Here is a 143,340-nt window from a genome sequence, read left to right as displayed (position 1 = left end):
TTATAATAAAGTACACTCCTCTCGTAATGACATCATTAAACATAATTCAATCCTTAACTCTTCTTCATGTGTGCCGGTTTTCCTGATTTATCCCCACATTTATTTCATTTTCTCTCCCTGGTCCACAGTGGCTGCAAACTGCTGCACTGCCCCTCTGTGGATGGTAATGGAGCTGCAGGGTTGCCAACAACTGAAAAAAGGTAAAGATCACTGAAAACCAAACCGTCCAATCAAACCAAATTGATCTACAATATTACTGAAATACAAACAGACAGCATCAAGTTTGCACAAATGTTGCCAAGCACAAACATAAGGCACATGCACGCAGAAAAACACACACACACACACACACACACACACACACACACGGCAATTTAGTAAATGTCATCAGGTCTGCAGAAACAGAGGGAAATAGGCCTGTCTCCCATCTTTGTATTGGGAACACAGGTGAGATTGATGAGTAGCGTCTGTTTATGATATCGGTTATTCAAGATGAAAGATGAGGGTTTGTAGAGGGGTTCCTCCCATTCACTGTCATTGATTTACACACACACACACACACACACAAACACAAACACACACACACACACACAGTGAGCGTCCTTGCTTTGTAAATAGTCAAGGTTATTTCATATGCAGTAGAATATTTGACTAATATGGTGAGATCAAACACAGCAAATAAAAAATACTTTTGGCCATGATGGCAGAACAAAGACTGACTTCTTAAGGGACGTAATCTCACCAGACAAGCAAGTAAGTACTGAGTGAACATCCATCAGTGAAGAAAGAACATAAAACTGTGGTTTAAAAGCAATAAAAGACGGCAGGGAACTTTGTGAAGAGCAGTCAGGGTAGAAAACGAAGCACTCAAGCCAGAGCCAATTCTGTTCTGGTGAATTAAAACCTAAACCTCTTTTGCATTAACATCCTCAGAGAGACAAGTGCTGCAGTAAGTGAATGTGTTGCTTGTGTTTGTGTCAAAAGCCTGTTATTCTTCCTCAGCCAATTAGTGTGACCATGGCACAAAGGCAGCTAATTTTGTCAAGCTCCTGTAAATGGAATGATGGATGCTGACGTTTTTTTAGGGTTTTCTTTCTTTCTTTCTCTTTTGGGGTTATCCAGCAAGGCCTCCTTCATTAAAGCTTCTTCTAGAGAAACACATGCAGACACATAGTGAGAGGGAGATGCACAAACATTTCCTATTCAGTATGAATTAAAAACCCACAACACACTACTTTTCACAAGAGAGCATTCATTATGTAGCCCTAATGTAATGGCATAACGCACAGGAGCAACAGCCTATCAAGTGCAGCAATTTGGCTTTTTTCACTTGTGCTGTTTCGTTGCTATAAGGTAATTTGTAGCACTCAGCAGGGCAGGGCAAAGTGAATCAAGATTAATTTACATGCAGGCGAACACTTAGGCAGAGCGGTAAGCAAACGCACCGTCTCTGCGGCTGAGCGGAAAGAAGGCAGCAAGGCAGAAGGGGGGAAAGTGTTGGATAATTAAGGAGCATCAAATGTGATTGCTGAAGGCAGTTAAAAGGCCACAACATGCCGACTGTGGTTGCTCTCAGAATGCAGCCTTCGCGTTTTAGTCCAGCTGCATTGATGGAAGCATGGATTCTAATAGGAACAACAGCTGGAGAGCCAACCATCCACTCCAGATTCAGTCTTCATTAATTGTGTTTTAGTGTCTTCTCCTCATCTTCTCGCATATTATTCCAATACATTAGTTTGTTTTCATTTAGGAAAAAGAGTGCCACGCTCAGTACTGCACCAAGCAAGACAGTGTACTGCTATAGCCTTGGGAAGAGTCAAGGAAACCTCTGTATAAACAAAAAAGCAGAGGTTATTCAATTGAAAAACTTGATTTAAATAACACATTGTTGTACATCACAGTGACACAAAGACAAAGCAAAGTCCCTAAAGATGCGAGATTGAAGTGACAAGGCTAACTTGGACAAACTGCCGCAAACATTCAGATATAAATGCAACTACAAGTGCACCAAGCAGAGGGGAATGAAATTGCTAAATGAGCTGTTTGAGGTGGACACACATCTCAGAGAAGCAATGGAAGCTGAAGTCTTGCCCCACTGAACAGACTTAACATATCAGAGAAAGAGAAAGAGATCACTGGGATGGGATAAAAAGAGAATAGCTGGTAGAGTTTCTCCCCTCTATCGCTCAGTGGTAATGGACCCTGGACCAAGCCTCTGGCAGGGGAATCTGATCAAGCATGCTATCCTGGAGACACATGCACACACTTCACATGCACGCACGCACACATGCATTCACACACAGAATGATTCTGTCAAATCTGAATAAACACAAACACACATCGGTTGGATTGTAGGGTGCAGCTTTGGGATTTGGGACGAGCGTCTGGCATATTTGGCCATCTCAGATCTCCTGTCAGGGCCTGAATGCAGGATGACAGCAAGAGAGAGCCCGCAGCGTCTGGAGACCTGTCTCCATCTATGCATCTCTCACATAAACAAATTCTCCCATCGCTGTATTCAGACTAGCCTCTCTGCTCTATTACACACAACACACAGCTGCCACAAGCACTCAGACACCCAATCAACAACCACAGAGAGAGAGAAAGAGAGATGGAAGGGAAAAGGAAGAGAGGAAACCAAAGGGGGGAGAAGGGCAGCAGAGGGAGATGGAGAAGAGGAGAAAGAAAGCGAGACAGGAGCAATGTTGGGGGAGATGCTGAGATGAGAATGTTGAGAGAAGGGCCAGCGCTCCGAAACTGTGCTCAGTGTTCTGTCTGGCCGAGCAGGAACCTCCTAAAAGCAGACAACCAGAGTGGATGAAAGAGAAATGGGTTTTAGTGGGATGTGGAATACATAGGGGCCGGAGTGGGGGGAAAGGGCTGCAAACACATTGAACGCATGAAAAATTAGGACCACCTGCTCTTTCCATGAAATAGGATGAGCAGGAGAATGCAACGGCTGAAGCCGAATGAAAGGAAAGTGATCCCAGTGTTTTGTGTAATCTGAGGGATCGGGCACAGCAGCTCAGGTGTCAGCACTGTCACCTCTTAGCAGTAAAGGAGGCGGGTTTGATTACAGAGCTCAGAAAGTTCTGCATTTTATTCGCACGTTTAGCTGTATTGTTTCTGTAGTTCATTACAGATGCTTTGGGTTTTTGTCAGCTGAAATGGACAATTCCAGGTTAGGATTTCCAGTTGTGATTTCTATAATATTATAGAGCTTTGCTTTCATTTATGAATTTGCTAGTAAAACAGATCAACTGTAATGTATGTCACTTAGAGACCAATTCCAGGTATGCTCCATTTTTCCTTTCTATAGTGTTTTCATAGCTGGAGGTCTTAGATTTAAAATAAGGCTGTAACTAATTATCACTTTCATTCTTAAATTAATCACTTGATTATTTTTGATTAAATTGTATTTATAAAATGTAAAAGAATAGTGAAAAATGCCACATAATCATTATTTGGGGTTGGCTGATACTCAGAGGTAAAGCGGCTCTGCCCTCAACCACAAGACCGGTGGTTTGATCCCAGGCTCCTCCAGCCACATGTCAACGTGTCCTTGAGCAAAACACAGAACCCCAAGTTGCTCCCTGGACGTTGTATGTGGCGGTCCACTGCTCCTAATGCTTAGGATAGGTTAAATGCAGAGATTAAATTTCACTACATAAAGAGTACTGTACGATAGTGGTGATGAATAATAAAGTTTATTTTTATGTCACAGAGATCATTCAAATAGCATGTTTTATTCAACAAACAGTTCACAATTATTTTAAAGTAGGAAAATCACTCACATTTGAGAAGCTGGAAGCTGCAAATCCATGATAAATGACTCAAATCATTAATTCAATACAAATTTGATTAGAGTCAAGGCAATTGGAGCAACAGAGAAGAAAAGACAAAGTCAGGAAAGACAAACATGCAAGAGGCATCTTATGTACAGAGTCATAATAGAATTACAATATGGAGAAACAGGATGAGAATATTGAAGAAATAAAGATTGTTGTAAACTCATTTTCTCCATTAATCGACTAATCAGCACTACATCAAAATAAATCAAGTCAACAATCGTCTATAGATTGACTTAAGGAGTGGAGTTACTGGAAACTGGAAACTACAGCTAATAAATACCATGCGTGTCTGCCTGTTGTTTCCTGTCACATTTACCTGCTCCTGGTTACTCTACTCATATGTTTTGAATATCAGGGGATCCCCTGTTTGTTTTTTTTTAGATATTGACTAAATGGTCCTTTTTTTAAATTGCCCAAAGCTATGAAGTTTGTGTTGGTCTATCAGTGTTCAATCTTTGGTCGATTGGTAATTTGTTGAAGGTGTCCCTGTGCACAGGTGTTTGCCTCTTGTGAGACTAAAAAGGACAAGAACTGTGTGAGAATTTGTGATGACCGTAAGCCCCTTCTGAATCCAGATTTGTGGCAGGCAGAGGAGAACGGCACCTGAGAATTTAGTTCAGTAGCAAAGTTAAAATAGGCAGCACAGTGAATGTGATAGGTGGACTAGAACACACCCAGAAACTGTGCTGTTCAGCCAGATTGATCTGCCACATTACAAAACATCCCTCCTCCTTCCTGTGCAACCCTTTCTTTCTGCTCCCATCTCTTCTGATCAGAGTATCGATCCCCGGATCAGTCGATCGGTTGCTACTCTGTGATCTGGGCCGGGCCAATTACTTCAGTGAGTAATAGTGATTAGTTTGTGTCTAGATCAATCCACGCTGATACAGGCAGAGAGGCTGCGGACGGGGCCAGGGGAACCACTGACTATTCACATCAGCAGCGCATTTGTGAAACAACAACAGTGTCGTTGCAGGATCCTGTGCTTAGTATCTTGGATGTAATCGTTTCATCTGGCCAAACCTCCACAGAGTACATATCTGTGGACCTGCAGGTAAATTCAAAACCTACAGAGGGTTTGCAAAAAGTTAAATGTTGAGACTTTTCTCCACAAAGAAAAACTGCATCCATTTTACACACACACACACACACACACACACACACACACACAAACACACACACAAACACACACACACACACACACACACACACACACACACACACACACACACACAAACACACACACACACACACACACACACACACACACACACACACACACACAGCTTAAACCTCAGCCTGTGGCATTGGTTTGACATTGTACAGGTCATTAAAAGGAAAACTAGTTCTAATGTCAAAGGCAAATCTGTTTATGTTGATAGTATTCATGGGCAATCTTTCCATAACACTGATCAACACAGTTTGTCTAATAGGAAAATAATAAACAATTACTCCTGCAGACGAGAAGGGTAATTGATTTTCTTCTGTAAATTACTACCACCATCAGCCCTGCGTACACAAAAAGGTGATCATCTGCATAAAATCAATGGGATATGATCCTATCTGTATGATAATCATGGACTGTAACCAAGGAGCCTTCATTAACTTCAGAGAGGGAAGGGAACATGGAGGGTACAACAAAGGAGGCAGACAGATGTAAAGACAGATGTTGTCTTAATAAATCCAGTCTATGTCATTGCTGGTGGAGAGATCTTCAACATGTTTGCATATCAAAAATTAGAGCATGATCTCAGCTCTAGAACCAATGCTGCATATTGTAACAGTAAGATGCTTTGGACCAAATCTGATCACCATAATGCTCAGTCACACTGCAGCCAAACAATATGACATTGTATAAATAATATGAGAACTCTACAAACTTGTTAAGTAGTAGATACTTATCTCTTTGATTTATTTCAGATGGGTGCTCACACCACCCCTGGTGTTCTCAGCCAGACACTGACTTATGGTGATTGGTAAGCCCACCACCGGACAGCTGTACGTATGACTGTGTGCAAGCCTCCAAATCGATATGGCCACCAATATTAATATCACCACATACGTCAACAGGCGAGCCTGCAACAAGGACAAAGAATGAATGTAATGGATATGACTTACTAACACTATCAGTGTGCTTAATTTACAAGACCAGAACAAAATCAATTTGGGGGTTTTAGCAACTTAGTGTGACTTTACATTCTACAGTTAAAAACTGATAGGTTGAAATGATAGGTATTTTATAAGCAGATTTCAGCATTTTCATTACACACTACACATGACATATTTCACATGGAGACCCAGTAAAGAACCAGTCTACCTACTTGTGTGTCCATTAGTTTTGGTAATTCAAATATACATATTTTTAATTTAAGTATACAGCTCCACATGAAGACATCGCCCCACAAAAGTGATTGCTTAGCCTCAGGATGAAGTGATAATGCAAGACTCGTCATGAGGCCTTTAGCATTTCCGTTGATACTATGCTGTAGATGTGCATAACAGATTGTGATTTACTATACTACTACAAACCAAATGACACAGTGAACCTGGGCGTTCGGAGAAGTTGCTGGATTTGCTTAGTTGATAATCCAGCCTTGAAACAGTTTGCAGACAGTCCACAAGGTCTGCAACGACAATACGGTTTGTACAGACTATAATATAATATAACGACTCAGACGGGAAGTGATGTTTCGACTGTGATGCGCAACCTGTAGCAAGACAGAGAGCTTTTAGTGTGATTACTTTACTGTACCTCTATGAATAACCTTGTGTCTTTCCCGTCTATTTAGAAGCAAAACACACACTGTATAATGAATCTATTTTAGGCACTGACGGCACTCAAACCCTTTTCATTCTGTGTTCACTAAGGAAAATGTGGTACCCAATGTTGTAAGACCCTTAAACCAAATAGAGGCCTTTTCAATAATAAAGGCTTTGGGCTTTTAAAGCTGAGAGAATGAGTAGCTGGAGACAAACAGGCTTTCAGTATATTAGCTTCTCAAATCAAATCACTGTGAAGGCAACACAGAACCAGCATTTTACATAGTAAGGAGGCCTGAACACAGAAGAATAAAGTGAATGCTCTGTTTGAATCTGTCCTTCCTTCAAAGATTTTAATGGCCTATGGTAAAGTGAAGTGCGTTAACACTTGATAACTACATTAGCCCAGGACTATTTTATAAAGAACAGAGAGGGCTTAGCCTATTTACTATTTCCATTTGCATTACTGTTGTAAATTGCACAGAATGAAATCAAAACCTCTGGCACACTCAGTCCATAGCATAGCATAGTTATCAAATTCTATTTATTTATTAAAACTAGTTAATTTGAGACAGTAAGTGTAATTAAAAAGGCAGAGACTGATATGTAGTGGCCACTATGCATAGCCAACACATCACCTCACACCAAAGCCAAGCTTGCAGGTTTGGATATAGTGAATATACAGCTGAATTAGTTGTTGAAGTAGTATTTTGTCCAGATTGATGTCCTGCTTTCGTCATGACTGGCTGAAAGGCTGGGATCACTCAATACTAATCAACAGGCTGGACACGAGCTGGTCTTTATCACTTTGTCCCCTTTATATGACTCCCAACCTTGGCTGCGCGACCAGTTGCCTGATTTCTCATTTTGTTGCACTGCGAATGACAGTGAGCGGCTCTGATTGAGGGGATCCATTAGGGATCAGCCTGAGGAAAGCCTGTTTGATGGATGAGACCAGCAGTCACCTTCAGAGCTTGCTAACAACACCTGTATCCTCTCTGTCACACTCTCTCACACACACACACACACACACACACACACACACTTGCTGACATAACAATTCATACAGTGTACTGTGAAAGTGAGAGACCGAGTGAGATTTAAAAAGGTGAAAACCTATACCTTCTTATCAGCAGTGACTGCACAGTTCAACCTGTAGCCAAAACTCATAACTGCTGAAACTACACTTACACTAACTAAAATAAGGAGGTACTTTGGAGCAAAACCTCTTTATTGAAAGCCTGATTTCCATTTATGAGATACCTGACAGATGAAAATGGTTATTTAAGTCAGACAATATGCATAATATTTAAGGGCGATTCCATTTCAAGGAAAAGTTTTCCGTTTTCATATTTCATCAACAAAACCATGCGGACCATCTGTTAACAAAAACCTGAGTGTGTTTGGCATACAAAGTAAATTAATTTATTCCAGAGACATGGCTGAAAAATAGACACTAGACACGAGAAGACCAGTAGAGTCGATTGGGCAGCTGAAGTACAGTGAAGGATGCTGTACCTCCAACAAAGAAAAAATTATTTAATATCACAACACCATTATATCAATAAAAATATATATAAATTAATTAAATAACGTACAGTTAATAAACTGAAAATATTTTTTTTTAAACCCTGTTAAATTACAACAATAACGTTTAATAACTGCACATTAAAATCTTTATCCCTCCTTGGATCAAAACTACTAAGATTACAACCATCATATGTTACACTACAACTGTTTTCTGTCATGTCTTTGGGATTATTTTGGTGTGATTTAGGGCATTCATTCCAGAGCCAGAAAGAAACAAGCCAATATGTGAGGAAAATGTTTTTATTTTCCATTTTCAAAAAGGGATTTCTACACCCAGGGAAAAAAGTGCAAAGGTGGTCACAGACACTAACTGTATCATGTATGGAGAAGAATGATTAATAAAAAGCCGGTTTGTTCTAGTTTCTGTGGTGGTGGAGAGAGAAATCACCACAGCCTGTGACAGCAGCATGTAACAGGTATGAGGAGGCATAAAAATAGTGTGGCATCACCTGCTTAAATGCTGGTATGTAGCGTTTCGTGCTGCTTATTGGAACATTTTCAAATCTGATTGGCTTTGCTTTCAAAAATGGCCCTTGAATAAATCAAGTTATATTTAAAAAAAAAAAAACAATCTTTATTTCTCCTTTAGGTGGCAGTTGTTTTCTCCACTCGGCAATATAAAGTATGTATATAAGTGTATACTTCTGTATGTGTGTACATCAGTGATGCCAGTAATGCGTTACCCTAATCTGACCACTTTTTTCAGTAACGAGTAATCTAACGCGTTACTATTTCCAAACCAGTAATCAGATTAAAGTTACTTACCCAAGTCACTGTGCGTTACTATTTTTGTCATTTTCCTTAGTAAAAATATATATGTTTGCTTTCTTCTTGCATCGCGGGGAGTGAAGTAACGTATGCGAAACGTCACGTTTTCAGCATGTAGACAGTTCACTTGTACCACGCAGCGACACAAACGTAAACAACAATGGAGGGAGGAGAGAGAGATGCACGTTTTCTAGCTGGAAATACAGTCACTATTTTGAGTTTGTGTTAGCTAAAGACGGCAATATTAAGGTTCGTTGTACACTCTGTGCTGGTGGCGACAAAGTGCTATCTAGCTACAAAAACACTACGTCAAATTTGAAGAAACATTTGGAGTCGCAGCACTGCAGTCAAACTTACAGAGCAAGTCTGTGGGCGAGGCTGTGGGGGTGTTGTCGGCAGTTGTTCAATGTAACTAATAAAGTAATCTTCGTTACTTTTAAAATCAAGTAATCTGTAAAGTAACTAAGTTACTTTTTCAAAGTAACTGTGGCAACACTGGTGTACATGTGTGAATAGTATTCTGTGTCCAGCAGGCTAATTGCTCTCGGCAGTATTATCTCATTAGGGCCCATCAGCATTTGACATTTAAATATAAAGCTGCTAAAAGCCTCTCTGCTTATTTAATATTAACATTACCATCCAGCACATCCTCCAGAGAGGCAGGTCAGGCATAGGTCTTGTCATCTCCTTTTCTCCTTGAAGCCTCTGGGTAATTTTCTTAAATCACCAATTGATGCATTTAATAACAATAATGTTGTTAATAGCTACAGCGTGAGTGTGGCAAAAGGGGAGAGCACAATCATATTGCATGTACCATAACTGAACATAGTATGAAATAAAGACGGGATGCTGAGATGAGTGAAGGTACTGTAAGCAGGAAGGTGAAATGGAGGATGAACGATAGAAGAGTGAGGAGGGATGGGAGAGGGTGAAAGAAAGGGAGGGAGGTCAGCAGAGCGGTGTTAGAGAGGGAAGGTAGAGCCTGATGGGCACCAAATGAACAAATTATGACGGACTCCATTTTGCAGGATGGGGTCACACCCCCCCATCCCACCCTCCTCTCTCCTCCACTCCTCCTCTCTTCTCTTCTCTCTCTGACAGTTCAATTTCCCCCTCTCGCCTCCCTGCTCCTGCCTGCTAATTGTGAGTGAAGCCTTATCATTGGGCCCCCCATCCACCCTGGGTCCGAGGCATCGCAGTGTCTGAGAGAGGAGACTGGAATGCCAAAATGTTATCCGAGACAGCAAACATCCAGAGAGACGGAGGTCACACACAATAAGACCGGACGTTCATCTGGATGCAGAAGCACAGGCACGCCACCATTCACAGGATGCACAGCAGAAAAAAAGTCTAGGAAACGTTGCAATTGTGTATCTGTGTAGAAAATACCATTCATAAATTAATTTTCATCTTCTATAAATGTGTGAAACAAATGATCTCCACATGATATTTTTAGTTTTAGCTTCTTGTCAGTGGTCTGAAAGATTGGTTGCAGCGAAAGGTAACTAGGTGCCAGGTGTCAAATACAATCATTAGAAAATACCTCCGCTACACCGGGGGCAATAAAACTGTGATCCAATAGATACTGTTCCCAAACATATTGGATTTTGAGACTAAGAAAATCAAACCACGCATTCACGGCAGGAGCAAATTCTTGAGTCATGTGCTTTATAAAACCGCCTCACACAATCACATACATACCCTCCTCTACCCAAATCTTGGCCGAGAGCCCTTGATTCTCGTGTTCAAAGTGGAGCTGAGGCATGTTATTTACAGACTAGAGGAGGCCAGGTTTAAAAGACACCTGAGGCTAAAGCTCATCTCACACCAGTACTCAGCCCTCTGTCTCTACTTTGTCATTTGAAATTGAAGCGTTGCCGAAGAGCATTTGCTCACGGTTTCCTTTTTAGTAGCACAGTTCCCTCTGTTCATACGAGACAGAGACAGATAAACAAACAAGCTGAGAGACATGAGGCAATCTCTGTGGGGAGCAGCTGGCTGTCGGATAGGTTGCGTTTGAAAGTGCTTTAGTGGTCAGCTGATGTGGCTGATCTAAGGTCAGAATAATCTGAATGCAGGAGGAACTATCAGGGCGACACAGGACAGAATCACTGACCCTAGACGTCCTCCATCACAGAAAAGCTAGATGGAGGGTAAGAACGGGATAGAGGGGAGAAGATTCAGAGCAAGAGCGGGAGAGAGAGGGCTCATCTATATTCAAACACTGGTAATGAGGGTTAATTCATTGGTTAAGGATTAACAAGGTGCAAGAGTATGATAGGCAAGCAGTTGCCTTCTCGAATATAGGTTTAAATCAACCCCATTATGCGTGATGTAATTTCAGCTCCAGAGCCCCGCCTAGTGGGAAAGTAATTATGCCATGACTTCAGGGACTCTTCTTAAAGTAAAACCACACACCTGTAGACACAAATGAGAGGTGGTCCATTCATAAGTCAGTTATTTTCATTGTGTCCTTCAGAAGTCACATAACATTTCACATCGCGCAATTATTCAGTGTGAAAGCTGTTACACCCTATGAAGTTAGAGGGATTAGATGCACTCATCTTTACACTCTCTCTGTGTGCCACATACAAGGGGTAAACATATTTCCAACATTACACTTGTAATTGCATTATAAAAGATAGTTTCTGCTGTGTCCACTACACATCAGCTTGACAGGGCACAGCAAGGTGTAGAAGATCCAGGACGGACGACATGCAGGGTTACATACTGTGGTTTAGTGACTGCTATTTATAATCAGTGAGTTTTAAACTGCAGTGAAGTGTTTTCAGCTCTTGGTTTTATTATATAAAGAAAATTACATATTGAGATCTTTAAATGCTAAAGTTAGGTTGTTAATAGTTAATTAATGTAATATATATGGTAATGTTATTGATACAGATAATTTGTATTGATGTTAGTATATTTGACTACATTATGCTGGTGATCTTACTGTAGGTGACAGATTGTATGATGCTTGGCTTTTTATCTGTATTCTGACATTTTGAATGAAGCCTAATTTTACAGGTGAACAAATAAGTTGAATTGCATACATCTTAAATCAACACAGTTTAAAAACCATCCATACTTTTACTGTAAAAAAACATATAAGTTTACACAATGTTTAAAATCATACATAAAAAAGATATTAATATATGTAAAAATAAACAACTACACAAAATACGCTACGTATAGCTACATTACTGTTAAGTCTTAAAGGGTGGGGCGCATGAACCATATGACTGCAATGTCCTCAGTTTGATTCCAGCTGGGGGGGGGGGGGGGGGGACCTCTGTTGCATGTCATGCACCCCTTCTTCTAACCATGTTTCTATCTCCACACTGTCAGTGTCAACTGTAAAATAAGGCAGAAATGCCACAAAAAGTACATCAAGACTATCCCAGCAGATAAACAAAGAAAAAACTGCGGAGAGCAAAGTAAAGCAAAACTTTGATAATGAAAGCAGCTGATTTAAGCTGCAGTAGTCTTTGTCAAAAAATATGCTTTTTCACAAACTGATAGCACTAAGAAATGAATCTGCACATTCAGTTAATAACTTGGTTTGATCTCTGTGTGTGAGAGATAAGATAAACCTGACCTCCAAGGCAAGCCCAGACTAACTAATGATGGCCTGAGCTAAGCTAATATTTCATCATCAGCTAGCCAGTGTTGGAATGATCTTGATGCTATTAGCAGACTAATGGCTAAATACTCCGGCACTGCTAAAGAGGAGTCAGACACTGACACACTTAGCACCCGTTGGCTCGTTTAGCATGGACATAAATGAGCATGTGAAATGGAGACATGAGAGGGATGGGCACACCAGTGACCCCTAAATATATGCATGCACATATACAGACACATATACCACCACACACACCAGCACGGACATGGTGACCCCTACACGGTTGATGAGATGGGAGCTGATATGCGAGTCAGACGGAGCCACATTTGTAAAAAGCGATAGCCAATTACGGCAGCCCGGGCTGGGGGATAATAGCCTGCCTGTCAGGCTCTGTGTGCAGCATATAGGAGTGCATGTATGTGTGTGTGCCTCTGCCTGAGCACGTAGTACCCAAGAGTGAATACCGGGTTCCTATTCTCATCTATTTGCCCTATTTCTCCATTCCTTAAATATTAATTTCATAGCACTGCTGCAGCACAGGGCCCAGGTCGTTAGTGTGATTCATCTGGGCGTCATCCAAAATGGGCACGAAAAAGACAGAAAGAGTAAGCCATGTCTACCAAAATGGGAGGCATATTTCTCTAAGATTTCAGAACCATGGAATAATGGGGAGGTTTTTATCCATAATATTCTCTATCCCTGTTTTATATTACAAATGATGCAAGATACTGGGTGAAGCAGATCATAAAGATGGAAAATAAAAAAATTGGTATAAGAAACATATTCCAGAGCATCAGAAAGGATAACTATACTCATGATCACAGAATGAATAGCATTAGTGATTTCCGACACTGTATATGATACTTCAAAGCACTCCAACGATGCAAAATCACGTGCCAAGCCATGGAGCTCTGTCACAGGGACACTGAATGAAACACAGCCGAGACAGAAAGAAAGATGCAATAGCGGAGACGTTAGTTTGACAGCTCAAACATCAGTGTTTGTCCTGTACTTTCCTGTACTTTCCAGACACATGATCTCCTCAAGGACTCGGCCCTGTCAGCCACAGTGGCCAGCCACCTGAAACAGAGGAATGATAGACTATCAGACGAAAGGAAACTGTTCAAGGGAATTGTGTGGATTTAGTGGTCTAGTGCTGACACATGGCTTTAAGCATGGTAGATAAGCACTTTAACTCTTCAGTGCTTTTATCGCATGTACACACTCCATAAAACATGGGTGTATGTCATAGCATGGCTCACACAGCACAGTTACACATACACACACATAAAAGGCATACATGACGCTCGCTCAGAAGCAGCGAAACAACAATTGTGTTACTTTGAGTGGCTAGTGATGTCAATCAATAAGAAGAGGTTGACAACCCTGTATTTTGTGTTTGTACTAGAACACGTTGCTTTAATGTTAAAAAAACACTCTTCATCTTTCTCATACTGCCCATGGCTGCTGCTCCTGTATTCACCCTCTATCTGAGAGGCTCTGTTGGAGCACCTGTCTCTTTAAGCCCCCCTCTCGAAAAAAAACAGTCTGCTTTGATTGGCCAGCGTGTTTCCTGGAATCTCCGCTCCGATTTTGTTTCAATAGTTACAGCTGGAGCTACTGCAATGGAGTATATAGCAGGACTTTGTACCATGAAGAATCACAAATAAAGGCTTCTAAACCAAATACTACACAACCGGACACGTCCCAGCAGTAATATGACCCGAAACTGGGGAGAAATGACCAACATTGGCCGCCAAGATTACAGCTATCTGGCATTAGCATGCAGCTACTTAATAGTTAGCAGTAGTCTAATGTTCAATTGTAGTGGAAGGAAGCAGCACTTTCTACCTTCAAAAATCGCAGATAAAGGCTTCTGAACCAAATACTACCCAATCAGACATGTTTCAGCAATAATGCGACCCGAATGAATGAAACAACATGTAGTAGTTACATGCCTTTAGCATGTAACTACATGCGACAATGTTAACACTGCAGCAGCTTGAAAAAACAAAACACTCCAGTAGTTCCTGCCAGGAGCAGGATGACCAATCCCATGTCCCATAGAAGGCTGGTTAAGTGTTACGCGACACCTAGCTGAGAGTAGAGAAAACTGTTGAAGGTGGAGCGTTCAGAACAGTTGGAAATCTGAACGCTTTAGCTCACAGGGATTTCTCTAAAATATGTTTACCTCATATTTATATTTTGGCCACATTTAACATGAAAATGACAGAAAATACTGAAAAGCATAATATGTCCACTTTAAAACTATTGTAACTGTTTGAAGATCACATAGCTTCAGTCACTTTGAGTGGGTTTACACTTTCTACAGTGTCTTTTTCCCCCACTGTGAGCAGCAAATTGATTCTGCTTATTATCGGAATTTGCAGTATTTCATCCAGAAATTCATTTCCAAAGGTGGGACCATAAACAGACAGAGATTCATGTACACAAGCACCCAACTAGACTCCTGTATCTATAAATGCATTCTGTCCCTGTAGTTGCCATCTTATCAATTTCCATAAAATCAAATTATCGAACATAAAAATGAAAACCTAAGGAATTGACACACACACCACAGCAAAAATGTTATGGAACTGCTTTTTATAGCATTATTTGATTGAATTTAAAGTAATTCTCCATAAAAAAATAAATAAATTGATTAACTGAAAATATATTATTTTTCAAGGGCTGGCAGGATACAAGTGCATGCATTTTAATTATATTCTATAGCTGTAAATGGGTTGCTCTTGTTGTTCGTATCTATTGGTGTTGTGACACTGGAGGAAAATGTGAACAATATGTTGGATTATAAAAGTTTTGACGATATTATTTTTTAATCAGCAAGGCCACTTCTTGTATATTTATTATTCATATGTACTTAAAGAAATCCCAGATTGGGGCTTTAATGCTGAAAAACAAACAATGAGGTTAGAGCGTATCCCACAGTATGTGATATTTCCCTCTCTCCTATTCATCTCCGTAATAGAGATGCAAGCTTTGTAATGCTCGCTGGGAGCCAAGCATGAGATTGAGGATTTCTCACACACCATGCATTATTCATAGTCCAGAGCAACAGAGTGTGTAAGATGAGAATTACACAGCATGAAGAGAACAGGGGAGAGGGGACTGAAGGGAAAAGAGTGGGGAGGAAGGAGAGGGGGGGCAAAGGTGAGAGACCGTGTGGAAGAAAAAGAGATAAAAGGAGAAGAAAAGAGAGCGAGATAGTGGACACTGTCAGACCTCCATTTCCTATCCCTCTCAGGTTAACCCCAGGATTGTTTTTAGAGTTTGTGAACAGTGGGGTGGAGGAAATGAATATGGAACCGGGAGCCCCAGATAGCTCGACCAGATTGGCACACAATTTGCATTTGTTAAATGTGCGTCTTGTGAGTTGGTTTGTATTCCGAGCACAAACTGAGTAGTGAGCAGGAAATTTCAGGGTTCTGTTATGATTCGTGTCCGGCCTTCGTTCTTCATAATGAAAAACAATGGGAAGTGAGTCAGGGTTGGAATTGATTTGTTTAACAATGGAAATGAACAAAGTAGGAGGCATGGACCAAAATAGGAGGCATGCTTTCTTAAATGAGAGCTCCGGACCAAGAAATTGCAAGATTGTGGCTGATACAATTTGACAAATGACTTGTACAGCATGATATAGAGCATTTTTTATCAGAATAATTGGTAGATGGATAAAAAAACGATTTCATGTCAATTACAGGGCAAAAATATTCCTGTGCTGACATACAGGAGGCTGGCCAATAAACTCTGTGCACTTGATTTAAAGCTCAAGAAAGTTCTTGACAAAAAGCGGATACAATTGTACAATGTAAAAGTTGACTGGCTCAACGGACAAACATTGCTGGGATAAAGCCTGACATCCGGTGCATGTCCCTCACCTTCCGCTATCTCCGCTTTTTATTATGCAAGGGGACTGTTGCTGAATCCGGGGCTCAGCTCCGCCCTGGACGGTTGTGATTGGTTTTAAGAAATAAAAACAAGCCAGAGCATTTTTCCCTATCCCAGAATAGATAGGCGGTGTGGCTAGACCTTACTCTAGTGCTGACACAGCGCTGTGGAGATAGGTCTGGCAATTCGTGGCTAATGTAAAAGTAATGCATCAGCAACCATTTTAAGATTGTAATTATTAAAACAAAGCATGATATGTAATATAAAATAGTAGCAATAACATTTTAGTTATTCTTCTGATGACCCCATTTGCGTGGTCTGAAAGCCTTTCTCAGCAGAAGACTAATGTTATTAGTTTGCCAAGTTAATGGAATATTACATTATATATTTTTTCCTTTCAACTTAAATCGAATGTTAGCACTTGTGTGTCTGTGTGTGCATGTACGCATCTCCTCAGACACAGAGTTAATGACAAGAATGTGATGGTAACTGGCTTTTTAACTTCCCAGTGATGAAAAGCCAGTATTAATTTAGGCTACAGATTTCATTTGTTCCGAACAGGAAAAACAATATAAATCACTTTTAGAGTGATTAGAGAGAGGGTTGGATTAATCCAGGCCTGATTAGGGCATTATGCTGGCTTGTTATGGACACACAGGGTGACTGACGGTAATTACTGTCTGTAATAGGAGAGCACACACTCAGTCAAGGCATGAGCCACGGCACAGTGTGTGTGAATTTATGTGTGTGGTTATGTACTGCATGTGTGCACATAGTTTGACTAAAACTAGGGTTGATAATGTTTGCTTTTCACCAATTACAAGTTGAAATACGATATGTAAACTGTTTGCAATCAGAGTACGAGATGAGAGCAGCCTTGTATGAGAGACAGCCGGAGATATCGAGAGAGATATGCAGAGGGAGAGGTGAAAGAGTCATGGCTTTGTTTATGATTATTGATATCCTTAGACAAACATATTCACGCAGATAATAAATACAGATGGCAGTAGGTAAGGCAAATATTACCCTGTGGAAAATTAGAAAGGGGCTAAATCAGCAAATCGAACCTCAATGTGCACAACATACACACATGCACAAACCTATGCACACACACCTGAGTCTAATCCATACACACAATATACAGTAGATAACATCTGAGTGGAATTTCTACCTCTACAAAAACTGAAGCACTTAAATTAAGGCATATCCTGATTAGTCTTATTCTCTTTTCACTTCCGCACAAAAATAAAAGTCAAATATATATAAATCTGAAGTAATCAGTTTTATTCTTTTCAAGCTGTATTAATACCATAGCTATTTTAACAGCACTAGAAAGCACAGAGCAGATTCAGCAATGCCTCCATATGCCAATATTGTCTTTATTATGGGGAATTTCCTGCAGGTGCAAAGCTAAATATCTTTTATAGTTTGGAAGCAGACATAAGGCACCCAATGAGATGTGTCCCATTAAAAGGCATTGAAAATAAGTATGCATATTTAGCAGAACGCTGCACATCTCTCCTCCAACTGCACTTTCCCTCCTCCTAGAGCACTCTGTCTCTCTCCTCCATGCTCCTTTTCTCCCCTCTCCTTCTTTCTTTCTTTATGATGGCAATTGTTCCTTTTCATCACATCATTGGTTGAAAGAGAACTTTAACACGCCGTTGGCTCAGCAAGAGCTCCACATGATTTGATAGGCTGAGAGCTCGCCCCCATCGGTCCCTTTGGGCTGTAAAACAACAGTCTAGAAGCTTATTTTATGAGTGCACGCCTCTGCTCTTTGCATGTTTATGTCAAACATTTGGAACAAATGGCATCCATTGGCTGGAACAACACAGATAAATCTAGTCAATTCATAGGCAAGAAGAGCAGCACAGGCCACTGAGAAAGTGGCCCACTTGATGGCTGACAAGAGGAGTGCTTGCATTATTCAATTAATACCTGAAAGGGGTATTTTTTATGCAGCATTTACTAACGCATCCACTAGTCAATGTGCGCATGGCACGCACAAATACACAAACACACACCCATATAAACACAGGGACTTGTGTTTGCATTCTGGGAAAAGACTGGACTCCCCTTCCATTTTGCCAAATCAAATATACAGTGAGAGCAAGCTAAAAGGCACTTTCAATCAGCCGCTCTGGGTCTGTCTGTCAATCTGAGAACAACAACAATCTAGCCTACTTGGAGTGGTCTAGTCAACATCCATTCCCCAATAAATTCAATCAGTGACGCTTTGTGTGTGCGCTTGTGAGTCGCGTGTTGTAAGTGCAAGTGTTTATTGGAGAGGCAGAGCAAAAGACAGACTCTTTTTGACAGGGTTGTTTTAGAACAACAAAGGATCATTTTAAAGTGACAACTGAATGTATAGAGGATGTTGAATATTTAAGGAAAAAGATGTAGCTAGAATATACATTTTACTTTGAGTCTAATCCTATTTCTCATTCAATGACAATAGGAAACTCTAGTTCATCAAATAATCTTAGAAAGCCAAGTAGCAGAGTTAACAGGCCTGAGCTAATGACATTGATGTGGAGGGCTGCACGCTGGAGTAACTGACTGTTTGAGACCAAAAAGCAGCACTAGCAGGCTCATCATGGACCGGCACTCTCATTATTTGGCCACAAATGGAAATGCAAATCGCTCGCTTTGCTGCGGACGCCTCAAATTTATTAAACTAAAAGGTTTAATTTCCATTTTTCTCTGCATCAGCTTTATTTATAAATGTCGTGCCCTATGAAGACCCTGTTATTTTCTCCCTCTCCTGCAGGCTCTTAACAAATCTGCTCATTAATATGGAAATGGAGAATCAATCGCTTTTCCGGCAACAGAGCGCCGTTTCCCTCTGCGGTGTGTAATGTGCTCTGACTGGTCACCAGCACAAACAAATTCACATGCATGCATACAGACAACATACAGTATATATAAAGCTATACATGATCACATATTTATATAGAGTATCTATTTATATTGGCGATCACATAGATATAAAAAGGAATAATGCATTTTACTATATGGTCGTAACATTTGTTCAATACTGTATTTTCCAGCCCATTCAGACAACTATTAGACTATTGCCAGAATGGCACCAGATGTTGCAGCATTAATAACCCATAATATCAAGTCCTGCTTATCCAACCTTTTCAGGGCCCTAAAATAACACTCATAGACCTTAATGAGATCTAATTATGCACAAGGTTCTTATTCAGGGCAATATGATGATAATTGCATCTGCGGCTTTTAACACTTGGTCGGTGCTGGCCAGTAAATTGCTTCTCTCTCCCTCTCTGTCTGTCTGTCTGTCTGCCGCTCTGTCCTCTCCGTCTCTTTTTTTTGTCTTCCTACAGTCAACAGTGGGGAGTGAACTATCACACCTATCCACTCTGGTCAGCGACCTAATGAACATTTCTAAATGGCCATGACCAGCTGGTTAAAAGACTAATGTAGCTGCTATTAGCCAAAGCGGTTGTTTCCTCACAGTCATCTGTGGAAAGCAGTATAAGAAAGGCAAGAGAGAGTGGGCTAGGACTGACAGGTCCCTGCTTTCACACTATTCTTCTTCATACGCGCACACACACACACACACACACACACACACACACACACACACACACATATATACAGTACATACGTACACACAAGTTGCCCAGCATGTTTATCTTTCACATTCTGAAGCAAACAAACCATGCAACGTATTCTCAACCCACAGTGCATTAGTGCTTATTAGGGCCTCAAGGTGTGAGTGTACGTGTGTGTGTGTGTGTGTGTGTGTGTGTGTGTGTGTGTGTGTGTGTGTGTGTGTGTGTGTCTTATTAGGAAAATTCAGTTTCACTCAAGGTCTCAGCACTGCGGTTGCAGACCACTGGCCATTGATTATTCATAGAGTCTGTGATTGGGTCCATTAATACAAGATTAGGGAAGGAACCGGTGCTCATTTTGTGTGTGTTTGTGTATGTGTGAGTGTGTTTGTGGACAGGAGTTGAATTGTAATGAATCCACAGTTTGTGTTTATCTAGAGTCTATCAATGGAAAACATTATATAGGTACAGTACATAAAGCAGAAGGAGCATATTAGCAGAGTATGCAGGTGCTTAGTTACTTATTAACACAAAGGCATTAGTATAAGTTAAAGGTATTAGGTGTTAGGCCAATATAAAACCAACACAGTGCCTTTGTTTAAAAGTGAGCAATAGGATTCAAACAATAAAAGGGAATATTTTAACCTCTGTCATTTACCACATACTGTAAGATTTCCACCTAATAGCATTTGTTCGTCAATTGAAACTTAATCTGAGTAAATGGTGCTTAAATGTTTAAATCACATTTACAGGCTGTCAACTGATGTGATGTTCTTCACATGGTCACCCTTTGTTTAAATGAAAATAAATTGATGGCAAATGAGAAAGGATTCTGCTAAACGGGTTGAGGAGACCTATTGGATAGTAGCTCCCCCAAGTGGCCATTTTGGTCAACTAACAGATCTCTCTCTCTCTCTCTCTCTCTCTCTCTCTCTCTCTCTCTCTCTCTCTCTCTCTCTCTCTCTCTCTCTCCCCCTCTCTCACTCCCTCTCTCCCTCTCTCCCTCTCCACCCCTCTCTCTCTCTCTCTCTCTCTCTCCCTCTCTCTCCCTCCCTCTCCCTCCCTCCCTCCCTCCCCTGGATTCACCTCTCCACAGGCAAGAGACCAACTGAGCAGCAGGCACAATATTCAATATTCATCATAATCATTAAGTTTTGCTGTGGTATTTGACTTACATGACCTCAAATAACATGTTGTGTGCATACAGTACAGTATGCATTACATACACAGTATAATAACTGATGTAAAAATCTTACCAGAATACTGGAATCATTTTCTTTGTTTTATTTGTTGTCAACCTCACAGCCCATTTGGGTGCCTTTTAGTTTCAACTGTGTTTTGGGGTTGGTAAAGTTTGATTCTTTAATTTCTTTTCAGAGGGTGTGTCTGAGAAACAAAGATGGAGATGGTAAAAGAAAGCAGCAATAAATAAAAATGTTGGTTGACATCTTTGGTATATGGATAACAAATTCCATTCACAGCACTACTGTATATTGAGTACAGGCACGCAATGATGAAAGAAGTGTTGAGAGCTTAATTGCAATTACTTAATGTAAAAAATACTGCATTACAAGTAAATGTCTTGCATTCAAAAGTTTACTTAAATAGAACCAGAGAAGCATTATGAGCAATGTGTATTATGAGTGTATTGTATTTTGGGATTATTATTAAATGGTATACACTCATTTAAGCTATGCATATATTTCATATCCAACTCTCAATCTTCAAAGTAACTGCAGTTGTCAAATAATTGTAGTAGAGTAAAAAAAAAAAAAAAAAGCAATATTCCATCTGAATGGTATAGTACAAGTAAACAGTAGAATAAGAATGGCAATACTTGAGTTATGTACAAATACTTTAAAACTGTTAGGCTGGAACCAACAGGGCAAAGTGGGCAACTGCCAGGGGGTCCAAGACCCTCAGGGTCGCCAAAAGCCCCTCAGGTTGAGTGTCAGTTGGTTTTTGGCAACTTGCACAACTGCATTTGTTAGAGAATTTGCACCACTAAAAAGGTAAAAAAAATCAACTAAAGCGGATCCTGTGTTATTAAATAATCTTTTAGTGCTGTCCTATATAGGGGCTCTGTGTTGTGCACATACCAGACATATCCTTAAAGAAAAAGCCTGCTTATATTACCTAACAAACAATACAAACAAACTGACACACAGAAAATGTGGGGTGAGGCAGTAGTATTTCAGCACAGGAGGTTTGGTTGATTTCTGTGTCTGTGGGTAAATAATGAAACTGCCATGTAGTGCTGTGTGCACTGTACTTAAAAACTTGTGGGCAATGTAGGTACATACACCCTTCACAGAAAGTGGGAGATGGGGGTGGAGGTCAATCGAGCCCAACATAAAATTTTGCCCTCACATGTTAACCTCACCATGTCTCAAATGAAAATGATGAGTGAAGAGGGGCTTATTTCTGTAATTTAAATGTAATCATCAGTGTTCGAGTATTAAAACAACCTATAATTTTATATATGAGACACAAAGGGCAGATGCTCCTCATCCCAGTACACTGTGCACTCTGTCCTGATGGCCTACCTGTCCAGGCGTCATGCTGTCCGCGGTGCTGAAACAGTGACGTAGGAAGATGCCGCTCATCACGCATCCTCTCCTGCCATTTTTGTGCTACTGGCTAGCTTGCTAAGCAAGGGGTCTCCATCAGCAGGAGGCGGAGAAGACTGCAGGCAACCAGAGAGAGTCAGTCAAATCAAGAGACTGAACCTTCCCTGGAGAACCGGGGAGCCCTTACACACAGGAAACCGTTATTAGAAAGGCTGTACGATGTCCGATTTTGACAGCAACCCGTTCGCAGACCCGGACTTCAGCAATCCCTTTCAGGTAGCTAGCTAGCTAGCTAACGTACGCTTCAAAGCCCAATGAGGCCGGGTCTGCTAACTGTCTTAGCTTGAACATTTCCGTGGTATACGGCTAGGTACCAGAACGAGCTAATCATCATTCACACTATTTATCTCATCACTAACACATTATGTGGCTGTTCACTTTGTAAAATACGCTGTGACGGATTAGCTAAGGTGTTTGTTTTCAACGTTGTAATAACCGTTATGCCAACTAAGAACAAAGACACATGATGTTAGCTGGCTAGCTCTGCCCACCGTCAGTAAACATTTGCTGCTGGCACCCATAGATATATGGCTGGCACCTTCTAAATAAGTTAGCTAACCGGCTGGTTAGCATTGTGTGCCTAAGTTACGGTTATCTCTAAATGTCGCTGCAACGCAGGCTTAGGATATTTAACTGTTATTGGAATTGTATATTGTCACAGCAGTGCTCTAACATTAATTTAACTTTGCATTAATTCAATACACTGCGCGTATAAACGTCGCACACGATATTGACAATTAACATGCTCTTGAAACATTGACTTCCTACTCATCTCAGTGTGGAGTGACACAGAAGGTAGATTTATCTTGAAAAATGCTAAACATTCTGATAGTTATGAATATAGCTACTAGTTTGTTTTTCATGGTAGTGTGCTAGATGCGCGCGGCAAACTACTTATTTGTGCTACAGTTGTGTGCACAGAATAGTTCATTCTCCCTTTTAAACTATCTTACCTTTTACCATGACCAACAGTCTGCTGGTTTTCCTAACAGGACACCTGAGTGGGTCATTTAAATGTGGAGTCCCTTCCCTGCAGGTCTGTTAACAGTGGTGGGTGGAGTCTGGGTTGGAATGAAAATCCTGCAAACTGTTGGCTCTTCATGGCACATGATGGGCCACTATAGACTACCATAGACTGTCCTGTCATGCAAGCATGTAATTAGTGGCATTTTCCACTTCTCCTACTCCTGATCCCATTTAATAGAGTTGCAAATAACTACAAGATTAAGAAAGGCCACTTCACAAAGAAGAAAGATTAACATTGTTATTGTGTTGCATGTACATTTTCCTCTCTATTACCTGTTGTCAACACAACAATAATAACTGATTAGAACATGGAAATTAATAGACCCAGTGATTGGGTGATCAGCTGGAGTTTTCATAAAAATTATAATTATTTGATTTTGTGGTTGGAATTTTTACCCCCCTGAAACCCTTCATGGTCCTCTCTGTCCTGTAGGATCCTTCGGTGACGCAGGTGACCCGGTCTGCCCCTCCTGGTGGCCTGGAGGAGTATAACCCCTTCACAGACGCCAGAACGGTCAGCTTAACTAGCATCAGCATTGATGAGTGTGTTTGTGTGCTTCTGAGTCATTAACCTCATTGTATCCACTACCCCCTTTTCTCTTCCTCCACCTCTCAACACAAAGTATTTCACTGACAAAATATGACTGTGGCCTAATTAAAGTTTTGATTCAGGGTCTGTCTTTTGATTGCACAAATATTGATATAGTAGGTCTATGCCGGTTTACAGGCGGCCCCTGGGAATGCCCCCAAAGCTACTCCTGCCCCCTCCCAGAACACACAACCTGCCATCATGAAGCCCACAGAAGAGCCACCAGCTTACACACAGCAACAGACTCAGGTACTACACACAAAACATGCATATATATATATATATATTATTTTTTAGCACATACATACAGACACTCTGTCACTTTGTTTCTGGTTCACATTTACTTTTGTCCTTCATATATGCGTCTGTTTTCTGATGGCCCAACAGCGGCGTAATGAGGTACTGTCTTCAATCTGATGTTTTCCGTACCCCTTCGTGTCACTGTCTTGATTAGTGTGAATTAATTTAATGCCCTTTCGCCACTTGTAGCTTTCCTCTTGTAGTACAATTTTAGAGCTAGTTTAGTACTAACTAAAGAAGACAAGTGAGTTAACAACAGTAGCTGATTGCTTTTCCAATCATAACCCCTTTTTTCCCTTTTCTAACTAGCACACCTCCAAGCTTACCTAAGTGGAAAAAACCTTCATCACTTACCCGATTAGATATAATAACCCCTGTCAGATGTTGGATTGTGACTTTTAAGAGCATTTCTGTGTCTGTGTTAGGACCAAGCGCGTGCTCAGACTGAGTTGTTAAGAAGGCAGGAGGAGTTGGAGAAGAAAGCCGCAGAGCTTGATCGCCGGGAGAGAGAGTTACAGTCCCACGGGGCGGCGGGAGGTCAGTCAGTCACTTTATTCACTCACTTAATTCATCAACCTCAGAGTCTGAATGGTCATTCCCAATCAAAGCTGGATTCATCACCGTGTTACAGTTGATGGGTTACCATGGCAACTACACCATTTAGTTGTGATGAACATTCTAAGGCTGCGATCAGACGGAGCGCTTTTTGCAGGTTGAAAAACATGAAGCGCACTACACTGCCTTTTTTGTTGAAGTCTACAATTTAAAGCAGCTTGCTTCTTCTTTCTTCATTTAATTTTTTTTATTGTTACTAAGCAACCACCAGATCACCCATTCTTAGCCTAACCATTATTTTGCTGTGACATAAACTCAAAGATCTGTACCTTTTTATTTTTTAGATTGTTAGTTAGTTAGCTTGTTAGTAGCTAGTTACCTGACCTAGTGAACCTATTGTATCCAGCAAGAGAAACCACTAGTTTCTCCTCCATTAATGTTGTTCCCATTAATTGTCGTCACCACCACAGATGGCCCGCCTCTCAATTCTTTCGATTGGACAATAGGAAAAAAACTCAAAATAGGGGGAAAAAACATGAGGCACTCAAGCAAGTCTTTTATTTAAAATAGTCTTATTTTAGATTAGGAAATAATTAAATTAATTAAGTCATGGTTATATCAACAGTCACTAAACTTTAACTTTTTTTTTTTTTACTGTGAATTGGAATGTGAATTTTTTCACGAAATACCTCATGTCATAAATGTGACCAGCCTCTTAGACACACAGCAGTTAACATGTCATGAAACAAATGTGAACTCCCAGCAGAGCAAAGACAAGTTGTACTATGCAAAATGAAAATCTGAGCTTTTTGCACTACATTGTCAAAAGACAATTGGAGAAAGTATGCTAGCATCAGTTTTGAAATAAATGCTAAAGATTCCTAATTAGAGTCATCAAAATATATAGGCCACTTTTAAAGCTATCCAGGCCATTTAAAATATAATAAAGAGTCACAAACATTTCTCAGTTCACTCAAATATTTGGATTGGAAGTGTACTGTAAGTCATAATTTTGTTCTGATCCTTGCACACTCATTTTATATAAGTATTCTTCATGGTATATTCATTTAGTGATACGATACATGGCTTATCATCTATATACTGTTGCCTTTGTCCACACAGGGCGTAAGAACAACTGGCCTCCCCTGCCAGAGAAGCTCCCCGTTGGCCCATGTTTCTACCATGATATTGCAGTGGACATTCCTGTAGAGTTCCAAAAGACCGTCAAGATCATGTACAACCTTTGGATGTGTAAGTGAATCATCTGACACACCCCAAAAAGGGCAATATTGTAATATTATCGTCGTCATTTATTTTAATTATTCCACACACTCCCATCAGACACTGGGTTTACAAGACGAACCCACTAGGGGTGACCCCTAATAGTTGAATATTCGATGCTTCGATCAAAGGAGCCCTATTCGACTGCCAATCTCATAGTCGAATCTTCGCAGAGACGTAAAGCACCAGTTCAGACCAAAGATTCGCAACGAGACGAGTTGAAACTTGCAACTACTTGCAACGCGCCAGTCTGTAATGTTCTGAAACCTGCCAGTTTACACCGATGCGGTATGAATGACTCTTTGTACTTCCGTTCTAACTTCCGACTTTATGGCTTTTTTTGTAGCTGTTTTGCTGCTTTGTGGATAATGTTAGTGAAATGCATGCTACAGTTGCATTTCTAGTGATGAAACAGCGAAAACCTAATGCCGCTCGCTCTCTTCAGTCACTCCCTAGCTCGCTCGACCACATTACCACATCGCGGGCGCTCGTTGAAGCTTCAGCCAGCCACCGTCCAATGCTCTGCTATTTCAACCAGATGACAGTTTATAACCTAAAATAAATCATAAAATGTATTATCATTTTATTTCTATAGTTATGAAATGAGGATCATGCCATTTTGGCTATATGGGGGTGCTCAATGTCTGATTTTACATAGAACTATCTGATTTTAGTCACTTTGTCATTAAACAAGCTTCATCTGCTCATTTATCACACAAGGACATTCAAAAAAACAAAGAGATATTTTGTTGTTTTTCTACCAGTTCATGCAGGCACGCTCTTTGTGAACATGTTCGGCTGCCTGGCCTGGTTCTGTGTGGATGCATCTCGCGGTGTAGATTTTGGCCTGGCCATGCTATGGTTTCTGCTGTTTACCCCTTGTTCTTTTGTCTGCTGGTACAGACCGCTTTACGGAGCTTTCAGGTAAGCAGATGCATGGAAAATTGCACCGTCTTCTGCAGCATTAGAAAGAAGCAGAAACATGTCTCTGTAGACAAGCACCGTGTGCTGATAAAGCAAGTATGAAACTAGTAAAAAGAGGTGGGCAGTTGACTTTAAAAATATTTTTGCAGGGTTGTAGAAGCTCATTCTTTATCATATTTTCATTTTTTAACCCTACACTAATTCCCCCATAATAAATTTGTTGTATGGGAAGAGAGTACAAAGTGAAGATATGGATAAAGATAGACTTTCACAGAGAAATTCACGTTTAATGAAGGATGAATTAGTGACGGAGTTGTAAAAAATGCCTTTTATTTTATTATCCAAACATTGATCTCTCTCTCTGCCTTGTTCTCTGTGTCCACTACAGGAGTGACAGTTCATTCCGCTTCTTTGTCTTCTTCTTCGTCTATATCTGTCAGTTTGGAGTTCACGTTCTACAAACTATTGGCATCACTGGCTGGGGAACATGGTGAGTATTTTGTGTTTTTACTAATTCTGTACCTCCACGAGTGTGTACTAAAGTTCACTCACATTGTCATTGTTTTGTTTTGCTAGTGGCTGGATCGCAGCGTTAACTGGTCTGAACACCAGTATCCCAGTGGGCATCATCATGTTACTGATTGCAGCTCTGTTCACTGCACTCTCTGTGGGCTCGCTCATTATGTTTAAAAAGGTAACACAATCACAAAGTGCCTCCAAGATGTCAGCACCGATTCCTATGTTTAATAGACTCTACCTGAGTAGCTACATTAGCATCTGATTATTATTAAAATAAGGTTAAAAATAGGCTAATGACGCAAATTATTTCAACACAAGCACTATTAATGAATGTTTATATTGTTTGAATGGAGATTGGACAGACTCTGACTAACATACTGATCGTGATAGGAAATGTGAGTCCAAGCAGGCACTATCATGGTTGCAAGAATAAACACAATACTGTGTGTCGTTTTTATTCACTACTAATGTTGAGACTAACGTCAGTGTTGTGATTAGCCAGAAGGCGTAATATCTGCCTAACTGTATCATTCAATGCTGCTAAAGGCCTTGCAGTAGATTTAAGTCACTTGACATGATTCCAACTAACATGTTTTTCTGCTCTTTCCAGGTGCACGCACTGTATCGTACCACTGGTGCTAGTTTTGAGAAGGCTCAGCAGGAGTTTGCAACTGGGGTCATGTCTAACAAGACCGTTCAGACTGCGGCTGCCAACGCTGCAGCTAATGCTGCATCCAATGCTGCTCGTGGGGCCTTCAAACCTCAGCCATAAACTGACACACCCGCATACATGAACACATGCTCACACATACAAGCATATACAAAAAAACACCCAAAAGTTAGAGATGCACAACTCTGGCCCTGCAGGCTCTCAGATCAAATTGATTCTATTTATGATTATTGTTATGCTAAGATTGCCCTGCACTTTGCTTAAAAAGCACAAAGAGTCAGAGCCAGAAATAACAGAGAAGTTAGTCAGATAAAGTAACCAGAGTTGTTCACCTTAACTTTAAATCAAATTTCAGTAAAAGCTATCCGACATCCTTCCTGTCTGCTTTTTAGTCAGATGACTGCTCACATCCCTTGAAACATCCACTAAGTGACTCAAGGTTTGCTCTGAGTGTGTGTGGGATTTCATTTCACACTCTCTCACTCGCTCTTTCCTTGCTCTTCTGTCACCTTGAGGAGATGTTAGATCAGGCAGAGGTTAGCAGTTCTAGCATACGTTTTTTTTTTTTTGTTGCCATGGTGATGACCTCCAAACAGCTTCCTGCCTGGTTAATACAGTTTAGAGTTATGAAAAGTGATAATCTGATCATGGGGTTTTGCGCATAGTTCTGTTTTTTTTGTTCACATCCCAAAAGTACACCGTGTGTTGGCTGGGCCTGTGTGTGAATATGTATTTCAGAATTGTGGCTCTGACTTATTTTACTTTTTTTTTTAATCCAGTGCTTGGTCATTGTGCTCCGAAAGGTCAATTTTACCTTGTCTTACATATGTGCTTCTATTCTGAGACAAATACCATCTTGGTAATTCATACAAGTAGAATATTTTGGTATGTTCTTATTTAAGGACCTGCCTGCAGCCCTCAGCAGTGCTCCAATGACACCTGTCAGTTGAACAATTATGGCCACTTTTGGCGCTTTTCCATTACGTGGTACCTGCTCGACTCGCCTCGACTCTACTCGCCTTTTTTGGTTTTCCATTACGAAAAAAAGTCCCTGGTACCTGCTAACAGGTACTTTTTTTAGTACCACCTCAGTCGAGGTTCCAAGCGAGCTAAGCCGATACCAAAAGGTGACGTGAAAGCGACAGAGGGGGGTGTCCTGAACAAACCCGCCATTTTTAAATAGTTTAGCCAGCTGTGTTTATTTTTGCTGCCTCCAGCTTCATTTGAAACAAAATGTGTCTTCTGGCTGTGGCAACAACAACACACCTTCCACGTTCTGTGTGTGTGTGTCGCGTTAGGTCACGGCAGTTTACTGCGGCGCCGCTAAGACGACCAGCCACGCTGAGGCAGTACTAAAATCTGCAATGGAAAACGGACGCACAGTGAGGCGAGTAGAGTCGAGCAGGTACCATGTAATGGAAAAACGCCATTTGTGTGCTACTTTGATTGGCAATGTGGGCTGGGTCTGTGGCTTTGACAGCATGATAACCACATGCATGTTTAGCACACTCAAGGTAGCAGTCATACTGTTACAGGCCACCAGTTCTCACCTCAAACCTAAAAGAGGTTCAGTCAGATGCTTTAATGGCCTGGTGCACTAAAGGGGAAAAACATGAGACATTTTCATATTTTCATTATGTATGTATGACATTAACAGACTGCCATGTGGCTCCATCTCAGTTGTTTTTGTTGCCCTTTACACTTAGTTAAAAACTAACGCTGCTAGTAATCTCTGAGAGCCGCCGGGTCGTGGTCTCCTGCTGTCATGTTTTCTGTTGAAAAGGACATGTACCATTTATTCATAGAGAGAATGGAGAGAAGTGACCTGCCTTTTCTCACAGAAGATGACCTGTGGTAAAGCTATGTTTTTTCTAGAGATTAACCTGCATACATAAACAAGTAAAAACATTGATACTGTGTATATTTACACAACATAGACTAACAGTCCGTTTTCATTTTTATAGACAAAAAAAATCAGTCCATTTGTTTTTCCTCTGTCAGTATTGGATTGCTGACATTAGACCTTTCATAGGTAAAATGAACATTAAGATAACAGAGGATTGGACTCGATGCCCATTCAGTGATATCACTAAGAAGCATTTATTAATATACAATAATAACAGTGTTATTTAGAACTAAATTGTACAGAATACTGTCACTGAAGTGAAACATGGACATGGGTTACATTTGTGTCTACTTTAGCACCTCTTATAGTGGTGGTGAGTGTCTGAAGATGTGAATGATAGATGACTGATGGCTGGTACTGCTGTTATTACAAATGTATGGACTGAACATCATTGTGGATTAAATACTCCTGTGACTGTTACAAAGTTAAAGATCAATAATTGGTTGTGGAATAAGCCTACATCTCGACAGTATTGTTTTTATTTGGAAATACTTGTTTTAAATTCATTGCACATTTCTTGTTTTACGTTGTATTGCAAAAGACAAATGTTTTTATTTATGGTGTAAGTTATGGTTTAAGTTGTTTGCATTTCAATTTTGTTTGGTTTAATTTGACATTATGTATTATGTATGTGTGGTTTTGTAATGACATGATCATAGCATCAGCTAGATTTAAAAGTGTTCAATGACTTTGCAACTTGACCCTGCAAGAGGTGTGCTTGTGTGGATGGGGATGTGTGTAGGATTGGTATGAAAGGTAAATAAAATCTCCCTCAAGTGTTATTCTATGTCCTGAAAAGCTGTGAGAAATCTACCAAATGTCCATCTGGATTTGTTTTTAAATCTTGGTTTGTGATGTGCTCCCTTGCCATGCTTTACTTTAAGATATTACACAAGTTTTTTTTGCTACCCACATGATTTCCATGATACTATAACAGTTGTTATTTGAAGCCATGCCACAGTGGGTGATTTCTTGATGTATTTGGGCGTGCTGGTCGGCAGTACAGAACGATGTATTTTCTGACAAAAAACTGTTTTTGACGTGTGAACATGTTATTTCACTGAATCAGAGAAGAAACTCATTCAAAAGGGACACCTGTATATTTTGTAAAGTTAATACATTTGATCCCCATTAACAATCCCATGTAAAAAGAAAACGTAATGCACTCTTGTCTGGCCTTTGTCGCATGTGGAATAGTTTGAGTTTTGTATATTTATGGTATTAACATGAAATAAAATTTGAAAGAAATATTGGTTTACTTATTTTCAGAAAGTTACATAACATTTATGTGTACATTGTCAAAAAAATACTTAAACCAAAATTGGCACCAAATATTTGCTTAGCATCAGTGGAATAAGCCAGTCTTACAAACCAGCCTTGTAAACTTTAAAAGGAAGCCATGTCTCCTCATGACCCATTCTCAGTTTTTGTCCAGGATCAACAATATAATCCAGATACAGGATTTGTGAGTAGTTCAACCAAAAGGTTGATGTTCACTGGTCAAACTTACATTTAACCAGGTTTAAGAGGATTGACAAAGTAAGCCCCTCAAATTATTTTGCAACCCTGGTTGGGAAGCACTGGTATGAGCTACTGTTCTGTGTTGTCTTCTTTCCATCTCTAGGTGTCAGTGTTTCCTCAGGAAGTTTGGTTTTACCAGGAAAGAAACATGAAAAAAGGAACTTCGTGAAAGAAAAGGTTTTACAAACATATCACCCATAGAATTACTAAAGAAGGCCTAGTTTATTTGAGTACAAAATACAGACAATCTCTCTTAACACATAACCTCTCATACATGCAGTATCATACAATGTGCCACGGATGCTGTTACTCTTTTGTTAATGTAACAAAAACAGCAGACAGTCAACATATTAATTTAAGCACAGTTTAGAAATGTCTCATCCTCTGTCCACTCACTCTCACAGCAAAAACACTATAGTTGAATTATTGCACATCTCATCTAAAATGAAAAAAAGCAATCCCATGTTACATTTACAGCAACTTAATGAAGCATGGATGGGAAAATGAAAACACGTGAACAGAAGTTGAAGCAATGTGAAATTAAGGACAAAGTGCAAAAGACAATCAGGTCATTTCCAAAAGTACCAAACAAAAAGAGGTCTCTCTTAGTCATGGTCACACTAATTACCCATTTCATCTAGCAAAGACTCCACAAACTCCTTTTGAATTTTTATCAACTTGTTTGTGTCTTGGACATCGTTACAAAGCCAGATTGTGTCTTTATGGTGTGTCAGGTAACCCATGAAAAGCTCTGGTGCAGCCTGCTTTATCTGGCTGTGAGCAAACATCCCCTCAAAGTTCGTCACAGTGAAACATATGGCGAGCCTCTGTTCCTTTTCTGCTCTGTTCACACACTGCCAGTTAATAAGCTGCAAGAGACCCACACACAATCTAACAGGGGAAACTCCCTTTAAAGTGAACAATCCCTTAAGTGGCACATGTAAAGTTAGCTAGAGAGTTGTACTGTCCTGCTGTGCCATACAATCAGAGCATATGGACATTTAGAGTACCTCAACAGTTTATGTCTGCGGCACGCACACACACACACACACACACACACACACACACACACACACACACACACACACGGAACTCGAGTGGACACATCTGCTTGTATTCAGTGGTTTGTTGAGGTTTGCAGGTGAACCGTGTAAAGGAACATTATAATGATGTTAAAAACATACACACTGTTTGACTGGCAGTGTTTAACCTGTCCACAATAACGCTAACAACACATCCACTACCAATTTATTTAACTAATCTGCTTTTTCAGTACAGTGGTTTGTTTAAGGAAATCATTTTTACAAAAATAAACAGTATCTTGGTCAAAAACATTGGACAAGTCTACAGGTAATGCTGCTGTAGCCTTTTTGGCAGTTTCATCAATCATCATTTAGGCCTTACGATTTAGAAAGTGGTTACAGAGGCTTCTATCTTCTCAACAACCAGCTGATTATTTGTATGAAGAAAATCACTCAACACAATGTCTGTCCTCCCTCCACTGAGATCTACAAGTGGCCATATCAGAGAAATTACACCAAGGACGATTTCCTGGAGTTTCCCAAGGTTTTTGAAGGCTCAGAGCAGGCATATCAGACTCTTCCCCTCTTCAATCTCCTCCTGAACCTTATCACTGGAGGTGGCAATCTCAGCTTGTGCGGACAAAACGGCACACAGGAAGGATCCCAAAGTTCCTCCTATCGCTGCGTAGAATGCCCAGCCGAGTGAACACAGAGCCGGTCTAAAGGGCAAGGTCTCAGGGCCGCAGTAGCTGATCACCTTCTCTGAACCCCAACCGGCAGGGTACAGCATAAGGCCCACCATCAGCAACAGGCCTGCAGGGAGAGCAGATAATGAGACAAGGTTCACGTACACGTAAACATCGGGGCTAGAAGCACAGACAGATCACAGTGCACCTGGGAACATGGTGACTCAGCTCAGGTGAAGAATAGGTGTATTTTCCAGCTGACAAGCATTTGATTTGTGATGAAAGCAAAGACCCCATTTGACTGCTTCAACAGTGATGTCACATAATGATAGATTACCTACTCGACAGACCCGTCGAGCCAAACACACCTGAAGGAGCTCATTGTTATAGAATAATGCAAAAAGACTTGGAGAGGTTTGGTTGGAATATCCAACCTCCAACTAGGGAAAAAGTTCAGTGGAACGCCACTAGATGTTGCCAACTTGAAAACGCAGATGTTTCAACTTGTAATCTCAATAGCAACACAGAAATTCCCTTAAGGCCATGGCATGGTTATAAAACATACAATAGGCTTGCATGGACGCGTAACCACTACAAACTCTTCGTCACAGATCCCAGATTATTACCATTAGCTTTGGTAGCAAGTGAGGAGCTGTTCAGCTTCTTATGTTTGCCCATGGTACTTTCCTGTTTCCCTGAGAGTGCTTATTCTGTGGAATCTTCCAATTTCTTTCCTTTTTTACTGGCAACTTTAAACATGTGAACCCAGAGGAAGCATAGCCTATAAATGTGTATATTTCAGTTTTTTGGGGGGCATGCAATATACATATACATTTCATGATTAACACTACATATTTTTGCAAACAAAAAGAAATAGGTACAAACTATTTGATCATTTTTTCAGTTTTTACTTCAGACCTCTATTTAGCAGAAATCATAGCAGATCATCTTGTTTGTCTGTAGCATTTTAGCATGCATTTGGTTTGGTTTAGTAACATGATATGGTCATATACTGTAAATACAACACACACACACATATACATATATATATATATATATATATATATATATATATATATATACATATATATATATATATATATACACATACATACACACACACACATATATATACACACACACACATATATATATATATATACACACACATATATATATACATACACATATATATATATACACACACACACACACACACACACACATATATACACACATATATATATATATATATATATATATATATATATATATATATATATATATATATATATATATATATATATATATATATATATATATATATATATATATATATATATATATATACACACATCTGACTCACCTTTAAAACTATAGGGTAAAATCTGAACTTGTTATGTTAAAATATATTCTAAGCACCTGCATATATATATATATATATATATATATATATATATATATATATATATATATATATATATATATATATACACACACACACAGACATATATACACATACATACATGTGTATGTGTGTGTATATATATATATATATATATATATATATATATATATATATATATATATATATATATATATATATATATATATATATATATATATATATATATATATACATACACCAGCCTTTACTAGGACAGAGACATGCATTCAATGTCTGACATTAACATATATTTAAAAAAGAAAGAAAGAAATAAACTAGAAAATTAAATCATGTGAATTTTGAGTTCAAGTTTTATAAGTTTAGTCAAGTGTACATTATGTATGATTAAGATACACTACTGTGCTATGGGATGTGGGGTTTGATTTAAATTGGGGATCTTTGTTACATGTCATCTCTCTCACTCTCTTCCAGTGTTTTCTTATTTTTCTCAAAAACTCAAATAAAATACAGTCTAACTTGAGTGGAACTGATTCCTGAGAGCACAGCTTGTGTGGAAGATCTGGACACAGAACTACTTTTTCTGTGTCAGATGTGTTAAACACAGACAGATATCTCACCTGCGATAGCCTGGAGCAGTCCACAGATGTTGAATATGCTCTTCTTCAGGATGCTCTGGAAACACAGGCTGAAGATGGAGATACAGGCTACTCCTCCTAGCACTAACACCCCTGCTGCCAGAAACAACATGGCAGCCTGCCAGAAGCCACTGGCCACTTCTCCAAACGTCCCAGCGTAGGGCCCGCAGCTCACCCCTACTCCCCGGGCCCCGACACGAAGGCAGCGGCTGTAGAGGCCAAGAGACGGCCGGTACTCGCCAGAGTCCACTCCCGCCCCGCTCGCACTGGAGTCCGACCGGGGGAATCCCAGCAGCCAATCAGGGCTCATGAAGGCAATGAGCTCAGCAAAGGCCACTACAATACTGAGCAGTGTCCAGAGCATGGAGCGGCATGTTACAATAACATGGCACATGGTGTTAACTCTTTCTTAGAAGGTAACAACCAATAAAAATAAAAAATAAAATGATAAAAAATGTGAAGCCTTGATGCCCTTTAAAGGGAAAGAGCACTGATACTGGAGAGTTTAAATTCCTTTCCTTACAAAGAGAAAGATCCAGTAGATTCCCTGTTCTGATCTTATCCTCTCTGAGCAGATGTTTTACCTTCTCTCACGATACTTTCTTCTTTGCTTTTCCCTCTTCTTCTTCTCTGGTCATCCCTAATAGCTACAACGCACCGAAGCAGCTTCCCTCAGCCATGGTACCGTCTGAAAAGCACACCTACAGACACAGAGACACAAGAGGGTCAGAGACACACAGAATCTGTATACATATGACGTGGAAGTAACTGACACTGTGTACGAGGGGAAAAGGGGGAGAAATGAGGGACTCAGTGTAAGAAGGCTGAACGGCGACCGGTTTCCTCATCCACTATGAATCATCAAGCTCCCTTGTGTTTGCCCCACAGGATGTCTAATGTGTTCCATTGTCATCAAACAGACCCAAGATCTTCCCACAGAGTGCTACTTCACATTCACTAAAAGACAGCTGCGAGTGTAGCATGAGCAACACATCCAGATGTCTGTTGGAACAGTCAAGATGAATCACACACACAAAACTTCAGGTTTATACCGTCGTCATTTTACATTTTACTCAATTACTGGGCCTTTCTGTGATTAATTTTATCTGCAAAATGACAGAAGCCTTGTGTGTTTTGCCACAGAGCAGCTGTCAACACAGATCAGCGCAGAGCTCTGTTGCAGCATGCCGCATTCTTAAAGTAACACACAGTGTAACATGCCAGATCCTCACTGCTGTCAAGAACACACGATGGGGCAGCCTCTAGCTCACCCAATAAGAGTGTTCGCCCCATGTTGGCTGAGTCCTGCAGCGGAGCGGGTTCGAATCTGACCTGCTGCCTTTTGCTGCGTGTCATCCCCCATCTCTCGCCCCCTTTCATGTCTATCTATTGTCACTATAATAAAAGGGAAAAAGCCCCCAAAAGAATAATCTTTAAGAACACACATGACATCAACTGGAACTCCATCATTCAGTTCACTATTCAAATTACAGACTGAATAAAAATTTAATTTCTTTGTTCTTTATTCAACAGAAATCAAAACCTGATTACAAATAACTTGTAACTTGTAACAGATGACATTTTCAGAGCTCTCAGTCCTGTGTGTGTGTGTGTATAAGGAGCGTGTATAGGTCCCAATCAAAGTGATTGTGATACTGTTGCTATGTTATGATTAAGTTGCTGTGAACACACTGGCCTCGGCACGGCCGTGGTCTCATGGGAGAAAGGAGGTTTTCTCAGAAGCCCTCTGATGTCATCATCCAGCATTATGATACACACAGGAAAATATGTGGGATCTAGTTTAAACGCAGCATAGTCGACTCTGCTGTCTTGGGGGATCTCACTGGTATAGTCAGTGATCTCCCAAAAAAAGGTTGTGAGAAGTTCAATGGGTCTATTCACACAAATTACAAAAATATTTTAACTTTTCTCACCCTAATTCTTACTGAATGTGTCATTTTGTTAGTGATGAAAAGTTCAGCACAAAAACATTCATTAAGAGTTACGAGTCAGTCTGACGCCCTGAGGAGAATAAGGATGGTTAAGGTTATACATAACCTCCCCGCCAGCTTCCATTCGGGGTGGTTAATCATCCCACTACATCTTTAGGGAATGAACAAACGATCTGAGTCAGTTCAAGGCAAAAACACTTCAGCCACAAAAGAGCATTATCTCATGCGACTAAAAAGGCTGACTGATTCATCTGAGGTCGGGGTCGAGTAGAAACCAGCTGAACTGGGTCACAATAACAAAGTCACAGGCATGACAGGAACATCTGAAGAGCGCCGGTAAGAGATTTGAAACAATTAAGATGTGGGTGTAATTCAGTTCAGCAGGATTCGGTCGTGTCTGACATTCATGGTTGTTTTAAAGTAGTTTGGCAGTAGCTGCGACAGGTTTGTTGTGCTCAGGTTTGCTTTGTCTTGAGTTTGAAAGTGATGTTTATCTGTAACATTCCCAGTGAAGTTCATCTCATTCCATCTACTTAGTTTGAGCAAAATTTCAGGGGCATGTATCGTGAGGATGATCTGTCAACCTATCTACTTTCAATTTAGACCGTCACACAGGTTTCTGCAGAAAATAAGAAAAGAATATCTAAGGGAAACATGTTTTCATTTGTTATTCTACTTCCAGAGAATTACAGAAACAAGGAAAAGTACAATATAATCAGGTACAGTATTTGAAGTGTGTTTATGTATTTCAGAATGGTTTGGGGTGTGCCCTATTCTATCACAGTCCTTGAGTTTATTCCTGGCCTCCTCACAAAACCATGGCTCTCCTTATTGTGATCACAGTTTCCATTCTGCATTTGTTACAATGGTTTCACACAACAGCACTCACTTAGCCTGACTCACCACACAGACAGTGTTTGAGCGCTATTTATTGCAACCATGACAATAAAGAAATGTATTTTTTTCAGTGTGTGCATCCTGAATAAACATACGTGTGTAAAGGTATGTGTGTACAGTAAATGTGCATGTTTGTTTGAATGACTTTATTATTTTCAGCCATCCAGGCTACAGTTTTGGTTTCTCCGTGGAGCCCTCTGTTTACAGCTGATTATAGTCCATCCAGGCCAGGCATGGTGCTGTCTGTTGAGACTACAAAGCCCTCAAATTAGCAGCTCTGCCTCTTTAAACTACAGGGATGGAGCCTAAACATGCCTTGTCGAGGCAATCAGCAGGCACCTTGTGTGATCTCCCCCAGTTCTTACAGGAAATCTCTTCATTCATACCTCATCATGGTTCTCTGTAGTCTCACTAAGGACTGCACTCAAAGGGAGGTGAAAACTTGAAGGGACTTTTTATAGTGGGGTAAGGAGCACAGCATTTTGAGGAAGTATGTAATGTACATATACATGTACATTAATGATTCTAACACACACAATGACCTCTTTTAACATCTTTATTTGATACGAAAAGGAGTATCAGTACTGTTGAAATGCTACATATTGGCTGATAATGAAAAACACCTAATATGTCTTTAGCACTAGATTATTAATGCTCCAATCATTTGCATTTGATATTCTAATCTGCACATCTAGTGATTTGCATGTGTTTGGTTGCATGCATACATGTTTTAATGTGTCATTTAGCAAGCAGAAAGGTCACTACATCCTGAAAATTATGAATACTTTCCGCTTGTTTGCTGGTTGTTGAATAGACTTCTGGGAAAGTACTTTAACAACACTTCCTTGAGAAGGTCAAGATTTTCTGCGTGTTTATGTGAGCGATGAGGGAGGAGCCATTTACACTTCACGGCACATCAGACACAGAATTATAACTTATTCATAACCAGGCGATCAAGGCACTGTAGGTGAGAGGTCTCAGCCTCCCAGTTGCTTTTGATAGATATCTATCTTCAAACTGTCAGATCTTTGTTACTGCAGCTCTGCGTGTGCTTGTGGAGTCACCATCATAGATATGCATCATCACAACCAACACTGATAGATCATGGAGTCTTATGCTTCTTTCATGACTTCTCCACGATGCTGAGTTTGACTGATGATACAGTAGATATGCTACAAGATGAAAGCAGTAATGTGGTTCTGCATCTGATCTGGACCTGCTCATTCCCACACCGCTGCCCTGTCCTGACAGAAACCAAGCCTGCCACACAGGATTATATGCATGTAGTAAAGGCCTGAAGCCAACTTACACAGTTTTCCAATCCTTCATTCAGCAAGCCAACATGAACAGTCTCCATGCTGCTATGAGACAAACTTTCTCTCATGGAATTTACAAATAAAATACAACCCACAGGCCAACAGCCAGCCATGTGGACTACATGTTTGGCTGTGAAAACCTGTTGGCCAAGCAGCTTGAATGCTCAATAAAAAAATTCTACTAATGAAGCGTAACATCAGTTTGAGCCGAGCCCTTTCAACGCCCCAGAGGAAGCAGTGGATATGAGGCATATGTGGGTCAGTCAGTTGGCCGTTAGTTAAAAGGAGCCCGCTGAGTAGTAAATCTACAGTAATTAGTCTGAGATATCAGCAAAGGCTCTGGTAGCATGCCAAAATGCTGAGGTAATGAGTGCTGGCCACTGTAGTCTGCTTTAGAGAGTGAAAGTGAATGAGGACTGAAGGCGGGTGGTTAAGAGATCTAAAGCACATCACAGTTGAACCAGACTGTTCTATAAAGAGGTTAGACAGAGCCCTCAGAGTTTGCATCTATTTACATAAATACAATTGTGAAAGATGATGGAAACACTTTTGTTTCTCTATAATGGGCATGAGCTTGTCCCTGTTTAGGAAAGCGTATTTGAGCTGTTGGATCACCCACCCAGATCAGATGACCCCCCAGTTGATCTGGGCTGGGAGGACTCCATTAGCTCATTTTGTCTTAACACACAGATCCTGAACCAGAAACCTCAAACCAAGGCAATCTGTTCCCTAAGCTGCTGCGCCTGGTCATGCATCTGGACCAGCCAGGAGGAAGGCCCTCTGACCAAAACCACATAAGAGGCTGCTTCGCCATCTTCAGGGCTACACACAGCTACTCAAACAAGATGTGGACAGTGAGGGAATCACAGACCACTGATGAGGGAATAACCCCCCCTCTGTATTTCCAAGAATCAGGAAAATAAAAAAAATAAAAACAAGAGATGTGAAACTAGTATGATCCCAGTCAGGGTTGGGCAGGACCAAACATATCCCTCGTTCATAAAAGAATGCAGTTGAGCTCCAGGTGAAGTGAGGTAGAATGAAGCAATGTAGCTTGAATACTGAGCATACATCTCCCATATATCTAGGAAATATCACACCCTAAACTTTCTCAATCAATTGCTTATTCATTTTCAACTAAGGCGTCACTCTCAGTCTTCATCAAGTTTCTGTTCTGTTGGGGATGATGCAAGAACAGCAGGCAAGCTGTAACATAGCCAGAATAGAGACACCCATGCCCTTCAGCGATGCCCCTTAAATTCTCATTTATATCTACTGAACAACACCCAGCTCTTCTTTGCCACCAGCAGTCTGACAGGCAGATTTGGGAACTTGTGAAACCCAAACCGTGACTACTATCAGATTTGAAATGCCAAACCTTTGAGCAAAACCTTTAAAACTAAAATGAGAGAATTTGCACACAAAACTAATGAGTTGTACATTATGGCTGCCTTTGATTGCCACACCTAAATCTGTAGCCTTAACAGCCACCTGCTTTCACAGCATGCTACAAACAGAGGAAACAATAAGTCATGCCAAATATACAAAGCACCAAGAGACACAAAGATGAGTTCAGCTTCTTTGGTTTACATGAAGCTTTCTCAATCCTCCCAGATATTATGAAACAACCCGAGCTGCTCTCTTCAAGAGCTCTTTCTTGCTAACCATAACCATGTGAGCCACTGCTTTGGTAGCCCTCCATAAACAGTGAATGAAAGAGTTGCAAGAGGAGAAAATGTTTCCCATGGATAGGCATTTACCACAACTTGTGTCTCATGACTTCAGCCAGTGAGTGAAGGCAGCCATCAAAAGCATGTTTAGTGCTCCAGAGTTAGTTTAGATTTATTTTACAGACCCAGATTAAACACTGTAAAACAATTCAAGCTGTAAGAAGTCTTTAAATGTTGTTCCCCGACTGTGTATAAAGAATGAAGACATGCCAGCAGTTCTAGCTTTCAAATACAACCAGGGGCCTGAGGTTTCGATGACAATAAGAGGCCATAGAAATGTAAACAACAAGTCAACAGGGAGAAGCCCTCCAACAGTGTACTGAAACAATACAGCCCACTTTACTGACGAACAAACAAAAAACAAATACACACCCATAAACTGTGAAAAGGTGCCAGCCTTTGCTCACTCGTCCAGGTTATAATTGCATTAAAACGCATGACTTCCCAAAAGGAAAGTATCAGCCAAGCCCGTTTGTGCGCATGTTTTTGTGAGTGTATGTGCCAGAAAGCCTGAATAAAATCAGCCCACTTCATCTGGTGCCACTCAACCCAAACAAAGGCTGCCAAAGACGTGCCGACACCGGCCCCCTCACTCACTCTTCAGCTCTCAAAGACGTGCCACCGTTGGCCCAGAATGCACTCCCTCATTCTCAAAGACAGGCCGCTGTGGCCCCTAACCTTTTCAATCTGTGCAACACCCCGGCCCCTCACTCCCTGCGCCAACTCTATAGTGGCCCCACAGTTTCTGACACACAAAGTCCATCAGTGACTCTCACATTTTACTTACACAAAGACAGGAATGACATGGCCTTACTCTACCCCCTCCTCATTTCTTCTGCTCTCTGTTTCTACAAAGATGATGGATGTACCACAAACTTTGTTCTTAAGAACTCCAGTTCCTATTACAGTGATGTTTGGACCACATAGGTGTTTTTTTGCATGTTTACTAATAACTAATAGTTGTTTATACTTCATATTACTTCTTAAATTATAACAGTTTTTAGATATCGACCTTCCAGGCAGCTACTGGTTTCCATTAATTACCCTACAATATGAAAACTTTGTGATACATTTTGTCAATGCTATGCTATGCAGAAGAGGCAGAGTTACCCATTTATCTACTGTCTGGTATAAACCTCAATAAATCAATTTGACATATAGCCACAAGACAGTTTTTCTCCATTTACTAAGAAGCACAGCTTGTTTTTTCGCTACTGAAAAATATCTCCTTTTGCTACCATCACATTACTCCATCCAGTGACACGTAACAAGTTTGCACTTGTCGGCTGAGGGTTGTCAAAACTCATTCTAGGAAAAGAAGGCAGGTTAGGGCAATCACACTAAAGTCAATAAAAGCACACTTTTACCATAAAATAAATCCTGGAATTTGTTGGATATTAAAAAGCTGATTTGTAACAGTGTAAACGTTTTTGAGTGCTTTCTGAATGACAGTAGTAATTCCCTCCTACCATCATTTCACTTTAGTTTGTCCTTGAACTCAGCTAGAATAAACACTGAACATTTTCCTGGTTTTGTTTAGTTTATGATGTAGCATCACTTCCCCTCTCAGTGCAGTGTGTATCAGGCAGACCGCTCCATGGGTGGCTCCCCTCCCTACACTTCAAGGACATGGGCTTGTGGTGGAAAGAAAAAAATTGAGCGCAAAGGGCTGCTGCATGGACATGTGTGAAAGACGGATTAAGAAATTAAAACAATAAAAACAATTTTTTTTAAAAGTGCTGTGTAATAAGTAGTTAGGCTTCTCATGGAGGTGCATTCTCTCATCACAGTCATCACATATCCAACTGCTACCAGATGTTGCACCTGAACAAAAAGTTGCAACTGTAGATATCTCACTTTCTCCCAATCCACATCCCTCCAAAAAAACGTTTAAATACCATTCAAATTGTCTTCAGGTGGCCATTTCAGAGTCAGTGAAGCATGCAAACTCCAACTCCTTAATAACAGCTGGGAATAAACAATTGCAATTAAAAGCTTGATTCTGAGAAAATAGATTTAAGGAGTTTTACTGACAGTTTGAGGAACTAAGAAGTAAGATTTTGTGCAGTGTGCGTGTGTGTGTAAAACTCAATCCAGGAACAACCGTTTCATTAATGACACTTTCAGCAACATGAGTCATATCTGCCAGCCAAAGAGGAGATGTGTGGAATAAGTGCCTAAAACAGCTACATTATGTTTTGTTCTCGCATTATCTTCTACTCACGGGAAGTCAACGTGGAGAGATTTTGCAGGCGCAAACGTGAAGAAGCTGTCCCTGTCCTTTGTTTTGAAACGCTGGTTCTCTTCCCGGTGCAGCCCCAACGCTCATTCACTTGAGTCTCCTTTCTTCAGGACGTTATTCTCCACTCACATAAAGCCAGCCCACTATCATCTGACGTCGACCTTTCTCCTCTTCCCTCCTCCCTCCCCCTTTTCCCTTCCCCCACTCCGTTTGTCAGAGAGAAAGAAGAAGCAGAAGAAAAGTTGCAGAGATGATGTGAAAGATGATGGCGAGTTTCTGGAATCCGTAAATTCGCTTCCCATAAACTCCTCCAATAAACGCGTACACACTGATTTATTCACGCTTTCTTTTCAGCTTTTTCTTTGTACGGGTTTTTCCTTTCCCCCCCCCCAATAGACAGAGAATCAATGCATTTTCTCATCGGGCACAAGTAGGATACACTCAGAGATAGTGAACTATCATTTGGAATATATCTTTGATTGCATTGCAATAAACCCCCTTTTCTGCTACAAATTGAGTCAATATTTCCCTGTATTGTACCAACTGGTTTTTTTCAGGTGTTGATTATTGACACTTGGACTGGAGTTAGACCAGTTAGACTTAAGTCACAAAGAATAGGACTTAAGACTTGGACAGGACTTGACTTCCTAAAGACTTTGTTTGAGTCTTGAAAGCAAAAACCTTCAAATATAAAGTTGTGAGTGACCTGATAAAATCTCAGAACAATACTGAGGCTGGTTGCCTTGCATATTAAATTATTATACTTATGTATTAAAAGGACTGAAAGGATCTCAGCTATGTTTTTGTCATAATGGTCAGCATTCAGATACCTGGAAGACCTACACCTGACTCGCATTGTTTTTTACTTGGACTTTTCATTAAAAGAATAGTTTTACATTTTAGGAAATACATCCATCTGCTTTCTTGCAAAAACACCCTGTAAAACCACAACATGCCACTTTTACACTTTGGCTTTGTACAAATTAAAGAAAGAATATATAACATGTTTTTTCTTTGAAGGTGCTGGTAGGTGGATTTTGTTACCTTTGGACTAGACTATATCCTTGACGTTCAACTTCTGGGATTGCTCCCTTACAGCAGGAAATACCGCTGGATGCGTGTAGCCTATTTTCCGTTTCCTTCCGCTTTCTTTGTGTTGGAATTTTAAATTCGGTGGATTAATGAGGACTATTGTTGACTGCTCCTCAGATCTCTGCATGGTAAATTGAGACAGCTAGCTAGAATATCTGTCCAATCTGAGTTTTCTCTCGCATGACTATTTTGCAGCGGCTCTGTGCGGAGTTTAGCACCGCCCATGACGATTCTGATTGGTATAAAGAAATGCCAATAAACCAGAGCATGTTTTCCTCCCATCCCCGAATGCTATTTGGAGTAGCCAAACCCTCCTTCAGCGCGCTTTGAAGGAGGGTCTGGCAAAGGGAGACTACCTTTGGACAGAACCAGGCTAGCCGTTATCCCTGTTTCCACTCTTTATGCTACGCTAAGCTTACCGGCTACCGGTTGTAGTTGTTTATTTACTACATATTTGTTTGTGGAATCATATAGACCAGTGGTTCCCACATTTTTTCACGTTAAGGACCCGCAAATTAGACCACGGACCACATTTTCATCCCCCTTTTGCTTTAAGATGTTTTATTACAGAATGTGCATAAAACTTATAAACCTAAATAGTCATACATTCTGTCATTGTGCTACTTATGGATGGAATTATAGTAATAATACATGATTCCACTTTTTTTTTATTTATAAAGGACAAAGCACATTAATCAACATTTCTGTAAATGTGCCAGGGTTAGTCAGCCGGCTAATTTTCAACTGTGGTCCTTTTGCTGAGGACCCCCTGGGACCCCCTCAAGGACCCCTGGGACCACTGGTATAGACAGCAGTGTCTCCAGCTCTGTGTTGTTTCACCAGGCATTCAGCACTAAGTAATAAGAGAACCATTTCATTTTCAACCATGGTTTCTTCATGGGAGGCTCCAGAAAAGATTTCAGATAAGCTTCCCTGTGCATACTGTGTCTCCTCCTATAGAAAAGAAACTGTCTGTTCCTTCCTTTCTTCTCACACAGGAAGCTGAGCCAGAGACATGAACCACACTTATTACAGTGTGGTCTGTGGAACTGTGACAACTCAGGGACTGACTGTCCCACTGGGAGCATATACACTTTTTAGGGAGGGCATATACACTGAAAACACTGGGAAACAGTGAATGACACTGGGCCCCTACAGCATGTTTTGAAGGATTTGTGTGGCTTGTAAGTAATGTTAAATGGTGAAGGTGATACATTGCTGAATGAAGTCCATATAGATGCTGTTTAGAGTCACTTGAGTCTCAACATAGAAAGTAACAGAGGTATGCTTTACAGACAGGTTTGGAAATAACATACGTTCATGCTTTCATTATATGCAGGATGGAAACAGTTGGCTTTTCTCAGGTCTCTGCACTGGCTTCTGGTGTGTTTTGGAATAATGTTTAAACTATTCCTGTTTTGTCTATGAATCTGGATTAACTCATGTAGCAGTTCCAAGAGTAAAAAGTAAACATGAAGAAGCAGCGTCACTTAATATGATGAAGTGATGATATTTTTTATCCAAAAGATCAAATTTCAACTTCACTGTGACATCATAATGTATTGCAGAAATCGTTTATTCTGGACATTATTCAACGCCATAACTCAGGAATAGAATGGGAGACATTTGGTCGGTTACTGAATTGGTGATCCTAATCTTGGGTGCCCACGTTGAAACTGTGGTGATTGTATAGATCTTCTGTGCTGCCGGGTTGAAGATGTGTGTGAAGCATCCATTTTTCGCCCAAAAACTACACTTAATACCTTTTATGAAATTGCTTCAAAGTCCTCACTACATATATTATATGTGTCTGGACAGACATGGATGTAAACTGCAACTTCACTGGTTGGCAAAGGCATACAACTGCAAGGCAGTAACTCTAGTTAAGCACTAAAATCACTTCAGTCAGCTCATTATGTGATTATTTGGACGTCTTTTTCCTTCTCATTCAATTAAACTCATGTAATGTACGTTTGGTGAAACTCATCCAGTGCAGCTTTTGTTTAGACTATCAGAAATTATGGTAAGCACAGATCCCAAAAGGTGTCAAAATTCATAAGGGTCTACTTGTCATCATGACGTTTTTAGGCCCCCCCCAATATTTTGCAGTGTTTGTGACTGTATAACTCAAGCATTGTGGGTTTCACCACATTGGTGTTTACTGCATTATCGCTGCATGCTGTTTTTGTTATTTTGTACAAGCCATATACAAAGCTCTAATACACACACACACACACACACACACACACACACACACACACACACACACACACACACACACACACACACACACACACACACACAGCAACTCCTCTTCCCAGCCTGTTAACACCAGCTCTCATTTCCTCTCTGGGATGCTGCAGTGGGAGTTTGTTGAGTGCAGCTCTTCACGCCGCCCTCCTGACATTCTTCACAGCCTCAAACTTCATACCCTACAGTTTGTCTCCTCGCTCACATGGTGCCTTGCTTCTCCACAGCAGCCGAGCCTCATTTGGTTGGCCCTGCCTTCAGGACTTCCTCTTTCCACACCAGATCTGTCTGTGTGTCGTCCTGGTGAGAACACTGTGGGAGGCAGAAAAGTCTGTAAATAGATAAGTGTGGTCACCACAGCGCTCCGGTCTCAGGGGCAGGAAGATGTTCTTATAGTTGCAGGGCAACTCCATGAGAAATGCAGACACTGGGAGAGATGATTGGGTTTGACGGTTAGTGGCTGTGGGATTATGCCATGATGCCATTCCTGGTGCATGAGTGCACAGATATGTGTGTGAAAATAAGTGCTGGTATAATTGTGTTACTGTAATTGCAGTAGGGCTTTAAATATGTACTTATGGATGGAATTATAGAAAAAAGAAATGGCTTCTGGTGTGTTTTGGAATAATGTTTAAACTATTCCTGTTTTGTCTATAAGTCTGGATTAAATCATGTAGCAGTTCCAAGAGTTAAAACTAAACGAAGAAAGAAAAATGAAGAAGCAGCGTCACTTAATATGGCCCACATACTGCAGATGAGGATATAGGACTTACCTGACATCTGACTCACCTTTAAAACTATAGGGTAAAATCTGAACTTGTTATGTTAAAATATATTCTAAGCACCTGCTTATATATATATATATACCTGTACTGATTCTGAAACTACCAATAGATAAATCATGCCAGAATTTTTAAGATGTAAGGGGTGCTGTTTCATATAAATTCAAAGAAAAGGTTTATGAGTTTTCAGAACATAATTTAGAAACAAACCATAGATACTTATTAATGATTGCGTCACACATACAAACTTTAGCAGATGCAAAAACAACTTTGACATAAGAAACATAACAAACAGCAACAGTTCCCAACCTGGGGTAAATCTGAGGGGTCACAAGATGTTTAATGTGATAGGAAAATAATAAAAATATTTGTTTGGGATTTTAGTTTTTTTTTTGTGAAGTATTGGTCAGTGTTGGTAGTTTTAACTTTTTTACCTCTTTGCACATCAACTAATTATTCACATGACACCATTTCAAAACTCTTTGGTCGGAATGCTATAGCTTTTGGATCTCTGATACCTGTGACCAAGCTTCATAAATGGACCTTTATTTTACAGTAAGGGGTCAGAAGACAAAAAGGTTGGAAACTACTGGTATAAAGGAGAAGGACAACAATTCCCAGGAGATCCAATTAAAAAAAATATGATTGCAGGATTCTTTTTAAATGTTGGTTTGGTTCCCTCACAATTGTCTATCACTTGATTCAAGGCCTCTACACGAGGTGAAGCTTTGCCTTGAAATGAAATGAAGATCTTGAATATTAAATAATGACAAAAAGATTCATTTTTATTTTTTTGCAAACTTAAATGGAACATTATTTGTTTCTTTTAAAATACTTTGAGCTCATATTGTTGACACACACACACACACACACACACACACACACACACACACACACACACACACACACACACACACACACACACATACCGCATAGTCCTTGAAGAAAGAATCCAGTTAATTAGGAGTTAAAATGCCTCAGTCCAGTGAGGTAAACATAAACATACAGTAGGCAGCAGTGTGGTCACAGACTGGCATTTAGAAAAAAGGAGAATCCATCATTTCCATTTTTGTTTTGGGGGGGATTTCCCAGCAGAATACAGTTTGATTTTGGAAATGAGGTCACAGCGGGACACACATAAGACACAAATAAAGTATGACATAAAGGTGACATAAGACTTTGTACCACAAAAACAAAAACCCAGCAAGGACATACCAGAGCAAACAGACCCTGCTGGGACAAGCCAAGCAAATAAAGACTTTATAAAACAGAAAATGCTCTGACGTCTCTGCTGTGACACAATTTCACCATGATGGATACTTAAGTTGTATTTAATTTAATCTAATAAACAAAAACAGCGGGGTTATTCAATCTGTGTCTGACTCATAAGTGTGCACGCAAATACCTAAAGAGATGATCTTATATGGTGATTTTGAAGACTACGTGTGGCTCACCACGTGCTTTACAAACATTTTGACTCTTTGCTTATCCAAATTGTATTCATCTGACAAACCCTCTTCTACTAATCTCAACAAATTAATCAACCTCCAGACATAAGCAATGATCTAGAGCGCAGCAGCATCTCCTGACTCATTCCTAAAATCACATTAAAGATTCAAACCTAACTCTAACTAGCATCAACAGTGTTACACTGCTGCTTGTTTTGCCAAAGTAGACAAAACTCTTGGATGCAGGTGACTTCATGACTCGAGTTTGGACAACACTCTCTGTGGTTGCTAACAAACAAAAGAGAAACAACACACACCAGCTAAGTCAGTATGATATTTAAAGAGTGTCATTCCTAAAGAATGCTTTTCGTAATCATACAGCTGTGATGAAAACGTACATACAAATGTATAGAGGGCATTGTTTTGTGATCAATGATCTAGCCAAAAGTCCAGGATTTTGTGATATATTATCTTGCACTGATTGGAGTAGCTGTCCAGTTCACTGTGAAGTCATGCTGTGAAACTTTACTGTGAAATTAGAAGGAGCAGTTAAAAGATTAGTTACTGTAAACCGTCTACAGAGTACTACATGGCTTCTCACCAAGAGGTAATGAAAAGAAGAAAGTAATGAAAAGCTGTGCCGCTACTTTGTTACAGTGAACTACAAGTCAATCAAACCATCCCTCTCTTAACTTTATGTGTCACAATATGTACTGTATGTTAACCTGTGTAATCTACTCTAGCTGTATCCAACAAATGAATCTGTGTGTTCTGCACAATTCCTGATGTGCTGAAAACATTCAACATTGAATCAACAATTTGCATTTAAATGTGGAGAATTGACATTTTTTATATACTTTGTGCACAAATGCAGGCACCTAAGAGGCAAAAGCCAACTTAAACTTCATTTTGTCCCTAAAGAGCAATTGGAAACAACGGTGGTCCCAGATTGACCTTCGCAGCTTTCTAGTGCTTGCACTTCTGCCCAAACTCTTCTCTGCATCGAACCCTCCATTTTGTAAAACTGTTCTTCTGAAACATGTTCTCTCGTTTGGAGTTTTGTTGATGGGGGTGGAGAGCACACACCTCAACACCTCACCTCAATTTCAACTGGATTGAGATCTGGTGACAGCAAAGGCCTTAACACATCATTCATATCTTTGTAATACTGACCAAACCATTCAGTGACCTCTTGGTTCCTGTATGAAAGCATCTGATTTATGTTTCTCTGTACATAAGAGAGAACTGCCACTGCATTAACTGAAGAAAGTGCATTATTGTGCCCTCTTGTGTCTGAAAGTAGTATTACATTGAATCATGTTTACTACCTTCTTTTTATTTAAATTTAAAACTATTACTACCTAAGAAGTAGGTCATGATGAGTGGATTGCAACAAAATGCTATTTCTTACCACCAGTGCCTTAATGAAACATAAGAAAGATAAGAAACATGCCAACAAAGACTACAGCGAGTTTATTTGGAGTGCTCTCCCTCTCTTTCTCTCACTCACTCACTCAGTCGCTCAGTCACTCACTCACTCACTCACTCACTCACTCAGTGTCTCTCTGTCTTTCTGTGGCCTACAAATCCACAAAGAATGGACAGTTTCAGCAAAAATGTCTTCTTTAGCTTGAGCTGTGATTGGACCAGAGGAAGGGGTGGAGGTAAACAGGGGGCTGCAGTGGCAGGGAGTCCCTCCAAAACAGGGAGAGGAGAGAGTGAAGCAACACACAAAACAGAACATGTGTAAAGGTTATATAGGAATAAAAGAAGTGGGTTGGTGCTGGCTTTATATGCTCTGATACATATAATTTAAATTTTCTGGTTCAGGGTTCACTGCACTCACAAACTGTACACACACAAAACTCATGCAATGACGTGCAATGACATAATTGCAGACTTGGGTATGCTCATCAATAATCAACATACAGCAACATTACAATAACTTGCAATGCAGTTTTCAATGTGAAACATAATCCCATTTCAAGAATAACAATTTGGGGTGCTACAACAACTTTTCTCTGTTCTACTTCTGTTGCCACCTGACCAAAGGAGCATGTGACAAGTCAAACACTTTATCTGTTCATTAGGAGTTAATAGTTAACCCCAACTTTATCAGTGTCAGCCCAGGTCATTCACCCAACAAATGTGTCCCCCCCCCCACAGAAAGAACCGGGCTTGCAAACTTGCAATTTTGTGCACCCACAGAATCTCATGCCTCAAATCTGGTCTTTTTCCCAGCCAGCCTCACTCCCAAACCTCACCCCTTCACACATTCCGGCCCACTGTTAAGAGTTCCTCCTCCTCCAAATCAGACTTCAGCTTCAGCCTGCGAGAATAGTTGTGGCTGCAAAAAGAAATTGCCTCTCAGTACAGCTGCTGGTCAACTCCTGATACTCTAACTGGAATAACTCAGAAGAAATGGGATATGGTTGATATAAACCATGTACATAGAATTCATAGAACTAAATCTATGTTGCAACCTCACATGGTCGCACATGTAATAACTCTAAAATAGTACAAGAGAAGGAGGAAGTCAACGAAGAAGATGTGGAAAAACAAAAAGACACAAAGATCTAATTTTTTATGTCCAAAAGAAGGTGATCACTGGAGGAAAGTAATCCCCAAAAAATGTATCATTCCAAGATTCTTTGGGTCCCCTCATTGCGTGTAATGTGGGCAGTGTTCACTTTGGTGCATTCTGAAGCTCTTTTCACAACAGGCTTGTGGTTCAGTGTGCACTTGGAATTTGGGGGTGTCTTCCACCATGTGCTGCCTGACTCAGCACTTCAGTGTCACTTGACACATTAAAAGGCAGTTGCCTGTTAGAGCTATTTCTGCTCTTACACATAACATGCACACACTCGCAAACATGTAAACAAAACGCTCAATAAAAAAAACAATATGTACCACACTTAAACAGTCGTGCCTGAGGGTGAGAAAGAAGAAGGTTCCTCAGAAGGTTCCTTTTGGTGCTGCTGGGCTGTCTCTGCAAGTTAAACGAGTATGCCTTATAATAAACAGACGTCTCCTCTCTAAATATAGCCAGTGCAAAAACATCTTAGTTGCCTGTTTGGAGAAAGTATTTCTTCTGTATGCATTTATTTAGTACGCAAGATACAGTCATCACCTTCCCACTAGAGTGGTGAACCGTTTTTATTAACTTTTTTTCTTTTTGGCTGCTCTGTTTGGTAAATGTCTACATGCCAAATGTGACAGACTCCCAGTCTTTCTTCTCATAATATTTCTCTTGTTTGTCTGAGAGCCTTTTTTATCCAGATGTGGAACATAGTCTAACCATAAACATTTTGTATTTGGCTTAAAGGAATAGTTGGACAATTTGGGAAATACGCTTATAAATGTTCTTGCTGAGAGTTTGATGCAAAGATTGATATCACTCTCATATGAAGCTACAGCCAGGGGACAGTTAACTTAGTTTGCACAAAGCCTGGAAAAAAGAGGAAACATGATAGCAGCTTTAAGGTTGGTGAAATCATCTTGTTCCGGCTCTCTTCATTAAAGCTATATTTTGTAGACTGAGGGGCATATTCTGTTTTTTCGGACATGTAGATGAACTCCCTGCCCACTGTAACACCAAGCGTGGGATCAATCAGAATTTGCATCATTAAATTACTTGAGTTCAGCTGTATTATGTCCAATTTCAGCCTGGCTTTATTTTGATCGTTTTATTATTTATTTCAAAATATCTGATCGTTTAACCACTTTTGCAGTAAAATATTTTTATACAAGAATCCATTTCTAATGTGGGAGACTTAAGAGGATATGTAAAGCATTGTTGGGCATACTTCGGGTAGGGGTATATCGAAAACTAAAGCATTTTTCCCTTTAGCCTACTTGTATCAACTATACCGGTGACCGGTGACACACAGCACCATTGCATCAGCAGAGGGTAACATGATCTGTGCAACTTCAATACAAGCAGATTAAATCCTATGGTGAACTACAGATTTGAGGCGTTCTTCTGAACTCAGACTCTGTTGATAAACACCTTAGTGAGGCCTATCTGTAACATTCTGAAACCGGATAGACCCAGAGCTGACAGAAAACAGCAGCACTCTACTGAAGGTCAATAGCCCGTATCTATGTGTGTGTGTGTGTGTGTGTGTGTGTGTGTGTGTGTGTGTGTGTGTGTGTGTGTGTGTGTGTGTGTGTGTGTGTGTGTGTGTGTGTGTGTATTTGTACATGTGTTAATATGTGTCTGTTTTAATGTGTATGGAAAAAATAAGGGCAGCTGTAAAGACTGTGGGCAGGACAGGAGGTGTTAGTATTTAACCTGGATAAAAGCAATGATCCATATGCAGCAGTTTTAAAAAAAATCCTGAGTAATACTGCAGGGTTCATACGCATTTTAACCAATACTTTTCCATGACTTTTTCAAGACTTTTCCATGACTTTTTGGCAAATTTCCATGACTATGTATTCCTGAAAAAGTCAGTTGACATTATACAATAAGAATAGAAATCTGTGTTAAAGTTTACCCTCAGAGTTTTAATAATAAAATGAATGACAATTTATGTGCTTCATAGTGGGATTCGTAATATTGTACCCCGAATAGAACGTTGAGGTTAAGATTACGTGAAATACATTTATTAATCACATATTATTATGCTGTGTTAAAAAAAAAAAAAAAAATTCCATGACTTTTCCGAAACTTTCTGGGTCTTTTTATGTTTCCAAAACCTTTCCAGGCCTAGAATTTGCATTTTTCAAATTCCATAACTTTTCCAGTTTTTTTCAAAACGTATCAAACCCTGATACTGGTTTCTGTCATACAAGACAAATGGTCCAGAGGGGCTCTGGTTCTGGGAAAAGCTGGACTGAAATTTTAAAAACATATCTGTTAAGAGCTGTAACTAACGAGTATTTCCATTATCAATTCACTTGTTGATTATTTTCTTAATTAATCGCCTTGTCTAAAAGACAAAAAAAGTTTAAAATGACCATCGCAACATCTTTGGGCCAAAGGGATGTAACTAAATGTCTTCTTGTATCCTATCAACAGTACATTGAATTTAATATAGTGTAGGACAAGTAAAAACAGTAGATTCTCACAACGGAGAAGCTGGAACTATCTCATTTTTGGCATTTTTGCTTGAAAATGACTTAAACAATTAACTTATCAAAAAAATACATTTTAATGTCAATCAGCTAATTGTTTATTCACCTAATTGTTGCAACTCTACATCAGTAATTTTATTGCCATACTTGATGACCATTTTCAAAAAGCAATAGCTAATTTTAGGCCGTGATATTTTGTGATTTCATCACAGCTAAGGCATTTTGTTCGGCCCAACACAAACGTTCCACATTTTTTATGCTACTTTGTGTCGGTTCGTTAGTCTTTTTTTTCTCAGAAGGGAACGATTTGATACTGAGTGATACTGAATTTGCAAAGGAATTAGACGTCAAAGCTGTGATATGTTGTTATTATAACCACGGTTATCAGCCAATCAAATTGCTTGATTTGAGCTACCCGTTTTATAAAGTTTATTATAGCTTCTTTGCATGGCCAAAGGTTAAAATACACAAACCCCAAATCTTTCCCTTCTGTTGTGAGATCATCATATGAAACCACATAGAAGCTGTCACATCACATTGCACTGGGGCTTGAGTTGGAATCATTGCCAGTCTTATCCATCTTGTGTTTCAAGACTGATAAGACTTGAATTGGACAGATGTGCATAATACACGCCAATCTCTACAGGCCTTTGCAGACAGTTCCAACTGTGAGGAGACTTGTTGTAAAGTCATTTCAGGGTCACAAGAAGAAGATAACCAGCTGAATGATTTGGTTTGATATAATCAGGCTGTGTAACCAATAACAATGAATGAAGATTTTACCATTTAAGCTCATTTGCAGGAAACTACTTTGCAAACTCAAAGATTACTGGTCTTTTAAACTAACCCTTTTTTGTGACTGTGGCCCACAATTTGCCAGCAAAGAACAAATGGTTTGGGAGTATGTTCATGTTTAAACTAGCGATATTAATGTAACTGGCATGTAACTGGCAGATCTCTCTTTTATATAATGACCGCATGTCCCCATCTGAACCAACTGCTGCCCATGCCATCTTCATTGATCTGTGAGCCAGACTTGCACAATGTCCAAACAGACACGTGGCAGTTATGAATTTGGCACCGAAATGAAATCCTCCTATATTCACCCAGGAGTATAAAGCTGGTTAGGAACAACAATCTGCACTCTTCAGGCCAAAAGAGGGGTTTGCTGTTACCAAGTGCTTATTGCTCTAACTGAAACTGGGAAGAAGAGATGGCACCTGGCAAGAAGGTAAAATAACTCTGTCTGTCGACGATACTGCATGTTTATTACTTCAATCTTATGCTGCAGAGAACAGAGATTTTGTTGATGCAGCATGCAAATCTTTACCATCATGCAATGTAAGTACATACTGTGGGTCAGGGTTGTCCTGTTGGTTGATGGACTGTGCTGTTGTGAGGAAAATGTTGTCAGTGTGTGGGCATGCATTTGTGTGTGCGTGCATGTGGTTTGTGAAATAGCTAGACTAAAGCGGTCACAGCTGGAGAGTCTGGATAGTCTAAAAACTGCTTCGATCTTTGCTCTTCGGTACCCAAACTGCATCTTCTCACACATACCCAGATACAAAATCAAAAAATGTTGATGCACACATAGACATTCGTATATTTATTAACTGCAAACTGCAACAAATATTGCAAAACTGTGTGACATCACATGTCTGTGCCTGTATTGTATATTGTCTTTAAATCACATACATTTTGTCCGTCCATCTTTGCCTTCTTCCCTGTTGTATTTCTAGAGATATTAAGTACAAAATATCAATAAGCGTGTACACCATCCAGTGTGGAGCTCAAGTGATGTGTGTGCATGGTTCCCTCAACTCCTGCAGGGTATCATTGAGCGTCTGAATGCCGGGGAGGTTGTGATCGGCGATGGAGGCTTCGTGTTTGCTTTGGAGAAGAGAGGCTATGTGAAGGCCGGGCCATGGACACCTGAGGCTTCCGTCACACACCCTGAGGCCGGTAAGACAGCACACACACATGTTGTATCCAAAACCATGTGAAGGGAAGGTGCACAAACCTAGTAAAACAAAGTTGTACCTTTAAAATGACAAATCTGTATGTTTCCATCAGTGCGGCAGCTGCACAGGGAGTTCCTGAGGGCAGGATCTAATGTCATGCAGACATTCACCTTCTACGCCAGCGATGACAAACTGGAGAACAGGGGTCAGAACTTGAGACTCTCTGTGAGTACCCAACTATTGCCCTTTACAGCCAACATTAGCGAGATCAAAGAATTTCTAATAAGGGAAGATGTTCCACTCAAATATACCCCTCAAAATCCACTTTGCTCAGGATATAATTTTTTGCCTAGTAATTTGAATGTTGCATTCGAAAGGGGAGGCTAAGAAAATACACACTGCTGGGTGTTTTTTTAAAGTGGCTTTTTTGTTCTAAAAAGCCTTTTAAAATGTCAATGACGTCATACACATATACGGCCAGAGATACTTCTTAACGGCAAACTCTGAGTCGCTTCCTTTGTTCTCTCGAGGCATCGACAACACAGCTGACAGGTTAGGCTCTCCCTGTTAATACACGTGCTAGAAAGAGGTTTGCTAATGTTTTCAAGACCACGCCGAAATATTCACTCTGACATTCTGGTTCCGCTTCAGATGCCATCAAGCGGGATCTCCGATCGTAATCAGTCCTTCACTGACCAATCAGCATTCATTAGCAGAATGCTGGCGTGTTATGGCCAACAACGACTCAACCTGTAAGAAATCCAAAGGACAAAAGTACTCGTTCATTCAACTTTCGACCTATAATCCATGTTGAACTTACAAAAACTACAATCAAATCTGAGATTTCTCAACGACAATCAGGCGAGAGACAAATTTAGCCGTCTAGCTCCATAGAGTCCCATTCATTTTGCACTCGCCTGCGATCACCCCCAGTGGAACTCTGGTGGAACTGCAACCAAATTCGGTACAATTGGGCTGAATAGGGAGTGGAATGGCTCTCCGTAGACCGGCTCTGGCGAGATTGTGCAGATCTTGCAAATTCCACTTTACCCTGATTGTGTATTTATCAATAAACATGATGTGTAGCCTATTGTACAAAGCATGGACATCAACAAACACATGACCTGCCTCATTCTTTCAGGGGGCACAAATCAACGAGGCCGCCTGTGACCTGGCAAGGGAAGTAGCCAGCGAAGGAGATGCAATGGTAGCTGGTGGAGTGTGTCAGACTCCATCCTACCTGAGCTGCAAGAGTGAAATAGAAGTGAAGGCCATCTTCAAGAAACAGCTGGACGTGTTTATGAAGAAGAATGTAGATTTCCTGATTGCTGAGGTAGATTCATGTCTTATTTTAAGTCATGTCATATCAATGCTACGTTAATCTGAAATATGATTAGTGGAGCAAAGTGGTGACTGTGTTGTTTCTGTCATCGCAGTACTTTGAGCATGTTGAGGAGGCAGAGTGGGCCGTGCAGGTGCTGAAGACCAGCGGAAAGCCTGTAGCTGCTTCTTTGTGCATCGGACCGGAGGGAGACATGCACGGCGTCTCACCTGGAGAGTGTGCTGTCAGGCTGGTGAAGGCCGGTACGTATTTAATTTACCCCACATAATCTCACGCTTTATCCTTTGGTTTCTTTAATTGAAAGTCAGCTGTGTTCTCTTATATGACAATGACCATTTCCCGCTGTTCTCCAGGTGCCCAGATTGTTGGAGTCAACTGCCACTTTGACCCAATGACCTGCGTGAAGACTGTCAAGATGATGAAGGAGGGAGTGGAGAAGGCCAGGCTGAAGGCTCACTACATGGTACAGCCCCTGGCATACCACACCCCCGACTGCAACTGTCAGGGATTCATCGATCTGCCAGAATTTCCCTTCGGTAATATGTTCTGCTTGGACATTAAAAGAAAACAAAAAACATCACCAAGTGACAGCTGTGTAGTTGGTAGCTTTTCACAATTGTCTACTTTTTCCTTCCTCAGCCCTGGAGCCCAGGATCCTGACCCGCTGGGACATGCACACGTATGCCAGAGTGGCCTACAAGGCTGGCATCCGCTTCATTGGTGGCTGCTGTGGGTTTGAGCCTTATCACATCAGGGCGATAGCAGAGGAGATGAGCCCCGAGAGAGGGATAATTCCCCCTGCCACTGAGAAACATGGGATGTGGGGTGCTGGTCTGGAGATGCACACAAAACCCTGGGTCAGAGCCAGGTAAACCATCCAAAATATTCAATATATTGAAACGCACACAATTTAATGAATAATATTATTTGGTGCATTTTTTCTTCTCTGTTTTAACCTGTGTCTTTTCCCCCTCTAGGGCCCGTCGTGACTACTGGGAGCATCTCTCTCCCGCATCCGGCCGTCCCACTTGCCCGTCCATGTCCACACCAGAGGGCTGGGGTGTGACCAAGGGCCATGCTGACCTGCTGCAGCACAAAGAGGCCACCAGCACCCAGGAAATGAAGCACGTGCTGGAGATGCAGAAGATGGCCAAGTCCTCTGCGTGAGCAAGATAGAGCGAGAACACCAAGGCACCGATCCCTTCAGTCGGACAACAAGAGAGGAACAAGGGGCAAGGAGTGAAGTCTTTCCAAGTTCAGTTTGGAGATAAAAAAAAGTAACAGCAATGCTCCACTTGTGGAGTATTACTATGTAAACCCCAAACAATAAACTTGAGTTTTTAACTTAGTTTTGCTGCTACATGTTGTCAATGTTGAATGAGTGCTATTGGACTGCTACAACAAATACAAACCATTCAAAGAGCGTATAAAACAGTGTCTGTAACTACAAATATGTCACACATTTTACATATGCACTGATGTAGAAGTGACTCAATCCTTAATGATTTGTTAAAAGTGGCTGCCCACTAGCAAGTTGGACTTTGTGAGTTTGTCTATTCAGGGTCCAAAAAATAGGAACCCACAAACTTACAGCAGTGATAGACAAACACACCAACAACCATACTTAACCGGTACACAATACAATACTATCATTCAGTTAAAGAGGGCAGGGAAACGAGTAAACATTGCAGTTTTGTAACTTGGCAGCTGCCAATCAGAGCAGCTCTTACCTAGACCCCTCCCCTGCTTCAGAGAGATTTATAGTGGCCTTCTGCTCAACTCTAATGTAGCTTCAGCTTCTCAAAGTCTAAGCAGTCAGGGATCCACACAGCTGCAGGACCATGGCACCAGAAAAGAAGGTATGTGTGAACTTATGTCAAACTGAGAAGTATGCTATCAGGACTGTCCTGCAAAATATCCATGATGCAGGGAATTAAAACTGGTAGTTTTGGGGAATGCCAATAATTATAATGTGTGATGTCTAATTGTAAAGACTCTCTAGTCTCCAAAGTGAAGATTTGGCAGGTTTTAAGATACTTATGTCTGAGATCCATCCCAATGCACTGGAGGTAAATGGTTGAAGTGGGGAGACTGCGGGACATACTGTACTGCATATTTATGGTTGTGTTTTTGTGTGGTGTGTATTCTGGGCAGAGGGATATAGTCTTTCTAATGCATCTTCTGCACAATTGGCATATTAGGTGTTATGTCTCTGACCACTGAAGCTCTGAACTGTTCATGGAGACATGGAGAGTAAAGCCACTCTAAAAAGTGACTTGAAAAACATCCGGGTGAAAACTCCTCTGGACCGCTCATTGTTACTCTTGACATTGGAAGAAACAAAACTGACCTGTTTTTCAGCTCACTGCGATATAGATGGTGATTAGAATAATTGTTATAAAGTATCTATTCTTAAAATTAGTTAACAACAGAGGAATTACTTTTTATTACTGTTTTATTATTATTTTAGATTATCCAGAAATTGTTATAGTTTTATTTGTGGATTTTTCATAAGCTACAGGGACAGACTCTGTTCATTCTGACTCAGTGTGGTCAAACACGAGGAGGATCTGGTGAGGGTCCATGACATGAGTGCATACCAGGTGGAGCTTTTCTTAGATTCAAACACGTGAAACAACCAATTATAAATTTCCAGTGCTAGGGCAGTGAATTTAAACTTATTACAGTGATTGCTATTTATGCAACAGTTTATGCTCTATGAATGAATTTGAATGCAAATACATTTTGCCGACACAGTCTAAAATGTAATAAATAAATATTATTTATATTTAGTATTTTCAAATTGATAGTCTGATATTTTTTACTTTGACAGCCAAGCATGTTGGAATCAAAGGATCAGGTCTATCAGTCAGTAGGAGAAGTTCAGCTGTTCTCTGACATGTGCTGCTATCTTGATGACTCAGGGTCACTGAGAGAAGAGGGAATGTAGCCCTGGATTTGGGAAACCACAATGTATACGCATAGATATAAATTTGTATTTATTTCTAGTGCCTACATTCCTCTGGCCTAATTGGCATTTATTAAGGTAAACAGAGTTAGTCTGGCCAGAGTCGGGCCATAATGCTGTACAGGGCCTTTACTAGAAAAGCGTAGGATACTGGTGTCAACTGTTGTCACTTTAAATGTAAACCTGCAGACCCTTTGGCCTCAGTGGCTCATCTCCAGCCTGACTGATACTCTTATTTCATCTCAGTTATTCTAAGCTTACATTGAACCATTATCACAGGGAATCTTGGAGCGTCTTGACGCTGGGGAGGTTGTGATTGGCGATGGAGGCTTTGTGTTTGCCCTGGAGAAGAGAGGCTACGTGAAGGCCGGTCCCTGGACCCCTGAAGCTGCCGCAGAACACCCTGAAGCAGGTGAGGACACGTTATTTTACCAACTTTAGTACTCCATTTTAACTTAAAATGGCTTCTTCATTATCGTTTGCAGGTGTTACCCTTCCTTCTGCTTTATGTGTCACAGTTTAAATTTATTTTCTTGTATGCCTTATCATGCATATCTGTTTGAATGATGATTTCAGTGCGACAGCTGCACAGGGAGTTCCTGAGGGCAGGGGCCAATGTTATGCAGACCTTCACCTTCTATGCCAGTGATGACAAACTGGAGAACAGAGGCAACAAAGTCACCTTCACTGTAAGTTAAATGGGACATCACACCTCTTTCATACCTTCAAACAGTAACTAAAATGACTCAAACCAGAAACAATGTTAAGTATTAAAGTAAAAAATGTAGAAGCAATGCTCATTAGCAGTGTCTATAAACTGGTAATCTCAATTTCCACTCTTCATAGAAACACTAGTGATATTTTGTTTATGTGTATCAGGGTTGTCATTTTGATTATCACCTTTGTTTCACCATAATTTGGCTTCGTTCTGCAGGGAGCTCAGATCAACGAGGCCGCCTGCGATTTGGCCCGTGAGGTTGCCAACGAGGGCGACGCAATGGTTGCCGGAGGAGTGTGTCAGACTCCATCCTACCTGAGCTGCAAGAGTGAGACAGAGGTGAAGGGCATCTTGAAGAAACAGCTGGATGTTTTCATCAAGAAAAACGTGGACTTCCTGATTGCTGAGGTAGAGATTCATTTGATTTTTTAAACACTTAACCAAATTTATTTTTAATATTTTATGCATTTTTTTGTGGATGTCCTTAAGTATGAAAGTGATGATGTCTTTGTCCTGCAGTACTTTGAGCATGTTGAAGAAGCCGTATGGGCTGTGGAGGTGCTGAAGGAGACAGGGAAGCCTGTGGCTGCTAGTATGTGCATCGGACCAGACGGAGACATGCACGGTGTCTCACCTGGAGAGGTTGCTGTCAGGCTTGTAAAAGCAGGTGGGTACAGTCTTCTATAATATACTCATGATAACTTGTTGTTGGATACTGAAAGTAAATGTTCGAGAAGCATGAAATGTGAGAGTTCAATTTAAACTTGTGTGATATGAACTCATGTTGTCTTCTCTGTGTGACTCACTAGGCAATGTTTCCTAAGATGGCAAGGACACAATTTCTAACCGGTAGACATGAGATAAGACACATCTGTTCGTAGTCTACTGGTATTATGAATTATTAACTTGGACCAGCTGACGTGCCAAAACTGTTTCTGGTAGTTGCTTCGTCGAGTCACCAGCACCAAAATGTTGACCACTAGAGGACTCAGCCAAATTTGAAATGTCTTGTAGATTCAACCTAAACCTTGCAACCACAACTGCAAACCACAGTTGGTGCTGTCTCTTGAAACTGTGTTCTTTCTCTGCTTATCTGTAACAGTCAGCTCACACCAATGCATGTCCTTATGTAGGTGCCCAGATTGTTGGAGTCAACTGCCACTTTGACCCCATGACCTGCGTGAAAACTGTCAAGATGATGAAGGAGGGAGTGGAGAAGGCCGGGCTGAAGGCTCACTACATGGTGCAGCCCCTGGCATACCACACCCCCGACTGCAACTGTCAGGGATTCATCGATCTGCCAGAATTCCCCTTCGGTAATAATATACTATGCTGCATTTAAATTTAACCATTTTATGAATGTAATTATTTATAAAATTACACCTTAAAAATAATTGCTTTCTCACCGTGCTGTTGGTGTACTGCATCACATTGCAGCAAGGTCAAGCATTTGACACATAAATAGGCAATTTCATCATAAGCAACCACCCTGCAATCAAATGTGTATACATCTTCTGTCAGGTCTGGAGCCCAGGATCCTGACCCGCTGGGACATGCACAAGTATGCCAGAGAGGCCTTCAATGCTGGCATTCGCTTCATTGGTGGCTGCTGTGGATTTGAGCCTTATCACATCAGGGCAGTGGCAGAGGAGCTGAGCCCCGAGAGAGGCTTCCTCCCAGCCGCGTCAGAGAAACACGGCAACTGGGGTGCTGGTCTGGAGATGCATACCAAGCCCTGGGTCAGAGCCAGGTCAGAGGCAACTTGTGATCTGTCACTGAAAAACTATAAATATACACCTAAGATAAATGTGAAATATTGGCTCTTCAGCACCAGTGAGTACTAATTACTATTACTTTTTGTTTCTTCTAGAGCCCGACGTGACTACTGGGAGAACCTGAAGCCAGCCTCTGGTCGTCCCCAGTGTCCCTCCATGTCTGCCCCTGATGGCTGGGGTGTTACCAAGGGCCACACTGATCTTATGCAGCAGAAAGAGGCCACCTCTCAGGACCAACTTAAACAGCTGTTCGACAGGTCAAAGAGCCACTAAGTCAGTCTGTCTCCTTCAGACAGAGTCAACTGACGCTTCATAGTGGTGTGCACTATCTTTAAACAGTGCTGCACCTAACACGTATAATGTCAGGGGCCGAATGTTCACTTGAGACTGTCACTGTTCTGTGCAATACATTGACTGTAAAACTGTAGTTTATGTGTGGCCACAGTAGTGTCTCAAGCCAGGAGTCGGCCCATGTTAAGATCGAGATCTTTTTGTTTTCCAGGACTCTGGACCAGATTGTTTAATAAAAAATGATCTAATAAAATGTGACTTGGTCACTTGACTGTTGGGTTGTAGTTTCTTGCTGTGGCTGGGTGGGTGGATGTCCATCAGTTCCATGTAGATATGTGATAACCATGACACCATGCACGCAAACATATTTACCATTGGATAGAACTATAATGCAGGGACAAATATAATACAGACTTAAAAGTCTCGAAACAGAGCAAAGCTTCAATGCAATGAAAAGTATCCTTTAATGATTAGGCCAATGTAAGTGAGGCAACACTTAACAACATACACATATTAACATATTAACACTCAAGTGTCTCTCTGCAGTCTGCACAATATAATGTCATATAACATTAATGAATGAATTAATGAACATGCCATAAAGGTTTGGAAAACCCCTAATCTCACACTGTGGTTTAAGGGTTGGAGACAGGCTTTATTGTTTATGAATGTGGAATTACACGAGTAAACAGACACCAAACATTACAAGGCTTTAGAGAATCATGCAACTATTGATGGATCCAGTAGATGGCGGTGTTGTGATATCATGGTCCACATGCCTGACCACACTTATTGTACAAAGAGCCTTATAGGAAAGATGTTCCATCAGTTAGCAGTAGTGGTAAAACTTGTGACTGTGTTCTTTTATTTTTATTTTAAAGATATCCTTTATTCCAAGTGTTTTCTGAATTTTAGATTCCACAAGACCTTCTGTACAGTATTTTCTGTTCAAAGATTTTTATCTTTTGTGTTAAAGGGGCACTCCACTGATTTTACTCTTCACAAAGTATATTCAGAAAATAGTTAAAAACAAGTATTTCAAGACCCTGGTGATGTCATCAGGGTTAGGCTATCTCATGTCGGGCTTGGCCTTTTAAAAGCAAGTCTGTGTTACATATAAGGGATGGAGTTTACAAGACATTCACATTTACCAATCACAGAGGGCCCAACGATGCTATTAGGTTACATCATGTAAATTGTAGGATACAGGATTTTAACCCATAAAACCGCTCTGTGCTGGCTGTGCCATTGTCTTCCTATGGGGAGAGCGGTGATGACAACTCAGAGGAAGTGCAAACCTTGGTGTGGCGTACCCAAGGGGGTAAGCATCTCCTCGGACCGCGTAGCTCCTATGGCGCCATTTTAATGCTACCAAGCCATCACCTCCCGTTAGCATTCCATTGACATTTGGGCACCATTTTGACAGCGAATAACTTTACATCTGAATCGTTTAAAGACTCTATTTGTCCATTGTTTATTTCTAAAGAAACACGACAATGTATAAAAGGCTCAATTACCTTGTAGCTCACGTTATGGCTCCGTAGCAGGCGTTTTTGTAAAAATAGGCTAACGATTGTGTCATAACCACGCGACTTACTGTCGCACAGTAGAGGAATTACCGTACAGTACAGGAGAAGCGCTCAGGCAGTTTCGTCTCACATTAGCTGTTTAAGTTTAATTACTAATGTTAACTAGCATTTTAGTTAGCAATAATTAGCCTATGCCTATGTTATCTCCTTACATATACCTACGCTCTCCGTCTCTGCAAGATTCGGAATGACTGAGAATTCTCTTGGCACAGCTACCAGAAGACTTACTTTCAGACAGGTTGCTCACGTCACATCTACGTCGTCTCTCTCAGTTGGAGGCTGCGCAGTAACACTAGCCATCACCGGAAAAGTGCTTCTAATGGCCTTCACTGGTCTCCGTCCAGAGCAACGGGATCTGTTGGTCCAATATATTTATGTCAATGGGCGCACCATTTGAAACTGACGCTACCTGGGCTGCGTTTTGCCTCTGTGATCATGTGTAGGTGGCTTAATAGAGACAAAAACTAATGAGATGCAACCTCTGCTGCTTTGATTTTGACCATTATTGGTTAAAATAATAATACTAAAATCTGTCTCTTATAGCCTGTATCCTGATCCTGAACATTATGGAAGGGCAATTTAAGCTATACTTAATAAGACTAGCTTGTATTGATACTGTAATCATATAGTGAGATAATTTGATGTCTATCTCCTAGGCCTGTATGTTGTTTTTTTTGGCTCTAACTTAATTATGTCTAAAGCGCACTGTGGGTTTTCTGCTGGTGACACATCTTCTCATGTAGAAGATCTCTGTTGCTTTCCTCGTCATTGATTGGACAAGCCAGGAGCACTTGACCTGCTTATCCCTTTTTTTTTCTAAGGCGGAGTGAAATTATGATATTTGTCTTTGCCCTAGCACAGTAGTCTTGTATTGACATTTTAAGGTATCTCACAGATTATAGAATTGCCTTTTAATAGCTTTATGAGAAATACAAGCCTTGAGCCTCGCTTGACCTCGACTGGTTGTGCTTTATGCGGATTAAGGTCTTTTATTGTTCTATTTTTGTATGTCCTTTTTTGACAGGAGGCTAACTTGACGTTACGTACCCGGAATGATAGGGCTGTAGTATGGCCTGAGGATCTGACCTCGCAGGACGATCACTGGGTCAACACGTCTCCCGTCTGTTGTGTCCATTATCCCCAGAAAGGTAAAGACAGAACTAGAGGTAAGGTATTGCTAAGGAAAGACCACAAATGTAGCTTTATTATGAACCTTCTAGTCTTAATTACACGCGTTATGAAGTTTAATATTCTTGCTGTATCGTCTAAAGATCAATCCCCTACTGATGCCGTGCATGTGTTGTAGACTGTGTGAGGCATCTTATCGTCCTGCATCATTACCATGAACTGCATTCTCTGGACCGCTGTGTGTGTTATGGTATAGACTTCATTGTTTATAATGACAGCAGCGACATCTTGTGGTGTGTTTCAGCAGCTACAAGAGATCTTTATACCGGAAGTGATCCTGTGAGGTCGTCATGGGAAGCAAAGTCAGCTCCAAAATGGCAGCACCCGCCGCCCGAGTTATCCAGGTAATGTTGCTCCTGAGGTTGTAAATACTGTAGACATCAGGGTGTTGAGGTGAGATTCGCGATGTCAAGTAAACATCTCATTTTTCTGTTGTTCTGAACAGTTGATGACCTATTTAAGTGAGGCGTTTTTTGGGTGACAAAAGCCGTCGTAACGTTACCCTTGTTGATGTCCTTGTTTAACCGCAAAACACAGACATGTTATCATGTTGAGACAGAAGCAGAAAAGGCTTCCAGACTAAATTAACATTAACGGTTATTCATTTTTATTTATTTGACAGTTCCGTTTGCTCAGTTTGTCACAGCTGTATGCCGAAGTCCGATCTGTTCAGGATGTAATGTTAGCTAGATCGATGAAGTTTAGCTAAATAAATAGCTGTTAGGACAGAAAGTTGTTGTTGACAGTTAACTTATTCAGTCACTCAGTATTAGTCCTCTTGTTCTCTTCTCTCGCTCAATGACAGAGATCTGACAGCCTTTTTTTTAACTAGTTAACTTTAGATTTAAAAGAATGCCTGTCCAAATTGTATCAGACAAAGTTGCTGTCTTTACATTTGCTTACTTTTGTTCAGTGCAAAACCCAAATATATTACATTTACAATGACAATGTAAACTGAATTCTGTTATTATGCAAGATCAAATGGAAACAATAGCAAATTGTTTCATTTGAGAAGCTAGGACCAGGACACCTAAACGCTTAAACCATTCATCGATTATCAAAATCTTTTTCTGCCATGATTGCTGTTTCAGCCATAGTGTGGATCAAAGTTACTGTTTGTGTCAGTCTCCTGTCACAGTCTGAAGCTATGGTCATCATTGAAGAGTTACACTTTAATCACAAAAAAACTAGTAATTGTCTGCCCATGTGTTGAGGTGTCTGCCACTAAAAATTATCTGGTGCACGAGAAAAAGAAAAGAAGAAAAAAAACATAATAATTTGAAAAGGTCAACAGCTATGTTTTTCAAGAAACAAGGTCCCAGTTACCCAGGTAATCTACCTCTTTGCACTTGCTGTGAAAGGTTAAAACAAATCTTTCCACACAGAAGTGGATAAACTATCATGAAAAACAAGCTAATTCTGTAAAGACAAGTTGCTTTTGACTTGTCATTTTCCCCCACTCTTTAGCGCCACAAACATCTGTTTACCTCCACTGTATATGGTTTATCGGTCTCCCCGGGCAAATACCTAAAACATTCAGCATATAAAGCCAAAACTATCTGCATGCTGACTGCTGAGATACCTCATGAGGGAAATGGGACAATATCTTTTTGTTTAGGGTTGAGTGGCCCTTTAATTCACACAACTGTTTGATTTAATGCGCGTGTGTTTGCAGGCTGTTCGGCCTCACGCTCCTCTGATCAAGTTCCCCAAAAGACAAGACGTCGCAAGGCCCAATGGTGAGTATGAAGAAAGTGAATGATGGTCATATAGTTGACATAACATAAATGAAGGAACCCACCCTAAAACCGACTCTTGATGATGTAACTTATAACCATTATTGTTTCATGGTGTATTTTCTTTTTCTGTGACAGATGTCAACATAACATCTGGTTGATATAGGCCTACTGTTTTTACAGTGCTTGATTTTAAACAGTGTAAGGGTACCTAACGGTAGATTTTACTTGAACAACTCAAATTTGAACCTACACCTACAATTTGCTTTTACCTTTTACCAATTTATGATGTCTGATATCTCCTGAGTGCTTCTTGTGTTGCCTTTTATCTGTAATGACTTTTTCCCCCCCCCGTTTGCTTTCTAGTCCAAGAGGCATTGAAAACATTAGCAGTTAACGCCTCACCACACAATGCTCCAGCGCCGCCTCCTTTATCAAGACCTCATGTACCTTTGACCCCCATTTCTGGCACGCCAGACACCCTGGCCTCTATTCAGCTACTACCTGCAAGGTACCGCAGGAGACCGATGGCGGTGGATGAAATGGACTACATCCAGGTGAGGGATCACCTACATCTTAAACTATATCCAGAACACTTCACTGACAATTTGGCATTTAACTTTGGTATCAGCGAGAACATAATCTTTGTCCTTGATTTAAGATAAACCATTGGAACTGCAGCTGCGTGAGCTGTAGTTCCAATGAGACAACCTGTAGGGGGACCAAAGAGGGAAAAGTTACATAGTATGCCTTTTAAAACCATTAGATTTTAACGTCTGTCTGCATTGGTACTGTATGTATAGGTAGTTGATGTTCCAGTGATCTCCAAAAGATTTGGTTTGCACTGACATAAAGGAATTCTAATGAACATTTTACAACTAGTTGCAGAAACTGAAATGTAAACGTAAGTAACGTTAGACTATTTAGAGAGTGCATGTGCACTGTCATGTATGAGGAGCTTTCATGCCATGTTCCTTATGGGTAAATATAAGTTGTTTTTTCTTACAGATTCGTATTCTTTTTTTATTTCTTCTTCACAGCGTGGTGGACCAGAGTGACATGAAGCAACTCAACCACTGCAACCAAAGACCTTATCTGTTGGAGATCAGTATGCGTCTTTAACTCTGTTCCTCAGCACAAGAGAACCTATTGCCACATGAGACATGATGTAGAATAAAGTATTGCATAAAGCCTGTTAATGTAAATATGTTTATTTTTTAGATGTATGTATGTATTGTATTTTAAGTTCATACTAAAGGGATATCTTCAGCAAAGCTATAACAATAGCGTCTAGGGTTTCCTTATTTACTATTCCTTACAGATTTCTTGTTTTTGTTAAACCTTGGTTTCAACATTATACCAGCTTAACCCAACATAATCTGATTTTTAATTTAGTCCTATTTTTTTAGCTTCACTTGCAATACCACCACATCTAAATCAAAACATGAGGTCCTGTTTCATAGAAGAAAATGATGGTAAGGTTCCTTTGCTTTTCATGCCTTTCACTGCAATACACTAACTGATCTATTTGTTGGAACTAAACCAGGCTGAAGTGATGCTGGATATCAAGTTGCAATAGTACTGAGTGAAGTGGTGTTGACTTCATGTGAACTACTGCTGGATTTAAACGATTAAAAGAATATTGTATTTTGATTGTGGTGTTCTTATCATGCTTGATGTAGATACGGAGACACAAAACAAGCAGAAGATAAGGACTTTGTAACAGATTGTCTTCAGATTATTTTAGGTATTTATTGTGGTTACCGTTGTTGGCATGCTCTATATGGTAATCATTGACAACATTTAAATTTCACAACAGAGCAGTATGACTGGCCACCATTAATGTGTAACTGGTTTTCTAACTGAGATTTGGTAAGCTGTTAAGTACTCAGATGAATATTGGCACAAGTAGTACAGACATGACAAAGGTGAATATACACTTCACCTGTCTGACTGGCAGATTGTCATCTTAGTCTTCATCAGAGATGAGAGAAGCTCACAGTTTTTAATTATCTCCTCTTGCCATGAATTTATCAAGGAGAAGTCACACCCAGGCAATTACATATGAGGAAACAATTCTGCAAGTGCATGTCTGCCTTCTGGCAAAAAAAACACTACTAACCAGCTCCTAAACACATTAATGCCATTACAGAACAATTCATGGCTTTACAAAAATACCTCTGGATGTTCAAAACCTAATATCAAACACGACCGATTAACTTTTTGAAGAAGAGAGTGCAGTATATTCATATAAACATTTACAGCAACAAGGAACTGTCAAGTCACAAATGGGCACAACACTAGAAGACACAATGAGGTATGCACTGAATTACTGATTATTTTATATTCTGTCCTATGCATGTCTTGGTCAACATCAACAGCGCCTTGTTACTGAGGAACATTTCTAGTTTTTGATAATTATTGATAGGTATTTTTTTTGCAAATGCCAGACTAAGCATTGCACTTGCAGTAGAAGCAATCTATGCTCTGTACTGGAGGCGAAAGGACTCGTCAGTTGCTCGGTTCGCCCAGTTCCTCAAAAGCAGGTAAGAAATCAGCAATGGTGTCCACCACGTAATCGGGCACCAAGCTGTGGTTGGTGGTCAGCTCACTATTCCTGTACTCCTGGGCCTTCTCGATCTGAGACACACCGGTGAGAGTGAGCATGGTGTCGAGGCCACAGTTGGATCCAAACAGCATGTCTGTCTCTAGGCGGTCCCCAATCATCAGGCACTGGGCGGGGTCCACCCCACTGAACTGACTGGAGATGCACTCAAACATGAAGCGGCTAGGCTTACCGATCACAGTGGCCTTGCGACCTGAGGATACCTCCAGGGCTGCAATGAGGGACCCAGACCCTGCCGGGGTATAGATGAGAAAAAAGGTTAAATTAAAGTGAATCTGGGCGCCCGGATAGCTCAGTTGGTAGAGCGGCCCCCCCCCATATATAGAGGTTTACTCCTCGCCGCAGCAGGCCCGGGTTTGACTCAGACCTGCGGCCCTTTGCTGCAGGTCATTCCCCCTCTCTCTCGCCCCTTTGATGTCTTCTGCTGTCCTATCAAAATAAAGGCTGAAAATGTCCAAAAAAATAATAATTTAAAGTGAATCTAGGACATCCTCTCCTCCAACCACCCAGTAACCCATCTCCTTCAAGTATGTTTGGGTGCAATTGAGATATCGTGCATTATGGATCACTGGGGCTGGGCAATATGGAGAAAATCAGATATCACGATATTCTTGACCAAATACATCAATATTGCGATTATATTGTAGGGTTGACAATTGGTGCTTTCACAAAATATTTTTTTACAGTGAGATTTTAGATAAATAATCATCAATAATGTAAACAATTTCAAGGAAATTTATACAGAAAAAATATTTTTTTCCCCAGCTATATACTGACAGTTACAAATAGTGGGATGTTAAAACAAATCTGCAATTCTTTAAATGATATTCCCTCAAAATGTTTCACAACAGATTTGCTGAGAAAATGGAGTTTGTTCTTGTTTTTATCAATTTAACAATGTAATTGTTACATAACGATATACGATTTCATCACGATATGATTCCATTGAAAGACGATAAATCATCATACTGAATTATCGCCCAGCCCTATGCATCACTTACAGTGGGGAGAACAAGTATTTGATACACTGCAGATTTTGCAGGTTTTCCCACTTACAAAGCATGTAGAAGTCTGTAATTTTTTATCATAGGTACACTTCAACTGTGAGAGATGGAATCTAAAACAAAAATCCAGAAAATCACACTGTATGATTTTTAAATAATTTGCATTTTATTGCATGACATAAGTATTTGATCACCTACCAACCAGTAAGAATTCCGGCTCTCACAGACCTGTTAGTTTTTCTTTAAGAAGCCCTCCTGTTCTCCACTCTTTACCTGTATTAACTGCACCTGTTTGAACTCGTTACCTGTATAAAAGACACCTGTCCACACACTCAAACAGACTCCAATCTCTCCACAATGGCCAAGACCAGAGAGCTGTGTAAGGACATCAGGGATAAAATTGTAGACCTGCACAAGGCTGGGATGGGCTACAGGACAATAGGCAAGCAGCTTGGTGAGAAGGCAACAACTGTTGGCGCAATTATTAGAAAATGGAAGAAGTTCAAGATGACGGTCAATCTCCCTCGGTCTGGGGCTCCATGCAAGATCTCACCTTGTGGGGCATTAATGATCATGAGGAAGGTGAGGGATCAGCCCAGAACTACACGACAGGACCTGGTCAATGACCTGAAGAGAGCTGGGACCACAGTCTCAAACCAAATGCCAGCGCATGTCCAGGCCCGTCTGAAGTTTGCCTATGACCATCTGGATGATCCAGAGGAGGAATGGGAGAAGGTCATGTGGTCTGATGAGACAAAAATAGAGCTTTTTGGTCTAAACTCCACTCGCTGTGTTTGGAGGAAGAAAAAGGATGAGTACAACCCCAAGAACACCATCCCAACCGTGAAGCATGGAGGTGGAAACACCATTCTTTGGGGATGGTTTTCTGCAAAGGGGACAGGACGACTGCACCGTATTGAGGGGCGGATGGATGGGGCCATGTATCGCCAGATCTTGGCCAAAACCTCCTTCCCTCAGTAAGAGCATTGAAGATGGGTCATGGCTAGGTCTTCCAGCATGACAACGACCTGAAACACACAGCCAAGGCAACTAAGGAGTGGCTCCGTAAGAAGCATCTCAAGGTCCTGGAGTGGCCTAACCAGTCTCCAGACCTGAACCAAAATCCCTGCTGCTGTGTGTGCAAACCTGGTAAAGAACTACAGGAAACATATGCTCTCTATAATTGCAAACAAAGGTTTCTGTATCAAATACTTGTCATGCAATAAAATGCAAATTAATTACTTAAAAATCATAAAATGTGATTTTTGTTTTAGATTCCGTCACTCAGTTAAAGAGTACCTATGATAAAAATTACAGACTTCTACATGCTTTGTAAGTGGGAAAACCTGCAAAATCGGCAGTGTATCAAATACTTGTTCTCCCCACTGTATCTACAGTGACTGCTATGTCCATGTGCCTGAAGGCCACATCAACCCACACACTTTGTTACAAACCCCAAAACAAAAGATTGATGAAGGGAGATTTATTCTGCAATGATGATTAACAGTTTTAGTACTGTGACCATGGTTTTGCATGTGCTAGTCTACTACCAATCACATACAGTATATGGCCTATGTAGAGCCTAATCTTTTCAATACTTTTGGGAGCATTTTTGTCTTTGAAAGCAGCAGCAGGGAGGTGTCAGGAAATGAGGGGAGAGATCGAGGAGGGATGACATGCAGCAAAAGGCCCCTGGCTGGACTTGAATCAGGGTAATTGCAATTAAATGATGAGCCTTGAAAACTTAGGCCGCCCCATTTTCACCTGATATGGAGGCCCTACAAAATTGTTTTAATACCTTTAGTATTTCAGTTCATGTTGCTCTTATGATGTATATTCATTCCTAAATACATTTGTGTTTAATCAAACTGACACAAACCTGAGGCCAGGTGGTATTTAAGCATGGGTTTACTGGATAATACACTGTAATGAAGCAGCTACGTGTAGTCTGTAGTGTGCACTGTTAATGGTGGGGTGATGGGGTACATAAACAATGCACAGAGTGTAAGAAGAATGATAGTCAATGGGGACCTCCCTATTCAGCCATCATCACAAACACCATGTCTATTTGTATTTTAAACAAAACAAGTGTGTAACTCAGCAGAAATGCATGAGTTACACACTTGTTTTGTTTCAACTGTTAGTTGAAACTATTTTGTTCTGTCTAACCTTTATGTCATAGCAGATTCACAAACAAGCCTCTCCACAGATATCTTACCAAACACTACAGCTGATAAATCTTAAAGGAAACCATTAAAGAAAACTACTGTTGCAGGTTACATTTTTGTGAAAGTGGAGTTGTATCACATTAAAAGTGCTTTACTAACTTATAATATACTGTAGCTTTACTGTAGCTTACGTACACAATGTGCAGCTGTATTAAGAAAACAAGAAACATTTACAAAAAAAAATTAAAAAATAAAAATCACGTGAAATGCTTAGAATAGTCACTACAAACTGAGGCTCTCGCTCTAGCTGACCTTTTGGGCCTGTGCCCAATTAGCCCTTTCAGTAATCCATACATGGTTGGCAGGCACCAATACAAATAGCCTAAGCTTCCAAAAAGTGAGCCTCATCACCACCATACCTGGCAGTATCCTTCCACTAGACAGAGGATGCCACGGGTCGTTGTCGGTGGCCAGGAACAGACAGTCCGGGTCCCTCAGGTAGCACGAGGCTTTGGCCAGTTTAAGAAAAGTCATTTTATCATCATGTCCCACCAGCACTGCCTTGACGTCCGGAGCCAGAGCGCAGTCGTAGATGGTGGCGTCCGGGTCGTCTGCCTCTTCTACGCAGGGGATGCCCGCCTCATCCAGCTCTCTGCGCAGTCCGTCGCAGCCCATGACAAACACCTGGCCGCGGATCTTGACGACGTCTCTCAGGTAGAGAGCCGAGCAGTACGACGAGCTGAAGATCTGCTCTAGTATCACGTCGGTGAAGCCCAGCCGGCAGAACTTGTGCACATAATTCTCCCGGGGCCTGGTGCAGTTGTTGGTGACGAACACTACGTTTTTGCCGTGCCGTATCAGCGAATTCACCACCTTCGCCGCTCCCGTTATCGCCTTCTCTCCGTGCCATATGACCCCGTCGCAGTCGAGGAGAATGAAGTCCTTCGCGTCAAGCAGATTTCTAATCTGCGGACCTCGAATTTTCTGGCAGCCTTTGAAGGCGCCTGCCATTCCGGCTTTTCCCTCGGTTTCTTCCGTGTTTCACCTGCTAGTGGTTCCCCATGTCAACGGCTGGTGCATAATGTGTTAAAGCTAGCTGGTAAAATGATATGAAAACAAATCAACGTCAGGAAATCACATTGCGGAGTCCTTGCTTGGTGCGGTTACATACACGGACAGCGAGCTACATAAACAATTGACGTCTAAACACGCCCACATTGTCAACACTGACCAATCAAACGACAGCACTTTAACCAATCATGTTTGAGTGTGTCACGACTTTTATGTGCAACGTCCTCTAAAAATTACATTGCGCCCTCTTGTGATGGACTCTTAAATATGACTTTTTAATATATGTTTTTAACGTACATCACCTCTTAATAACAGAGCTACGCCTAATAAAAATAAAGAGTGGTGGAAGAGGTACTCACACCCTTTATACTTAAATAAAAGTAGCAATAGGCCTCCCACACTAAACTACTCTACAGGTAAAAGTTCTGTATTCAAAATACAAAAAAAGTAAAATGTAAAAGTAGTCATTATGCACAATGGCCCCTCTCATAGTGTTTCTATTTTTTTTTTTACTTCATCATACTCTCAGTTGCCTTTTTATTATTACTACACCTAGCTAAACGAAATTGCAGTCTAATTACATACACATTAATGTTCAGTTTTTTTCAGTTTCTTAGAGGTGTTTCTAATATTTTGGCACCCAATCTATAAACAATGATTACATATTATAAACACATCTTAGAATAATGCAACACAATTCCACCATAACTACATCCTCCAAAGGTTCATACAGTTGAATCAGAACATTATAACCTTCATGATGGTAGAATTTATTGCAGGACTGTTGTATTAGACCAGGAGGACTTAATGAATTTGCAACTGTGTGTGTGTGTGTGTGTGTGTGTGTGTGTGTGTGTGTGTGTGTGTTTTTGTAAAATCTTAATTTGCAAAGTAGCCAAATACAGCAATCAGAAAAAAATTAAAAGTATTTTTAGAATTGAGCTTAATTCTTGTCCATGAAGTCAAACATTAACACAAGTCTGACTCTCAATTAAGTCTTTTTCTCGGGTCACTAGATGGGGCTCTAATCCACAAACACAGATTTGAACTTTAGAACACACTGGTTAAAGTCCCAGCAACTCCAACACATACAGTACATCCATGCAGTCATACCCTTTCTACAATCCCCTTTCTGTCTTCCCATTTGGCCTGTTACTAACTCACTGGAAGTCACTGAGCCAATAGCAAAGGTTTATATTAAAGCCTATAAAAATGTATTTCTCATTTCCTCTTTGAACTTACAGTGGCAAGAAAAAGTATGTGAACCTTTTGGAATTTTATGGTTTTCTGAATAAATTTGTCATAAAATGTGATGTGATCTGATTTTCATCTAAGCAAGGGTATTGACAAACATAATGTGTCTAAAATAATAACACAACATTGTTTTGATCTTTCATGTCTTTGTTGACAACCAAAAAAACCTCATGGAAAAAGTATGTGAACCCTTGAGTTAATGACCTCAAAAAAGCTAAATGGAGTCAGGTTTTAGCACACCTGGAGTCTCGTTAAGATAATGAGTTTGGAGGTGTGGACTACAGCTACTTTGACTGATAAAAAACCCTCAAACTTTTGGAGTTTGCTCTGCACAAGAAGAACATGTTTATGTGAGCCATGCCTCGCCAAAAAGAGCTTTCAGAGGATCTACGATCGAGAATTGTTGATAAAGCTGGCAAGGGTTACAAAGTTATTTCAAAGACTTTAGAAATTCACCAGTCTACAGTTAGGCAAACAATCTAAAAATGGAGACACTTTGGGACTGTTGCTGCTCTACCAAGAAGTGGGCACCCAGTCAAAATGACACCAAGAGCACAACGAAGACTAATGAGGTCAAGATACAATCCCGAATGACAGCCAAAGATTTGAAGGCATCATTGGAACTGGCTAACATCTCTGTTCATGAGTCTACAATACGTAAAACATTGAACAAGTAGGGTATCTACGGCAGGACACCACAAAGTAAGGCCACTGCTTACTAAAAAGAACATTGCTGCACGCCTAAAGTTTGCAAAAGAGCACATTGACACTCCACAGCGGTATTGGCAAGATATTTCTTGGACTGATGAAACTAAGATTGAACTATTTGGAAATACCACACAGCACTATATCTGGCGTAGAAACGGCACGGCATATCATCATGAAAACATCATCACAACCGTAAAGTATGGTGGAGGAAACATGATGATTTGGGCCTGCTTTGCTGCAGCTTGGAATCATTGAGGGGAAGATGAATTTTCAAGTATATCAGACAATTCTTAAGGATAATGTGAGAATGTCTGTATGTCAGCTGAAACTGTGTAGAAGGTGGGTGATACAACAGGACAACGACCCAAAACACCGGAGCAAGTCCACAACAGAATGGCTCTTGGAGTGGCCAAGTCAGAGCCCAGACCTCAACCCAATAGAGATGCTATGGATTGACTTGAAGAGAGCCACACACAAGCGACAAAGAAGAGAATATGACAGAGCTAAAGCAGGTCTGCCAGGAAGAATGGGCTAAGATTCCTCCTCAATGATGTGCAGGTCTGATCCCCAGCTTCAGAAAACAATGAAATTCCAAAAGGTTCACATTCTTTTTCTTGTCACTGTACCATTGTACTCAGGACAATTTTCTGACCCTCAATAATTACAGTACTTATTCAGCCACAAAGCTTTGCTCTAAAAACAACCAGTTCCTTCCTTTATGCTGCCATTCTTTGCTACTAAGACACAACTCGTCAAGACAGGAGCATGGTGCTATTAAGCCATTTGACAAGTGTGCAACTGCATATCCACTTTTTATTTTAAAGATTTTTTTTTTTTTTGGGCTTCTTGGACAGAAAAGGTAAGAGAGAGGGGAGATGACATGCAGCAAAGGGGGCGCACACTTTACTGGGTTAGAGATTGCCCCAAGCATATCCACTTTTAATGCCAGCTACAAGTATATTCAAACATCCTTTTTACCACGCTTATACAAAATTTACATCAGAGCCCATGTGACCTCAAAAGAGCACATTAAACTGTTTCAAATACACAACCTTTAATTGAACAGTTACCTTCCACTTCCTCCATCTTATGACATTGTGATGCAATTATTATGTCATTTTATTTTTGTTGATTTTATATTGCTTGTCACTGCAGGATACCTGTAGTAAACCTGTTTTGAACTAAGTGTCATGGTTGTTAATACAATTAAGTAGATGATTGCAATTCCATCTTAAGCCAAAAATAAATAAAGTATTGTAGTTGCAGTTTTAGTATTATAATTGCCAAAAGAGACAGTTTATTACTCTTTGGACCATTATATGTTTACTTTTATACAGTGGTACTCTGATCACTATTTCTTCTAGCTTCGGTTTCTCCTGTTTTCTTCTCTTTTTTTCTCTGTTCTATTTTGCACTGTTGTGTTTATTTTCTGCTTCATTAAAGTTTCTCTTTTTTGCCTCTTTCTTTTTTTTCCTCCACCGGTCCTGTCATGCTTTGGCTGCTTTGCAGTGTCTGTTTTGGATTGCGTGCGAGACAGAGGAAGACTCAGTGGCACCTGCAACTGCCAGCCAAACAGACAAATGAAATGCAGGAAAGGAATGAAAGAATGGACAGCTGAATGGACAGAGAACAAGCCGTCCTAATTGGTCATTATTTCCTTGCTAATCTATATTTTCCTCCCTGCTAACCCCACACACAGATGTGAGGAGTGGGAGGGAGGATAGAACAGAGAGGGGGTTCCTCCAAGGTCTGCTCTCAACAGTGGCTTGAGCGCTGACCGTGAACATTGCTGTTCGCTTTTGTGTCTTGTTTAAAAAGGGGAAGGAGACTCAGTGGAAACCAGCAGAGGAGGGTGTGGGGGTCAGAGTTGAGACTTGCAGGTGGTTAATAATTGAAGAGCCAGTAGACCATAACCCTGCCCCAAACACACACATGTACAGAGGCAGATTATGATTCAGATATATTCAATGACTATCAACATACTTTGTCTACTTTGTACCTGAACTAAACAAACACACAAAACCATTGTCAACATTCATCCATCTACCCTAACATGGCTTGCTGCCATTTGGAAACATTCAATACAAAAGCACAAAAGCATAAAAGCATTGCTTAGTTATAGTGTATGTGTGTGTTTGCATGCGTACTGTTACCACCCTTTGCTTGCAACACAGACAGGTCAAAGCAGCACAGAGTGTTGGACAATGTGGCGCTGCAGTACAAATGAGGGTCTGTAGACATGATGGCGCTGGGAGGGTAGAGGGCAGGACACTAAGCATTTTGGCTATTCAACTGAAGGGAAAGTGGTAATGAAAATGAAACTCTTTTCAGTATACACAAAGTACTCAAAATGAAAACAAAATTATGCAACAGCATAAAAGTTTTTAAATGCATTTGTTTGTACACTAATATTGAAACCACTTTGCAGTACTTTGCAGCTTTCCTTTTGATAATCAAACTGAATGAACACCCTTTTCTTAGTTATATTTTTGTCCTGAAGGGATAGCTTTTCTGGGCCTGGTGGGGCTACAGCAGAAAAGGAAGTTTGAATTTATCGCTTGTGTAAAAGCAAAGGTCTCCTAAACAGCCTGTTATCAAATATCTCATTAATTTTATATATTTAGAGGAGAATTGTAATAATCTGTTACAACAAGAGTGGTTTATGTATTGAATAACTGCATTATTTTAGGGTACATCATTATATTTTCTCATATGGGTACAGCATACAAGTCCAAGATAAACAAGCAACACAGAACTGAGGTATACATCTGAAGTACCCCTGAGGAAACGCTTAGTACTGCTATTGTATTTTTTTGTGTTTGTCCCTGCTATTCTTGTTCCTACAGAAAGTCCAGCAGAAAACTACAGGTCCAAGAAGCCCCAGAGAGAGGAGAAGCACCAAGTCCAACAGGTATCTCTGGTACCATGGTTGTGTCAGAGAAGCGGGCCTTAAATGACTTCCACCTTCACTGTGCAGGATGTGCTCCACCCACTGAATGAGTCGAAGGGCTGGAGGGACAGGATGGGATTTGTGGATCCTGCTAAGGGACAGAGCTGAAGACTTAAACCTGGAAAAGAAGAAGTAGTTACAGACATTTCTGTACTCTACTGGCATCACAAATGTTGCTCAGCCATCCATCCACATACCTGATGTCCTGTATAAGTGTTTGAATGGTGGAGCTGAGCAGTTCCCTGGTGATTTGTGTGGGGTTGATGGTGAGGCCAAGTCCCTTGGTTTCAGCCCTCACCACATTATCAAACTGGTCTCCAAACAGGGGGATTCCCAGCACAGGAACGGCATGGTACAATGCCTGGAACAGGCTGTTTTGTCCACCATGGGTGATAAAGAGACATGCTTTTTTGTGTCCTGGGGTAAACAGAAAATAGATAAAAAAAACGTCATTACTGAGTAAAAAAAGTAAGATTGTTTGGGTGTACTTCAGACTGGTAAAACCTACAGATGAAAACAGTCTAGCTTATAGGTTAGAGTTTAAACAATGTGGACCAAACCACTGCCAACATTTTAGGGATGGGTGTGGATGTACACACATGAACACGGTCATTTTCATGTGCCATGATGTTGTCAAACAAAGCAGCAACAAAATTAAACCACAGGGCAATGAGCAAATTGTACATTCATGATCATTCATGCTGTATTTGGATATTCCTCTGTTTATACTTTTAATGAGATAAAACAGATTTACTGAACATTTAAAGCAAGCACTTGAGTCTTGTAGTATTTCTTCAATATAAAGAAAAATGTAATTAAAAGTTAAAATGAAAGAATGGAGCTGCAGTGCAGCAGTGACCCAGTCTCCGCCTGCTGCAGTCCTGGTCAAGTGTCTGACAGGAATTATGACATTCATTGTTTTAGTCTTCCTTCAGACAGTCCTGTAACGTGCCATTATGTCTGTAACTAAGGGTTAGAGAGGCAGACTGTTCCTACCCAGCAGGTCATTAAGAGGCAGCCAGTCCACTAGCCTGAGATTGGGAGGTCTGTCCAGGTTTGATGGCCATCGCTTGTGGTCATACCTGCAAGCAAACGCTGTTTGTTTTTGGGGTTGATTTTATCTTTTCATGACAGTAAGAGAAAATAAATGATGTGTGCTTTCCCACCCCCCATTTATAAAAAAAAATGTGATCTGTGACACAGAATGTGAAAAGTGCTATTTTTTAAATGCCTGTATAAATTGTGTCATGCTTTTACCTCCAGAGCACGCCCTGAGGGATCCTGGAGAAGCCAGCCACCAGCTCTACAAGCAGAGGGTCCACAGAGACTGAAGAGACCATTGATCCCAGAGTCACGACAATGAAACCTGCCTCTCCAAAATTAGAGATCCACAACTCAAGATCCTGAGGGATCAAAAGGGTTGGGGTATGGGCAATAGAGGAAATATGCAAATGGAGAAATGTGCAGTGTTGAGTAAGGCAGGATGAGAGAGAGATGGTTGTGCATAGGAGAGAGTAGGGAAGTCCAGAGGGAAGTGGGAGTAGAAAGGTAAAGACATGGGATGAAAGCTAGTTAATTTAAAAACCTGAGTCTTACTGACGTATTTGGATATGTGTATCAAGAGAAGAGACCTGCTCCACAGGTTTTGCAGGTTTATTCAGCAGACCTCCCACCAGCACAGTGTAGGGCATAAGGGGCTGGGGGAACTCCAGTGAAAAGTCAGTGTTGAAGGCCCAGAGTTCAGCTCCTTGATGTAACTCATCCAGACCACCGGGAGGTGAGCCTGACTCAAGGTGGCGCTCAGCTACTTGCCTAAATGTCGACCATACACGCTCCTGGCCTTGATATAAGAAACGAGACACAATCCAAAAGCACCAGCATTGTATGCTTAACATTTGTTGAAATCATTCAGATTGAATTATTATAACTCATTTCTCGCCAGTGGGTATTAGCCAAAGTAGATAGTTGGCTGTTGCAGATGCAAACAATGTTAGCATTGATCAAAGTGGACATATTTCAATGGGATGAGAACAAATGTGAACATTCTCACCGCATGTACAATCAGTTTAAATGGATTATTAGCCAAAAATGTACGGAGGAATTTAAGATGATGAAAGACAAAAAAATATGGATTACTGTATTTAAAAGTACAAATATAAAGTCAGTATATTATAAATGAGAGGAGAATGAGATTAAAAGAAATATGATGTAAAATCCTAAATTCATGATATCAAAAAATGTTCTTATTTAGAATATCTATATGTCTAGGGCTGCACAATCAATCGCAATGTTATCGAAATTGCAATATGAACTAGTGCAATATCCAAATCACAGGGGGGCACAATATTTGTTAAAGGCAAAATATGTGTCAAACCATTCTAAAATAAAGTATTGTGGTGAGAGACGTCCCGGCCTACAAATCGTAACCTACGGACTAAAGAAAAAATGTTTGTTTGGTACAGATCCTCGCAAAAAAATGACACTTCAATCATTTTTTTTAAATATTTTTCAATGAAAATGAGAATAATGATACAAAAATGCTCATTCCCTCCAATATCGTGAATCATATCGCAATCGCAATATCAGTCAAAAATAATCGCAACGAGATATTTTCCTAATATCGTGCAGCCCTAATGTCTAGAAGGCTATAGCAGTGTACACTGAAGATGTGTGTTATCAAGCAAGACAGACAATACCCATGACAATATGTGATCTCCTATGCAACACCATTCTTACCTACAGGAGCCAAGAAAGAATAAAAGAGGTTCTTTGCACGACCCCAGAGGTTCATGTGGTCCGACAGCTGTGAGCTGAAGACTGGGATGTAGGAGACTGGGCTGGGGAGAGCAATGGACAGAGGACCGTTCAGAGGGCCAGGATAGAAAGCTATGTAGTGGACACCTGGAGTAAATCAAGAGAAAAGTGCATGGAACTGCTGTAAATGTATTCATGGCTGTTAATAGATTTAAAATAAGACACTATATACATTTGGCTCACAATTAGTCTGCAAATAATACAAGTGGAAAGGTATTGATGAGTAGTAGTATATAACTGTAGTATTGTAAAGATTTAAAGGATGATAGTTATTATGACATAAACCAAAGTGATATGAACAACTCATGTACCAAGTTTGTGCGCAAGGATGAAGGAACATGGGTTAAAAGCATCAAGGATGGTGATGTCATAGTGTTCCCTCTGGAGGAATGTTATCATCTCTTTGTCCCCTAACAGCTTGTCACACTGATAGGACAGGTGCCACATGAAGTTTAGAAAGGAATTAAAGTTATCCCTGACAGAAAGAGAAAGGAAGGAAAAATTACAGTGAATGAAGAGAGATACAAACAGAGTGGCAAGGGGAGTGAGAAGTCATTTAAATCAGATATATTGTACAATGCTATATATTATATAATAAATATATTCAACTATTCACTTTAATCCAAGAAGGTTCAGAAGTCTAAATTAAAAGACAAATTGGGCATCCGTAGAAGAGAAATTATAGCCTCGAAATGCGGATGTAAAACCAGACTCAAGATCGAAAACAAGATTAAGTAGCTTATAAGACCTTGTCTGTTTCACCCAACATAATTCAATCAATGTTACCAAGTCTCCTAGAAATCTGTGATGATACCTTCCTAGTAAAAACTGTGTTTGTTGCTCTAGGAACCAGCCATTGTATTCTTGGATGTATTTCTCTCCTAAGGACCAGGTGCTCATCTGGTAACTGTCTGCACGGCCTCCATAGGAAAAACCTGTGAGGAGTTCAGCAGAAATTTGCATTTAAATGAAAATTAGAGTGACTCAATCGAAGAAAGGATGAGTGTTTGTGTGTATTCTGTATATATATGCTTGTACTGTATGTACAGTTTACCTGTAATAACAGGGTTGCCCAGTTGTAAGAGCATGCGGACCTCATGGCCATGCTGGTGTAAGTTATGAGAAATTTCATCTAATAACAAGTAGTGGCTTCCTCCTTGAGGAGAGGAAAGAAGAAAATAAAACAACTGTGCTATCACCATGCTATCTGAACATAATGGCTCGCTGTTTGCAACATACTACATTAATTTGCATTTTAGAAACATACTGAAACAATTCTCCTTCACAACCTGTACCTTTGAATGTACTTTCTGGATTCACCAGTCTGGCAAGGAGATGCTTATTCTTCTCGTATTTTTGAACAAAGTTTTACAATCAATATCTCTATTACTATAAGGGCACTTTAACAATCACTGCTCCACTACTTACCAATTAGACAGACAGTCAGGATCTTGGCAGACTGAAGTACTGGAAGAGCCAGAAGAGAAAAAATGCAAAAAAATGCAATCCCCATGTTGATATTTTAGAGTACCACGGACTGACCTGCAGCCAAAGTCCTCATAAAACAGTCTTCCAATAAAAAAACTGTAATGAAAACCTTTCTGTGTGAACTGAATTATTTATGAGAAGATTTGTCCTTTCAATTGTAATACAGCAACAAAGTTAGATCCAGTAAGTAGCAGGGGGGAAACGTGTCCTTAAACAGTGATCCAGACAATTTTCACATTTTCCACAAGAAATCAAAATGAAGGATTACCAACAAAAAACTGAGCAAATTCACATTCTTGATAAAATCACCTTTTCAGTACACCACGTTATGTCCTGAAAGTCTTCTTTGTTGATATCTTGTCTGTTTGAGCCATGAGTCAAGATTATTTTTATAGTCTGCAGTGTCAAGTTAATTGGGGAAATCCCAAATCCTTATTTAGTTTACCTGGGATGGCTCCAGTATTCTTTGTCTTGCAACGAATGTAAAAGGTCCGATTTATTCCTTATTATTCAAGAGGTTTTGGATGCAAGACTGCAAGTATGATTCTGTCTATAGGACACATGAGCAGATCTGTTTTCTCTCAAAGTCAGACACTGGACCTGCAGTGATAATTAAAGGGAGGGAAATAGAGAAAGGGAGGTGGGTCAGAGGGTGGGGGGGTTCCCCAAGCCCTCGAATGGATGCAAATGGAAATATTAACAGGAGTTACATTCTGCTGCTGGCAGAATGTAACCCCCTCCATCAATAAGTACAGAAAGGACCCTTACTGATGATAATGATATTTATTGTGACACACGTACCTAATGATCCGTTAGGGATGCAAAACTGGATCGGCCCGTGGATCTGTTAATTTTTCCGATCCCCGATCCAGCTATTTTGTCAATATCAGGACCGATATCCGATCTTAATATCGGATCGGTGCACCCCTATTATTAAGTTGCCTTTAGTGACAAGAAAACCTAGCTAACAACACTGAACCCTATTGTTAAACATACTTTTTTTTTCTCCTAAACAGCATGTCCATTAACTTGATTGGTAGAAAGGTAGCAGTGACTGCTGAATAGAGTAGCTACTGTAAGCCATCATTGCTTTATGGACTGTGCTAGGGTTGTGGGTGCCCTGGCAGGCAGTTACTGGGCAAGTCAGGCTTGACATGTAGGTTATCCTGGACAATGCACTCATTGTAGCCACAACCAATGCCTTTTTTGTGTCAGAGAAGTCATTAGAAAAACAAGTCAGTCAGAAAAACTGCTGGAGTGTATCAGGGAAAAAGGGTATGAGGGGTCAACCTGCCATCATTGATGTTATTGTTGTCATTCCAATTATGCTGCCATTCCAACCGTCATCAGTTACAGACATTTCTACATACTGACACAAGTTGTGGTTGCAAATGTATTTATTAAATACTGAAGTAAGCAATACATTTCAGCAAACATTTCAAAGATAAAAGTAGAGAGTACTTCAAAATGGCAAAAGCAACATATTTTGCATTTCCTAAGTATGTATATTTACTGTATCCTTCAGGAAACTGTCAAGCTGTTTGCCTCTCCTTCATCCTGATGGGCCATTACCACTCTATGAATGTTCTGAGGGACAAAGAGAGACAGAGAAGTTTGAGAGCTAAATAAAGGTTTAAAATGAAAAAAGGATACAAAAGGCGGGGAGGGATACAGAGATAAAAGACAAAGGTGGAATATAATATAATAATGGTGGAAAGTCTGGATGTCCTGCAGAGGATATTATATATATTCAGATTATCATTGCATATGTATGTGTATATGTATAAATTCACTTTTTTATATACTAACTTCTATCTGTATGTAGTAGTCAAATGTTTATATTTACCTTCAGCTTTGTTGTCCTTGTTTTAAGCCGTATGTGTATTTGTGTGTATGTAATTTGAGAGCAACAAATGGCCAGAGTCAAATTCCCTGTATGTGTGCACACTAAAACTGATTCTGATCTGATCTCACATACTGTACACTGTTGTAGGGGAACAAATAAAGAAAAATAGATGAGTCCACACAGAGACTTACTACAAGCTGGTAGTGTGTTAAGGTTTCCATCAGGCCCTGGATAAAAGGATGCTGAGAGAGATGGGAGAAGGGGACACAGTCCTCAGGCTTGTAGCCCAGCTCTCTGAAGATATGCACCAGTTGCTAGAGGCCAGCAGAGACAAAGAGTAACATGGTAACATTTTAATAATATAGTTAATACATCTGCTTACAAAATTCATTTCTAAGTATAGAAGTAAGTATGGAGCCTTTAAAATGCACTAAGGTATTCAGTGAACCCATAGACAGTAAATAAAAAAAATATTACTAAAACTTTACTTTTTTTTCCAGAGGCTATGCCTTTATTTTACCCCAATCCTGAAAAAAAAAAAGTAAGTAGCCTAATTTATTTTAGGTTAATTATGTAAGAAGGTGTAGACTGTCCCCTAAATATTGAAATTATGGTGGGATTAAAAAAAAACTCATGGATTGTCCCACACACTGTCCCTGTAAAATGTCCACAGCTCGTGAATCTCATACAAACCCATAAAGATTTGCTATTCACCCCTAACAGTTGCATTTTAAAGCCATGCCTTTAAATAAACATTGATGGTAGAATGATGAAAGCATAACAGAAAACAAAATCTTTGGTGATCAAAAATACATTCTGCTGAATTGCAAGTTAAACCTTACATATTTTACTACATTTAGTAGTAATTTTTTTAATTTTATTCAATGCACTGGTAATAAACAATAAATGAACATATCATTATTGCTTTTACTTCCACAAAAAAAACCAATACGAACACAAAAAGTAGTATATTTCCTTAATTAATTCAACCATTTAGGTATGTATTTCCTTAAAGCCCAGTTTGAACTTGCATAGGGTTATACAGTACCTCAGTATGCTCCTCCTGACTCAGGCAGCCTGGACGAAGGGGCTTGTCGTCTTTCATCTTGGCGACATTGTGGCAGATGACAGCAAGGATAGCAGGGATGGACACTACCTGCTCCCCCAATGAACTGCTTGATGCCCACAGAGTCTCTTCTTCCTTGTAATCTCCATCGAGTTCTGAGGAGCTGAGCTCTGTAGCCTCGTCTATACTGGGCATAGACTGTATACACAACACATAATGATCCTGCCCTGCTGATGTGCCGAAGACAAACTTAACTCTCACGTGTTTCATTCCAAAACAAATTACCAACCACAAGAAAAACCTGACACTATTCTATTATGATTCTGGACCATCTGCAAACATTGGTGACAGAAAATTATAATGTGTTTGATGACAGAAGATGAGGAAGGTAGTGCTTTTGCAATGACTTTCAAGTGAAAATGTCATTGACTTTTCTTTGTACATTCATTTACTTCACCTTGACAAGCTGGCCCGGTGAGGAGTGTTTGAGATGTTGCCCCAGCACTACACTAAGTGCTCTGATGAAGCCCTGTCTGGGGTGAGGGTCGGCTGCAAAGTACTGCAGCATGGACACGTAGTCCAGTCGAGGGGGGGAGAAGGAGTGGTCCGCAAACAACTGGAAAAAAAACTTAAAAGCAAGAACACAGGCAAATGTAACTGTTCATTTATTATTACAGTGCAGTTCAATTGGACAAATAGTAAACATAAGATGTTAAGGTTTAATACCTTTGAGGTTTAGAACAAAGTGCATGGCATTGTGATGACTGTATAAATTTGTGTTTTAGAATAATTTCTGTTTACAAAAGGTATATCATTGAAAACAGCTAAAACGTACTCTAACGGTAATGCTCTATTGTACCTTTATGTTCTTGCATTACTTGTGGTTTTTTATGTCTTTTAAGTTGTTTGTGTTATGTAATCAACGGGCATAGTTCAAATGACTGTACGCAATTGGATAGTCCTTCAACCAATCAGACCAACGATCCGGGTGACGTACTTGCCTTTGAAATATTTTAAAGCAGCAGTGACAGCGGCATCAACGGGTTGCTGCGCTTCGGTGGCCCCCATGTTGAATGTAAACAAAAAGCTGCTTGCCGTGGCTTCTCTATCGTCATCGTGTTAAACCCGCCAATAGCGCGCCAGGTGGATAAGCCAGTTTGTGATTGGTCCCCGCAGATTTGTAACGGAAGCAGGATAGAAAAGTGTACAGGTTTCCAGCCTGAGCTGCAGGGCGAAATCAAATCACCGGCAGATCAGGCTGGGTTTACCCAGTCTATGTTTGTGTACCATGACCACTTGAATTTCCCATTTCAGGAATAATACAGATTTACATTAACTTGGAATTAAGCAGGCTTTGCAGGTAGTTACCTTGCGTAGGTTAGCCAGACGGTCATAAGGTAGAGGCTCAGAGGGGTCCTCTGGGACGGGCTGGACACTCTCATTGGAAAACCACAACTCTGTCTGTTGAGAAAAAAGGCAAGAGGAGCAACTTAAACATTTGTTTGGAGATGCTATGTTACGATGCTACATATGCAATGTTCGGAGAGCTACAGCTTTCACTTTATACTATATTAAGTATACAATATATACTCATATGTGTCGTGACGTTGACTTGAACCCAGGCATACTTGTGGAAAGAGAGTCTCAGTGCATAGTAATGCCACAAGAGCGAAGAGGGGCCATGGAGGTGTGTGAGTGGATAGATAACTTGAAGATACAGGTTTATCCAGAGTACGACATTTTGTGAATTAAAACACAGTTAGAATGTCTGACCAGAGAATCAGAATCAGAATTTATATGTGTATGAATCTGTGTGTGTGTGTGTGTGTGTGTAGAGACCTGTAGGTACTGTTCCTCGTTTATATAGCCTGTGTCACCAGTATCTGCTGCCTTGAAATGTTGTAGCACAGTCAGCAGCTGTGACAAGGAGGGAAACGGCCAAGGCAGGGCAGCACTGAGCAGAAACCGACGCCAGTCTATCAGCTCATAGTTGTCCATAAACAGAGATACAATCTCCATCAACTGGGGACAGGAGAGAAAAGCACAATGCTCCTGTACAGTAAGCCATGTAATGTGTCTCTTATGGTAACCGGACAGAATAATGCAGGAATGTTTTGTGTCTTGCTTTGCTTTCTCTGCAGTCAGCAGAGTGCTATTTGATTATGTGATTTTGTTTTGTTTTGGTCAAGTTGGTGAGAAAAGAAGTTGGTGCTATTAGGTGAAGAGAAAAGAAATGATCACCCAACTTTGTGTTGTGAGTCTCTGGAATACTTGCAGAGTACCTGTGTTTCATTCTTGTTAATCCAGGGCTCAGGCAAGGTGTTTCTGCCCATGTTAACAGAGATGATATTCCTGAGTAAACTGGAGAACTCTGAACTGGAAATGAGGCCTGAAAGTCAGAAAGGAAGGAAAAGGATGTATGGGTGGCTGGATGGATAGATGGATGGATGGATGAATAGCAGAATGAGTAGACCCAATAACACTACAACTTGTCTCCCCTGTATTAACCTGAAGGAGCAACAATGCATAGCTGTTGGTGGAGTGACTCTAGCTGAGTGATGGTTGGAGTGGACCGTGTGGGTTTCTCCAGAGGAGGTGGGCGGGGAGGGGGAGCCGGGCTAGCCACCATGTGGCAGTCTCCATTCAGGTAGAAGTCAGTACATTCCTTTTGAAGACAATATAGAGTATCTTAAAATGGGAGGAGTAAGTAAATGAGACTGTGGTCCATCGTCAAATGTCACACGCTGGAATAACAATTCAGATTTTATCCTGCAGTAGCTACTATGTAACCAGTGAGCTCTACCTACCTGGGGAACATAAAAATGTTCTTTGAAAAAACAATCAACACATTTATAAAGTAATTACGTACCAACACCAGCTCATTCTGCAACTTAGCACCAGTCTCTATGTGGTGGCGAACCACTACTGATAGTTGGTCAATACTAGAGAAAAAGAGACACAGATAAACCGTCAAACAAGTCTTCTATGAAAAATGACGTACCAAAACGTCATTTTTTTTTTTACAAGCATTATGTATTTTTATATTTTCAAGTAATGGCTTCAGAATAACTTCATGAGCACTTAAAGGGCTTTGAATATCTTTCATGTTTACATACATGCACATATAGCATCATGACATGACATGGAGATAAAATACAAATAGCATTTATCACACACTAATCAAAACAACAACACTAATAAAACAGGGACAGCAGTGCAGTTTTACACTATTGCTGCTTCATTCACAATCGTGTCCCTCTATTTTAAATTGTTCGAAATAAAAATAAAGATCTGAATATGCACACGTAGCCTACACCATATCATACCATACATGAACCCACACTGTACTGTACCATACCTCTTCATGTCTGCAAGATAGTGTGCCTCTAACCACTTCTCCATGCTGCTTAATGTCTCTTCTGCTCTGCTTTGCAGAGAGTGCACCATCACCAGACCATGACCTTTCACCAGCGCAATGCGCGCCTTTGCTGTATTCTCTGGAAAACACGTAAAGGGAGACAAACAGAGGAACACAACTATATAAGCTGATATTGATCTTTTACATACAGACTCATGCATATATCTCATATTACACTAGTTCTTAGACAGAACCACTTTTGTTGTCTACATAAATTTCACAATATGTTAATACGACGATTAAATATATTATGATATAAATAAAACTACTGAATCTCTGTTTGTGCATACCCTCGTGATCCAGTGCGGCTGCATATTCTTTATGTATTTTGTTTCTGGCTTCTTGATTATGCTTCCCTTTTTCCTTCTCTTGCAGTCTCTCCTTCGGCTCTTTTGTCTCTCCCTGGTAGGCTTCTGCTGACACCTACACACATGTATAACATGCCAGGAATTAAAAAAGCATATCTTTACCTCCATAATATCCATGCTACTCTCATACACAAAGCATTACCAATTTGCTGATGGCTGTGAGTGCCTCCTCGTAGTCGTAGATCAGTTTCTCATGGGGTTGCTGGAGTTATCAATGAAAAGGGTTAATATCTCTTACTATAAGATTGTATATCAGCTTATCACCAATTATAATTGTATGTAAGTATTTTGTATTGTTTTGAATTACAATTACAGTTCACAAATTACATTTAAATTCTGTAAGAACGACAACACTTTATGGGTTCGTCAACCAAAAACAATTGTCTTATTATATAAGGTATTAAAACCTGAAACAACTAAAATAACCCGAAGATATCAGGGTTTGTTATATTTATGGTAGTCCTTTATGAGTAGATTATAAAATAGCAAAATCAGTTACAGACCTTGAGAAAGACTAAAAATAATGACAATGAATGAAAGGTACATAAAGAGAGACAAGAAAAAAAAAAAAGGATTTGACATGACCTTAACAGTTTCTGTCTGATTGGGGCTTTTTGTCTTGGAGTCAGGACGTCTGTGGAGGAGGACAAAACAGGAGAAGAGGAGGAAATTGTTTATGTGTCTATGTGTTTGTACTTGGGAGCATTTGTACTGTGAGGAAATGAAACATCCATTTCATCTGTCAAACAGAAAACTCAAAGGAAATACTGTGTGCGATAGTGCGTCTCCCTTACAGTTTTGTTTTCCTCTTGTCCTCTCCGTCATCCATCTGACTACACACACTTGTGGCCGCTGGCTCAGTACTTGTGGAGCAAAATAAAATCGTTATTTTCTTTTTTATTATCTCAAATAGTAACATGGTTAGATTGCTATTAATAGTGTGTTTCTTGCCTCTCGTTCTGATCCTTAATTACTGGGGTGTCCAGTAGGGGGATACAATCCAACTTGGGGGGAAGCTCAGGCAGCACTTGTCTGTACATGCTCAAAAAGTAGACGCTGAGAATATAGAGTGTGTCCTGGAAACGATCCAACTCCACCTATGCAACACAAACAATCAATCCAAGATTATGGTTCTGCCAAAAACTAAGTCACACTGAAGAGATACATGGAAGACACACTGTATATGCCTAAACACTAGAGATGTTCAGATACCAAGTCTAAAATGCTGGTATCGGTATCGGCAAGTACTGGAGTTTATGCACTGATCTGATACAAAGGAATTTAGCCCAGAAGATAATCTACTTTAAAGTGGTTAATAGAAGATAATCTACTTTAAAGTGGTTAATTTATTTTCCTTTTCCGTTATGACTCGCTGTCAAACTGGATAATAAAAGAAAGTTTGATGATATTTATTCTCTGTGTTTTTTCAAGTTTCACAAAGAGTCATAGCTAAAACATAATAAAATATTTGTATTTTTTGAACACACTGGTATCAGATCGTTAGTCAGTATCGGCCGATACGCAAGTTCAGGTATCAGAATTGGCATCGGGAAGGAAAAAAATGGTATTGGAACATCTCTACTTTACACCATAAACACAAAGAGGATGGAAAAGAAGCAATGGAACATGTACAAAACACAGAATAAAGGGAATAGTCTATAACATGAGCTTATAAACTACAGAATTTGACGGTTGTTCAGTCAAATGGTTACACAGAAACAGAAAAGTTACCTGCATAAGTATAGAGTGATAGTTGACGAGAGTCTCCAACCAGCCGTTACCCATGAGAGCAGCACTCTCTTGCTCATCCTCCTCCTTACGTTTGTCACTAATGTCCCACAAACGTTCACGTAGTTCCTGTACACATAGCAGAACATATCCATATATTTTATATTTTCATTTGGAAGCAGGTTGTTACACTATTTTCAAGATCAGTTAAAGAATATTTGTATGGTATTATATTATAAATTGCTCTTACATCAAGTCTCAGATGTAGCTCTGCTTTGGTATCCTCATCTTCTCTCATATCATCAGGTATGCTGTTGAAGTCCTTCTGCCAATGAGACACTAACTCCTGCTTCAAGTCTGGACGCCCCAGGAAATGCTTGTACTCCTCTCTACAGATACAGGGAACCAGGTAATACTTACATAGTAATACATTTAATATTTTTCTATTATGTATTAACATAAATGCTCTCTTTTATTTGTAAAATATTTCTGACAAAGAAATTAATGGCATGAAATTTTGGGTCACATCCAATTGTACTAAAAAACCATGGCAACCTGTGACTGATACTGTTGTTCAACTTTCATGATGCATCTGCAGAATGACAAAACCTTGTATTAAAAAGATAAAAATCAATCATAGCTAACAAGATATTAGTGGCTCTGTAAAAGTGTGTATGGCTACCCACACTGTTAAATTTACAGGGCAATAAATGCTTTTCATGTTATCTGATATACAGATGTAAGAATGCATGTTCAGACATGCCCAAGATTATTGTGTACCTTCAGCTATAAAATAAGAAAAATGGAGAAAAGACAGGCACAGAAAGGTGTCTATTATAAAAATGCTTAGTTATGTGCTTTTCTGTACTACATGAGATAAACCATGTTCACACTACTTCAAAGGCCTGGCAGTATACCTGATGTTGAATAGGTGATGGTTAAGAACAGTGCGTTGTGAACGCAGCTGCTGCATCACTGTCTTTACGTTGTTCACATAAGAATCACACACTGTGTCCCAGTGGGAGCACAGGTACTCTGTGATCTCCTAGAGATAGAGATAGAGAGAAGAAAAGACGAAAAAAGCAGGGGGCACAGGAAGATAGAGGACAAGCATCAAAACAAGACGTAGTGTATTGGAACAGATTTCACTTGACATGTATTTTCATATAATTGAAACAGACTCTGAAAGGCAACACAGGTAGGAAACAGCAGGTCCAAAGGCTAAATCATGTTAGAGGGCCACCTTGTGGCAACCACCAGTGAGTGCATCTGAATGTCATGTCACATGTCACTGACAGAACCCAGTTTTAAAGAAAAGATTACCAGTGCACTTTCAAGTCTGATAAGCAAAACAAACATAAAAAGAAATGGTATCCTACTGGAGGAAGAGGTTGGTCCATATGGACCCAGCTGGATGAACCTGAGCAGGAAGAAGCAGATTCAGGTGGGTTCTTGGGGACTCCCTGAGAGTTCTCATTGGTCAATGAGGAAGTTGACGCCTTCCTAGAGTGCCCTATTGATTAGCCAGAAGAAAAATACATCATCACTATAATAAAGTAAAATTATTCATATTTCTTGAATGTTAATTAATGATTAACAATAATAATCATAGCATCATATATAATAATATTTAAATTACCTTAAAGGGGTGATAGAATGATTATATAGGGTATTTTACACTGTTCCTTAAGGTCTCCTAATAGGGTATGTAACATTGGTTGGGCTGAAAATTGCCCGAATGCTATTTTATTAGGCCCTTAACTACCCTGTGAATATGGCTCTATTTGTAACAAGAGCTTTTCTTCCAAATATGGAATGCTCATGAATATTTAGATGAGCTGCGCGCTGATTGGTTTGAGCGAACCACATACAAACACATTGGGGACGAGACAGCAGGTCTCATATTTCAGACACTGAAAAGTTATACATTGTTCGTTGAGATTTGCCCGTTTTCAGAGGCAGTTTCAAATTGTGAGATTTGCAGAGGATAGAGGTGTCAATGGGATTTTGAGGTTCTATGTATGTCCTATTTACCCACCAAACTGTCGTTATTCAACTATGACAAGGTATTATCGGTTTTGCATTCTATGACCCTATTCTTTGGGTTCAACTTTTTAAATTCAAACAGACTTAGTGGCCACACAGATGAAGTTTGTATCCAAATAACTACTATCAGTTTGGTACATTTGAAATATAAAGTGTGTCTATTTTCTTTATGTAAAAAACACATGTACCATAAACTAAGTCATGAGTTGGAAAACACATCCAACACACATCATGTTTATGGTCAGACGATATCAGTTATAAATCCTCTCTTTGAAGCAGAATTTTGTTTTGTGACCAGAAGTGACTTTACAATAATAACAATTAAAATGTGTAATCCACAGATTACTGATCAAATCACCTCGGGGGGAGTTTGTGTTGGATTTGGAAAGTGACTTCACACTTTGGGCTTTTTCCTCGTTAAGGCGGGAATAGGACTCTGTGGGGCCAGGGGCTTCGTCTGCGAGGGCCGGAGGTTGGTCTAATGGTGCAGGTGTAGCTGAAAAGGAGGAGTCTTCCCCACTGTCAAACACGACATCTTGAATGGGAGGAGTTGTAGTAAGTATTGTGAGTAAAATTGCGTTTCTTTCAGGAAGACATATTATTTGTCAACTGTAAATCATTAAGTGTAGAAACAGGCATAATCTCATCATCAGTGTCTGATAAAAAAACTCTTTTTTTTACCTAATCTGATGGAACAGTATTTGAGTTTACTAATATCTGCTACTATATATATATATATATATATATATATATATATATATATATGTATATATATTGTATATTTCACATATATCAAATATAATACTAAAATGACAACCAGTTACCTTCCTGTGTTTGCATCATAACTTGCTTCAGCACAGACTCCACCCTTTTGTAAAGCTCCTCCTCATCTACATCTGCATCAATACGGACCAAAATGTTTTGCTTTTCACCAAACCATTTCTCTAGTTTTGGCCAGGTGTCCTGAAAAGCTGTGATCCTTGAGGGGGGTAAAGGATGTTAGATATTAGATACACAGTCATGCAGAAGCAGTAATGTCTTGATTTCGGTTTAGCTTTCCATTTGATGCTTCTGTTTTTACCTGTGTGGGATCTGTGCCAGATACAAGTTCTTGTCTTTGGGATGGGAGGTTGTAGCAGCAGACTTATCTGTTTCTGCACCAGGTTGGGAAGCAAGAGAACCACATAAACACACAAGCATACTATTTACATGTAACTTATTGTTACTTGTGCATGTATATATACACACATCATCTAACAGATAATGTGTGGGGGCACACAGATACACACCATTAAACTACCACTAGTATAACATACCCGTCTGACTGAATGGACGACTGATCACACGCTCATCAGGGATATCCAGCAGCAGAGCCAGGTCCAGTGCAGGAGTTGGGGGTGGGGGAGTTTTGGGTGGATTAGGATCAGCAACTAGGTTTGTCCTGCTGCTTACAGCGCCATTCCCTACATCTACAGACCCACCCAGGGCTTTCTCCAGCAGGTAAGCCTGGGTGATGCAAAATGGAAAGCCATCCAGGATCCAGCCTGACTGAGCTGGAACCTGCCTAGTAAGGACACAACACATATTTCACTGTCTAGGAAGGGATTGTGGGGTTGTTGTTGTTTGTTTATTTTGTCCACACTGTACATAAAACTAAGACTGTATCATTGAGATTTCTCTGAAATATTGACTGTGAAATGAATTGCATATGGTGAAATTGACTAAATACTATATTCAGTATCTTATAGCAATACAGGTTGTATGCTTACCTGATAGCCTCTACTATAATGTCCACTAATAGCTCATTAGGGATGGCGTTGCCTTTCCTTAGCTCTTCTTCTGCAGCTGCTCCCTGCATGGCCCGGGTAGACAACTGGATAAGGAACACATGTAAGCATGAAAAGAGTTAAGTATTTCATTTCAAATAGGTACACATCCATTCTGGAAAAAATTCTCATTATTACTCATTACTGATTACATTCTCCCAAAAGTCATTATTTTATCAGCAAGAAAAGCCAATTTAAATCAGGTTGGTTAGTGATATAAATTATATACTGATTCCATATGTATACATAAATTCCATATGTATGAATAAATACAAAATCAGAGTCAGAAGATCACAAACAACACTTACTTTTACATTGCCGTCTCTACTTTCAGCTTGAGTGTCAATATCTGAAAAACAATGAAATTATGAGTGACGCGTACTGTATTACATCAAACAAACAACTTCATATGTAGTGCTTTTTTTTAATGGAGCAAAAAAACATAGTAGTATGAAATAGCGTAGAATAGAGTCATGTTGGCTTCAGTAACTCACCAGGATTCAGTGATGTGGAAGATGTGAGCAGTTGCTCATTTTCATTCTCTTCCTGTGGCTCTGTGACCTGTACATCCTGTCCAAAAAGGGATGTTTTAAAAGGTGAAATGTTAAAGATCATTGAGGACCCTTTAAAGCCATGCAATTACAGGTTTATACATTTTTGGCACCGGCAGGAGAGACTAGTGAGATGTCATGGTCCTGAAAAGTCCTTTCAAAGCAAAATTATGTGGCAAGATTAAATAAAAAGTGATACTAGTGAAGTTACAATACTGTTATACTGTGTCTGACAAACCTCCTCTCCATTCTGGTAAGCATTCAGAGCCTCCTCAATTAGTGTGTCAGCTGATAAGACACAGATGCCATGGGCTAAAGCAGGGAAAAACACACATACTCAGCAAACAAAATAAGTCATACAATCTTATTGTATATATTTATACACTACATAATTTCATTAAATACATATCTAAGTGGTGTGGAATTGTGTTTGAGTGTATGCCTGCATCTGTGTTTGGATTGCATGCCGTGTACCTTTAGCGAGCTTGGCCAGGCAGGTGGTTTTGCCAGAGCAAAACTTGCCCAGGACACAGGCCTTGATGGTAAAGTGAGGAAATGAAGGTGAGGAGGGTTCCATGATGGGAGGATGAACAATGTTCCTCAGTCGCAGGACAACATGTCCAAGAATGTTGTTGTTGGCCAGAGTTAATTTTATCTCCCCTGCTTCCTCTGGCCATGCCCACTCACCTACCATGTTCTATAAAAACATGACATAAGGAGGATCTTCAGCAATAGTCAAGACAGTTCAGCGCTTCAGCTCAGGGACAATTCAAACTTTTTTTGTTAAAATATAGCTTTGTTGGCTTTCCCATCTTCATGTCTAATCATGCCTGATACTGAAAGTAAAATCAGCATTTGTTTGAAAATGTGGGGTTGAGCAACAAGTTATTCAGTCTACACAGACAAGCTAAATGCAAGTGTGCGGGCAAACACACACGTACAAACATAATTTAAAAAAATATTGCACTCATGTTTTAAACTCACAGTATATTCATCATAGTCCTGGTTTTTTATTATCTCCTGCTTCTTAAGCTCTACAGGGTCCAGTGGGGTAGAGAACTCAAACCCTGGCTGCTGGCTCTTTATCGGCTCATAGAGAGGCAGACCACTGAACAGCAATTCCTTCCACTCTCTCATCGGCTTCTCTGGAATCAGACTGGACATGACAGCACAAAAAATGACAGAAGGCAACGCTAGATTTAATGAGTGCAAATGTATTAAAAAAAAAATCTAATTGTTTTTTTAATTGAGACTGAAAATGATTAAACTTAACTGTATTTCAAGAAATGTTTAATCTAAACATGATTAGATGAGCTGGTGTAGTGGATATGTAAAACCTAGGTAGCAGGATACATACAAAGTGAATATGGAGCAGGGTTGTGTGGGCAGTACCTATACATGAACATTAAGTATTTGATCGTGAGAAGAAGCAGACAGGACGTTGACATCTCCTGGTTTTATTTGACCACTGGTCAGTTGTGCAAGAATGTTTCTAATAATGGTAATGTTTTCACAGGTGGTTGATTCACATCTGAATTAGCATTGCACAGCAATGCTTAAGTTTTTATAAAACAAATAAAAAAAGATTTCAGTCTTCAGTCAGATTTCACTTTGTCAATACTCTGTCATATTTGTCCATATTTCCTTCTGTTGATGAACTTTATTTTACCAACTCTGTCTCTGAGTCTATTTCTTTTAAAAGACTAAAGCTTCAATTTCAATTCTGAAAATAAAAAAAAAAAAACGTTTACTATTGTTTTGTGCTTGAATATGAACTTTGTTCAAGCATAAATACATAAATAAAATGTGCAGATGTAGCAGAGTACTTTATCACGAAGTGGCCAAAGTTGAAATGTCTTTACAACTACAGTACATTGAACTCTTCAAATTAGATTGCTTAACTAACTTTTACAATTATTTCTGATAAAACTACCAAAAGATGTGATTTTTATAAAAAAAATTGAAATGTCCACATATTTATTAATTGACTGACCAAGAGTCAGTTTGGAGGTTTTAAGCCCAAATACCATGTGCATATTATTACTGCATCATTAAAAGCAATTGTGTTACGTACTTCCCAGTGAGCAGTCGATATTCTCCAACCTTGGTGGCCAAGTCCACAATCTGCTCCAAAATGTCCTTGCAGCTCTTAAAGTGCTTCGTGTATCTGATCTGAGCTCGCTCAGCAGCAATCCTGTTACAGAATTCAAGCTCCTTTCTGATCTCTTCGGCAAGGTCCAACTTAGCCTGCTGAGCCAAAGCCTATACCAGGCCCCAGTCAGAAAGATTGAATGAGTGGAGAAGGCATGACGTAAATGTTCCTGCTAATCACCACAGTTGCAAGTAATAAAGGAAGATGAAAGATGTTACATAGGTCATTTATTGGGCAAAACACATGACTTGGTGGTGGAAAATAGTCTTAAAGAGACACAAACTAAGAGACATCAATTTTTGGAATTAGTACATTACTGATATTGGGGGTTGCAGAAAAAACAAGTAAGGGACATTTCAATCTTTCTTACCTACTGTATAACTGATGTTAAACAGCAGTTAATCAATAATACCCTGTTAATTGTATGATTTTCTCCCTAAATCATCGCCTAAAAAACGTTCTTTTTCACTCTTCAGAGTAATGAATGATAATGACCATATAATCTGAGACTTAACAGTGCGGCAATTTGCTCTGGAATTGCCTGACAATAATAATAACACCATTACCATACTTTACTACAACCTACTGAATATTTAACACTGAAACCATGCTGGACCATAGCAACATCTACCTTCTTTTCAACCAAACAAGTCATCTACAATATAAGAGTGATCACTGGAGGGAAATAACAGATAAGCATATAGTAGTTTATGTCAATATTCATACAGTCTTACTTTATTCCTTATCTGTCTGTCTCTGAAGTCCCCCTCTCTCTCTTTCTCTTCATAATAACAAATACCCTGTTGATACTATACAAACTACCAATGTCCACCCTTTCTCTCTCCCAACGACACTACCCATACTATCACTGATACAGCCTATCAATAGAGAGGCTTGTTCTTCTTCCTTATTCATCCTATCTCACCGCCTCCCTCTCCAGAGCTTCCTGGAAGTCCCTCTCTCTCCGCTGTTGGTACTGCTGCTCTCTGAACTGGCGGTTCTTCCGGATCACATCTTTCTGCACGCGTATCTGGAGGAGCTGAGTTGCCAATCTCTGCTCTTGCTGAGTCTGACGTGTGAGACGCTTCACCAGCTGCTCCTCTCGCCGTGCCTCCTGCAGGGTGAGGCAGGATTTGGGGTTAAAACAACGAATGTCAAATAACGTACTAGGTGAGGTCAAAAAGAATAGGATGTGTGAGATGTATTTCAGGAAGAGAAACAGACTGAACAGAATGAATTATCACGTCTCACTAGTAACTATTGATCTCTATTAACGTTAGATATATTACTGTAACAAGTTTCACCTCTTGAGCTTCATGGGCCTTGAGCTGCTCCACCAGGAATCTGTCTCGTCTTTTCTCTCTCTGCTCACGAGCAACAGCATTCTCCTCCAGCCTCTTTCGGATATCCTGTATGTACTTGCTATTGGATTGTAATATCAGCTTAGTTCCACTTCCTGGGACCACACAGCCCTGGCTGCTGCCACCAAGGGGAAAATATTCAGGGAAGGGTTGACCACAGGAGATGAAAAGGTTTAAATCACATATGAAGTCAGTGTCTTAATGTATAATAGTGTCTATCTCTGGTTGCTGTAAAACTCCATTAAAGGGGTGATGGAATGCAAAACCGATTTTACCTTGTCATAGTTGAATAATGACAGCTTTAGTGGGTAACTAGGACATACATAGAACCTCAAAATCCCATTGACACCTCTTTCCTCAGCAAATCTCACAATTTGAAACTGCCTCTGAAAACGGGCTGCCTAGTTGACGTCAACTCGGCGGCTCTTCCTCATTTGGCTCTAGTCTCTATCTTTGTCACGCCCAAACATTTACATGAGCTGATCTGAGGTCAGCTTAGTCTTCTGAATAGGTAGCGCAGATCTCAGAAATTGTATACATTGTTCATCTGCTATTTTACCACTAAATTCACTTCTGAGACTTTTTTATGCAGGAAATCAACTATGTAGAGGTCAAATATGGGCCATTTTACGAAAATTGATGACTAGTTGCAAATTTTGTCCGACTGTGTGTCGGAGTTCAGCGGCCGGTGCTGTCTGTGTTGCTGCCTCGCCGCCCGGCCTGCCTTCCTTCACAGACCCCGGCCTGCTGTGAGGTAGATGGAGCTCCGTCACGGCTGTCAACCCACGGCACTCCATACCCGCGCAAAGTCACCGTTTTTTGGGTTAATGGACTACCAAACGCCGCTGCCCTGACAGAGCTCCAGGGCCTGCAGCTCCCCTCTTCCTGCTAAATGGCCGGTGTGTGTGAGTGAGAGCGCGGTCAGCGAGCTTGTTACGCCAGCAATCTCTTACCACAGGTTCCAGTTAATCTTATAATGTGTGTAATCATAATGTGTTGAGTTATTTAAACAAACGATCAGGGAAATAAACGCCTCTTGTCCGCGAGTCTCATTGATAGAGCCTGCAGCTGGATGGAGCTCTATCAATGAGAGCTAGCTAGCCTCCTCTTAGAATTCCTCTGAAATTCACAAAAATGCATTAAATTGAAATCGGACACCATTGTTAGCTTTATAATACCTTGAGGTAGATGTTATATAAGTGGCGTGACGAAATTCAAGCTGTATATATACTCTAATTACGCCGAAAATGAAGCTAACTAGCCGCGATCTGTACACAGGATTGAAGGGACAGTCGCAGCTGACGAAACTCCTAATGTTCACAAAAATGCATTAAAGTGAAATCGGACACCATTGTTAGCTTTATAAGACCTTGGGGTAGATGTTATATAAGTGGCGTGACGAAATTCAAACTGTAAATATAGCTACTCTAGTTATGCCGGCAGCGGAGCCCCTAGTATTCCAGTAGTCCAGTACCCAGGGAAACGGTGACTTTCACTGGGTATGGAGGTTGCCACTTTCTCGTCAGACTGTGTGGAGCTCCTAGCTAAAGTCCGACACGTCTTACCAAATTTGCAATTAGCCATCAATTTTCGTAAAACGGCCCATATTTGAGCTTTATATAGTTGATTTCTCGCTTAAAAAAGTCTCAGAAGTGAATTTAATAACGAAATAGCCCGACAAACAATGTATAACTTTGCAGTGTCTGAAATATGAGACCTGCTGTCTCGTCTCCAATGTGTTTGTATGTGGTTCGCTCAAACCAATCAGCGCGCAGCTCATCTAAATATTCATGAGCATACCATATTGGAAGAAAAGCTCTTGTTACAAATAGGGCCATATTCACAGGGTAGTTAAGGGCCTAATAAAATAGCATTCGGGTAATTTTCAGCCCAACCAATGTTACATACCCTATTAGGAGACCGTAAGGAACAGTGTAAAATACCCTATATAATCATTCTATCACCCCTTTAATACAAACATGTATTCTACATAATAATACTTCATGACTACAATATTGATTTAGTGAATGTTTCCTTTTCTCTCACCTTGAAGAAGCAAAACCACAAGTAACCAGTTTCTTCTTTGTCTCAAACTTGGCTATTTCAGTCTGGACCGTCTGCATGGACAAAATGAGGAGAAATTGAAATGATACCAGAAAGACAAACAAACCTATGTTAACCCTTTGTTTTCAATTATGGCACATGTGCTGTAAGAAATTCAATTAATTGGCAGAGAAAATGAATTATCTGTAAACAATGGCAGGTGTTAAGCAATAACAAGCTATTGGTTTTGAGAAGACCTGGGAACATCTGCTGAACTTAAGAACAAAAACAAATTTCTTGGGCCTGGATTTCCTGGATATTTATTTTTCCCATTCTGAACTTAAGGCCCACTGTCAGCAAGCATCAGCCTCTACAAACTCTATCTATACTGTGGGCACCACTCTATAGCTGACCCCACGTCAACAAGCCAAAATTAAGGAAGAAAAAAAAGTATCTCCATCATTACTTAATCTGGATCACACCTGTGCTTGCTGTTCTCTACGTTGTTGCTGCTGTTGTTTCTTCTTTAGGTTGAGCTTTGAAGTGTACGGAGGTGGCCTGGGCACCTGGAAAGTAGTGGCCTGGTTGCAAGACATGATGTCATTGTGCTTCTGACGACACGCCCGCAGCTGTAACATACACAGTTCCCCATTGTCATTAGCATGAGCTTTCCTTTATTCCATCATCAAGCATCGGGGTTCAAATGTAGGTTTTCACTCAGTACTGTCATAGTATTATAGTAATGTCCAACACCAAAATCCAGCACAAAATTGTAACTGTGTGACATATGAGGCTGAAAAACAATGTGTAATAAGTTGATAAAGATGTAAAATGTAGGCTGCCTTAGAGTCTGGTCATACGGGGGAAATGTATTACAATACTGCATTTGATTTTCCACGGTCTTCAGTACCTTCTCAATATTCTTCATTCTCTTCTCATCCTGGACTCTGAGTTGTCTCCTTTGCTGGGTGGGATGGGGCATCACAAACCTGTCGTTCAGTTGTTGGCATTTCTCCTCATAGTGCTGAGAAATTTTCTGTAGCTTCAGCTCTGCATCACGTTTCACAACTCGATGCAGTCGCTGTGTAAAAAGAAAGATAGTGACATAAAACTAAAAAGGTGAACTTCAAACAAAAAAAAACATTGAAAGACTACTGTAAAGGACAGTCAGTTGCCATACAGTTTGTCAGTATTGGCACAGAGGAAAGACTACTTACTGTATCTCATTAGGTTTTTACAGAACCATACATGTTGTTGCCCAAAGAGATCGGCCCCAAATCACATGCACATACTACACGCATCCATACAACCCCGCTTACATCAGCGTAGAGCTCATGCTCTATTTTGTGCAGGCCAGCACTGGCTGCAGGCTGCATGATTTCCATCAATGTGCCGCTGATTTCCGCTTTCTTCTTATTTTCAAGTGAGACGTAGAGTTGGTAAAGCAGGCGTGTGGCAACACCCTGCTTCTCCTGCATCAGGTCCTGGGCTGTGTTTATGTCAAAAGAGATCCCCAGTAATTGGAGAGTAGGCTCAACGCGGGTAAAATTATTCAGTCTGGAGATGGAGGTGCTATGAAAAAAGGTGTAATTAACTTTAATAATCATGAATTAATGAGCTGGAGAATTAAGCAACAGCTATTTGTCCAGCAACAAAAAGCAAATGATCATGGATAGATAGCTAGAGAACGAGAGAAGGCAACTTACTCTTTCTTCATAAACATACTGAAGTCCTTCTGCAACTGATATTTATGCAGAACCTCCCCAATAAGGTAACCACTGGAGAAATCCTTGGTAAAGGTCTTTGGGTCTGTGAATATGAACATGCATGTCAGTTATGCAAACAGTGACATTTTCAACGTTATATTTCCTAACGTTAATGTTGCTCACAACTGAAAACATATTGGACAACCCGTTAAAGGTTATCAAAAATATTTAAAATGACTAATTTGAGCTCATGTCTGGACAATTTCAGATTGTTAACGTTATGACAACCTAACAATTAAGTTGGTAATAGGTTCCTTCGATTTTTCCAAAAAAACGCTTGGTCCATATTTAAGTTTAACGTTAAAATAGCGTTGCTCATAACATCTCCCACCCTACAATCAATACCCTATGCCTGTTGATAATAACTATTTATCAACTTCGATGTGTAGCTTCTAAAACAGCTCTTATATTGTCAGCTTTGTAAATTCACATGCTTTTTGCCTAGTGTGCCACCGAATTAGCATAGTTAGCTAGCTAAGCTTCTGGTTAAGCTAACGTTAACAGGTAGCTAGCTAACGTTAACGGTAACTTCAGTCACACTTTACCAACAGCTTTTGACAGCCGGAGCTCCTCGTTCAGCCACCTGCACAATATATCCGACATCTTCTTTCTTTAAAGTTCAACTCGAACAATATACTTCCATTTTAATAATGGACATGTTACTAGGTAATAGCTAGTATGACTCTTTAACGCTCTAATAACGGCTCAAAAATAGACAGGAGCAGAAGAAATCCCAGAGGTGCACTGTTGCCATGGTGACAGGTCAACATGAGGGGGCACTCATGGGAGAGCGGGCGGGCCCAAGGACTGTATGGGCGGGCCCAGTTGGCCCTGGATCAGTTATCTTGTCTGCACCCAAGATGATTAAAACAGGGATGTACTGACTGCAAACTGATCCAGAAACCTGCTCAATTCCACACTTAAGAGGGTCAGCAGATACGATTGTATTTTTAGCAACACTCCACTGCAGCCATCCTTCACTAATTAGGGAACGAAGGAAAAGAATAACTTCAAAAAGGTAATTGTCGGCAATGTTGAGAACATTAAATGGCAGTGGGGGCCCGGAGTTATTACAAATGGCGCGGCGAGACTAAACATGAATAAATGATGCGTGGTTCTACTGCACTGCTATCAAAGCAAAGACTGCCAGGTAAACGTAAAGCAGACGATGAAGCTACACCAAACGCCACACACTAAAAAACACTGACAAACTGACAAGTGGCCAGAAAAATAATTTTATTGCCTTTAAACAAGTAGCATTTCAATCAATTTGTGTTATTAGTGTTAAAATTTATTTTTGTTCACTCAGAAGCACTTCACTGTCTCTTTTAATTCAATCAATAGTAAAATATTTTGCAAAATATCATGAAATGTGAAGCCTTTTCAGAAATGAAAGCCTTTTTCAGGTGCACAATACTTCATCCATGTTGTTGTGCACAACGTTAGTCAGTGTTAGTGTTTTAAAGCTATAGGGTAACATAAACATGGAGTTTAAAGGATTTATGAGCCACTGTTTTTTTAGAAATAGTTTATACAACATGCATCGGTTTCGCAAAAACATCTGAGGCCAGAGATGAAGATGTGTAAGGCAGCAAGAGTACCTTTGCTGTATAAAAAACAAAAAAGTAATGTTCTACAGAGTAAACATAGGCTCCAAATAAAAATGTGGATGGACAATGGGGGGAAAAAAATGGAAAATTGCATGTCAGCAGTTGCCATGTACTATATGAATCTGCATGATGAGTACTCTAGTCCTACTTAAAATGTGTCAGTGACACTGCAGTGATAAGATAGGAATGCAAAGCAGGCTAAACTATTATAAGACAGGTTCACAATTCTAATGCAGTTTACATGATATTTTTAGACACACTTTAAAAAGGTGCCCATGTGTTCAAACACACAAGTTTAAAGTCAAAGTGGTATGCATTTACATTTCATAGGACTATATATATATCTATCTGGTGTCTTCACACAAATATTTGCCTTTATTCTCTCAACAAAGCTGGTATTGTCAACATTAACTTTGCCTGTTGTAGTATAGGGAATATAATGTTGTATTGAAAGAAGGAAACAAATGAAAGAAAATTACAATTATGTACAGTTAGTTGTATAAAAAAAGGTGCCATCTTGTTGATACAAATCAACATAAAAGCATGTAACACATAGCGTTCATAGGTTAGTCTCTAAAGCCGTGCTTGTTTTAGAAAGCAGGCTTCAAAAGGAAAACAATCTGCAGCCATGTTTAAATACTCAAAACTATATCCATCCTTTTCCACTGCCTTGAATTGATCCCTGATCTTACAATGCAACTGGTTGGTTCACGCTTTACTCAATTTAACTGCCAGAAGATGTAGCTTTTGATTAATTCTTTTAACCATTTCCGCCAATAATCAAGTAAAAATTCAGATCAGTGTTACAAGACAAAGAGAAAGGAGTGATAAATTTTTCTCAGTAGTCAAAGAGGACTGCCTGCCTGTCATCAGTTCATCAGTGAAGCCATCCATTATACAGACTGCAATTAGTCTTAAGTCATCATTCATGTCACAGTAGTCTTACTTAAAGCTTGTTGGCTGGAGGCACTGAGAAACAATAATCCACAGGCTGCCACACAGGCAAGCAAGGGCCTGGCTATAAAAAAAACATAAAATAAACATTCGGGTTACCACTGGGTTAGAATGTCAAAGGACAATCTTTGCATAATGATCCTTTTGGGAAGCCTTGCCAATGGTGCATCTTTAACACCCACACTGTACACATGGGTGGAGAGCAAATCAAGTATGAGGAGTCTACTTGGGCAATTAGTGGCCTGTGTTTGACACCCTAATGGAGATGCCAAAGTGCTGTCAAGCGACCAATATTCACGTCATTTCCACACATTTTTGTCAAAAAAAAAAGCAAAGTGACAGCATTTCTGGAAATTAGTCTAATCTAGTTCCCCAATATATGCTTTCCCCATGGTCCTTTTTTCCAGTCACAAAATGTACAAGGGGAATTCAGGAATTCATTTGCAATAAAAAGATAAATAGTCACATTGGAAAATAAAAATAAAAAAATGTGTATGTATTGTAGACTTAGATATCCCTAAAAATAAACAAGCCTTAGCACAGCAAATCAACTTCAAATGCATTGTCAGCCATCTCTCTGAGCTTGAAGATAAAGCAACCAAAGAAAAAATCTCACAATCACACCGATATACTGAGAGGGCTGAGAGTAAAATCATGGCAATCATGATGTAACCACACTTTTTTCACACAAATTTCAGCGCTAACTAAAATTGATTAAAAACAGACATCCTTTGTACGTCATGCTCAGTGCCAGTGGAATCTATATGTCCAATACAATACATTTCTGATTAGTTCGGAACAGCATTATTGTAAGTAATTCTTATTCATTATACATAACATTTAGGTGCAAGGCAGTGTGTGAAAGGCGATATGGTGCAAATGACTGGAAGCATTACATTTATCAAGGCAATTTAACACTGTAAATACGTTAATTCTCATAATTTGTTCAATACCAATCATCAACTTGAGGATAATGTACGACACATAGCAACATTTAAAAAGGACACTGGCCTGACTGAAATGCATTTCTTAACAAAGAAAAAGCAAATACTACAAAAAAAAACAACTCATATTTCATATTCATGTTCTAGCTTATATCAGTGTATATATCTAGGGGCTCATCACCCACACAATTCCAGACCATACCAGACAGCACCACTCCTGTACCTGTGGAAAATAATGATTCTTCTCATTCACAAATGCATCTTTCATCCAACATCTCACTGTTTAGAAAGTAATTTGGGAAAAATAGATCACGTCTGTAACGATAGGAGCTACCTTGGTATTGATCCAGAAGAGTGCCATCTTTACATACCTTTAAAATTGTATCATTTTTATTTACAGCCAAAGGCCTCTTTTCCTTTCAGTAGCTCATAAGCTGTCATGAAACAGGCAAGGATATCCCAATGGCAGACCAGCAGAAGACATGGATACTGTAAACAGAGGTTTTCTGTCTACTTTGCTACCTTCTATTGAAACTGTTCTTTTGTAGTGTTCTTCCAAAAATGTCCTTTACTGTTATTGTTCCGTCATTTGGTTTAAAACTTTCTTGCTTTCAGTTTTCTTCTGTAGTGAAGTAAAGTTCACATCACAAGAAAGAAAAACATCTGAAATGCAAGCTAAAAACTGGATACTCAACTGAAACACAGAATACGCCATTGCTAAATGCCCATTATAGTTAGTCACGGAAAAGACAGTGAGGGGACGTAACAGCCACCAGGTTGCCAGGGGGTGTCATACATATGGTTGAAGAGAGGTATAAATAAATCTTTGTTGTCAGAATAGAACTGTTTTGATATATAAATATACCGATTTTGATTTATATTTGCATGACAGAGAAAATTAACTACATCTTAACACCTTAAATAGCATTATTGTTGTTAAAGTACAGCTGTAAGAATGTAGTGCTACATCAGAGGGGATATTTACCTAGACCATATGGGTTAGGCTTGTTTGATTCATGCCACAGTAATGAATCTGAAAGTTTTATGTTAACCCCCCCTGGCCTGGCTGCTAGTAGTGAGAGAGAGATGATATCATGGTTTTGTAGATGACAGCAGGTTGGTGAACCAGGTTGCTGCTGATGATGACAGCTGTCGTTTCTCCTCTGCATATTCCTCTCCATCAGGGAGGAGGAACTGAGTGGAAGCAACTGAGGTGGGGGATCCAAGAGACGGTGCCAGGCGCCCACTTTCCCCAGCCTCTACGGGAGGGTCAAAATGCCAGGAGCTCTGGGGTTTGTAGCCCCCAGCACTGGCAGCCTGGGGCTCTAGGAAAGGCTCGGGTGATGCTAGGCCTATGTCATCACTTGGGGCTCTAGATTGCATCTGGGGCCGGTAACCTCCTCCTCCTCCACCTCCACAGACAGACAGATCAGCCTGGGGTTGGTGGCCCTCAGAAGAGCCCTGTGGATCCAGCTGGAAGACCAAAGAAGACCCTGAGGTCTGGATCCCGGTGTACGTCACATCGGTGCATGCTGAATCCAAAGAAGATGCAGACGAATCAGAGGAGTCTGGGAAACGCGGTCTTATGGGCCGCTCATCTACCACTTGGTTGTAGTAGCGTAATGACGTTGGCTCATCTGTGTCAACTGGCTCGTCTCCTATCCCCAGCCCTTCTTCATCCTCGTCTTCTTCAGGAATGACGACGAGCACTTCTTTACTAGAATCCCACTCAGGTTTTTCTACCATATGGACCAAACTGTGGGGAGATGGCTTCACATCCAACGGCCCCTGTAAGACACACAGTGTTTAAACACTTTACTGAGTCAGTTTAAATGGGAGACAACTGCCTCATAGTCTTCTCACAAGGGATGATAAAAAAAAAAAAAACACAAAAAATAGGGAATGGTCAATTGTAAGTTCTATATATAGAATTAGCACTCAATGAGTTTAGTGGTGAGAGTCAGATTGAATTAAGACTAATACTGTACCTGTGACCTGGACCAATCACCAGACAGCTTGGGCTCAGGTATGTCTGGATAGAACACCTTTTTCACCCTGGTGACAAAGCAAAATGTCACTTCAAAATACATTATCATAAAAAGCCTAAACAAATGAGAATAATACCTCCTAATAACTTGTCTTCAATACAGTATAGAGAATAATCTGCTGCTTATACTGGGTGTTCGCCAATATGGTATTTTTCAACACTTGTTGCTTTGTTTGTACTTGTTTCATTATTCATGGAACACACACAAACAAGAGAGAGAAACAGGATAAAAGCATCACGGTCTCACCATTTTCTTTTCTTGTAGCAAATGAAGGTGACAACGGCCAGGAGTAAGGCTGTGATTCCCAGGGAAGCCAAGATTTCCAGGATCAGCCAATCCGCTGTCAGGACAAGACAGTGGAAATATTACAGATATTGGACTTAGAGCAAGATGATTATTTTTCCTGTGGTCACCTAACAATATTTATCTATACAACATATATTTATACATGCATATTTTGTAGCCTCAAATAATAGTAAAAGTAATACTTGTAGAATAAACACAATTGTTTATTTCCAGTCGTAGCTATACACATTTAACTATACATTCACGTACTGTATGGCTCCAGCGTTATGGAGGCAGTGGTGCCTTTGTCCTCGCCTGCTGAGGTGTAGGCCTTGACAGTAAAGTTATAGAGGCCTTGAGAGAGACCTTTTACTGTGTAGCTCCTGCTTTCTAGATCTGACAGATTGGCTGTTCAAAGGGCAGGGTGGAAAACAAGAGAGAGGAGTGGAATGGAAAGCAAAAAGGAGAAATGTGGGGGGAGCAATGAGAAGAAACGTGAGTTTAACAGGATACAAAATGTACTTTCTACAACATATTGTGATGAATGTTATAATGAAGCATGCATGCATGTGTATACAATTACCTAGAAGTGTGAGCTGGGAGCCACCACTGATGTAAATGTTGTAGCCCAGGAGGAAGCCTCTTCTGTTGACCAGCGGGATCTCTCTCCAGGTAAGGAGAATATCAGAGTCCTGCTGAGTGGTTGACAGGAGGACAGAACTGGAAGGGACTGTGGAAGCAGCAAGGAAGGGAGGAAAGAAAACAGAAGAGATGGGTCAGAGGGATAACAAAGATAATCGAGCAAAGAGTCAGCAATTAAAATGCAGAGTATGATTTCTGAAGTCATGGCTTCTTCGAAAAGGATAAGCTTTTCACATGGAGTGCTATCCATACCCAGCTCCTGCATGTATCCCTGCCAATGCTGCAGCAGCTCTGGGGCCTCTGAGGAGGAGCTACTGTACAGGGAAATGTTGTACCTCACACCCGGCTGGAAGTTGGCTGATGGCAAAGAAATAGATTATTATGTATTACATTACAGTATGATTTCAATTGACAGCCCCCTATTGGCAGATACTAGAAATTAAAGTTAAGTTTGAGTATGTGGGAAGGTGAAACTCCTTTTAACTTTTTTAAACTACTAAACACTGTTCATAGCGAAGAATAGCAGTGGGACAAAGATAGTGGAGTTTTTAGCCTGTACTGACTGTAGTAATACAGACCTGACTTAATGGTGACATTAGTGTTTCCAGCAGCCAACTTGATCCACTCCACAGGGCAGTCCCACTTGCAGGAAGCTTCATACCATTCTACCACATAAGCACAGGTGTCGTTGGCGTTGCGCTGCCAGAACAGAGGGAAACCTCTGTCGGTATAAACTGCCCTGGACATAGTAAGGGGTTCCACATCTGGAAAGAAGAAAATACAGTATGTATACAGCAATGTAGAAACTGCATGTCTTCATATTATCCTTTTATAATTAAGTGACTGCTGCTATGAAGTGAGACAAAGAGTTTTATGAATGTGAAAACAAACAAATGAAAAATCATCCAGTTGCTCTCAGTACCTAAAAACTTAACTGACTGAACACATATCTGTCAAATGAACTTAAACTGGTGCCGCTAAGAATAAACAAACTAATCACGTTTTTGCCTTCTAACGTGCTTCTTACTAAAAACCTCCCAAACACTCTGTTTCCACATACCTGTCAGACGTAAAGGTATAAGTACACTTGCAGGTTGAGACACCCCAGCAGCATTCTTTGCAATGACGGTTGCCATGACCTTGTTGTCACTGCTGCGGGTAGCGATCTGTGTGAGGTTGACTGGTACAGCATAAGTATCTGGTGAAAAAAATTCGGTGTGCTGGAAATTAACTTCAGGGCTCCAGAGAGTAACTTCATAACCTGTGATCAGACCATGGCTCGGTCTTTGCGTCAGTGGCTAGAAGAAATCAAGTGAAAGGGAAGGAAGGGGGGAGAAAGAAAGATAGGGACAATTTTAAGTCCCCTTTTACTTACAATTTCAGACATTTGTATGATGTATATTCACAACGTGTTAAGCTTCATGTCAAAATGGAGAAAGAGAGTAAAAGGAGAAAGGAGGAAGAAATCCACAGATGAAGAATAAAGACTAAAACAGAAGAACCCTGACAGGCAATGCACTTGTGTCATCTGATTGTGGCTTATGTGAAGATGCTGTAAATCCGCTGCTCTCTGCAGTAAAAACAATCACAATCAAAATCTATAACAATTCAATTCAAGGTGAAAAACTAAAAATACCTTCCAAATGACCTGCCCAGTGTAGTCTTTGTTCATCCACATCCACACATCAGGAGCATCTGGAACTGAGTGAAGCAACAAAAAAAAAATGAAAACGAAAAATGGCACTACTACTGCTGTTTTGTAATTTCAATTAAGTGACAATTCTACTGAAACAGACTAAAAAGATGACATGAAAAGTTTATTATTGATCTTAGAAACCTACACAGCTTTAACAGTAATGAAATGTCTACCTAACCATCTTTTATAACTGACATTTTAGAAGTGAGAATTATATATATATATATATATATATATAGTTAAGATTAAGTCAGCATGTAGCAACATTAATGATTTGCTATGTCATTAAACATAAACGGCTCAGGGAATCCTGGTAAGGCACTTGATTGATGCTCATTTATGGTAGGGCTAAAACAACCAGTCGATCTGCAGAAAATTGATTGATTACAATTGTTGTCAACAATTGATGATTAATTAATCATTTAATTTTTTTTTTTTTAAATCAGGCACAAATGCCAAATATGAACTAGTTATAGCTTCTAAAATGTGAGAATTTGCCACTTTAAAAAAAAATCTATTTTGGGATTTGGACTGTTCTCAGACAAAACAAAAAATCTGAAGACATCACTTTGGGCTCTGACAACTTGTAATATGCATTTTCACTATTTGTATAGCTTATATAGACTAAACCACTCACAGAAGATAAGAACAAGATTGATGCTGATGAAAATGGTCATTAGTTTCAGCCCTAAATCACTGAAATATCTGCTAAAATAAAGAGATACTGTAATGACAAAAATTACATTTAAGCACTGTTCTTTTTAATTCTTATGTTTTCATTAGCACATAGCCTTTTCTCTGCATTATTGAAAGACAGTTTATCCTATTTTATCATGTTGATTCGATCCTGCTTTACTGCTGAGACAGAGAGTCTGGAAGACAAAGTGTAGGCCCTTTGTTTGAACTGATAAACTACAAGGCCACTGTAAACCATCTTCCTTCCCAGATCCGTTCCTCCCTTGTCAGTTACGATGTACGGGGAATGTGACCCCAGATGTGAAAGTGGGGGACAGGAGGTTAGATGAAGTGGTTTTATGACGCTTTCTGCAATTTAGAAAAGTATCTGGCAGGATCTGTATCTTTATGTGCGTGTTTGGTGTTAAAGTCCTGTTTCAAACAGATCATGTGTGAATTGTCACTCCCCTTTCCCCAATGTGCATTTAAGCTCAGTGTTCCCTTCACTCATTGGAAGAATCTGTACTCACTGAGCTGTTTGTGCTTTTTGTGAATCTGTTATTCTTCCTATATTTGCAAATATATCTTAATAAAATACAAAACCCTAACTTGGTTTAGTTCTCGGACTGTCTTATTTGTTTCATTCACTAAACTTTGAAAACTCTACCCCTGCTGCAGCAGAAACTTCCACAACAATACCTCAAATAAACCATTTACCATAATTGTTGGTTTTAAAGGAAAATGATTTGCTCCAGCTTCCCCACTTCCAGAAATTCTGCTGGGCACCACAGCGGACTTGAACACTGTAATCTTCATCAGGATACAGGTCTGATAGAACCACTGACCGCAGACCCACACCAGAGAAGGTACGCTGGACAGACACACACATGAGAATATATTACTGTTTGGTACAGTGATGGTCACACAAATGGAGAGAACATGCCAGTACAAGCTTGCATTTGTAGAAAGTAATGTGGTAGGTCATTAGTATGTTGTAATGTGTAATGGAAATGTGGTAGAAGGAAGGAAGTGGAAAATATGTCTGACTGATATTGCATATACACAATCCATTTAAGATGGACCAAAAAACAGAAAGAAGGTTCTGTACATTGAGACAGACAGAGCGCGCGCACACACACGCACACACGCACACGCACACACACACCCCCCCACCCACCTCACCTTTGTTTTGTACCCTTGGGAGGCAAGCTCTACCTGGCAGTCAAGAGCCAGAGAGGAATAGCTGTTGTACTCCCATTGCCACAACACAGAAGCATTCCAGGCATGGACAACAAAGGTTAGGTTTACTGGTGCAACTGGGTGCACTGAGGAGAAAGTTGAAACAACAATCAGTAAACTAAAAAAACAACTTTTATTAGTGTAGTTCATGTCTATGTTTACCTTTACTTTGACAGATTGGTATAAATCCATCCATTGATTTTGAGAAGGTAAGGGTCATACACCTACCTCTGTGATGGATCTCAGCAGAGTCAGTGAGGCTGTACTGGCCGAGAGGGTTTACAGCTACCAGTGTAAAGTTACCCTCCCAATGGGCCATGCTACACTCTTTCTGCTTCTCATCTGGGCTGCTAAAGGTACAGTTCCTTTAAAGAAAAAAATAACAGATAAAAAATAAACAGCAGATTTGCTAAGAATGTGAAAATACAAACAACCAAATTAAATAAAAATATAATGACTTCAGATACTAGATCTAACCTATAGATGCAGACACAGGCCCAAACACATTCATAATGTAACTTCTCTTCAAGCCAGTCTACAGACAATTCCTGTAAAAGGTCTGGCAGACAACTAGCAGCTACTAAGACTAAGTGCTTTATATTTCTTGTCATCCTCTCACTGTTGTTTGATTTTATTTCTGGGCAGAAAACCCTTTTTAGAGAAAGGCAGGGGTAACAATCATAAATAATGCAAGGATAATTTTTCAAAAACAGTCACATTGTACCACATCCTGGCTTGTCCATTATTGCCTCCTCTGTCCCAGACAATTATGACTTTCCACTGTGAGTTTCCAATATACTGTGTCAGATACAGATACCATTGTATTATTGAGTTTTTTTTTTTTTTTTACTTATGGTGATAATAACTTTAGGTGCTTTCAAACGAAAGCAGTTCAATTGCTGGTTCGTTTAGGTGGTGATTAGGTGATGTGAACACTGAACTGAGACTGCCTGAAAAGGTGCATCTGGTTCCAACTAACTATGGTGCTGTTAGTTTGAAGTGTGGAAGCAAACCAGATCAACCACAGCATTTTGAGACAGCAGATATGTAATTTAAGCATGCATATTATAAGCTACACTCATATTAAATCATTTTTCTGATTGCAAAATGTTAAGAAACTGATCTCCAAATCATAGATGTGTCAAGCTTGTGTCCTACTCCATATACTGTATTTTAGAATCTGTAGCCTTTTGTGAATGAGCACGTGTGTACAGTTCTGCTACCCAACCTGAGCCCTACGGTTTTCAACACAGCATAAGGTTTCAGGTCGGGTTACAGCCATTTTGTTGGGTACATGTGTAAGTCCAAATGAGGTTTGCGAGTTAACAACCTCTTGTTCAGCGAGTAGCGGGTTCCTCGTTTTCTATACAAGTTTGTGTCTCGTTTTTCATTCCACTGGCACACAGCTGAGGTTAAGTCACGAGTCTCGCACACAAAATCAGTGGGCAGTGGTGGATCTGGAGAAGGGGACAACAAGCAGAAACTTAGATGCTTCATCATATACATATATAAATAAAGGTTAACATAGACATAAATAATTCTTAACTGCCTCTCTTTGCCACTGCAAGCACATTTACCCAATATGACAATCATTCACAATTCAGTTCTTTCTTTTCCATCCACTTATTCATCTTACATCCAACAAACACCACTGCTCCAGTCAGCTTTGTCTTCGGATTGTCAAAACAGACGACGTTGGTTCCCGTCTTGCCGGACAGTTCCTGATTAACCACTGTAGCGGCAAAACTTCGCCTACTTAGCCGTGTTGTGTTCATGACTGTGTTGCCGTAGCGGATGGTACCAAATAGCTTCCCTTCTTCCACAATGCAACAGAAGGTGGTGTTGGCCCCCACAGGTACAATTCTGTCCTGGGGGTACATCTGGAATTCCTCATTGCTCGGTAGATCGCTTCCTGGTAAGAGTGAGGGAGAAAGAAGAGAGCAGAGTGTTTAGAATTGTCAAATGATAGCCAAAAGAGGAGAGGGACAAATACATAGAGATCTACAGTATATTTAGGTACAAAGACAGACATCTGTTTGTCTGTTGAAAAACTCTTTAAATTGAAATGGCTTCAGCTCCCCCTAAATCTGTGTTTCTCAACGGGGGTGGTACAGCCCCCCAGGGGGCGTTCAGCGGATGACGGGGGGGTGCTGGTAGCAATATTGTGGAAATTGCTCTGCACTGCGACTGGACGAGATGGTGGATCGTAACTCTTCTCTTTAGTGTTTCTTTAGGCTTTGTGTGGTGCAGATCCGTGCTGCCTTCATGGGAACGGGACATCAGAGTATTATCTTATATAAACTCCGTACTTCAGCTTTATGAATCGGTCTTATCATGAACTTTATAGTCTGTATTAAACGTTTTATTTATTTATCTTTAATAAGTCTATGAACATAGCTGTCGAACATTTTTCATTCAATGATATGATTTTTTGATGATTACCAACAATAATAGGACTAATAACAACAATAATAATTATCATAACAATAATAATAGGACCTAATCATTAATATTCAGGGCAATTATCCTACATCTTATTTGATCGGGGGGCGGTAAGGGACCTGGATAATGGATAGGGGGGCACTGGTCCAAAACAGGTTGAGAGCCACTGCCCTAAATGAACAAATGCATTATGTTGATCCCAAATTGTCAGGTCAGGTAAAGCAGCAATTTATGTTTCTCTAGTTATTGGTGTCCTATAATACATTATATACGGGTGTAATTATTGCCCCTCTGACCTTGAAGTATCTGAGTGTTGCTCCATTCACTTGTTGTCTGTCCATCTCGTGAGCGGATTTTGATCGACAGCGAGGTACACTCAAGAGGTTCAACTGAGGTCCAGTTCCACTGGTGCCGACCACTCACCTGATTCATCGTCACAGACACCGTCTCCTACAGATAATACACAGAAAACACAGTGAGGGAAAGAACAAATGGTAAATGATTGTTGGTGATGACAGTCATAGCTTAAGCAGGACAAGAAACAATTATTATTGTACTCAAATATAATAATTCAAATAAATAAACTGTCATAACTGAATGCGCTGCAGAGGCAAATAAACTAACTATGGCTTTAAAAGCTCCTTTTAGAGTCCGACCATTAATATCGGCTAATATTAGCTCATTGCAGACATATCTGCAGTATCAGCATATGTCAGCCAATAAAAGACAAGAAACTGAAGTACAGAAATGCCAAAGATATGTTTAGAAACAGTGTCACACTTTGATTTGTTTTTTAAGTGTACTTTCCAACTGTAAAATGTTTTACCCAGTACATTTCTTGGTTGCAATTGTTTAAAAGACAAAAACAAATATAAGGGAACCTTATCCAAAATTATATATACAATTGCGCAAAAATGTGTTGGTTAGGCTAGAGCTCCTTTTACATGAGAATCTAACCAACGTGTGGCATAAACGTACAATAAGACAAGCATGAGAACAAATTAAGAAAAAAAGAAAGAAATGCTCTTACATAGAAGACAGTTTCATTGAGTTCAGTTCTTAGAATCATGAGGTCAAAGGTTGTGGCTGCTCCCCCCAGCCAGGATATGGTTAGATGCTGTGTATACATGTTGGCTGACAAGCTCACCTGCTGGGGTACAGTAAGGACTGAAAAAAAAAAAGACAGGACAGGATTAAGTGATTTAAATGGCAAAGTACACAGACACACAGTGTAAGTTTAAATCAGCAGACATGGTTTTAGTATCAAACCCATAGAACAAAAGAGCAAACCTTCCCATATGGACCTGCTATATTTCATCAATAGTCAACACTTTTAACAGCCTGTGCATTGAGCATTGTAGATTATTGATTCATCAGAATGGCGAGGGTGGAATTTGCCCTTAATGCAGTTTGGTTCTTACCATCTTTGGCATTAGTGTGTATAGCCAAGAGGCCCAGGAGAACAGAGATGAGCCAGACAGGGCTACAGTTAGGCTTTGAGCTGGGACTGACACTTAAGCGAGGCATGGTGTTTAACTGGCCAGGTCACTTTCTGCAGATGCTAAGGTGGTGGTCCTCTCCACTACAGCAACACCATTCTAGACATCCTGAGAGCAAGACGAGCAAGAACTACAGGTTTCCCTGAAAAAGACAGCAGAAGAGAGAATCAAACGGTAAATGTACGATGAATACAATAGAGATCTGGTAAAACACACACATAAACTAGAGACCATCTTGCGATTGGATAACACCAGCCGCGACATCAAACCGGGCCAGGGGTGTAAAGTGTGTGGGTACTTCCAGCACCCTTGCTCTGGCCACACCCATCTTAAACTCGGCCTTCATTTTGATCTCAACTACACTATTCACTACACATCTGTGAAGTTTCATAACTTATGAAGCTAACGCAGTGACAAAATCTGTCCACAGACAGAAATATAAACACCTGGCAAAGTACTCAAAACTGCCTCTGTGTTAGTGTCTCCAGGTAAAATGGGGGTGTTACGCCCGAGCTGTATATATATTCAAACTCCGTGCTTAGACTTTGTTAGTTCTGTGATTATTGTGTGATGAGATACATGAGCTGTGATAATGTTAACCTTTAAGTGTTAGTCAGTTAATAGCTGTGGCTGTAACGCTAACATTACTGTTGTTCAGTCCTGTGCTGGTGTTAGCCAGTTAACTTAGCTTTAATGTTAAGTGTACTGCAAACAAACTGTGAATACTCTGTAAATAAATAAAACACTTTATATAGATAGCTCTGAGCAGTAGGGTTGAATTGCCATTTTCGTTTAACCATGTTTTCTAATGTTGTTCTTTAGTTCAGGACGTTAGGTTTAGTGAATGTAATTTTGTTTTTTTGTTAGTGTTGAGACAGAACTCTTATTATTAGCTTCCTTAGGTGAAAACAATACCAGCGTTGCTGTCGCAGCTGGCAAAGAGAAAGGTACCATGTGTACCATGTGAATTTACCAACAAAATTCATGGTAATAAAGTTGCTAATTTGAAAAAAATTGTTTAAATAAAACTCTTGTCCTGAAGACCTCAGTGCTGTTTTATACTATTTAGGTGGTGTTGAGATGAGGGCAGCTGTTGGGAAACTGTAAAGTTGGAGTCATGCAAACATAATGTTCTTATTCATGGAATATTCTGGCATGCACACAGTAATTTCATAAAATGTCTCTCAAGGTTTGGCTAGTTTGCTCTTGTCAGAAAATGCTGTTTTTATAAATCTCGCCCCTGTCCTTATCCAGTTCACCTGTACTAATCTCAACTTGTGTAGTTTTGTAATGTTGAACGCTCCATTTTGCTGCTTATCTACTAACAATGCTACTATCTACTAGTATTGTGAATAGCCAGATGGCGATCAGGCAGACAGGGATAGTAAAGCTGAGGACAAAGACAGATGACAGCTATGGGTTCAGCATGACGACGAACCCATGCATGATGCCTTATGTAAAGCATTTGGAATTGGAAGTGTTTAATAGTTGCTTTACAAAAAAAATTGCCTTACACATTCCAGCACCATAAACTACTACTTTCAGTACCGTTTCAGTGTTATTTCAGTCACAACGGTTACAAAAGTAAATGTACACTGTACTGCAAGACAAAAGTTACTACAGGAATAAAACAGTACACTTAACAAACTCTTCAATCACCAGCTACATTCTAAATATATAGAAGCTTGTCTTTGTACCACATGCATGACAGACACAAACACGCCTATTTAAAGGCAGCTGGAAGCAATGAGGATACAGCTGTATCCTCATTGTACATTTGTACATTAAGAACTACATTTTTACAGGGAAATATTCATCCACCAGCACTACCTGATTTATACTGAATTAAAAAGGTCACAGTGTTTTAATTTCTAATGTCAACACATCTCATTTCACAGACAGCCAGAAAGTAACACTGCCACAACTTCACTGGCTGTAGCTGGCGGCCCACTACAACCGCATACTTTTTTTCCCCTTCAGGTAAAAATCAAGTGGTTCCAGCTTCCTAATTGTGAGGATTTGCTGCTTTTCTTTGTCTTACTGTATGTGATAATAAACTAAATAGCTTTTGGTTGTTGGCCTGACAAAAAAATCAATTCAAAGACATTACCTTGGGCTTTAGAGCTTTTTGCATTTTTCACTATTTTCAGACATTTTATAGCTAGACCAAAGTATGACTCAAAAATAATCAGAAGATTATTCTACAATGGAAAAAAATCATTTGTTGCAGTCCTAATTAAGAATATGACTAAATACCTGCAATGCAATAATTGTGTAAGGATTGATTCAACAAAACCACATTAATAATACTGCAACACTAATGTAATAATGGCGATACAAAAGGGACTAGAACTAGATACAAAGTGTTTCAAGTTGCTTTTCTAAAAAAACATCTAGGTGGGGACACAAGGTCAAGGCCCAGCCTGTAATTCATGTGATTGTTGTTCCATCAAAAAAAGGAGATGTTGCGATTTTGTTCTGCGCCTTGGCCTTGATGAACCTGCATGTGCATGTTTGTGTATGTAATCACTGCTATTGTGTGTTTAACCATCACAGAGAAGCTGCAGTGCAGTTATTCTGGTTTCCCTTGGGACAGGCTGGGACAGGCATCAAACTGTTTGGTAGCTTGATAAAACAATGCTCTTGTACTGCCAAGCCTAGTACTGCAACAATAGGACCTGAAATCAAAAATACACAGAGACAACACCCAAGCAAAGCTTGTTTAAGATACCTGAACAAAAGAGTCTAACCCTAACCTGAAGCATCTTTGTCAAACAGACAAGACAACGCAAGAGTATGCATTGCAGACAGTCAGACAGTACAGTATGACTCTAATATAATCGTAGCAGGTTATTTCATTTCATTTATAATATGGTCACTGCAAACATTATGCAACAAATGAGGAGATATGTTTTCTGCATCTGGTTTCATAACTCAGTGTTTGCTAATAGAGAGGTTGAAGAAAAAAAAAAAAAAAAAAAAAAGCTATCTTTTCATCCTAAAAGCGGTATTAAATCATGATGCAAGAATAAAACACAAACCTGGTCTCAAATCCTTGCAGCCTTACAATCTTTTTTCCCCACAACATGGTGGATGATATACAGTTGTTTTCCTTTCACAATGAACGCAGTGAGCAAATCAAGCTGCTACAGGTGCCAAATACTTCCATTTCAGAGAAGAGAATGCTTACATTATGGGAATGGAGGACAGGAACACATTTTGTAGCCTGCTTATCTAACTACCAAAAAGATACCTTGTACTGTCAACTAAATAAAGTATATGTATGTGAAACAAAACCATGTGTCCTGTAAATTATTTGTAATTGATACATGTTTGAATGAAACAAAAGCATGTAAGTATACTGTGTCTGGAAAATGATCCAATGATCCAATCCAATGATGAACCAATCTTAAAAGGTCCAATATATAATATATTGACTGTAATAAATCCAAAAATTACCCCCATGCGTCATCAGATATTAAGGAAACATGCTAAGTTGAAATTGCATTAGCATTGTTGTTTCTGACAACAATGCTAATGCCAGTATTTTCTCCTTCTGAAAAAAAACAAAAAAAAACACCATTGAACTACCACCAAATGAACTAACACCATTAAATGACAGCAAAACACAGCATGTCCATCATGAAGCCTAAAGGAATATATACAGAACATCTTGACAATCATTATGTGGTACACTATAACATTTCCTTTCCTTTAGATAATTTTGCAGAAGCAAGAGTAAAAGAAGAATTTCAAATCTGGGATGTGTTTTTTACTGCTGGTTCCTAAAGTGGTTTCACATATGGAGTTCCTATTCAGACATGAAACCTACATGAATGAACTTAATGGTCACATACATCCAGTTGTTGGTTTTGAATGCACAAAAATAGATTTGACTGTGCATTTTTATGGTAGTGTAAAAGTTGGTCTGCTGCTGCTATTAATACTACTATGTAGATAATGCATACTATCCAGCTGATAATGAGCCTCTATCCAGCAACTACTGTATTTCTGCAGCCAAAAAACACGCTAAACAATCACTACTCTTAGTGTGATTTCTTTAGTTTGACTTGGTTAACAAGGACATCTGAACACTTGGGCTTTTATTAACCCAAATGTGCTGATGGGTCTTTCCATAGTTGGCTAGGATTTTAAACTTCTTCTAGTGTATTCCTGGCTTTAAAAACATCACCTCTAGATGAAATTCAGAGGCATGGCTCAACATAAATACAGCTGTGTGGAGTCAATGTTTCACACACTTCTGTGCCTGAACCAAAATGGATTCTGAGCCTGTTGCAGGTCCCCGCATGAAAAGAGCAGTTATATGTTTAAAGGGCCCTGGATCCTAAATATTTTCTTCCCCAACTTCAGCACCAGGCTGAAACATTTGACAACCTTCAATATCTCCTAAGACCATCTGAGGCATGAAAAAACAACAACATAGTGCACTGATGGGAAGTGGTAAAAACAGCCCTTGATTCTGGGAAATCTAACCAAGAAACTGATAGCTACAAATGCACATCATCACACAAATCAATACTTCTATGCTGGGCTCTAGTCCTTGTCCTTGTAGCAGTAATAAGTGTGACCACAAACAAAAACCACAGGGATATTGCGGTTACTTAAAAACCAAGTCTAAACCTCATCTGTATGCCTGCAGTAGTCCTATTTTAGGAAAGAAAGGACTTACCTAAAAAACACTGCCTCTCTCCACACTGGACTTTGCCACTGTTCTGTTTGACTACTCAGCTGTGTAAGGCAGCCTTTATCCAGGTATACTCGCATGAAAAAAATACTGTGCAGGACTGACTACCCTGTGATGCAATCATTTCTCGGAACCCAAATTTACTGAAGGCAAAATACCTCCTTTGTCCCCACTAATTCCACAGTAGCTAAACACAAGGTGGTAGTAAAATATTGAACGAACTCAGTCAGGACATACACAACACACCATACCCATTTCCAGTATTAATTCAGAGATTTATTTATTGTGCAAGTCAGAAAATATGCACAGTTACTGGCCTATGCGAAATTATGCAATATGTTTGTTTTGAGTGTGTAGGTGTGTGTTTGTGTTGGCTGCGGCACGTTACTTCCCATAATAACTAGCCTTTTTTGTGTTTCAGGCAGCTACCGTTGCCTCGGAATTAATGGTTCATTATTTATTAATCTATTGATATTTTTGAGAGAGAAAAAGTCACTGATTGAACATTTAGTCAACCTACTTCTTGATCTATCAACTATTTCAACACTAGTTTCAGTATAAAAGACATCTTATGTATAAAGTGTAAAGTTATCCCCACTCGAGCCAAAACCAGGACAAAAATATAAGTGAACTGGAAACACAGCCACCAACAACAGCCACAATTACTCTAATTACTCAATTACTCCACATCTTGGAGAAAGAAAGACTACTCATGGAAAACACTACAACACGCTTAGACATCAGATTGTGATGAAACATATACACATACAAAATATGGGAGCTGTAGTGTTTTTCCATATGTATTTCGCCCCAGGCAGTAGTAGATATGGTCTAAGTGTTGTTTTTTTTAATCTTTATCCATTTTTACAGTACAACCACCAATCTTAAAGCACCTTACTATCAAAACCACATTTTAAAAAACAAAGAACAAAACCTCTGATACTATTGTCTTTACTAAAACTGTGTAGGATGGCAGCTGAAGCCAAGTTCAGGATAAACCTAAGTGTGGCTGTTCTCGGCCTACACTCAGCAACGCTGTCATTATGCTGTCATACGATGACCACCGAATAAAATAAGCACACAGTGCCTCTTCTGTGTACTGATATAAGTGTGGTAACATTTTGAAACATGAGCTAAAGTTGCTGCTAATTATGTTTGACCTTTGAATGGGACGAGAGGAAGACCGGAAGAGAATAAGTGAAAAAACAGAGAGAGTTAACAGATGAGTGTGTTTGTGTGAAATGTCGGTGCTCTGACCTCAGTGGCGAAGGGACATTCAGTCCTGTGTGTGTAGGCTTTGGACCTCAACCAAACATCCATTTCCTTCCTTCCCTTTCCCTGTAAGCCTTCATGAATGTAAATTTAAATCTTTGAAGCAACAGTGAATAAAAAAATCCCTTTATAAATACACAATTTGCTTTTAGATTTTTGCTTCTAAATTACTATCTTAATATAATAAATAAATACACATAGAGTCAAAAGCATGCCAGTCCAACCCTGAATGAAATATACAAACTAGTTTGATCTTGTTTAGCACAGACAACCAAGTGACTGGTACCAAAGAAAGCACACAAACTGTTTTATCTTTATTTATCTTATCTTCACGTGATGCCACGGGGCCCAAAAATACTTATACCTATAGACTTACATGGCGAAAGAGACATCTGTAAATCAGTGGATACATATTTCTGAGCGTCACAACCTCGACGAAATGACTCAATTTGCTATCAGAATTTAATCCATTTGGTCCGATAAAGTCTAGAAGAGACGCACGATTAAATAATTGAATCACGATTCAAGTTAGTGTAAACTGGAAGTAGCAGGCTCAGCCGGCGGAGGTCTTTAGTGCAGATAGTGCGGAAGCAGCGCTGATTATCCGGGTAATAATATATGGGGCAGTTGAACTTTTTTGGCTTCATGAGTAAATCAGGAATGAACAAGGCTGCGCTTCGAACGCTGTATATAGATTTGTTTTACACGTCCATGGTGCACACACCACGGTGCACACTGACGGCTTGACCACTGCAGAGGGCATCTTTGACTGCAGTACTGTACATCTACAGCAACGGCTTTCACAAGTTCACCTGAAACTCCAAAACCCCAGGTAATTGTCTGTTTCTCTGTGCCGTTATTTATCACATAGAGCCTAACGTTAACATTAGCTAACATTAGTGCTTGTGCTAACAGACTTAACTTGCTGTTTTGAAGTTCCAGGTGAACTGAAATCCTTACACTGAAATGCACATTATAAAAGGGAGTACATTGGATTTATTGTTTTATTTTTTACTGTGGTATTGAATTGGTTATCGAGAATCGCGAAATTCCACTGGTATTGGTATCGTGACATCCCCATTTATTACATTTTCTTTTTTTAATGACATAATTGCCCCACCCAGTTTTCTGTGTGAAGATACTATGTTTACAACAACAACAAAAAAACTCTTCTTCTGTGCATGCATACCATATTTAAGCAACACACAAAATTTTCTTTTAAAGTTTCTTTCACATTCATTTCCTTTAATGTGTTTATTTATGTACGCACCATCCACGAAAGCAAATTCCTTGTAAGTGTTACTTTGCAATAAATCATTTTTTGATTCTGATTTGATCACAATATAGTGTTACATGGTCCTACAAAACAGCCTATGATCCATACTGGAGCACACTGGCTGGGTAATCTAAATATTACGAAATGATCATAAAAGATTAGTTGATCTGACTATTCAATTTGTGAACAAAACAACCATGATAACGAATTATACATTATCATAATGTCATATCACACATTTGGGGTCCCAACTACACAAAAATAATAATAATCATGTGCTACAACACAAACACAAAGTAGGCGTTCATGTGTAATAACTTTTTTTTTATTCTGATCCTATAGAAAAGGTGCCTAATACAGCAGGTATCCCAAACTGCATCATCACAGGACGTTTTGCATCATTAGCATTAGCAACTGGGCAGCATGATGAATTTAACGTGAATGAGTATAAAGTCTTATCATAAACAACTGATAGACGGTGAATACACTTCATACATTTAGGTAGCTTTGGTAAAAAACATTGTATCAAGGGAGACACAATTGGAAAAGATTAGTTAAATGTAATTTTAAATTCACTTAGCAGCCAGCACCCCACCACAACACGCACACACACGCAGAAGAGGCCACTGTTGTTTGGAAAAAAACAGCTAGCTAACGGTAACGTTACAGTAACGTTAGCTGTCATCTACAAACTACGTTAAACGTTTATTATAAATTAAAATAACGACAACATTACCTCTGATGTAGCAATAAATCCTTTTCGGTGCTGTTAAAAATGTATCTGCTAAATATATCCTATAATCCAGTCCTAAAAAACCTGCACCCGTGCTGAGTAGTAAAACCATTCCCAATGAATCCAGAGTAGGTTGGTATTACTGGAATAGAGCGAACTCGTTTGATTGACACTTGCACTAACCAATAGGCATGCACTTAACTGTTTTTAACAGGGGAGAGGGCGTTGTCGTGATGCGTTGAAGTCACACAGGAAATGATGTCACAGCAGGTCACGAACAGATTGTGACAACGACCTAAAACAAATATATAACACATTAAATTGAATGATAAATTAGAGAAATGAAATTACAAAAAAGGTGTACTATGCACATATATAGCCTACAATACTTTACACGTATTGTGCAAATATATGTGTACGTAGTGCATGTCATAAATAATGATGATGTAAAACATCATATGATTCTACCGAAAGTTAATTAACAGTATGGTTTCACTACAACCCCTATGGATTGTGCAATATGTGCAATATTTGCAATATACAGGTATACTACACTATGATGCACCCAGACCTCTCAGGTGGTCTGGGACAGGCCTGCTTGATGTCCCCAGAGTCAGAACTAAAAAGGGGGAAGCGGGTTCAGTGTTTATGCTCCACATATCTGGAACAAACTGTTTTTTGCTGCTTTTTTGGACGTTTTTGCGGCTTTTTTCAACGTATGAGTTATACGTGCCTTTTTTTTTGAGTTTTTGTCTCCTTTTTTGAGTTTTTTTTGGGCAATATTTTCTGAGCTTTTTTCCAACTTTATTTTCCACCTCTCATGTGGTCTGGGACAGGTCTACTACAATCTGACCCACCCAGACCTCTCAGGTGGTCTGGGACAGGTCTACTACAATCTGACCCACCCAGACCTCTCAGGTCGTCTGGGACAGGGCTGCTTGTTGTCCACAGAGTCAGAACTAAACAGGGGGAAGTAGCGTTCAGTTTTTATCCTCCAAATATCTGGAACAAACTGTTTTTTGCTGCTTTTTTTAGTTTTTTTGGGCAATATTTTCTGAGATTCTTTTTAGGTTTTCGTCTCCTTTTTTGAGTTTTTTTGGGGCAATATATTCTGAGTTATTTTCCAACTTTTAGGTTTTTGTCTCCTTTTTTGAGTTTTATTTTTTTTCCAACTTTTTTTCCAACCTCTCAGGTGGTCTGGGACAGGTCGACTACACTATGACCCACCCAGACTTCTCAGGTGGTCTGGGACAGGTCTACTACACTATGACCCACCCAGACCTCTCAGGTAGTCTTGGACAGGTCTGCTACACTATGACCCACCCAGACCTCTCAGGTGGTCTGGGACAGGCCTGCTTGTTGTCACCAGAGTCAGAACAAAACAGGGGGAAGCAGCATTCAGTTTTTATGCTCCACATATCTGGAACAAACTGTTTATTGCTGCTTTTTTGAGTTTGTTTTGGGCAATATTTTCTGAGTTTTTTTATCAACTTTTTTTCCACTTCTCAGATGGTCTGGGACAGGTCTGCTACACTATGACCCACCCAGACCTCTCATGTGGTCTGGGACAGGCCTGCTTGTTGTCCAGAGAGTCAGAACTAAACAGGGGGAAGTAGCGTTCAGTTTTTATGCTCCACATATCTGGAACAAACAGTTTTTTGCTGCTTTTTTGAGTTTTATTTGGCCAATGTTTTCTGAGTTTTTTTTATTTATTTTTTTAGGTTTTGGTCTCCTTTTTTTGAGTTTTTTTGGGGCAATATTTTCTGAGTTTCTTTCCAACTTCTTTTTTTTTATTTTTTAGGATTTTGACTCCTTTTTTGAGTTTTATTTGGGCAATATATTCTGAGTTTTTTTCCCAACTTTTTTTTATTTATTTTTTTTGGGTTTGATCTCCTTTTTTGAGTTTGTTTTGGGCAATATTTTCTGAGTTTTTTTATCAACTTTTTTTCCACTTCTCAGGTGGTCTGGGACAGGTCTACTACACTATGACCCACCCAGTCCTCTCAGGTGGTCTGGGACAGGTCTGCTACACTATGACCCACACAGACCTCTCATGTGGTCTGGGACAGGCCTGCTTGTTGTCCAGAGAGTCAGAACTAAACAGGGGGAAGCAGCGTTCAGTTTCTATGCTCCACATATCTGGAACAAACTGTTTATTGCTGCTTTTTTGAGTTTGTTTTGGACAATATTTTCTGAGTTTTTTTCCAACTTTTTTTTTTTTTTTTTTTTAGGTTTTTGACTCGTTTTTTGAGAATTTTTTGGGCAATATATTATGAGTTTTTTTCCAACTTTTTTTCCAACCTCTCAGGTGGTCTGGGACAGGTCGACTACACTATGACCCACCCAGACTTCTCAGGTGGTCTGGGACAGGTCTGCTACACTATGACCCACCCAGACTTCTCAGGTGGTCTGGGACAGGTCTGCTACACTATGACCCACCCAGACCTCTCATGTGGTCTGGGACAGGCCTGCTTGTTGTCCAGAGAGTCAGAACTAAACAGGGGGAAGTAGCGTTCAGTTTTTATGCTCCACATATCTGGAACAAACAGTTTTTTGCTGCTTTTTTGAGTTTTATTTGGCCAATGTTTTCTGAGTTTTTTTAATTTATTTTTTTAGGTTTTGGTCTCCTTTTTTTGAGTTTTTTTGGGGCAATATATTCTGAGTTTCTTTCCAACTTCTTTTTTTTTATTTTTTAGGATTTTGACTCCTTTTTTGAGTTTTATTTGGGCAATATATTCTGAGTTTTTTTCCAACTTTTTTTTATTTATTTTTTTTGGGTTTGATCTCCTTTTTTGAGTTTGTTTTGGGCAATATTTTTTGAGTTTTTTTATCAACTTTTTTTCCACTTCTCAGGTGGTCTTGGGACAGGTCTACTACACTATGACCCACCCAGTCCTCTCAGGTGGTCTGGGACAGGTCTGCTACACTATGACCCACCCAGACCTCTCATGTGGTCTGGGACAGGCCTGCTTGTTGTCCAGAGAGTCAGAACTAAACAGGGGGAAGTAGCGTTCAGTTTTTATGCTCCACATATCTGGAACAAACTGTTTATTGCTGCTTTTTTGAGTTTATTTTGGGAAATATTTTCTGAGTTTTTTTCCAATTTTTTTTTTTTTTTTTTTAGGTTTTTGACTCCTTTTTTGAGAATTTTTTGGGCAATATATTCTGAGTTTTTTTCAAACTTTTTTTTTTTTTGTGTGTTTTTGTCTCCTTTTTTGAGTTTATTTTGGGCAATATTTTCTGAGTTTTTTTCAAACTTTTTTTCCAACCTCTCAGGTGGTCTGGGAAAGGTCGACTACACTATGACCCACCCAGACTTCTCAGGTGGTCTGGGACAGGTCTACTACACTATGACCCACCCAGACCTCTCAGGTGGTCTTGGACAGGTCTGCTACACTATGACCCACCCAGACCTCTCAGGTGGTCTGGGACAGGTCTAATACACTATGACCCACCCAGACCTCTCAGGTGGTCTGGGACAGGCCTGCTTGTTGTCACCAGAGTCAGAACAAAACAGGGGGAAGCAGCGTTCAATTTTTATGCTCCACATATCTGGAACAAACTGTTTATTGCTGCTTTTTTGAGTTTTATTTGGGCAATATTTTCTGAGTTCTTTTCCAACTTTTTTTCCAACCTCTCAGGTGGTCTGGGACAGGTCGACTACACTATGACCCACCCAGACTTCTCAGGTGGTCTGGGACAGGTCTACTACACTATGACCCACCCAGACCTCTCAGGTGGTCTTGGACAGGTCTGCTACACTATGACCCAGGTGGTCTGGGACAGGTCTAATACACTATGACCCACCCAGACCTCTCAGGTGGTCTGGGACAGGCCTGCTTGTTGTCACCAGAGTCAGAACAAAACAGGGGGAAGCAGCGTTCAATTTTTATGCTCCACATATCTGGAACAAACTGTTTATTGCTGCTTTTTTGAGTTTTATTTGGGCAATATTTTCTGAGTTTTTTTCCAACTTTTTTTCCAACCTCTCAGGTGGTCTGGGACAGGTCGACTACACTATGACCCACCCAGACTTCTCAGGTGGTCTGGGACAGGTCTACTACACTATGACCCACCCAGACCTCTCAGGTAGTCTTGGACAGGTCTGCTACAGTATGACACACCCAGACCTCTCAGGTGGTCTGGGACAGGCCTGCTACACTATGACCCAGGTGGTCTGGGACAGGTCTAATACACTATGACACACCCAGACCTCTCAGGTGGTCTGGGACAGGCCTGCTTGTTGTCACCAGAGTCAGAACAAAACAGGGGGAAGCAGCGTTCAGTTTTTATGCTCCACATATCTGGAACAAACTGTTTATTGCTGCTTTTTTGAGTTTTATTTGGGCAATATTTTCTGAGTTCTTTTCCAACTTTTTTTCCAACCTCTCAGGTGGTCTGGGACAGGTCGACTACACTATGACCCACCCAGACTTCTCAGGTGGTCTGGGACAGGTCTACTACACTATGACCCACCCAGACCTCTCAGGTAGTCTTGGACAGGTCTGCTACACTTTGACCCACCCAGACCTCTCAGGTGGTCTGGGACAGGTCTAATACACTATGACACACCCAGACCTCTCAGGTGGTCTGGGACAGGCCTGCTTGTTGTCACCAGAGTCAGAACAAAACAGGGGGAAGCAGCGTTCAGTTTTTATGCTCCACATATCTGGAACAAACTGTTTATTGCTGCTTTTTTGAGTTCTATTTGGGCAATATTTTCTGAGTTTTTTTCCAACGTTTTTTTTTTTTTTAGGTTTTGGTTTCCTTTTTTGAGTTTATTTTGGTCAATATTTTCTGAGTTTTTTTTTCTTTTTTTTTAGGTTTTGGTCTCCTTTTTTGAGTTTATTTTGGTCAATATTTCCTGAGTTTTTTTCCAACTTTTTTTTTTTTTTTTGGTTTTGGTCTCCTTTTTGAGTTGATTTTGGTCAATATTTTCTGAGTTTTTTTCAAACTTTTTTTTTTTTTTTTAGGTTTTGGTCTCCTTTTTTGAGTTTGTTTTGGACAATATTTTCTGAGTTTTTTTTTCTTTTTTTAGGTTTTGGTCTCCTTTTTTGAGTTTGTATTGGACAATATTTTCTGAGTTTTTTTTTCTTTTTTTTGGTTTTGGTTTCCTTTTTTGAGTTTATTTTGGTCAATATTTTCTGAGTTTTTTTTTTTTTTTTTAGGTTTTGGTCTCCTTTTTTGAATTTATTTTTGTCAATATTTTCTGAGTTTTTTTCCAGCATTAGGTTTTGGTCTCCTTTTTTGAGTTTGTTTTGGACAATATTTTCTTTATTTTTTTCCACCTCTCAGGTTGTCTGGGACAGGTCTGGTACACTATGACCCACCCAGATCTCTCAGGTGGTCTGTCCCATAAATCTGGTACACATATCTGGAACAAACTGTTTTTTGCTGCTTTTGTGAGTTTTTTTGGGCAATATTTTCTGAGTTTTTTTTTTTTTTTTTTAGGTTTTGGTTTCCTTTTTGAGTTGATTTTGGTCAATATTTTCTGAGTTTTTTTTTCTTCATTTTTTTAGGTTTTGGTCTCCTTTTTTGAATTTATTTTGGTCAATATTTTCTGAGTTTTTTTCCAGCATTTTTTTTCCACCTCTTAGGTGGTCTGGGACAGACCTTCTACACTATGACCAACCCAGAACTCTCAGGTGGTCTGTCCCATAACTCTGGTACACATCTGGAACAAACTGTTTTTCTTGATCTCCTTTTTTGATTTTGTTTTGGGCAATATTTTCTGAGTTTTTTTTTCATTTTTTTAGGTTTTGGTCTCCTTTTTTGAGTTTATTTTGGTCAATATTTCCTGAGTTTTTTTCCAACTTTTTTTTTAGGTTTTGGTCTCCTTTTTTGAGTTTGTATTGGACAATATTTTCTGAGTTTTTTTTTCTTTTTTTAGGTTTTGGTCTCCTTTTTTGAGTTTATTTTTGCGTCAATATTTTCTGAGTTTTTTTTTCTTTTTTTTAGGTTTTGGTCTCCTTTTTTGAGTTTATTTTGGTCAATATTTTCTGAGTTTTTTTCCAGCATTTTTTTTCCACCTCTTAGGTGGTCAAAAAACACCTACTACACTATGACCAACCCAGAACTCTCAGGTGGTCTGTCCCATAACTCTGGTACACATCTGGAACAAACTGTTTTTTTTTATCTCCTATTGTTTTGGGCAATATTTTCTGAGTTTTTTTTTCTTTTTTTTAGGTTTTGGTCTCCTTTTTTGAGTTTATTTTGGTCAATATTTCCTGAGTTTTTTTCCAACTTTTTTTTAGGTTTTGGTCTCCTTTTTTGAGTTTGTTTTGGACAATATTTTCTGAGTTTTTTTTTCTTTTTTTTAGGTTTTGGTCTCCTTTTTGAGTTTATTTTGGTCAATATTTCCTGAGTTTTTTTTCCAACTTTTTTTTTAGGTTTTGGTCTCCTTTTTGAGTTGATTTTGGTCAATATTTTCTGAGTTTAGGTTTTGGTCTCCTTTTTTGAATTTATTTTGGTCAATATTTCCTGAGTTTTTTTCCAGCATTTTTTTTCCACCTCTTAGGTGGTCTGGGACAGACCTTCTACACTATGACCAACCCAGAACTCTCAGTTGGTCTGTCCCATAACTCTGGTACACATCTGGAACAAACTGTTTTTTGCTACTTTTTTGAGTTTTTTTTGGACAATATTTTCTGAGTTTTTTTTCTTTTTTTTATGTTTTGGTCTCCTTTTTTGAGTTTGTATTGGACAATATTTTCTTTATTTTTTTCCACCTCTCAGGTTGTCTGGGACAGGTCTGGTACACTATGACCCACCCAGATCTCTCAGGTGGTCTGTCCCATAAATCTGGTACACATATCTGGAACAAACTGTTTTTTGCTGCTTTTGTGAGTTTTTTTGGGCAATATTTTCTGAGTTTTTTTCCCAACTTAGGTTTTGGTTTCCTTTTTTGAGTTTATTTTGGTCAATATTTTCTGAGTTTTTTTTTCTTTTTTTTAGGTTTGGTCTCCTTTTTTGAGTTTATTTTGGTCAATATTTTCTGAGTTTTTTTTCCAGCATTTTTTTTATGTTTTTGTCTCCTTTTTTTGAGTTTATTTAGGGCAATATTTTCTGTGTTTTTTTCTAACTTTGGGGGGTTTTGATCTCCTTTTTTGAGTTTGTTTTGGGCAATATTTTTTGAGTTTTTTATCAACTTTTTTTCCCACTTCTCAGGTGGTCTGGGACAGGTCTACTACACTATGACCCACCCAGTCCTCTCAGGTGGTCTGGGACAGGTCTGCTACACTATGACCCACCCAGACCTCTCAGGTGGTCTGGGACAGGTCTAATACACTATGACCCACCCAGACCCCCTTTGGTCTCCTTTTTTGAGTTTGTTTTGGGCAATATTTTCTGAGTTTTTTTCCAACTTATTGGGTTTGACTCCTTTTTTTCCACTTCTCATGTGGTCTGGGACAGGTCTACTACACTCTGACCCACCCAGACCTCTCAGGTGGTCTTGGACAGGTCTGCTACACTATGACCCACCCAGACCTCTCAGGTGGTCTGGGACAGGTCTAATACACTATGACCCACCCAGACCCCTTTGGTCTCCTTTTTTGAGTTTGTTTTGGGCAATATTTTCTGAGTTTTTTTCCAACTTATTTTTTTTGTTTTTGGTCTCCTTTTTTTGACTTTGTTTTGGGCAATATTTTCTGAGTTTTTTTCCCAACTTTTTTTTTAGGTTTTGGTCTCCTTTTTGAGTTTGTTTTGGACAATATTTTCTGAGTTTTTTTTAAAGGTTTTGGTCTCCTTTTTTGAGTTTTTTTTGGGCAATATTTTCTGAGTTTTTTTTTCTTTTTTTTAGGTTTTGGTCTCCTTTTTTGAGTTTGTTTTGGACAATATTTTCTGAGTTTTTTTCCACCTCTCAGGTGGTCTGGGACAGGTCTAGTACACTATGACCCACCCAGATCTCTCAGGTGGTTTGTCCCATAAATCTTGTACACATATCTGGAACAAACTGTTTTTTGCTGCTTTTTTTGAGGTTTTTGGACAATATTTTCTGAGTTTTTTTCCAAACTTATGGGTTTGACTCCTTTTTTTCCACTTCTCAGGTGGTCTGGGACAGGTCTACTACACTCTGACCCACCCAGACCTCTCAGGTGGTCTTGGACAGGTCTGCTACACTATGACCCACCCAGACCTCTCAGGTTGTCTGGGACAGGTCTAATACACTATGACCCACCCAGACCCCTTTGGTCTCCTTTTTTGAGTTTGTTTTGGACAATATTTTCTGAGTTTTTTTTATTTATTTTTTTAGGTTTTGGTCTCCTTTTTTGAGTTTATTTTGGTAATATTTTCTGAGTTTTTTTCCAACTTTTTTTTTATGTTTTGGTCTCCTTTTTTGAGTTTGATTTTTGGGTCAATATTTCCTGAGTTTTTTTCCAACTTTTTTTTTAGATTTTGGTCTCCTTTTTTGAGTTTGTTTTGGTCAATATTTTCTGAGTTTTTTTTCTTTTTTTTAGGTTTTGGTCTCCTTTTTTGAGTTTGTTTTGGACAATATTTTCTGAGTTTTTTTTTCTTTTTTTTAGGTTTTGGTCTCCTTTTTTGAATTTATTTTGGTCAATATTTTCTGAGTTTTTTTTTCTTTTTTTTAGGTATTGGTCTCCTTTTTTGAATTTATTTTGGTCAATATTTTCTGAGTTTTTTTCCCAGCATTAGGTTTTGGTCTCCTTTTTTTGAGTTTTTTTTGGACAATATATTCTGAGCTTTTTTCCACCTCTCAGGTGGTCTGGGACAGGTCTGGTACACTATGACCCACCCAGATCTCTCAGGTGGTCTGTGCCATAAATCTGGTACACATATCTGGAACAAACTGTTTTTTGCTGCTTTTTGTGAGTTTTTTTTGGGCAATATTTTTCTGAGTTTTTTTTTTTTTTTTTAGGTTTTGGTCTCCTTTTTTGAATTTGTATTGGACAATATTTTTCAACTTTTTTTTTTTTTTTTAGGTTTTGGTCTCCTTTTTTGAGTTTGTTTTGGTCAATATTTTCTGAGTTTTTTTCCAGCATTTTTTTTCCACCTCTTAGGTGGTCTGGGACGGACCTTCTACACTATTATCAACCCATAACTCTCAGGTGGTCTGTCCTATAACTCTGGTACACATCTGGAACAAACTGTTTTTTTTTATCTCCTTTTTTGATTTTTTTTTTGGTCAATATTTCCTGAGTTTTTTTTTCTTTTTTTTAGGTTTTGGTCTCCTTTTTTGATTTTTTTTTTGGTCAATATTTCCTGAGTTTTTTTCCAACTTTTTTTTTAGGTTTTTGTCTCCTTTTTGAGTTTGTTTTGGACAATATTTTCTGAGTTTTTTTTTCTTTTTTTTAGGTATTGGTCTCCTTTTTTGAATTTATTTTGGTCAATATTTCCTGAGTTTTTTTCCAACTTTTTTTTAGGTATTGGTCTCCTTTTTTGAATTTATTTTGGTCAATATTTTCTGAGTTTTTTTCCAGCAATTTTTTTCCACCTCTTAGGTGGTCAAAACCTACTACACTATGACAAACCCAGAACTCTCAGGTGGTCTGTCTCATAACTCTGGTACACATCTGGAACAAACTGTTTTTTTTTATCTCCTTTTTTGATTTTGTTTTGGGCAATATTTTCTGAGTTTTTTTTCTTTTTTTTTAGGTTTTGGTCTCCTTTTTTGAGTTTATTTTGGTCAATATTTCCTGAGTTTTTTTCCAACTTTTTTTTAGGTTTTGGTCTCCTTTTTGAGTTGATTTTGGTCAATATTTTCTGAGTTTTTTTCTCTTTTTTTTAGGTTTTGGTCTCCTTTTTTGACTTTATTTTGGTAAATATTTTCTGAGTTTTTTTCCAACTTTTTTTTAGGTTTTTGTCTCCTTTTTGAGTTTGTATTGGACAATATTTTCTGAGTATAGGTTTTGGTCTCCTTTTTTGAGTTTGTATTGGTCAATATTTTCTGAGTTTTTTTCCAGCATTTTTTTTCCACCTCTTAGGTGGTCTGGGACGGACCTTCTACACTATTATCAACCCATAACTCTCAGTTGGTCTGTCCCATAACTCTGGTACACATCTGGAACAAACTGTTTTTTGCTACTTTTTTGAGTTTTTTTTGGACAATATTTTCTGAGTTTTTTTTCTTTTTTTTATGTTTTGGTCTCCTTTTTTGAGTTTGTATTGGACAATATTTTCTTTATTTTTTTCCACCTCTCAGGTGGTCTGGGACAGGTCTGGTACACTATGACCCACCCAGATCTCTCAGGTGGTCTGTCCCATAAATCTGGTACACATATCTGGAACAAACTGTTTTTTGCTGCTTTTTTGAGTTTTTTTGGGCAATATTTTCTGAGTTTTTTTCCAACTTTTTTTTTTTTTTTTAGGTTTTGGTTTCCTTTTTTGAGTTTATTTTGGTCAATATTTTCTGAGTTTTTTTTTCTTTTTTTTAGGTATTGGTCTCCTTTTTTGAATTTATTTTGGTCAATATTTTCTGAGTTTTTTTCCAGCATTTTTTTTTTATGTTTTTGTCTCCTTTTTTGAGTTTATTTAGGGCAATATTTTCTGTGTTTTTTTCTAACTTTTGGGGGTTTTGATCTCCTTTTTTGAGTTTGTTTTGGGCAATATTTTTTGAGTTTTTTTATCAACTTTTTTCCACTTCTCAGGTGGTCTGGGACAGGTCTACTACACTATGACCCACCCAGTCCTCTCAGGTGGTCTGGGACAGGTCTGCTACACTATGACCCACCCAGACCTCTCAGGTGGTCTGGGACAGGTCTAATACACTATGACCCACCCAGACCCCTTTTGGTCTCCTTTTTTTTGAGTTTGTTTTGGGCAATATTTTCTGAGTTTTTTTTCCAACTTATTTTTGGGTTTGACTCCTTTTTTTTCCCACTTCTCATGTGGTCTGGGACAGGTCTACTACACTCTGACCCACCCAGACCTCTCAGGTGGTCTTGGACAGGTCTGCTACACTATGACCCACCCAGACCTCTCAGGTGGTCTGGGACAGGTCTAATACACTATGACCCACCCAGACCCCTTTGGTCTCCTTTTTTGAGTTTGTTTTGGGCAATATTTTCTGAGTTTTTTTCCAACTTATTTTTTTTTGTTTTTGGTCTCCTTTTTTTGACTTTGTTTTGGGCAATATTTTCTGAGTTTTTTTCCAACTTTTTAGGTTTTGGTCTCCTTTTTGAGTTTGTTTTGGACAATATTTTCTGAGTTTTTTTTAAAGGTTTTGGTCTCCTTTTTTGAGTTTTTTTTGGGCAATATTTTCTGAGTTTTTTTTCTTTTTTTTAGGTTTTGGTCTCCTTTTTTGAGTTTGTTTTGGACAATATTTTCTGAGTTTTTTTCCCACCTCTCAGGTGGTCTGGGACAGGTCTAGTACACTATGACCCACCCAGATCTCTCAGGTGGTTTGTCCCATAAATCTTGTACACATATCTGGAACAAACTGTTTTTTGCTGCTTTTTTTGAGGTTTTTTTGGGACAATATTTTCTGAGTTTTTTTCCAACTTATTGGGGTTTGACTCCTTTTTTTCCACTTCTCAGGTGGTCTGGGACAGGTCTACTACACTCTGACCCACCCAGACCTCTCAGGTGGTCTTGGACAGGTCTGCTACACTATGACCCACCCAGACCTCTCAGGTTGTCTGGGACAGGTCTAATACACTATGACCCACCCAGACCCCTTTGGTCTCCTTTTTTGAGTTTGTTTTGGACAATATTTTCTGAGTTTTTTTTCTTTTTTTTAGGTTTTGGTCTCCTTTTTTGAGTTTATTTTCGTCAATATTTCTGAGTTTTTTTCCAACTTTAGGTTTTGGTCTCCTTTTTTGAGTTGATTTTGGTCAATATTTTCTGAGTTTTTTTCAAACTAGGTTTTGGTCTCCTTTTTTGAGTTTGTTTTGGACAATATTTTCTGAGTTTTTTTCCAACTTATTTTTTTTTTTTTAGGTTTTGGTCTCCTTTTTTGAGTTTGTTTTGGACAATATTTTCTGAGTTTTTTTTTTCTTTTTTTTAGGTTTTGGTTTCCTTTTTTGAGTTTATTTTGGTCAATATTTTCTGAGTTTTTTTTTCTTTTTTTTAGGTTTTGGTCTCCTTTTTTGAGTTTGTTTTGGGAAATATTTTCTGAGTTTTTTTCCAGCATTAGGTTTTGGTCTCCTTTTTTGAGTTTGTTTTGGGCGATATTTTCTGAATTTTTTTCCACCTCTCAGGTTGTCTGGGACAGGTCTGGTACACTATGACCCACCCAGATCTCTCAGGTGGTCTGTCCCATAAATCTGGTACACATATCTGGAACAAACTGTTTTTTGCTGCTTTTGTGAGTTTTTTTGGGCAATATTTTCTGAGTTTTTTTCCAACTAGGTTTTGGTTTCCTTTTTTGAGTTTATTTTGGGAAATATTTTCTGAGTTTTTTTTTCTTTTTTTTAGGTTTTGGTCTCCTTTTTTGAATTTATTTTGGTCAATATTTTCTGAGTTTTTTTCCAGCATTTTTTTTTTATGTTTTTGTCTCCTTTTTTGAGTTTATTTAGGGCAATATTTTCTGTGTTTTTTCTAACTGGGGGGGTTTGATCTCCTTTTTTGAGTTTGTTTTGGGCAATATTTTTTAGTTTTTTATCAACTTTTTTTCCACTTCTCAGGTGGTCTGGGACAGGTCTACTACACTATGACCCACCCAGACCTCTCAGGTGGTCTTGGACAGGTCTGCTACACTATGACCCACCCAGACCTCTCAGGTGGTCTGGGACAGGTCTAATACACTATGACCCACCCAGACCCCTTTGGTCTCCTTTTTTGAGTTTGTTTTGGGCAATATTTTCTGAGTTTTTTTCCAACTTATTGGGTTTGACTCCTTTTTTTCCACTTCTCATGTGGTCTGGGACAGGTCTACTACACTATGACCCACCCAGACCTCTCAGGTGGTCTTGGACAGGTCTGCTACACTATGACCCACCCAGACCTCTCAGGTGGTCTGGGACAGGTCTAATACACTATGACCCACCCAGACCCCTTTGGTCTCCTTTTTTGAGTTTGTTTTGGACAATATTTTCTGAGTTTTTTTCCAACTTATTTTTTTTTTTTTTTTTTTTGGTCTCCTTTTTTGACTTTTTTTTGGGCAATATTTTCTGATTTTTTTCCAACTTTTTTTTTTTTTTTTAGGTTTTGGTCTCCTTTTTGAGTTTGTTTTGGACAATATTTTCTGAGTTTTTTTTAAAGGTTTTGGTCTCCTTTTTTGAGTTTTTTTTGGGCAATATTTTCTGAGTTTTTTTTTCTTTTTTTTAGGTTTTGGTCTCCTTTTTTGAGTTTGTTTTGGACAATATTTTCTGAATTTTTTTCCACCTCTCAGGTGGTCTGGGACAGGTCTACTACACTATGACCCACCCAGTCCTCTCAGGTGGTCTGGGACAGGTCTGCTACACTATGACCCACCCAGACCTCTCAGGTGGTCTGGGACAGGTCTAATACACTATGACCCACCCAGACCCCTTTGGTCTCCTTTTTTTTGAGTTTGTTTTGGGCAATATTTTCTGAGTTTTTTTCCAACTTATTTTTTGGGTTTGACTCCTTTTTTTCCACTTCTCATGTGGTCTGGGACAGGTCTACTACACTCTGACCCACCCAGACCTCTCAGGTGGTCTTGGACAGGTCTGCTACACTATGACCCACCCAGACCTCTCAGGTGGTCTGGGACAGGTCTAATACACTATGACCCACCCAGACCCCTTTGGTCTCCTTTTTTGAGTTTGTTTTGGGCAATATTTTCTGAGTTTTTTTCCCAACTTATTTGTTTTTGGTCTCCTTTTTTGAGTTGTTTTGGGCAATATTTTCTGAGTTTTTTTCCCAACTTTTTTTTTAGGTTTTGGTCTCCTTTTTGAGTTTGTTTTGGACAATATTTTCTGAGTTTTTTTTAAAGGTTTTGGTCTCCTTTTTTGAGTTTTTTTTGGGCAATATTTTCTGAGTTTTTTTTTCTTTTTTTTAGGTTTTGGTCTCCTTTTTTGAGTTTGTTTTGGACAATATTTTCTGAATTTTTTTCCACCTCTCAGGTGGTCTGGGACAGGTCTAATACACTATGACCCACCCAGATCTCTCAGGTGGTTTGTCCCATAAATCTTGTACACATATCTGGAACAAACTGTTTTTTGCTGCTTTTTTGAGGTTTTTTGGACAATATTTTCTGAGTTTTTTTCCAACTTATTTTTTTTTTTTTTTTTGGGTTTGACTCCTTTTTTTCCACTTCTCATGTGGTCTGGGACAGGTCTACTACACTCTGACCCACCCAGACCTCTCAGGTGGTCTTGGACAGGTCTGCTACACTATGACCCACCCAGACCTCTCAGGTGGTCTGGGACAGGTCTAATACACTATGACCCACCCAGACCCCTTTGGTCTCCTTTTTTGAGTTTGTTTTGGGCAATATTTTCTGAGTTTTTTTCCAACTTATTTTTTTTTGTTTTGTTTTTGGTCTCCTTTTTTGACTTTGTTTTGGGCAATATTTTCTGAGTTTTTTTCCAACTTAGGTTTTGGTCTCCTTTTTGAGTTTGTTTTGGACAATATTTTCTGAGTTTTTTTTAAAGGTTTTGGTCTCCTTTTTTGAGTTTTTTTTGGGCAATATTTTCTGAGTTTTTTTTTCTTTTTTTTAGGTTTTGGTCTCCTTTTTTGAGTTTGTTTTGGACAATATTTTCTGAATTTTTTTCCACCTCTCAGGTGGTCTGGGACAGGTCTAGTACACTATGACCCACCCAGATCTCTCAGGTGGTTTGTCCCATAAATCTTGTACACATATCTGGAACAAACTGTTTTTTGCTGCTTTTTTGAGGTTTTTTGGGCAATATTTTCTGAGTTTTTTTTTCTTTTTTTAGGTTTTGGTCTCCTTTTTTGAGTTTGTTTTGGGCAATATTTTCTGAGTAGGTTTTGGTCTCCTTTTTGAGTTGATTTTGGTCAATATTTTCTGAGTTTTTTTCCAACTTTTTTTTCCACCTCTCAGGTGGTCTGGGACAGGTCTAGTACACTATGACCCACCCATAACTCTCAGGTGGTCTGGGACAGGTCTGCTACACTATGACCCACCAAGACCTCTCAGGTGGTCTGTCCTATAACTCTGGTACACATATCTGGAACAAACTGTTTGAGTTTGTTTTGGACAATATTTTCTGAGTTTTTTTCCAACTTTTTATTTAGGTTTTGGTCTCCTGTTTTGAGTTTATTTTGGTCAATATTTTCTGAGTTTTTTTCCAACTTTTTTTTCTTTTTATCTTTTGGTCTCCTTTTTTGAGTTTATTTTGGGAATTATTTTCTGAGTTTTTTTCCAACTTTTTTTTTTTTTTTTAGGTTTTGGTCTCCTTTTTTGAGTTTGTTTTGGACAATATTTTCTGAGGTTTTTTTTCTTTTTTTTAGGTTTTGGTCTCCTTTTTTGAGTTTGTTTTGGGCAATATTTTCTGACTTTTTTTCCAACTTAGGTTTTGGTCTCCTTTTTTGAGTTTGTTTTTGGGCAATATTTTCTGACTTTTTTTCCAACTTTTTTTTTTTTTAGGTTTTGGTCTCCTTTTTTGAGTTTGTTTTGGGCAATATTTTCTGACTTTTTTTCCAACTTTTATTTTTATTTTTTTTTTCTCCTTTTTTGATTTTGTTTTGGGCAATATTTTCTGAGTTTTTTTTTCAACTTATTTTTTTTTTAGGTTTTGGTCTCCTTGTCTGAGTTTGTTTTGGACAATATTTTCTGAGTTTTTTTCCAACTTATTTTTTTTTTTTTTGGTTTTGGTCTCCTTTTTTGAGTTTATTTTGGGCAATATTTTCTGTGTTTTTTTCTAACTTTTGGGGGTTTGATCTCCTTTTTTGAGTTTGTTTTGGGCAATATTTTTGAGTTTTTTATCAACTTTTTTTCCACTTCTCAGGTGGTCTGGGACAGGTCTACTACACTCTGACCCACCCAGACCTCTCAGGTGGTCTTGGACAGGTCTGCTACACTATGACCCACCCAGACCTCTCAGGTTGTCTGGGACAGGTCTAATACACTATGACCCACCCAGACCCCTTTGGTCTCCTTTCTTGAGTTTGTTTTGGGCAATATTTTCTGAGTTTTTTTCCAACTTATTTTTTTTTTATGTTTTTGTCTCCTTTTTTGCGTTTATTTAGGGCAATATTTTCTGAGTTTTTTTCCAACTTATTTTGTTTTTTTTTAGGTTTTGGTCTCCTTGTCTGAGTTTGTTTTGGACAATATTTTCTGAGTTTTTTTCCCAACTTATAGGTTTTGGTCTCCTTTTTTTGAGTTTATTTTGGGCAATATTTTCTGTGTTTTTTTCAATATTTTTTTTTGGGGGGTTTGATCTCCTTTTTTGAGTTTGTTTTGGGCAATATTTTTGAGTTTTTTATCAACTTTTTTTCCACTTCTCAGGTGGTCTGGGACAGGTCTACTACACTATGACCCACCCAGACCTCTCAGGTGGTCTGGGACAGGTCTGCTACACTATGACCCACCCAGACCTCTCAGGTGGTCTGGGACAGGTCTAATACACTATGACCCACCCAGACCCCTTTGGTCTCCTTTTTTGAGTTTGTTTTGGGCAATATTTTCTGAGTTTTTTTCCAACTTTTTTTTTTTTTTTTTAGGTTTTGGTCTCCTTGTCTGAGTTTGTTTTGGACAATATTTTCTGAGTTTTTTTCCAACTTATTTGGGGTTTGACTCCTTTTTTTCCACTTCTCATGTGGTCTGGGACAGGTCTACTACACTCTGACCCACCCAGACCTCTCAGGTGGTCTTGGACAGGTCTGCTACACTATGACCCACCCAGACCTCTCAGGTGGTCTGGGACAGGTCTAATACACTATGACCCACCCAGACCCCTTTGGTCTCCTTTTTTGAGTTTGTTTTGGGCAATATTTTCTGAGTTTTTTTCCAACTAGGTTTTGGTCTCCTTTTTGAGTTTGTTTTGGACAATATTTTCTGAGTTTTTTTTAAAGGTTTTGGTCTCCTTGTCTGAGTTTGTTTTTGACAATATTTTCTGAGTTTTTT

General features: G+C 39.6%; 9 protein-coding genes across 16 annotated transcripts; 4 read left to right on the top strand and 5 right to left on the bottom strand.

Moving 5' to 3' along the window:
- Positions 1-22,693: 22,693 nt before the first annotated feature.
- Positions 22,694-31,732, top strand: LOC144518403 (secretory carrier-associated membrane protein 1-like). The gene is made up of 9 exons (XM_078251075.1): positions 22,694-22,930; positions 24,174-24,254; positions 24,468-24,578; positions 25,055-25,166; positions 26,307-26,435; positions 27,230-27,389; positions 27,778-27,879; positions 27,966-28,083; positions 28,519-31,732. The coding sequence occupies exons 1-9, from the start codon at positions 22,874-22,876 to the stop codon at positions 28,678-28,680; spliced, it is 1,032 nt and encodes a 343-aa protein (XP_078107201.1). The 5' UTR covers positions 22,694-22,873; the 3' UTR covers positions 28,681-31,732.
- A 476-nt stretch (positions 31,733-32,208) lies between these two features.
- On the bottom strand, positions 32,209-44,012 carry LOC144518404 (LHFPL tetraspan subfamily member 2a protein-like). Its single transcript, XM_078251076.1, has 3 exons — positions 43,876-44,012; positions 35,739-36,457; positions 32,209-33,840 (listed from the first exon to the last, which is right to left on the bottom strand). The coding sequence occupies exons 2-3, from the start codon at positions 36,148-36,150 to the stop codon at positions 33,584-33,586; spliced, it is 669 nt and encodes a 222-aa protein (XP_078107202.1). The 5' UTR covers positions 36,151-36,457; positions 43,876-44,012; the 3' UTR covers positions 32,209-33,583.
- An 11,745-nt stretch (positions 44,013-55,757) lies between these two features.
- On the top strand, positions 55,758-59,014 carry LOC144517652 (betaine--homocysteine S-methyltransferase 1-like). The gene is made up of 8 exons (XM_078249758.1): positions 55,758-55,775; positions 56,374-56,506; positions 56,618-56,730; positions 57,647-57,838; positions 57,942-58,089; positions 58,201-58,383; positions 58,487-58,715; positions 58,825-59,014. Exons 1-8 carry the CDS (start codon positions 55,758-55,760, stop codon positions 59,012-59,014), a joined length of 1,206 nt encoding a protein of 401 aa, XP_078105884.1.
- Positions 59,015-59,626: 612 nt separating this feature from the next.
- LOC144517651 (betaine--homocysteine S-methyltransferase 1-like) lies at positions 59,627-63,817 on the top strand. The gene is made up of 8 exons (XM_078249757.1): positions 59,627-59,706; positions 61,095-61,227; positions 61,392-61,504; positions 61,750-61,941; positions 62,053-62,200; positions 62,667-62,849; positions 63,055-63,283; positions 63,404-63,817. Exons 1-8 carry the CDS (start codon positions 59,689-59,691, stop codon positions 63,579-63,581), a joined length of 1,194 nt encoding a protein of 397 aa, XP_078105883.1. The 5' UTR covers positions 59,627-59,688; the 3' UTR covers positions 63,582-63,817.
- A 2,178-nt stretch (positions 63,818-65,995) lies between these two features.
- On the top strand, positions 65,996-69,765 carry kgd4 (alpha-ketoglutarate dehydrogenase subunit 4). 5 transcript variants are annotated; one of them, XM_078251070.1, is made up of 6 exons: positions 65,996-66,072; positions 66,213-66,354; positions 66,621-66,720; positions 68,052-68,115; positions 68,479-68,669; positions 69,121-69,765. In XM_078251070.1, exons 3-6 carry the CDS (start codon positions 66,667-66,669, stop codon positions 69,232-69,234), a joined length of 423 nt encoding a protein of 140 aa, XP_078107196.1. In that variant the 5' UTR covers positions 65,996-66,072; positions 66,213-66,354; positions 66,621-66,666; the 3' UTR covers positions 69,235-69,765. The 5 variants fall into 5 exon arrangements, with proteins under 5 accessions (XP_078107196.1, XP_078107197.1, XP_078107199.1 ...); XM_078251071.1 differs by having other exon boundaries at positions 66,005-66,336; XM_078251073.1 differs by having other exon boundaries at positions 66,005-66,354; positions 66,624-66,720.
- Positions 69,766-69,819: 54 nt separating this feature from the next.
- On the bottom strand, positions 69,820-75,105 carry pdxp (pyridoxal (pyridoxine, vitamin B6) phosphatase). 2 transcript variants are annotated; one of them, XM_078251067.1, is made up of 2 exons: positions 74,330-75,105; positions 69,820-70,970 (listed from the first exon to the last, which is right to left on the bottom strand). In XM_078251067.1, exons 1-2 carry the CDS (start codon positions 74,919-74,921, stop codon positions 70,624-70,626), a joined length of 939 nt encoding a protein of 312 aa, XP_078107193.1. In that variant the 5' UTR covers positions 74,922-75,105; the 3' UTR covers positions 69,820-70,623. The 2 variants fall into 2 exon arrangements, with proteins under 2 accessions (XP_078107193.1, XP_078107194.1); XM_078251068.1 differs by lacking the exon at positions 69,820-70,970 and adding an exon at positions 70,995-72,770.
- A 2,690-nt stretch (positions 75,106-77,795) lies between these two features.
- Positions 77,796-83,795, bottom strand: LOC144517745 (UDP-glucuronosyltransferase 3A1-like). The gene is made up of 9 exons (XM_078249867.1): positions 83,762-83,795; positions 83,522-83,642; positions 83,019-83,182; positions 82,630-82,794; positions 81,525-81,733; positions 81,151-81,296; positions 80,890-80,975; positions 80,091-80,310; positions 77,796-80,011 (listed from the first exon to the last, which is right to left on the bottom strand). Exons 1-9 carry the CDS (start codon positions 83,793-83,795, stop codon positions 79,744-79,746), a joined length of 1,413 nt encoding a protein of 470 aa, XP_078105993.1. The 3' UTR covers positions 77,796-79,743.
- Positions 83,796-85,484: 1,689 nt separating this feature from the next.
- On the bottom strand, positions 85,485-105,517 carry spef2 (sperm flagellar 2). The gene is made up of 38 exons (XM_078251066.1): positions 104,912-105,517; positions 104,307-104,409; positions 103,920-104,172; positions 103,511-103,681; positions 103,083-103,229; positions 102,604-102,674; positions 100,501-100,672; positions 100,122-100,310; positions 99,119-99,306; positions 98,029-98,200; positions 97,519-97,741; positions 97,283-97,356; positions 96,988-97,063; positions 96,802-96,842; positions 96,437-96,540; positions 95,984-96,231; positions 95,749-95,821; positions 95,492-95,646; positions 95,026-95,202; positions 94,001-94,134; positions 93,539-93,666; positions 92,872-93,010; positions 92,625-92,750; positions 91,845-91,990; positions 91,688-91,756; positions 91,479-91,527; positions 91,036-91,095; positions 90,816-90,948; positions 90,466-90,604; positions 89,977-90,049; positions 89,616-89,772; positions 89,390-89,496; positions 88,947-89,129; positions 88,476-88,568; positions 87,565-87,735; positions 87,090-87,305; positions 86,233-86,355; positions 85,485-85,782 (listed from the first exon to the last, which is right to left on the bottom strand). The coding sequence occupies exons 1-38, from the start codon at positions 104,967-104,969 to the stop codon at positions 85,717-85,719; spliced, it is 5,007 nt and encodes a 1,668-aa protein (XP_078107192.1). The 5' UTR covers positions 104,970-105,517; the 3' UTR covers positions 85,485-85,716.
- Positions 105,518-105,585: 68 nt separating this feature from the next.
- On the bottom strand, positions 105,586-126,522 carry lifra (LIF receptor subunit alpha a). Of its 3 annotated transcripts, none has more exons than XM_078251063.1 (18): positions 126,390-126,522; positions 118,323-118,542; positions 117,932-118,068; positions 117,198-117,351; positions 116,096-116,371; positions 115,790-115,916; positions 114,688-114,824; positions 114,403-114,545; positions 113,938-114,091; positions 112,486-112,550; positions 111,910-112,147; positions 111,428-111,613; positions 111,102-111,206; positions 110,791-110,937; positions 110,478-110,615; positions 110,169-110,262; positions 109,863-109,929; positions 105,586-109,662 (listed from the first exon to the last, which is right to left on the bottom strand). In XM_078251063.1, the coding sequence occupies exons 2-18, from the start codon at positions 118,426-118,428 to the stop codon at positions 108,967-108,969; spliced, it is 2,970 nt and encodes a 989-aa protein (XP_078107189.1). In that variant the 5' UTR covers positions 118,429-118,542; positions 126,390-126,522; the 3' UTR covers positions 105,586-108,966. The 3 variants fall into 3 exon arrangements, with proteins under 3 accessions (XP_078107189.1, XP_078107191.1, XP_078107190.1); XM_078251065.1 differs by lacking the exon at positions 126,390-126,522 and adding an exon at positions 124,363-124,442; XM_078251064.1 differs by lacking the exon at positions 126,390-126,522 and adding an exon at positions 123,091-123,191.
- Positions 126,523-143,340: the final 16,818 nt, after the last annotated feature.

This window comes from Sander vitreus, chromosome 5 (assembly GCF_031162955.1).
Source record: "Sander vitreus isolate 19-12246 chromosome 5, sanVit1, whole genome shotgun sequence".
NCBI classification, from domain to species: Eukaryota; Metazoa; Chordata; class Actinopteri; order Perciformes; family Percidae; genus Sander; species Sander vitreus.
This window is presented reverse-complemented; position numbering and strand designations above follow the sequence as displayed.

Bases quoted from the DNA above. Each gene is read 5' to 3' on its own strand.
- kgd4 (XM_078251070.1), top strand. From the start codon at position 66,667: ATGGGAAGCAAAGTCAGCTCCAAAATGGCAGCACCCGCCGCCCGAGTT. The intron at 66,721-68,051 runs GTAATGTTGCTC...GTGTGTTTGCAG, and splicing joins CCGCCGCCCGAGTTATCCAG to GCTGTTCGGCCTCACGCTCC. The intron at 68,116-68,478 runs GTGAGTATGAAG...TTTGCTTTCTAG, and splicing joins AGACGTCGCAAGGCCCAATG to TCCAAGAGGCATTGAAAACA.
- spef2 (XM_078251066.1), bottom strand. From the start codon at position 104,969: ATGTCGGATATATTGTGCAGGTGGCTGAACGAGGAGCTCCGGCTGTCA. The intron at 95,822-95,983 runs GTATGTTATACT...AACCTGGTGCAG, and splicing joins TCGTCCATTCAGTCAGACGG to AAACAGATAAGTCTGCTGCT. The intron at 90,050-90,465 runs GTATGGTACAGT...CTTTTTCTCTAG, and splicing joins TATCTTGCAGACATGAAGAG to TATTGACCAACTATCAGTAG.
- LOC144518403 (XM_078251075.1), top strand. From the start codon at position 22,874: ATGTCCGATTTTGACAGCAACCCGTTCGCAGACCCGGACTTCAGCAAT. The intron at 24,579-25,054 runs GTACTACACACA...TGTCTGTGTTAG, and splicing joins ACACACAGCAACAGACTCAG to GACCAAGCGCGTGCTCAGAC. The intron at 28,084-28,518 runs GTAACACAATCA...TGCTCTTTCCAG, and splicing joins CGCTCATTATGTTTAAAAAG to GTGCACGCACTGTATCGTAC.
- LOC144517651 (XM_078249757.1), top strand. The intron at 62,201-62,666 runs GTGGGTACAGTC...GTCCTTATGTAG, and splicing joins TGTCAGGCTTGTAAAAGCAG to GTGCCCAGATTGTTGGAGTC. The intron at 62,850-63,054 runs GTAATAATATAC...ATCTTCTGTCAG, and splicing joins TCTGCCAGAATTCCCCTTCG to GTCTGGAGCCCAGGATCCTG.
- LOC144517652 (XM_078249758.1), top strand. The intron at 58,090-58,200 runs GTACGTATTTAA...GCTGTTCTCCAG, and splicing joins TGTCAGGCTGGTGAAGGCCG to GTGCCCAGATTGTTGGAGTC. The intron at 58,384-58,486 runs GTAATATGTTCT...TTCCTTCCTCAG, and splicing joins TCTGCCAGAATTTCCCTTCG to CCCTGGAGCCCAGGATCCTG.
- LOC144518404 (XM_078251076.1), bottom strand. From the start codon at position 36,150: ATGTGCCATGTTATTGTAACATGCCGCTCCATGCTCTGGACACTGCTC. The intron at 33,841-35,738 runs GTGAGATATCTG...CTCTCCCTGCAG, and splicing joins ACTGCTCCAGGCTATCGCAG to GCCTGTTGCTGATGGTGGGC.
- pdxp (XM_078251067.1), bottom strand. From the start codon at position 74,921: ATGGCAGGCGCCTTCAAAGGCTGCCAGAAAATTCGAGGTCCGCAGATT. The intron at 70,971-74,329 runs GTATGGTGGTGA...ATACCCCGGCAG, and splicing joins TAGTGGAAGGATACTGCCAG to GGTCTGGGTCCCTCATTGCA.
- lifra (XM_078251063.1), bottom strand. From the start codon at position 118,428: ATGCCTCGCTTAAGTGTCAGTCCCAGCTCAAAGCCTAACTGTAGCCCT. The intron at 118,069-118,322 runs GTAAGAACCAAA...TTTTTTTTTCAG, and splicing joins ACACACTAATGCCAAAGATG to TCCTTACTGTACCCCAGCAG. The intron at 110,263-110,477 runs GTACGTGAATGT...TTGTCCTGACAG, and splicing joins CATAACGCTGGAGCCATACA to CGGATTGGCTGATCCTGGAA.
- LOC144517745 (XM_078249867.1), bottom strand. From the start codon at position 83,795: ATGCTCTTACAACTGGGCAACCCTGTTATTACAG. The intron at 80,976-81,150 runs GTAAAAGCATGA...GTTTGCTTGCAG, and splicing joins CCTCAGGGCGTGCTCTGGAG to GTATGACCACAAGCGATGGC. The intron at 80,311-80,889 runs GTAGGAACAGTC...TGTTTACCCCAG, and splicing joins GCCTCTTAATGACCTGCTGG to GACACAAAAAAGCATGTCTC.